Source organism: Sciurus carolinensis, chromosome 3 (assembly GCF_902686445.1).
Source record: "Sciurus carolinensis chromosome 3, mSciCar1.2, whole genome shotgun sequence".
NCBI lineage: Eukaryota > Metazoa > Chordata > Mammalia > Rodentia > Sciuridae > Sciurus > Sciurus carolinensis.
The window spans coordinates 154,931,917-155,076,095 of record NC_062215.1 but is presented as its reverse complement, the minus strand read 5'-3'; the positions used below and the strand labels follow the sequence as shown (position 1 = coordinate 155,076,095).

Below are 144,179 nucleotides of genomic sequence, written 5' to 3'. Positions count from 1 at the left end.
CTACAATTAAGTTAAAGGACACCGTTTCTTGGAACAGATTGTTTCCCAGTATATTTTAAAGAAGCAAGATGGTACACAAGGTATTAACACTATCAGGTGGTGAATGCTTGGAAATAACAAGTACAAATAAAATTCCTCCACTTTTAAAAAAGCACGAACAAGGCTTTCATTTTGTTTCTAAGAAAGGAGTGGTGGAAGGAAGATAAGTGATTTTGAAATGTTTGTGCTACAATAACCTTAAAAAGAAAATACTTGGGAATCAATCTAATAAAAGAGGTGAAAGACCTCTACAATGAAAACTATAGTACACTAAAGAAGAAGTTGAAGAAGACCTGAGAAGATGGAAAGATCTCCCATGTTCCTGGATAGGCAGAATTAATATTGTTAAAATGGTCATACTACCAAAACTGTTAACAGATACAATGCAATTCCTATTAAAATCCCAATGACATTCTTCATAGAATTAGAAAAAGCAATCATGAAATTCATTTGGAAGAATAAGAGACCCAGAATAGTCAAGGCAATCCTTAGTAAGAAGAGTGAAGCAGGAAGCATCACACTCTAGACCTTGAACTACACTACAAAGCTATAGTAACAAAAGTGGTATGGCATTGGCACCAAAACAGACAGGCAGACCAATGGTACAAGATAGAAGACACAGAGACAAACCCACATAAATACGGTTATCTCATACTGGACAAAGGTGCCAAAAATATACAGTGGAGAAAAGATAGTTCATTCAACCAATAGTGCTGGGAAAACTGGAAATCTATGTGTAACAAAATGAAATTAAACCTCCCTCACCCTGCACAAAACTCAACACAAAATGGATCAAGGACTTAGGAACTAGATCAGAGACCCTACACCAAATAAAAGACAAAGTAGACCCAAATCTTTATCATGTCTGCTTAGGCCCTGACTTCCTTAACAAAACTCCCAAAGCACAAGAAGTAAAATTAAGAATCAATAAATGTGATGGATTTAAACTAAAAAGCTTATTTTCAGCAAAGGAAACAATCAATAACACGAAGAGAGAGCCTACAGAAATTTTTTACCACATACACCTCAGATAGAGCACTAATCTCCAGAATTTATGAAGAACTCAAAAAACTTAACACCAAAAATACAAATAACCCAATTAATAAATGGGCTAAGGAACTTAACAGAAACTTCAATGAAGAAATACTACTGGGCAATGAATACATGAAAAAATGTTCAACATCTCCAGCAATTAGAGAAATGCAAATTAAAATTACACTGAAATTCCATCTCACTCCAGTCAGAATGGCAATTGTCAAGAATACAAGCAACAATAAATGTTGGCGAGGATGGTGGGGGGAAGTGCACTTACACATTACTGGTGGAACTGCAGATTGGTGCAAGCGCTTTGGAAAGCAGTATGGAGAGTCCCAAGAAAACTTGGAATGGAACCACCATTTGAATCAGCTATCCCATTCCTTGGCCTATAGCCAAAGAACTTAAAATCAGCCTATTACAGTGACACAGCCACATCATGTTTATAGCAACTCAATTCACAATAGCCAAGCTATGGAACTAACCTAGATACCCTTCAACAGATGAATGGATAAAGAAAAGGTGGTAGATATACGCAATGGAATATTACTCAGTCTTAAAGAAAAACAAAATTATGGCATCTGCAGGTAAATGGATGAAATTAGAGAATATCCTGCTAAGTGAAATAAGCCCAACCCAAAAAATCAAAGGCCAAATGATTTCTCTGATAAGTGGTTGCTGATAAATATCAGGGGGTAGGTAAGGAAGAATGAAGGAACTTTGGATTATGTGGAGAGGAATGAGGGGAGTGGTGGAACTGTGGGGATGGGAAGGATAGTAGAATAAGACAGACATTATCACCCTACATACATGTATGAAAAAAATTTTTTAAAAAGAAATGCTTGTGTTATTTTTGTCTATGCTTTTTCAAATTCCAATTCTAAGCATTAAAACAGCATTGGTTAGTTTTACATGCATAAACAACCATTTCTCCTTTTGGAGTTATCACCTAAATGTTTGTTTTATGGGATCATGTCATTTTTCATCACTTCATCTAATAGAAAAATTCTCATCAGAAAAATGTGTGCACGCATATTTGTGTCTAAAGACACTAGCAGTTAGCCATAGCACTAAAGTGACAATGTTTTTTCACACCTAGTTGTTACCCAGGGCATCATTCCTGTGGGAGAGGGCACAGAGTGGTGAGTGTCTGGGGTTGACACAGCCTGCATACCAACACCAGACTAAGAAAAGCTCTCATTATGTTTCTCCCAAATTTCCAGAACCACTAGGTCACACTCCTCCAACTGGATCATCATCTTCTGAAAACTCCCTCATTTCCCGATATGATCATACCCCACTCCCATTGGTCCTGCTGACACAAATGCTCACATCTCCTCAAATCCACTGGCACAGCCTCTTTTTGACATGAAATGTCTGTCCATTCTCTCTCCAGTCAATCCAAATTCTTAAGGTCCTGGTCAATCCCCACTGTCACCAAGAAACCTGTCCTTACCAATTCAGCCTCCCCTGAGCTCCCATTTGACTAAATGCCATTACAATGGACACGTGCTCTCTCGGTTGAGTGTTGAGCTGTTTTGCAAGTGAATATCCTCTCTTCCAAATTATATTTGAGGTGGAAGCACTGGCCCCTTACCCCTGCTTCTACATGGAAGGTTGTATCCAGAGGAAAAAGTCTGACCTCCCGCACCTTCCGGTCCCTCACCTGCTCCTCCCCTGTGGTCTTCATCATGTCAAGCAGACACTTAGCAGAGAGATCTGTCTCAACCTGAGCATGTAGAGTCCCACTGACACTTGCTGTGTATGAGGATTATACTCTGAGTCTCGACAGAGAAGTGATGTGAAATTGTGCTCTTTGTGGATTACCAATGCCAGGCCCCCTCAATGTCGGACATTAAGTTCAACTATCAGCAATTGGTGCATATCTTACACATTGCTTCACTGAAATGTTGTTTCTTGGCTATTTCCAGGAGTCATTTACAGGCCCAAAAATTTTTAGATAAAGAGGCTAAAAGTAGCCAAGTTTTTCTTTGTTACACTATACAACTAGAAAAGATTTTTTTTTGGAGTTGTAAATGAACATTACATGAGTTTTATGAGCAACTTAAACATTTATGCATTTCTATCTTTTGCAACAATTCTTCCAGAAAATTTAAGGAATTCCTTACGTCTGCTCATGTGACTCCAGATCCGTGACAATATTTGTTCTGCTTGGCTAGGTACACCACTTCCCTAAACTTATGCCTGTGTCTTCACATGAGCCACTGAGAAGAGATGTCAGAAACACTTATTTACATCCATGTCTTTTTTTTTTATTGTACACAATGGTATACATGTTGTTTCTCTATTTGTACATGGCGTAAAGGCATACCATTTGTGTAATCATAAATTTACATAGGGTAATGTTTGATTCATTCTGTTATTTTTTCCCTTCCCCCCACCCCTCCCACCCCTCTTTTCTCTCAATACAGTCCTTCCTTCCTCCATTCTTGCCCCCCTCCCTAAACCTAACTCTAAACCTAACACTAACTCTTCCCACCCCACATTATGTGTCCTCATCCACTTATTAGCGATATCATTCTTCCTTTGGTTTTTTGAGATTGGCTTATCTCACTTAGCATGATATTCTCCAGTTTCATCCATTTGCCTGCAAATGCCATAATTTTATCATTCTTTGTGGCAGAGTAATATTCCATTGTATATATATATACCACATTTTCTTTATCCATTCATCAAACCAACCAACATCTAGGTTGGTTCCACAATCTGGCTATTGTGAACTGAGCAGCTATGAACATTGATGCTGATTTTAAATCCTTTGGGTATAGGCCAAGGAGTGGGATAGCTGGCTCAAATGGTGGTTCCATTCCAAGTTTCTAAGGAGTCTCCATACTGCTTTCCAAAGTGGCTGCACTAATTTGCAGCCCCACCAGCAATGTATGAGTGTACCTTTCTCCCCACATCCTCGCCAACACCTGTTGTTGCTTGTATTCTTGATAATCGCCATTCTAATTGGGGTGAGATGGAATCTTAGGGTGGTTTTGATTTGCATTTCTCTTATTACTAGAGATGTTGAACATTTTTCCATATGTTTGTTGATTGCTTGTAGATCTTCTTCTGTGAAGTATCTATTCATTTCCTTAGCCCATTTGTCAATTGGATTACTTGCATTCTTGGTGTAGAGTTTTTTGAGTTCTTTATAGATTCTGGAGATTAGCGCTCTATCTGAAGTATGATTGGCAAAGATTTTCTCCCACTCTGTAGGCTCTTTCTTCACATTGCTGATAGTTTCCTTTGCTGAGAGAAAGCTTTTTAGTTTGAATCTATCCCAGTTAGTAATTCTTGCTTTTATTTCTTGTGCTATGGGAGTCCTGTTGAGGAAGTCAAGTCCTAAGCCGACATGTTGAAGCTCTGGACCTACTTTTTCTTCTATAAGATGCAAGGTCTCTGGTCTGATTCCGAGATCCTTAATCCATTTTGAGTTTAGTTTCGTGCATGGTGAGAGATATGGGTTTAGTTTCATTCTGTTGCATATGGATTTCTATCGCGTCCCCTCTGGCCGCAGAGAGAGACACGACAAATGTCTGAAGCTTTGGAAGTTTATTGTGCACAGTTCCTCTCCTACGCTTCTCTTACCCCTAGCTTCTGCGCACTCCCAGCTTCCCTTCTCCCAGCTTCTTCCAGCTTCCGTGCGCTCCCAGCTTCCAGCTTGGCTTCAACCTCCGCCTCCGCCTTCGCCGCTTCTTCCGCTTCTTCCGTCCTCCTCCCTTCTGCCTCTTCCTCAGCTTCTCCCTCTACTCTCCCACCCACCAGGCTTATATACACTTCAACCAATCAGGGGAGAGTACACGAGATAAAAGCGGACAGCTGCAAGCATAGGATGGGTACACGAGGGGGGCATGCTCTAGTCACATCGTTAACTAGCCAATCATTGGAATTCGCTGGTTGTTTACTGTATAGCTGGCCGCTTTTGGCTCAGCGTCAGGCGCCATCTTGACCATGCCTAAGGCTGGGGGTCCCGGAAACCCCCACAGATCCCCCTTCTTTACTATTAAACTAAGGCTCGGGACCGTGTCTGTCTTAGGCTGAGTGGTCAGCATATGTCCTTACCTGTCATCAGAGCCTGCAGAGCATGCTGCAGCTCCTGTCTTAGGTTGGTACACAGCCACCTCCTTCATTACCCGTCCTTGACTACCGGTCCAGCATCAAGAGCCATACTAATGGGGGCTGTCGGCCTTTAGGGCGGTCATGGCCTGATGAAAGATAATTTGATCTCTCTATTGGCTAGCATGTAGATGCATGCCAAAACGAATGAAGAGAAGGAGGCCAAGGCAGAGGAGTACCACCATAGCTCCTAAGCTTGCCCGCTGTTTGACAAATCTATAGACAGAAGAAAAACCATATAGCCATATTAAATACAGAAACAATATACATCCCAATGGAGTTACAATATGGGCAACACAAAACAGCTCTCAAGGAATAAACGCATCCCAGTCCCAAAAGTTCCTGCAAGGCATCCACTTGTTCTTATAGTGAGTCCATTCTCTGATAGAGTCTCTATGGTCTGTAAGGCTGCAGCTGTATCTTCGACCAAGTGATCGTTGTTATGGTTGTATCAATGCTGCTACTGCAAGGACTGTGGTGGCAATGATCACGGCTGTTGCATTGTTAAAACCTCTTCTGTTTCTTGATAATAGCACTGGCAATTCTATATCTGCAACAGAAACTAGGACTGGTAGGAAGATAGAAATGTGCAAATTGCACAGGTGGCAAAAGAACCATTCCAGTATTGTGAGAGATAGCACACAGTTAGTGAACAGTTAAGAGGTGTTATTAGAAATGTTAGTTGGTAGAAACATAAAAAAGAGGAAATACACAAGCTGACGTGGGAGGAAAAGCAACATCATAGCTAGGGTCAGCAAAACGAGTTGCTCTACTCTGGGTCTGATTTGTAGTATGATTCCAACGGCAAAGTGCAGAAATTCCTCCTGTTAAAGCAAAGAAAGGCTAGAAATATCCTTATCTCCAAAAGCAGCACGACCTGAAAAATCATCAGTAGAATCGACAGGCTTGTAGAGGAATTGGTGAAAAGCAAGAAAAGGAAGGATAAAAAATGTGTTAGTTGGAAGTGAAAAATATGGCCAGGCTAACAATGGCCCATAGGTTCCGGGTTTGCCTTTCCGTCTGAGTTTTTGTTATTGGAGGAAGGCTCAGGCTCGCCATTGCGAGGAGGAGCAGCATCACTTGCATGCTGTAAAACTCTGATTAGCCTTTCTGGAATCCAGACTGGAGTCTGTTGATCCTGTGGGAAAATACAAACAGACCCTCGGACCCAACGAAGGACTGGATCCGGTCCTTTCCAACAACCTGTCAGGATATCTTTCCATTTTGCCCATACTTGAGGAGTATTATGGGGATTATAATGTCGATCAGCTGCAGAATGGCCGTCCTTATCCAGAGTTAAGAAATTTTGAATGAAAAGAACCAAATTAAGTTTATCTTTAGGAGACTTGTAGGAGGCTCCTATTCCCCCTTTTTGTTTATTTAGACAATTTTTTAAAGTAAGATGTGCTCTTTCCACAATGCCCTGTCCCTGAGGATTATAGGGGATGCCAGTGACTGATTGGATGTTAAATGTTTGTAAAAACAACCGGAAGCTTTTGGAAGTATAAGCAGGACCATTATCTGTTTTAATAACTTTAGGTATGCCCCAGCCAGCAAATGCTTGTAGGCAGTGTTGAATGACATCTTTTACCTTTTCTCCAGAATGAGTGGAAGCCATAATGACCCCTGAAGCAGTGTCTACTGACACATGTACATACTTAACAGTACCAAATTCAGAAATATGGGTTACATCCATCTGCCAAATATGACCAGGCAGCAGTCCCCTGGGGTTAACTCCAAAGGATTGTACTGGGATTAAAGGAGCACAATGTTGACAATTTTTTACTATTTGTCGAGCCATACATTTAGATATAGGAAATTTTCTGCTCAAAGTAGTGGAATTTACATGAAATTTTTCATGAAAGAGTTTTGCCTGTTCCTCCATGGAAAAAACAAAAATTGATTTGGTGGCCATATCTACCAAGTCATTAGCATTGGCCAAAGGTCCTGGTAAATTAGAATGAGCTCTAATATGTCCTACATAGAATAGATGTTTACGCTGTAGGATAAGGTTTTGTAGCGTAGTAAAGTAAGAAGCTACCGTGGACATGGAAAAAATATGGGGTACCGTTTCAAGAACCTGTAAAGCGTTAACGATATATAAGCTATCAGATAGAAGATTGAATGGCTGATTATCTGCTAATTTAAAAGCTAATATTACAGCTGCAAGTTCAGTAACCTGTGCGGAGTTGGGTGGAACTATTATGGTGTGAAGTTGTTTACCGATAAGTACTGCACCTACTCCATTTTTGGAGCCATCAGTAAAAATGGTTACACAGTCTTTAAGAGGCTGGACACTAGTCACTTTTGGAAAAACTATGGGAGTATTTTTACAGAATTGAATCCAGGGATGTTGGGGATAATGGTTATCGAACTGAGCTGAAGTGGAACAATATAATACTGACCAATCATCATCATTATTAATTAGCCATTTAATTTGCTGAGTGGAATAAGGAGTTATAATAATAGACGGATGGATTCCAAAAACAGTAATGCAAGATTCTATTCCCTTGAATATTACCTGAGCAATAGCTTGGGGATATGATTGCAATGTTTTAGCCGGAGAGCTAGGGAGATTTATACTTTGCAGAGGTCCTCCTTGCCAAACTATGCCAAAAGGGGTATGCTTCTCTGAGATTATGATTAAACTTAATGGTTGAGTAGGATCACAACGATCAATGTAACACTGCTGAAGTCTATTCTCTACTAGCTGCAAGGATATCCGTGCTTCGGGAGTAAGTTTCCTAGGGGAATTCAAGTCAGGATTACCTTTTAATATATCGAATAAAGGTTTTAATTCCCCTGTGGATAATTTTAAATAGGATCTGATCCAGTTAATGTCACCTAAGTGTTTCTGAAAATCGTTCAAGGTATTCAATTGATCTGTCCTGATGGTCAACCTTGTTGGTCTGACTGTAGTAGCAGTGAGCCTTGTACCCAGATATTCTTGGATCTCCTCTAATTGTAATTTTTCAGGGGCTATCGTTAGTCCTCTCTTTTCTAATGCTTGAGTTATAAATTGTAATGCTTCTAACAAAACTTCTTTTTCTGGATGGCAAATAAGTATGTCATCCATATAATGATAAATCAACAATCTCTTAAACTTTTGTCTAGTAGTTGTTAACGCTTTATCTACATATATTTGACATATAGTAGGACTGTTAGCCATACCTTGAGGCAACACAGTCCATTCGAATCTCTGGTCAGGCTGAGTGTGATTAAGAGAGGGCAAAGTAAAAGCAAATCTCCAACAATCATTTTTGTGTAAGGGTATAGAGAAAAAGCAAACTTTTAAATCCAGAATAATAGTAGGCCAATTTTTTGGTAGTGCAGTAACAAAGGGAGTCCACATTGGATGGGTCCCATAGGGTACATTTGTTCGTTTATGGCTCTTAAATCATGTAATAACCTCCATTTTCCTGATTTTTTCTTTGTTAAGAATATTGGAGTATTCCAAGGAGAGGTAGAATGTTGTAAATGACCTGCTTGTACCTGCTCTTGTACTAACTTATGAGCTGCCTCTAGCTTCTCTTTTGTTAGGGGCCACTGTGGAATCCAGCGAGGCTTATCATCTTTCCATATTATAGGGATTGATGGTTTATCAGTGGCCCCTAGGAAAAACCCAATCCATGAGAATCATTTTTTGGTGGAAGTAAAGGCAGTGGTTGGGTAGATCCTTGACTATGTCTTCCTAATCCTTTTTTATCATCATAGTTCATATTTTGTAACATATTTCTTACAGGAGTCCCTTGGTAAATCTGATCAGTGGTGAGTTTCATATCCATTTGCTGCAGGACGTCTCGTCCCCATAGGCTAATAGAAACATTACAGACATATGGCTGAAATATCCCTGTGTGTCCCTCTGTATCTTTCCACGATAATGAGGAAGCACTTTGATTGGGGCTCTCTGCTACTCCTAAGCCTCTCAAGCTCTGAGCTGCTGTGATCAATGGCCAGTGCTTTGGCCAGACCATTGAGCTAATAATACTTTTGTCTGCTCCCGTATCTAATAAACCTGTAAATTCCATATTTCCCACTTTTAATTTTAGGAGGGGCCTCTGTTCCATATCCATAGTAAGGTTTATTAAAGTGGTTCCTGTTGATCCAAAACCTCCTTGTCTTTTATTTGTATTTTCACTGGGCCACAAAGAATGTCGACTGGGCAATATAAGCATTTGTGCAATGCGATCCCCTGGAGAGATGACTGTAATTCCTTTTGGTGAAGAGACCAAGGCTTTTATTTGTCCAGTGAAATCAGGATCAATAACCCCTGGGTGTACTATAAGTCCTTTTAGTGTTGAGGAACCTCTACCTAGTAATAGTCCTACACTGTTCTGTGGGATTTTTTCATGCCAATCAGTATCAATCATCTGCACCCCCATATCTGGGGTTAGTATGAGTCTGGAGGTGGCACAGATGTCCAATCCGGCACTTCCTGAGGTGGCTCTGCACTCCCCTTCTCTGTGGGAGGATACCACCGTCGGGGAACTTGTTGAATTACCCCGTATATTTGTTGGGGGCCCCAGGGAGGGCCCTGTCTCCCGTTTTTTTGAAGTTTAGGATTCAACCCTAGGAAATTATCCTCCCTATCTCTAATAGGCTGACAGGCACTATTCCAATGACTTCCTCTTCTGCATCTTGGACATAGCCCTGGGGCATAAGGTGTAACAGATTTTACTATAGTTATCTCTTATCTTTTGTTAGGGCATTATCTCCTTGCTGCTGATTTTGTGCATCTATTGAAGCGTATTGGCCTTCTCCTATTAACATTTCTATCGGGAAACCTTGCCACTATGTTTCTGCAAGCAGTTTCAACAGCTATTTCTTGCCACTGAGCTTCCCCAATTAGCCATTGTTCTCCAGATAACACTGCTCTGCATACCTGTCTCCAATAGTCTTAACTGCCTCTTTAAAGTTTTCCAATGGTTGATGGTATCTCCATTTGCTCCTCAAATACGGGCAGGTTCTACAAATTTTGAAGCTCTTTTTATTAGGCTTAGGTTTCTCCTACCTTTTCCCCTTGTTCTTAAGTTTTCACTACCACTTGGTTATTTATTTTTTGGGGGTTCTTTATGTTAGACTTAGTGCCCTTTTTTCCCTTGTTCTTAGATTTTTTGAGCAATTATTTTCTAGGTCACCACCACTCAATCTTTCCTCACTTTATTCTCTTTAAGCGTTCTTTTCTGTTACTATTAAATCCTGTTCATGAAGATCCCCCTTGTGGCACACTAAGCAGCTTTTCTTACTTAGCTGTTTTTTTTGTTGTTGTTGTTGTTTGTTTTTTTTTTTCCTTTTAATGGCATCCCATTGTTTTTTAATAGTTCCCTGAGGGGTAGCTGCATTCAGACCCTATTGTTACTAATTTGAATAGCTTTAGTTATGGTAGTTACAATAACAAACAGTGGCCTAGCCGCCAGGAGCAACAAAATTACTGAAGGGAAAACTATCAAGTGCTCATTAGAATTTTTATAGCGGCTTTTCACGTACTAACTAATTGGACCGCTCCAAACGTGTTTCTACTTTCACTTTAATTAGACCGCGTTCCACGCGTCAGGACCGCTAATGGCGTGTCCCGATACCCCCCAACCTGCGTTCTACGCGTCAGGATCCCGATACCTTTCAACCGGACCGCACTCCGCGTGTCCCCAGGACCGCCGATGGCGCATCCTGACACCCTTTTTTTATAACCGGTTTAACTTGTATACAAAAAAAAATTTTTTCAAATATCTTACCTTGTTTTCTTTTATAAGGCCTTCATCTTCCCGGGTTTCGGCACCAGTTATCGCGTCCCCTCTGGCCGCAGAGAGAGACACGACAAATGTCTGAAGCTTTGGAAGTTTATTGTGCACAGTTCCTCTCCTACGCTTCTCTTACCCCTAGCTTCCGCGCACTCCCAGCTTCCCTTCTCCCAGCTTCTTCCAGCTTCCGCACGCTCCCAGCTTCCAGCTTGGCTTCAACCTCCGCCTCCGCCTTCGCCGCTTCTTCCGCTTCTTCCGTCCTCCTCCCTTCTGCCTCTTCCTCAGCTTCTCCCTCTACTCTCCCACCCACCAGGCTTATATACACTTCAACCAATCAGGGGAGAGTACAGGAGATAAAAGCGGACAGCTGCAAGCATAGGATGGGTACACGAGGGGGGCATGCTCTAGTCACATCGTTAACTAGCCAATCATTGGAATTCGCTGGTTGTTTACTGTATAGCTGGCCGCTTTTGGCTCAGCGTCAGGCGCCATCTTGACCATGCCTAAGGCTGGGGGTCCCGGAAACCCCCACAGATTTCCAATTCTCCCAGCACCATTTGTTGAAGAGGCTTTTTCTCCATTGCATATTTTTGGCCCCTTTGTCTAGTATGAGAAAATTGTATTTATTTGGGTTTGTGTCCATGTCCTCTATTCTGTACCATTGATCCCCCTTTCTATTTTGGTACCAATACCATGCCATTTTTGTTACTATTGCTTTGTAGTAGAGTTGAAGATCTGGTATTGTGATACCCCCTGCTTCGCTCTTTCTGCCAAGGATTGCTTTAGCTATTCTGGGTTTTTTACTCTTCCAGATGAATTTCATAATTGCTTGCTCTATTTCTGTAAGGTACATCATTGGGATTTTAATTGGAATTGCATTGAATCTGTATAGCACTTTTGGTAGTATGGCCATTTTGACAATATTAATTCTTCCTATCCAAGAACATGGGAGATCTTTCCATCTTCTAAGGTTTTCTTTAATTTCTTTCTTTAGTGTTCTGTAGTTCTCATTGTAGAGGTCTTTCACCTCTTTTGTGAGATTGATTCCCAAATACTTTATTTTTTTCGAAGCTATTGTGAATGGGGTAGTTTTCCTAATTTCTCTTTCTGAAGATTCATTGCTTATGTATAAAAATGCCTTAGATTTATGTGCATTGATCTTATATCCTGCTACTTTACTGAATTCACTTATGAGATCTAACAGTTTTCTGGTGGAATTTCCTGGTTCCTCTAAGTATACAATCATATCATCAGCAAAAAGGGATAGTTTGAGTTCTTCTTTTCCTATTCGTATCCCTTTAATTTCTTTGGTCTGTCTAATTGCTCTGGCTAGAGTTTCAAGGACGATATTGAATAGAAGTGGTGAAAGAGGGCATCCCTGCCTTGTTCCAGTTTTTAGAGGGAATGCTTTCAGTTTTTCACCATTTAGAATAATATTAGCCATGGGTTTAGCGTAGATGGCCTTTACAATGTTAAGGAATGTTCCCACTATCCCTATTTTTTCTAGTGTTTTGAGCATGAAGGGATGCTTTTTTATCAAATGCTTTTTCTGCATCTATCGAAATAATCATGTGATTCTTGACTTTAAGTCTATTGATATGGTGAATTACATTTATTGATTTCCTGATGTTGAACCAACCTTGCATCCCTGGGATGAAACCCACTTGATCATGGTGCACTATCTTTTTAATATGTTTTTGTATGCGATTTGCTAAAATTTTGTTGAGAATTTTTGCGTCGATGTTCATTAAGGATATTGGTCTGAAATTTTCTTTCCTTGATGTGTCTCTGTCTGGTTTAGGTATCAGAGTAATATTGGCTTCATAGAATGAGTTTGGGAGGGTTCCCTCCTCTTCTATTTTACGGAATACTTTGAGAAGTATTGGAATGAGCTCTTCTTTAAAAGTTTTGTAGAACTCGACTGAGAACCCATCTGGTCCTGGACTTTTCTTTGTTGGTAGACTTTTAATGACTTCTTCTATTTCATTACTTGAAATTGGTCTATTTAAATTGTGTATGTCCTCCTCGTTCAGTTTAGGCAATTCATATGTCTCTAGAAACCTGTTGATGTCTTCAAAATTTTCTATTTTGTTGGAGTATAGATTTTCAAAATAGCTTCTAATTATGTTTTGTATTTCAGTTGTGTCTGTTGTGATATTTCCTTGTTCATTCCAAATTTTAGTGATTTGGGTTTTCTCTCGTCTTCTCTTTGTTAGTGTGGCTAAAGGTTTATCAATTTTGTTTATTTTTTCGAGGAACCAACTATTTATTTTGTCAATTTTTTGTATTGTTTCTTTTGTTTCAATTTCGTTGATTTCAGCTCTGAGTTTGACTATTTCCTGTCTTCTACTACTTTTGGTGTTGGTCTGTTCTTCTTTTTCTAGGGCTTTGAGCTGTAGTGTTAGGTCGTTTATTTTTTGAGTTTTACTTCTTTTATTAAATGCGCTCCATGAAATAAATCTTCCTCTAAGTACTGCTTTCATAGTGTCCCAGAGATTTTGATATGATGTTTCTTTGTTCTCATTTACCTCTAAGAATTTTTTAATTTCCTTCCTAATATCTTCTGTTATCCATTCATCATATAATAGCATATTGTTTAATCTCCAGGTGTTGGAGTAGTTTCTGTTTTTTACTCTTTCATTTATTTCTAACTTCAATCCATTATGATCTGATAGAATACAAGGTAGTGTCTCTATCTTCTTGTATTTGCTGACATTAGCTTTGTGGCATAATATATGGTCTATTTTAGAGAAGGATCCATGTGCTGCTGAGAAGAAAGTGTATTCGCTCTTGGTTGGATGGTATATTCTATAAATGTCTGTTAAGTCTAAATTATTGATTGTGTTATTGAAATCTATGGTTTCTTTGTTCAATTTTTGTTTGGAAGATCTGTCCAGTGGTGAGAGAGGCGTGTTAAAATCACCTAGTATTATTGTGTTATGGTCTATTTGGTTTCTAAAATTGAGAAGGATTTGTTTAACATATATGGGTGAGCCACTGTTTGGGGCATAGATGTTTATGATTGTTATATCTTGCTGATTTATGCTTCCCTTAAGCAGTATGAAATGTCCTTCCTTATCCCTTCTGACTGACATTGGCTTGAAGTCCACATTATTTGAAATGAGGATGGATACTCCAGCTTTTTTGCTGAGTCCATGTGCATGGTATGTTTTTCCCCATCCTTTCACCTTTAGTCTATGGGTATCTCTTTCTATGAGGTGAGTGTCTTGCAGGCAACATATTGTTGGATCTTTCTTTTTAATCCAATCTGCCAGTCTATGTCTTTTGATTGATGAATTCAGGCCATTAACATTCAGGGTTATTATTGAGATATGATTTGTATTCCCAGTCATTTGGTTCATATTTAAAATTTTATTTATTTATTTATTTATTTTTTGACACATCTTGGTTCCTCCTTTATTTGACAGTTCCTTTAGGATAATTCCTCCCTTTGCTGATTTGCTTCTTTGTTTTTTATTTCTTCCTCATGAAATATTTTGCTGAGAATGTTCTGTAATGCTGGCTTTCTTTTTGTAAATTCTTTTAGCTTTTGTTTATCATGGAAAGATTTTATTTCATCGTCAAATTTGAAGAAAAGCTTTGCTGGGTATAAGATTCTTGGTTGGCATCCAACGCAGTCACTAGGAGTCCAAGCAACTCACTTCGCGTCTCCTCCTCCCGCCAACTGCCCGTAGCCCTAGGGAGTCACTCCAAGCCCAACTGACCCGCCCTGTTCCTCCTCCTCCTCCTCGGGGTAGCCCCCCGGGTGTTCAGGAGTGGTGGCTCCGAGACCACGTGACCCACCGCACTCCACCTCCAGGCAGGCCACCGGTGTTCAGGAGCGGTCGTTCTGAGTTCAAACAGCTCACCACGCAGCTCCTCCTCTGGCAACCACCTGTGGCTCTGATGCAGTCACTCCTAGACCAAGCGACCCGCCGCACTTCTCCTCTTCCTCCGGGCAACCCCCCGGTGTTCAGAAGTGATTACTCTGAGTCTAAACAGCTCACCATGCAGCTCCTCCTCAGGCAGCCACCCGGAGCCCCAGTGGTTACTCCGAGTCCAAGCACTGTGCTAAGTCACCTCCTCTATGATGATCCCAGTTGTCCGTGTTTACCGCTCCAGTGGGGGGAGGGGCGTCTCGCCGAGCAACTCCACTTCACAAATTCCCTGCGTTCCGGGGCTACCGCCCCATCCGGGACGCCTCCCCAATGGGAGAGACTCACCCAGCAACTTTGAGTTGGTCCCAAGTCTCTCACTATCTCCTCTTTTGAATCCTGCATCCTGGAGCAACGTGAAATGCAGCCGCCCTCTAGGCTGCCATCTTGAAACTCCCCTACATCCATGTCTTTTAACAAATTTCTGCCCAAGATCTGAGAATCAGTTGTTATATGCTGTATGAATAATAAAAGGGAAATCACCTTCAGATCCAAATTAGACTTTAAAAACATTGAATACTTTACAACCTCTGACTAATTACCTTAAAGTCATAATTCACTGATGAATTTCTCAATGACATAATGGTTTTACTATCAAAAGAACTTATATTAAGGGGTTGGGTCAGGCCTATATCCCCCTTGGGGTAAGACAGACTGAACTGATTAGTGCACAGGTACAGTTCTTAGAACAGATGAATAATAATGAAAATGCTAAGCCAGATCCCCAACGGAGCAGCAATAGGAAGGCAGAGCTCAGAACTAAAAGGTGGATCAATGCTGCAGGTCTAGCTTTATGAACCAGGGCACACTAGCAGCATGAAGTGAACCTTGGAGAATAATGCAGTGTGCTGGTCAAAGTGGGGCTAAGAAACCCCAAATTGAGTTGGCAACTGGGGTGACAGGTATTGCCATCCGGGGATCCCTAAGGACAGAGGGACAGCAGAACTTCCCTGGAATAGCTCCTTCACCATAACAGAAAAGGGCCCAGCAGAACAATCTACAATCTACTTTCAAGGGGTAGGAGAGCTGAGAATCTGGAATGAGGTGGGATGGGGAAGTTGAAGCAAAACTTTCCAAGCCAAGTCACTGTGTGCCTGGCTCCATCCATGCCTTTCACATATTATGCAGGCCATTCCTACATTGACAGGCTGGAAAGTTATTATTAGATTCTCTTAGTTTGTAGCTATATACTATTATAGTATTTTTAAAGACAGAGTATGATAGAACCATTTTGGAAAACAATATGACAGTGTTTTTTATCATTTTAAACATATATACTTCTCATATGTCATAGCAATTCCACTCCTGTATATTTACCCAAGAGAAAGGAAAATCTACTTCCATGCAGGGATGTTAAGTAAATGTTTTATAAAAATTTCATCCAGAACAGCTAAAAACTGGGAATGCCTAAATGTCCATAACTATATGGATAAACACATGAATATCTATACAGTAATATAAGAATGTTCCTTCAATGTAATACTACTCAGCAATAAAAAGAAAAACAAGCTATTGCCATGTGCAACAATGTGGATGAACCTCAAAAGCACTATGAACATCGGGCACATGCACGCCTGTAATCCCAGCAACTTGGGAGGCTGGGGCAGAAGGATCACAAGTTCAAAGCCAGTCTCAGCAACTTAGGCCAGGCCCTAAGCAACTTAGCAAGGCCTCATCTCAAAATTAAAAACACAAAAAGGACTGGGGATGTGGCTCAGTGGATAAGCACCCTGGGTTCAATCCTTGTACCCCCAGCCCTACACACACAAAAAAAGGCTACATATTATTTCTCCTTGCTGTGTGCCACTCCTGTAAGTCTCCGCCTTGCTATGCAATAGCAGTTGAACAGATGCTGGGTTCACCCTCATGCCACATCCACTCACACCCAAGCTCTTCAGCACGCTTCTGCCCTAGGTCTAAGAATCAACTGACACACCCTATGCAGGGAAGATTCCCTTCACCTGACAGTCTGGTTGTAGGACTGAAGTCCATTTTCTTGATGGAATTCAGTTAGTTCCACCCAGGATAACCTCCCTTCTTAGTACCTCAAAGTCAACTGATTAGGGCAAGTGACTCAATGGGAAGCCATTGGGATGTACAAGGGTTTAGGCCACTGGATGTCAACTGCAGAATTCTACCTCCACAAATGATGAGCCCTCCATTCCCACACTGCTCTTTCACATGTTAATTCATAAGTGTGATTTATTCAAAATTTAAGTGTAGAATATTTATTTTGCATTGTAAAAATTCTAAAAGTTAATAAAAGAAATTGTGTATTTTATTAATATCGATTATGCCAAATTCAAGTAAGTGTTAAAAATAGGAAATAAAAAATGCTGTGAAGTTACTGGATTTAATATATTTGGGGGATAAAGGGAAATAATTCAGACATTGAAATAGGTACTTTATATATATATTTTATTAATTCTCATAAAAACCCAGCAAGATGAATATTATTAGCAGGTTAGGCTAGGGCTTCGAGGGGCTAAACAACTTTCCCCATATCACAGAGTTGTTAAGTGGTGGCCCAACATATAACAGTTTTAAAATAAACACATGCAAAAGGGAAATGAGATAAATAGATCATGTGCTACATTGCAAAGAGTACAGGACTGTGTGTCCAAAGATTCTGGTTTACTAAATGAACCTGGTCATAGTCTCAATTTTTTTTTTACCTTGGTTTTCTTGAGATGTGCTGGGGTTCAAAGAAAAGAAGCATCGTTCTTTTTCTCCCAATCAAGACATATACACATGGATTTAGTAGATGGGAGATCAGTATTACCTTTACTACTGATAAAGTGTTGCTAGGTGACTTCAGATCACCAGACAACAACCCCTGTCTGATGAAGAAGGTTTGGGTCATTCTATACCAGGACAAGAGGATTCTCTAGAACAGGCGCACTTCACATGCCCTGGGTGAAGAGAGCAGAGACACCTAACTGTATGTGTGAGTTTTTATTAGACCAGTTCCACACTTGTGAAATTTGACCAGTGGCTGTACCTACCAACCCAGTAACTCACTTTTATCTCCAAGGACATCAAGAAGATCAGGGCAAAAGGCCAGGGGTATTTAGGAAAAGTCTTTGAGTTGGAAGGGCAGTCACAATGCAGTAGCAACACATAACACTGACTTACAGACAGGATTTTTACAAAGCTCAAGACAAGAGAAGAAAAAGGAATGACTAAATTGTATTTATCATTATTTATATCAGGCATTATCATAATTCACATACAAGCATCTTGTGAATTTAAAGTTTATGTCCTACCTGGGCACAGTGGTGCACGTCTTGTAATCCCAGCAGCTTGGGAGGGTAAGACAGGAGGAACACAAGTTCAGTCAGTCTCAGCAAAAGCAAGGCACTAAGCAACTCAGCAAGACCCTGTTTCTAAATAAAATACAAAATAGGGCTGGGGATGTGCCTCAGTGGCCAGGTGCCCCTGAGTTCAATCCCCAGTAAAGCCCCCCCAAAGTTTATGTCCTATCATCTCTTTTTTTAAATATTTTTTTAGTTGTCAATGGACCTTTATTTAATTAACTAATTTATATGTGGTGCTAAGGATCAAACCCAGTGCCTCACACAATCTAGGCGAGTGCTCTACCACTGAGTCACAACCCCAGCCCAAGTCCTATCTTCTTGAGCTGCTTCCTTTGCTATGTGTCTCCCTGAGGCATCTTCATAAATATTAACATAAATTAACATAAATTCTCATAATGAATGGGAACATGCTAAGGAAAATAACATTGACTGGGAAGTTATTCTGTCTGGGAAACTGACACACGCTGTTCATTGAACCCTCACAAACTGTCCTATAAGTAAAGCATTACAGAATTCTGTGGTCATATAACTTGCACATGTTCACACAGATCACATAGATGGTATCAGGAAATGCCAATGGGAAATTGGTTTGGGATGAATTTTTCCAATGCTGTAAACTGGGTCTAGAATGTTTTGTGGAGAATAATCCTTACCAAGGGTCTCTTTATGTACAATTTAAAGTCCATTTTTTCATTATTAAACTCCTAATGCGTTAAACTTCATTGCTTTGCTGCTTTGACAACTTTCAGCATAGCAAATATCTTTTTAATGAGCAGAAGGTAACTTACTGAAGTTAACCTATGAAGAACAAAGGCTGAACTAGTTACTAAATAGTTCACTTACTTCAGAAATCTTCCTTCATGAATTATTAGCTAAATAACTCTAAGACTCTGGCCCCCAATTGTGTACATGTACATTTAACCCAACTTTTCCTTTTTGCTCCACAATACACACACTTCAACAAAGAATATTACCTCTGTACTTCATTAATATATATTTTTCTTGCTGTATGAATAAGAAGCTTAGTACCCAGACTGGGATCAAACATGGTCAAGTGTTAGAGACTTGGTGATAGGGGTGGTAGAACTGTAGAGTGGAAATTTGGAAGCTGCCCAAGAAACCACATGATGTGCCTGGAGAGTGTTTCCTGGTTGTCTTTGGCCTCCAACTACCTCCCCAAACACACCACGTATTGACACCAGTTGCTGGTCAGTGCATGTGCACTTTCTCTAATCCTCTCAACCACCTGGAAAGGCAACTATTGTTAGCTCCAAGCCCCAAGAAAACTGAGGCTCCTCAGAAGCATGTCTCCCTTCCCTCTATTGTCTTAGTCCATTCAGGCAGCTATGAGGAAAAAAAACAAACAAACCATTATGGACAGAATGACTTAACAAAAATGTTATTCCCCATAGTTCTGGAGGCTGGGAAGGCCAAGATCCAGTTGCTAGCACATTTGGTATCTTTTGAGGGCCTGCTTCCTATTTTACAGATACTGTCTTCTCTTAGTATCCTCACATGGCCAAAGAGGACAAGAGAGCTCTCTGGGGTTCCTTTTATAAGGGCATTAATCTCATTTGTGAGAGCTTGACCTTCATGACCTAATTACCTTCCAAACAGCCTACTTCCCAACACCATCACATTTGGGGTTAAGATTTCAACATATGGCCTGGGTGGGGTGGGTACTACTGAAGGCAAACACCTATCAATCCTACCTGAGCTATTTGAAAGAGGTCTTTCCACTAAAGAGGGTACAAGTGGGAGCACATATATAAGGACAGGGGCTGACTGCAGAGAACAGAGGCCATATGTAGGAATAAGACCAAGGCTCATTATTATGAGAACAAGAAATAAAATGACATTACTATTGAGTGAAAGTTAGATTTTAATAGATGATTTGGAGCAGGACTTTCTTTTTTTCATACTCTTACTACTTAATTGCCTGTGTAGGCTGAAGAGCAAATTAAAAAATAATAATAAGTTATGTTAGTACTCTTAAAAATTTACATATTATAAATGAACCATTGATCAAAATTTTAACCTCAAAAAAGGTTTCACAAAAATAATCTTCAGACAAAGCCTATTGATAAAAATCACATATTTGCTGGCCCAGATTTTATTTATATGTGTAAAACACATTAAAATATAACAGCAGGCACTTTAATTTAAATTAGAACTATTCTAAATGAATGTGGATAATAAAATTCCTTCTCAAGCTTACCTGGTTGATTTTCTTTGTAATATTTTTTAAAGTACCGGTTTATATTTTTAAAAAGCCTAAGATTTCAGTCAATACTGTTTAACACTATATTATCTTGGCAAACTCAGCCATTAGCAACAACGTAAGGCTGATCATTGATGGCCTGTAAGATGGCCTGCTGCTTCAGTGTGTGAAATGACAGGGAAGCAGTCATTCACTCCTTTTAGAGTTAATAGCACCTAAAAGCAACGGAGACTCTTACTGGGCTGTAAGAAGCAGCCATGCCTCAGTTACCTGACAGGCATTTATTGTTTGTATGTGGGGAGACAGGAAACCCTGGACCTATCTGGGCTGTGTCAAGAGCTAGAAAGCTCAGTGCCATTCATGAGAGAAGGGTATCTGGGCAACCCACAGAAGTGCTGGGACCAGGTCATCCCTCAAGAGCTGGCTCTGTCCTACTCTCTACTGAGCCCACTGTACTTTGGACTCTCTCAGCTTCTGTCGCTACCATCTCAGCTTATACACACTGCTTCCATCACGTTCTCTGGAAATCAAAATATCCAAGAAAGTGAATTTGACTGAATTCACAGGCATCATCCAATATTTTTATTGGACAGTGTCCTCAAACTGGATGACCTCACAGGCTGCTGGTCTCCAGCACATCTAGCCTGTGCAGAGTTGATTTGGGCTTAGGGAAGGGTTGGATCCATCAGTAATGGTCATGATAATCAGGAAACATGATAAAAAACAGCATAAGTTATTCAAAGAAATTGCTTATGGTCACTTTATTCTAAAAGGAAAACGGCCATGGAAAGTCCTAAAGGTCAGTGGCCTAGTCAACTGGCATGCAGTTCAACTGTAGGAAGAAAGAAATGGAAGATAAAAAAATGAGTAAAGAAAGATCCCTGCCTTCATAGAACAGTTCTGAGCTGCTTTCAGCAAGATTACAGGTAGGTGTCTTCACAAGGGTTTTGCATTATCATTCTATAGAAACTCCCTGAGCCAAACAGCAGGTTCCATGAGAGATGCTTGAAATTAGGTGTTCAAGTTAAATAAATTTTCTTCTTCTCCTTGAAGTTCCTGGGGGGATAAGGGTGGGGGGTGGGGGTTCCATCACTTTAAAAAGTAGCTGTGTAAAGTTTACATCTGTTAAAAAAATCAGATTTGAATAACATAATTCTCTGAAATTAAAAAAGTGAAAACAAACTCTAAATTCATTTACAGATAACTTCCTTTTTTAAGTTCATAATTTTTTTTAGTTGTCAATGGACCTTTATTTGATTGATTGATTGATTGATTGATTGATATGTGGTGCTAAGAATCGAACCCAGTGCCTCACACATGTCAGGCAAGTGTTCTACCACTGAGTTATAACCCCAGTCCCAGAGAACTTAAAGTCAACAAATTTGTCATGTTGAAAACTGAACTAACATCCTCTGAGAATGTTTACTGCCATCAACAAAACAGACTTTTATCAGTCTTTATCTCATTCATATGATTATTTCATAGTTATTGCCACCACCATTCTGTAAGTGCCTTGAGACAAGGAGTAGCATCTTTCATTTCTGCAACCCTAGTACCGAGCCAAGAGTTTATAGCCTATTTGTTGATTGAATAGTGAAAGCATTGCCTGGATTTGGTTGCTTTTTAAAAAATGTCTTTTCAATTACATTTCACAAGTGTGTTAAATAAAAAATAACCTTCAAAGGAGCAATCGGTAGTGGGTAGAAGGCAATGAGTTGAGGGGTTGGTATGAGGTAGCAGTGCATATGGCATGTGCTTTCTCAAAGTTCTATAATGGACAGTGACATAGAAATAAAAGGCATGGGAAGAATAAGGGCCACTTTTTGGGAAGAGTCAATAAGACAGAAGAGTAAGGGATCAAAAGCAGAAGAGGAGAGTTGTTAACCCTCCACAAAAGGAACTCTTCCTCCTTCAAGATGGAATTGAAGCCAGAATGAAAGACAGGCAGTTAGTGTAGATATATGATCAGTTGAATAGAGAAAATGAAGGCCATTTTGGATCTAGGAAGTTGAAGACTGCCCATGGGGAGATTGGAATATTAATGTCTCCGAGCACTTTGATTATCAAGATTATCTGCCTCTACTACCCCTCCCCAAAAGTTGCAGACAGGGAGTTGTTAATTAATGTCCCTGTGCTGCTACCTGCCTGCATCACTCCATTTGGCCCTGCCCCCTGCCCATCTTCTTCCTACCTTTTGGCCACCCCACCAGCATCTGCTGGGCCTAGTCACTTAGGCAGGAAGGAGAAAGACAGAGGGGCGTGGAGAGCAGGAGAACAAAGGAAACTTTAGTCTATAAAAGGGGCAGGGCGCTCTCACTTCTGGGGCTACCAGGATACCAGCTAATGGATATGGAGAATAAGAAATCCCAAAAATAAATAGGCCTGAAAAAAAGAATAGGGAGTAAAAATGAAGGCCATGCAGAGACAGCTTTCACCTCCCAAGACAAATATTTTCAGATCCTGGCTGCAGGCAAAGAGGGTGTTTTATCATCCTCAGAAGAAAACAGTCTCTAGGAGGCGTTATCTCCTCCAAAGCCAAATCCTTTTTAGGCACTGTCCACAGACCTTGACCAAAAGGCTCACATTCTTGACTAAGCAAAACTGACATATGTCCACTAGACCACCTTGAAAGAACCTTTATAAACCCAATCCCTTTCTTTGTTCAGTAGCTCTTTTCCACCAGGAGAGTGGGTCCACGGGCACCATTTCATCCCCCTGAATAAAGGGCTGAGATGATGCATGAGGTATGCATCCTACCTGGTCTTTTTGTGTTAACACTAGCCATGGCCCCCTTCTCCCTCTTGGAAGAAGTCTGTGTTACTACCTTTAAATAAAGCCTGCTTTCTATGCTTGCCTGGCCTGTGCTTCTCTAATGTTCAAACTTCTACATTTGAGGAAGCAGAACTTGTCACCCATAATTGGCAATATATTTACCAGGAATACAAATGAAGTGAAAATAAATCCATCCAGTTCACATAGTAGATTCAAAATATTACACAAATATGAATAAACTACTTCTATTACTCACTATTATGAGTAATCTGAGGAGACATTAAAAATTTCACCTAAAAACATTTTATTGCTGCCCTGAAAACAAGAACATTCTTCACACACACACACACACACACACACACACACACATATATAATATATATACTAATATATCTACATATATATTATATATAATATAATATATGTATATATATAATATATGTATATATATTTCTGGAACAATGGTAGGAACTGTCAATTCTTACTCTATAATATTTAAAATCAGTGAATGCTTTAGCAAATATAATTACCAAAATTAAAGCTTGTAAATTTCATCTATAAAATAATTTCAGCATGAATCATCAACTTATTTATATTGCTACATGAATTAACACATTCTTGATCAAAAATAGCTTCCATTATACACAACGCAGGTTTTCTCAGTTAAGTAAACTTGGTTAGAAGCAAAATGAAGATAAAAGAAGTATTTTAGAATTATCCTGCTATGTTGATAATTTTTTCAGTGAATCACATATCCCCGTACACACACACACACACACACACACACAGCAATTAGAAAAGAGAGAGAGAGAGAACTTTGTACTAATATGACATGAAGCAAAATAGCTATGGGTGGATCTATTCTAAGGGAGTTTCTATCCACTAAGGGGTCTTCACTGACAGTACAGGACAAACGTATTGCTGAAATAGCATTATGAAGAGCACACACCACATATGACAAGTAGACAATAAAGTTCCTACTCCTATGGCAGACAGAGTGTGTCAAAGCAGCTCCCATGCCTGGATTAACCATTAAGACAATGAGTGTTCACTCCCATCATCGCCAAAGAGTTTGGATTTCTCAGAGATGTCTCATCCAGTTTGTTCAGTGCCACCTACAAGTGCACTCACTTCCAATGAACAGAAGAAAAGAGCAATCCTCTGAAATCAGGCTAATATATGAAACTTCCATCTATGGGCACTTAGAAATGACTTCAGTAAAGATAAACCAGGTCCCTAAACAGCAGTGGTGTGGCCAGGCAAACAAATGTTGCTTAGAAGAATCACCCAGAACACCAGGCAGACTGTGCCCACCTTCTCAGGAGTGCCATGTGTAAGTGATGTTCGGGAAGGCATGATGACACACAGATCCTGTGTGGCTGGAACTGCCAAGAAGTTTCACCCAGATGATGCAGCATGTTTGCAGCAGAAATGTCCATCAAATTCTATGTGAAAAAATCTAGATGTATGGACCAAGCCCTGCTACCAATAAGCCAAAGGCCAACTAATTATACGTGGATATTCTTGAAAACTTAAGTTCAGCAGCACTTCCCAGACAAGAAGCTGAAATGCAAGGCTGGCAGCAACTCCAGGGTCTCCATACCCAGGAGCATGCTCTGTTGAGTGTATGACATGCATCCGTGTTCACAGTGCTGACTATCTGACTGCACCTCAGGCATATTTTTGTATATTGACTAAATTTTCTCTCTCTTGTTACTGTCTGTTCTGATTTGTTGCATGAAATAGGACTTCAGTTAGAAGAGAATAAATTTTTTAAATGATTTTTTAAATAGTTATGAATTATCTTTATCCAACAGAGAAAATGTATCAAATATATCAAATATTCATTACAACATTTAGACCCAATCTTTCTAAAATTCTTTTACCAAGCAGGTTTCTGCTTCTGAGCAAGTCAGGGTAACAGAAGATTTTACCTCCCTCCTCCTGAAACAACCAAGAAAACCAGGCAATATAAATAAAAGCAGTTATATATCATCCCAGGAAGGACAGTAATCCTTGAGAGATAGGAAACAATGTTGTTAGCACAAAAAGGTCAGGCAGGATGCAAACCTCAGGAGCCATCTCAGCTGTTTATTCAGAAACTGGGATGCAGGGATGAAATGGTTTCAGTGAACCCACTTTCCTGGTAGAAAATGAGCCACTGAACAAAGAAAGGGACTGGGTTTATACAGGTTATTTTTGAGGGGTGGTCTAGTGAGCATATCAGTTTGGGCACTCAGGAAACAGGTTTCTGAGTATTTGGGAGGTCTGAGCAGCTGGGTGGGTGCGGGGCATCAGGGAGCCCGCACACACCAAACAACAACTCAGATACCAGCAGATAAACCCTAGTGGCCTCTTGTAACCACCCGTCAATCAACGGAGTCCCCAGCCAACTCCAGGGGGACACTAATCCCTCAAGCCTTCCCCCACCTATCCTGGACCATCGGGGTCGCGGTGCAGATTCCCCAGCCCTCTATCCTGGCCTTTACCCCGGAGGACTGGTGAATCTTGCTCAATAAAGCTTTGTTCTGCTGCTTTTGGTCTGACACTTTTGGCCACCGGCATCTGACCTTACATTTGGTGCCAAAACCTGGGAGGGTCTTCGGACCTCCCCCATTGGGGCTGAGGTCCACCCTCTCTCTCAAAAAAAATCAGGAAACTCCTTGCACCATCCTTTTCTCTTCACCTGGCCGACAAAAGTGGGGTAAGTTCCATCCCTTACGTTGCCCTTGGCCTTTGCCCCCTCCGCTATGGGTCTCTGTCTGACCGGAAGTCGCGCTCGCGCCACAGAACCCTGCCCGATCTGTTTTGGCACCAGCAGATTGTGAAGATGTTCCAGGCTCTGGCTAGCCCCACATTCCATTCTGGGCCCCCGAAGTCTGCAGAGATGGATGTCTCGGCCTCCGATGTCCCCACTTCCCCTTCCTCGGTGAACATGATCAGAATTTGGGACGCCTGTTTCTGCTCCTGTTCACCCCCGCGTAATGCTGAAAGGCCATGGGGAACACTGGGTCCTCCCTAGACCCCAAGACTCCTTTGGGCTGTCTGTACCTTAATTTCACTAAATTAGGACTCACCCAAGACTTATGCTGCAAGCTGCTGGTCTTTTACACGATTAAGGCCTGGCCCCGGTACATTTTTAAAAGGGCCACTAGAGGGACCCTTCGATTTTCAAATCCTCACTGATTTGGGCAATTACTATCACCAGAAAGAGATATAGTCAGAATCACCTTTTATTCAGGTTTTTTTGGGGGGACTGGCTTTCGTCCCCTCCTTTTGTTCTACCTGCTCTACTGCCCAAGTTTTCCTCACTAGAGAGGGTCCCTCCCCGCCACTGTTCTCCCACTTCTTCATCCACGTTTTCAGCTCCACCCTCCCGCTCCTCACTCAGGCCAGACTTTCTCCTCCTCCTCCTCTTCTTCCTCCTTCCTCAGAAGGCCCTTCCTCCTCCCCACCTCTTTCCTCTCCTGTTAGCGCTCACACCTGATCTCATCGGCCCGCCCCCACTCAACTCAGAACTCCTTGGTCCTCTGTGGGAGGTGCTGCTGCAGAGGGCATTGTGCAAGTTCACGTCCTGTTCTCACTTCAGGATCTTTCCCAGATCGAAAAGTGGCTAGGATCTGTCTCTGCTGACTCCTCTACTTGTATTAAGGAATTTAGAGTATAAGTCTGGGAAAGACACATACTCTCACATGGCATGACATTTATGTCTGTCTTTCTTCAACTCTCACCCCAGATGAACAACCCCGCATCCAGTAGGTAGCACAAAATCATGCTGACCAGGTCTGCCTAACAGACGTAACTCTCCCCACAGGTGCAACAAGAGTCTTTTACCTGAATTCCAGCAAAAGTAATAATTAATGGCCATGTCATTTTTCCAGGAATTTTTTTCCCTTAAATTCTATAATTTTTGAACTGATAACATTAATTTTTTTGATCAGTCCTATTTTTATTCAACTGGAGTTTTTTTTAACACCTGTTACATAGCAATAGAGATTCACCTATAAACAGGTACAAGGCCTTTGCTTTTGTGTTATGTTTATATAGTGTTGTCTATCTATTGTGTGTCCGGAAATCATGTACATGACATCATGACTTACCTCACAAGTCTCCAGATGGTCAAATTAATAAAATGTTAATTCACATTAATTGTTTCTAGGACTTTTCTTCAATAGGAAAGAGACAGCAAATACTCTTCAATACCTTGGTTTTTTACAGTAAAATAAGTAAATTGGATTTGACATGTGTGGGATTACTCGTGTGTTTCTTGGAGACATCTGATTAATTTACAGTGTTATATTACATATGTTTATATCTTCCAGGTACACAAGTCTTTAAAGCAGAAAATGTGTCAGACTGCTGTTCTCCAAGCTAAGCTTATCTGTGATGGTGATTTTAAACTTATATGAATAGCAAATTTTATTGGAAACTTATCTGTATCATTTAATGTTCTATGACAGGACCTGTTATCATTAAGGCATATGGTGTCTTTTTACACTGAGATAAAAATTTAAAGTGTATTTTTAAAGAAATATGAGAACCTCGGGCTGGGGGGATAGCTCAGTCAGTAGAGTGCTTGCCTTGCAAGCCCAAGGCCCTGGGTTCATCCCCAGCACCGGAAAAAAAAAAAAAGAAGAAAGAAATAAGAGAACCTGATTTATTTAAAGGTTAATGTTGTGAAACATGGAAACATTTTGCCATTTTTCCACACAAAAGGTAAGTTAAAAGTTCTCTCAGCCTTTCTTTAATTTATATTTTAGACCTAATGTTATGTTAACTAATGTTTATATAGACTCTGAAAGCAAAATATGCACTTTGTAAAATGACATTTAAGAAAGAATGTGAAGGGTGATAGCAGAGGATGGGACAGTGGTGATTGAGATTGGGGGGGTCTCTGATGACCTCATAGCTGTGACATGCCCAATGCCTGGGAGTGTTCCTGTGCAGGGGCACAAGATGCCTGGCTGCTGTGGCAGTGCCCTGCTTGGGGAGGCTCAGGCACACAGCTCCTGGGCAGGGAAGGAATTATTTTGCTAGACAACCACAATGTTTCACCAGCTCCCTTCTCTGGTTCCTGCCCACCTTACAGTAACTTTGGACAGTGGACTTTCTTGAGAGCTACACAGAACTCCCAACATTGTACTTTGCAGCTGTGAAAAAGTTACACAGATGTCCTAGTCTCTAAACTTTCCTGAATACAAAGAATAATGCTTACATAATCTTTAACCTAATAAGACATACATAAATAAAGATTGCTGGCATAACTCTTTAGATCTGCATCTCCAGCAAAGAACAGCGTTCCATCTGATCCCAGCTTAATCTTCAAAATCTGTGTTTATAAATCTTTATTTTCTAATCCTCCTTTGCTCCTCACTGGACCTGAGAGTTTGGTCATGCTAGTCGTGGCAAAAGAGGCAAAAATCAGCTTCAGAATTAGAACAATTTACCTAAGATTTGTGAGGAGCCCCGCCTTACCTGAGATAAGGCTCTGTCTCCCATCCTGCCACATGCTAGAATGGCTCTAAAATAAGCCAGACTTTAACTCTGTGTTCAAAAGTTTGATGTTTGTTGTAAAGATTACTGTGATCTCAAACAGGGGATATAATATATAGCTCAACCAAAATTCAAGATAGCTAATACACAAACTAAATGTTTCATCGTAGTTGATTCCATTTTGTACTTTCCTCGTAAACTCTATAACTGTTGTCTGATTAATATTTTGCAGAGGTACTACTTCAAAAACAAACAACCTTGGGCTGGGGGTGTGGCTCAGTGGCAGAGCGCTTACCTACTATGTATGAGGCACTGGGTTCAATTCTCAGCATCACATATAAATAAACAATAAGGTCTATCAACATCTAGAAAAATTTTTAAAAACCTAAATTATAATTTGAAATAATAAGCCATCACCTATAGGACAGATAATATAGAACCCAATTAAATAAAAGGGGGTAAATAACTGTAAAGTCATAAACATTAAAGTTAAAACCCAGTACTCTTACTTTATGACTGGTGAGACTGGCTTGCTGGATGTTTAAGATCAAACTTAGAAATTGAGGTTAAAGCAAAGGGGCCAAGAAAAACCAATATTGGCCTCTTGCCCTCAGAGTCAGCCTGAATGCAGGGAATAAGAGAGTTTCTCTAAGAAGCTTTGCAACTCTGGGCTACATGACCTCCCGATCAGGGAGATTAATGAGACCACTAGAGGATGAAAAGCCAATCAGTACACCTGCTACAGAGGAGGGGCATTGAAAGAGGGAGACATCCCTGACGTTTCCAAGGGAAGCCACCTACCTCATCAAGGAGACCCTACCTAGTCAGCTGATTCTTAACAGACAGAAACAGGTCAATTTGACCAGCTTGGTCTTAAACACCTAGCAAAATAATTAAAACCAAAATACAGCCATTCTTGGTCGTTTAAAAGAAACAATAGTTAAATGTAACAAGATGTACACTTGTATTAACCTCCTAGTATCACATATAAAGACCGGAAGCTACAAAAGAGATTCTTTGGCAGATATGCCTGATAACTATCCAGAGAAACTTCCAGAGTCAGAAATTTTTAGTCAGTTTAAGGCCTACAGACCTTCCTAAGCTACACAGTTAGGCTTAATCTATGTTTGCTAGTATAATTATCTAGCCCTAAGTAACAGAAATATAGAGATCTCTACTAAACACAGGTTATACCAATAAAAGGGCATTTTATAGAACTCAGATGACATTAAGTGACTTAACTATATTTTCTGGGGACACCAATGACATTAAGAATTAAATGTTGTTTTTACATTCCTGATAACTCTGACAATGTTAAAGTTCCCAAATAAAGGCCTTGTCCTCTTCAACCTTTGTTAGGCCTTATTATGTGAACAGCTCAATTCTACCTCCTGGTGAGAGACTGACTTCTGTCATCTTCATGATATTCACTGACATGTTCCAGATGCTGCAACATTTATTCTGTATTAATCTCATTTCAGTATTCATGTCTTTGTTTCTCTCTCACAGAAGCACCCAACCCAGATGACTTTACAAGGGGCTACTTTCCTACTAGTGGTGGTTGGACTCTCCCTAGCCTCCTCACTTGTGGCCTCCAGGTTGGGGGCAGAAGGACTTGGTTATGAAGTCACTGCCACCCAAAAGCTAGAACAGCAACTCCAGAAGACAGTAGAGGCATCTGCTACCTCCCTGGCATCCCTACGAAGACAAATAACATCTATTGCCCAAGTTTCCTTGCAGAACTGTCAAGTACTAGATCTCCTGATAGTAGACAAAGGAGGAACATGCCTCTTCCTAAGAGAAGAATGTTTACATCAATGAAACCAGCCTGTTGGAAAAAATGTTGAAACTCTCAGATGTCTGAGTGAAAGGCTGAAGCAACAACAATCAAATGATCCTTGGCCAGGATGGCTAAGCTCCACTCTTGTCACCTGGCTGACCCCTATCCTTACTCCCATATTAGTGGTAGAATTTCTACTAATGATTGCTCCCTGTCTTCTCAGGTGCATCCAGAAACACATGAGCGAGGTCACCAGTATAATATAATATAAAGCTGCTCCTCTGCCCTTTATGCTGCAGTCGTTTCCCCCGCCTCCCAACTTACAACCTAGCTTGTCAGTCTGTGAACATCCTAGCTAGCTATTGGTTCATCAGTCAGCTTGCAAGTATCCTTCTCCGTTATTGTTCCCCTGTTAGCCCTGCAGAATTCAACTGCTTAAGAATATTTTTCTCTCTCTCTCCTCACTTTCATATTCTCTCCTCCATTTCATTCTCTCTCTCTCTTTCTTTTCCTCTCATTTTCTCTCTTACCCTGCAGGGAGACACTCTGCCTGTTTGCTTAATAAACTCTCTTATGTGAGTTCCGGGTCTGGAGTGGTTTCTGGGTTCTTACAGCCAGAGTAACATACAACCAAATGCTCTTGCACCTCTACCGAAGTTGCCTCTCTACCGAAGCCACATCAGAGCCTTCTCCCCACAATGCCCCCTAATAAGCAGGAAGTAGCCAGATGGACTCTGGCGCCCTATATCATCAAAAAGGCCAAAATGTTAGGGAGGTCTGAGCAGCTGTATGGGGGCGGGGCATCAGGCAGCCTGTGCGCACCAAAGAACAACCAATCAGATAAACCCTAGTGGCCTCTTGCAATTGTCCGTCAATCAACAGAGTCCCCAGCCAACCCCAGGAGGACACTAATCCCTCAAGCCTTCCCCCACCTATCCCAGACTACAAAACACTGCCTCATGGGGCCATGGTGTGGATTCCCCAGCCCTCTATCCTGGCCTTCACCCTGGAGGACTAGTGGATCTTGCCCAATAGTCAACCTCAATAAAACTTTGTTCGGCTATTTGATCTGACTCTTTTGGCCACCTGCATCCAACCTTACAGTGAGAATTTAAAAATTTGTTCTTCCTGGGCAATATTTTTACTTGGACAAGAATGGAAGGTCTTGGGTCAGCATTCAGTGTTTATCGCTTTCTCTGCAGGCCCTCTTATACTGTCACTGGGAAATGATTTATTTGGGGAAGAATCAATACTTTGGCTTCCTTTCTAGGGATTGTTCTGTCATGGGGAAGGAATGCTCTGAGAAAGTTATCAATGTATGGCTTTCTTTTCCATTCCCGTTTCTCAGGCCTCGCTGATTTCCCCCCACCCCACACATCTGATAAGACTGAGCCCTGTTTGTTCCTGGGAAGGTTCTGTGTGAGGCATAGAGGGGAGCAGTTGAGAAAAGCTTATTCTACTCCCTAGGTTGAGACAGGACTGAGATTTGGGAGGTCAAGGCAGCTCAAATTCATAGGAGAGAGTACCAGCCAGGTAAGAGTTGCACAGAGAGAGAACTCCAGAGATCTTCCAAGGACCCAACTCAGAAGTGACCACAAAAATGAGAAAACTACCCCAAACCAGGGAAAGAACCACCAGAAACAGCAGTGAAGCAAGAATTAAAGACAGGCAGTCAGTGTAGATGGAAGTTGGTTTGGGTCTGGGAAGTTGAAGGCAGCCTCTGGGAGATTGAAATGTTAATGCCTCCAGAGTCCTCCTCTACCCTTACCCATCAGCCCCTGCTCCAACATGTTGCTAAGGTAACCTGTCCCAGGAATTGTCCCTTCTTCAGGGAGTTGTAAAGGTTGTTAGGGCTGGGGAGATAGCTCAGTTGGTAGAGTGTTTGCCTTGCAAGCACAAGGCCCTGGGTTCCAGCACCGCAAAAAAAAAAAAAAAAGAAGTTGTTAATTAATGCCTCCTGGGCTGTTACCTGCCTGGATCACTCCATTTTGCCCTTGCCCCTGGCCACCTGCTTCTCACCTTTTGGCCATTCCACGGGCATCTCCTGGGTGCAAGAAGGAGAGAGGTAAGCGGGAAGTGGGAAGGAGAACAAAGGAAGTCTAAAATGTATAAAAGGGGCAGGGCGCTTTCACTTCTTGGAATATCAGGACACCAGTAATAGCCTACCAGGAGAAGTCTGTTTTACTACTTTTTAAATAAAACCTGCTTTATATACTTCTCTAATGTTCAAACTTCAACACTGGAGGAAGCTGAACTCATTACTGATAACCGTTGGTACTACCAGTATATAAACCATGTGGTACTTACAAATAAAAAGCTTTTAGTGTTTTCATTTGAAAAAAATTTTTTTTTTCTGAAGAGAATATAAACTAGTATTTCTTAAAGTATCTACCTGAAAACTAAAATTTCTCAGATGTAATAAAACATAGTTAAAGAATTATCTGGAAGATTTTTAGGGCTGGGAGTGGGTTTCCCAGTAGTCCCTACCCTAGGGCTTTGTTCGCTCTAAGGATCAAAATCAGCAAATCACAGAATCAAGTACTTTATGGCCCCCTAGTGGCCAGTGTTCACCACTGCAGTCTCGTTTGAGTCTACCTTAATCCCAGCCATCTCCCTGATAAACTGTGGAAAAAACAGTATGAATTAGCTGAAACGAAACCCTGTGACATCATCACAGAGGCCCTGGGTTCCAGCACCGCAAAAAAAAAAAAAAAAAAAAAAAGAAGTTGTTAATTAATGCCTCCTGGGCTGTTACCTGCCTGGATCACTCCATTTTGCCCTTGCCCCTGGTCACCTGCTTCTCACCTTTTGGATGATGTCTCTCTGTGACATCATCACACAGAGAGGAGAATAAACCAGATTAAGAGAGAGAATAAAATAGGCTAAGACAAGCAATCTACAGCCAGTCTTCCTATAAATGAAAAGGAATGAGTTTTGTTTAAAATGGTAGAAAAAAAATCAAAAAATTTTCAATTTTTGAGAAATGATAGATGGAGACAAAGTTCTACATCTGAGACCTTGAGTCAAGCTGTCTACTTCATGGTGTTATTGTAACAGTGGTCCACTTCACCTTCTGAATATGGCTTTGAGGCTTATTTTTAAAGGGGACAAATTTTCCTCTTTTCCCTCTCCCCCTCCCTAACTGGGGGCAGGGAACAAGATTACCCTGAGCTCTCTGTGCCCCAGAGGAAGGAGTTATCTGCCAGAGGATCTAGGACGTGAATATCTCCCCAATTAACAAGTGAATGTTAACACACCATCAGGGTGCGCTGGAACACCCTTTCAGTGCACACCTGGAATGTAGCCTTTGAAGTGCTCCTTTAAAATCCATCCCCCTTCCACCTCAACCACAGAATCACAGAATCACAGAATCACAGAATCACAGAATCACAGAATCACAGAATCACGGTCTCTGGGACAGGAGTCACCTCTGTTTCTCCTTTGCTTGCAAAGCAATAAACTTTCTTTTTCCTTTTCTCAAACCTGTGTCCTCGTTATTGAATTGGCATCGGGGGAAAAGGACAGAGCTTTCAGTTACATTATCTATTTCTGGACCTTCTAATTGTCATGGTAGTTATGATCAGGGTCCAGACAATGTGGGTTTTCAGGTGGCTTTTAATATGATGACTGGTGTAGGTGGTTAGAAGTATTAGAAGTACTTTTGTAGGACCTCTTTCAGTAAGTTGACAGTATGTGTTTTCTTCTAATCTTTTTGCGGTGCTAGGGATCGAACCCAGGGCCTTGTGCTTGCAAGGCAAGCACTCTACCGATTGAGCTATTTCCCCAGCCCTGTGTTTTCTTCTAAAAGCATTGATGCATGCTCACTGTAAGGGTACTGACCATGTCAATTAGGATGGCAGCTGAGGCTACTGTGCATAGGCATTTGTCATGCTTGGTGATACAGAGCCCAACTGATATGGAAAATATGCTGTGAGATCTATCTGGATTGACATGAGAAATATGCTATGGGACAAAGACTCCTAAAATATGTACAGCGATCCTATTGTTTTTATAGCAATATAAATGAAAATGGTTGTCAAAACTGGTTAGATCAAAGGTTGGGGATGAGGACAATACTTCCAAGGAAGTCAGTGCTTCAAAGAGCAAAGTGTTCTGTGGTTGTGTCTGAGAGGTCATATAAAGTTAGGTAAGGGCAGCAAAACTCGGAGGAAATAGTCAGCTGCCCCTAAAAACTCACATCATGTGTTTTTGTCTTTGGGAAAACAATGGATAAAATTGATTCAAGGCTTTTTATTGTGTCTTTTTTTTTTAATGCACTGAGGTATTTTATGGCCTAAATAGGGGAAATAATTATTTGTACCCATTGGAGTTTGGAACCGGAGGTTTTATAACCTTAGTCAACCAGTGCCTTCAGGAGTCTAGAGAATCCAGAAGGGCACTCTGCTAGTTTACAAAGTAGAAGGTCATCAACACACTGGACAGGAGTGGAATCTTGATAAAAATACATTATACAATTTATGTTATACAACATAAGTTGGCTTTGAGAACCTGGAAAAATATAGAGGGGACTCACAATATCTTTGATATAGTCAAGTCTGTGTCAGTTGTCTCTCCTTAAATTTAAATGTGAAGAGTACTTGTGGGTCAATTGTAATGGTTTCAAGAAGAGTTGAGCAGAGATCAACTATTATAAACCAGCCTGTGCCAGCAGGGATTAAGGTAAGGATGGCCACTAGGTGAAGAAATACAGGCTGCTGAGAAGTCACAAAGGAGTTCATGGAAACTCAGTCTTGCATAAATCAAACAGAACTGATTTCCTCCTGAATCAAATGTTCCTCTTTCTTTACCAACGAGATAGGGGTGCTACAAGGTGAAGAGGTGAAGATAAGGACACTCTGTTGCAAAAGCGAACCTGTTGCAGGTTCAATTCTGCCTTCTGCATGAGGAAGTACTAGGCTACAAATGGGAAAGGATTGTAAGAAAATACTATGAACAGTTGTATGCCAACACACTGAACAGACCAGAAGAAATGGGTAAATTCCAAGAAACACATAACCTGCCAAGACTGAATCATGAAAAAAGAAAAACCATCTCAACAAAGAAAAGCCTAGGACCAGAGAACACTACAGCATTCCGCTAAACACTTGAAGAATTAATAACAATTCTCAAAACACCCTTCCAAGAAATTGAAAAGGAAGGGAATGCTTCCAAATTCATTCTCTCATGGTATTATTATCCTTATACCAAAGCTAGACAGACACTATAAGAAAACTACAGACCAATATTCTTTGATGAATACTGATGAAAATCACTGACAAAATACTAGCTACAAAATTAAACAGCATATTAAAAGAACACTATATTAAAGGGCAGTATATTAAAAAGATGCCACAATCAAGTGGGATTTATTCCTGGAGTGTAAGGATGATTTAAGATAGAAAAATCAAGTAACAGAATGAAGGACAAAACTCACTTAATCATCTCCATTGATGCAGAAAATAGCATTTGGTGATATCCAATACTTGTTCATAATTAAAAAAGAAAAGGAATAAAAGAAAATTATCTCAACATACCACAGCTAAAATCATACTCAATGATAAAAGACTGAATTTTTCCCCTGATATTAGGAAGAAGGCAAGAATATCTTTTCTGGTCACTTCAACTTAGTATCAGAAGTACCACCCAGATCAATTAGGCAAGAAAAGAAAATAAGAAGCATCCAAATTGAAAAGAAAAAAATAAAATTATCTCTGTTTGCAGATGCTCTGATCTTATCTGCAGAAAACTCTAAAGACTCTACACACATAAAAGTTTTAAAAAAACTATAACTAATAAATGAAGTCTATAAATTATCAGATATAAGATCAATATAACTATCAGTTGTATTTACATGAACTAATAAACAATTTAAAAAGTAAGAAATCAATTCTATTTATAGTAGCATTAAAAATAATAATTAACTAAGGAGATAAAAACTACATAAAACTGCTGAAAGAAATTAAAGAATACACAAATAAGTAGAAACATATCCCATATTCATAGTGTGGAAGACTGGATATTGTTAAGATAACAATACTACTCAAAGTGATCTACAGATTTCATATAATCCCCATCAAAATTCTAAGGGCATTTAATGTATAAACAGAAAACTTCATCCTATAATCCAAAGGGAATTTCAAAAGACCCTGAAGAATCAAAAAATTTCAAAAAAGAATAAAATTAGAGGACTCACATTTCCTGATTTCAAAAACATTACAAAGCTATAAAAATCAAAATAGACATATAAACCAATAGAACTGAGATTTCAGAAATAAACCCATGCACATATGATCAACTGATCTCCAAAAAGAAAACAGAAAAAAAGCTGTAAAGCATTGGAATTGGTAATAATTTATTGGGTATGGCACCAAAATCACAGGCAAAAATAACAAAAATAGACAAAAAGAACTATATCAAAAACTTCTGTGCATCAAAGAACAGAAGAACACAAGAACACAGTGATGCATGCTTATAATCTCAGCAACTCAGGAGGCTGAAGCAGGAGGATCCCAAGTTCAAGGCCAGTCTCAGCAACTTTGTGAGGCCCTAAGCAACTTAGTGAGGCACTATCTAAATGCAAAATAAAAAGGGTTGGGGACTTAGCTCAGTGGTAAAGTGCCCCTGAGTTCAATCCCCAGTACTAAAAAAAAAAAAAAAAAAAAAAGGCAAAGAATATTTTCAAATCATATACTTGCTAAGGAGTTAATATCTGCAATATATAAGGAACTTCCATAATTCAACAATAAAAAAATCAAATAACCTGGTTTAAAAATGGACAAAGGTCTTGAACAGACATTTCCTCAAATGATGATCAAACATGAGATGCTCAACATCACCAAAAATTAAAAGCACACAAGAGGGGGCTGGGGAGATAGCTCAGTCGGTAGAGTGCTTGCCTTGTAAGCACAAGGCCCTGGGTTCGATCCCCAGCACCCAAAAAAAAAAAAAAAAATAAGAAAGAAAGAAAGAAAAAGCACACAAGTGAAAACCACACTGAGATGTTACCTCACATCCATTAGAAAGGTTGTTATCAAAAACAAATAAAATAATAAGTTTTAATTCTCAGGCACTGTTGTAGGACTATAAAATGGTATAACCACTATGGAAAACAGTATGGAGGCTCCTCAAAAAAACTAAAACTAGAACTACCATATGACCCAGCAATCCAATTTATGGATATTTATCCAAAAGAATTGAAGATGAAGTGTTGAATAGGTATTGCCTACTCATATTCACAGCAATATTATTCACAATAACCAAGTAATGGAAGCAATCCTGATCAGTCAGGGTTCTCCAAAGAAAGATAAGAGATGATGTATCATGAGAACTGACTCATATGCTTACACAGGTCAAGAAGTCCCACGGTATGCCCTCTCCAAGTGGAGAACCAGGAAAGCTGTTGCTTAATTCGGTTCAAATCTGAAGGTCTGAGAACTACCCCTATGTGTAACTCCCAGTCTGAATCTGAAGGCCTGAGGACCATGGAGGCCACTGGTGCAACTCCTAGAACCCAAGGGCCCAAGATCTCAGGGCTGTGCTGTTCAAGGGCAGAAGACATGTTCCAGCTCAAGGACAGAGAGAATATTTGTCCTTCCACTACCTTTTTGTTCTGTTCTAGTTCATCCACACTGGTGAGGGAAGGTCTTACTACTCAGACTACCAATTCAAATGCTAATTCCTAATCAAGAATGTGAAGAGCTAAGGCTCAGGAGGCTGAGGCAGGAGGATCATGAGCTCAAAGCCAGCCTCAGCAAAAGCAAGGCACTAGTTAAGCAACTCAGTGAGACCCTGTCTCTAAATAAAATACAAAATAGGGCTGGGGACATGGCTCAGTGGTTGAGTGCCCCTGAGTTCAATCCCGGGTAACCACCCAGCCCCAAAAAAACAAAACAACAAGAAGAGAGAGCCTACAGAATGGGAGAAAATCTTTGCCACCTGTATCTCACAGCATTAATCTCCAGGATATATAAAAAACTCAAAAAACTGAGCACCAAAAAAACAACCCAATCAATAAATGGTCAAAGGAACTTAACAGACACTTTACAGAACAAGAAATATTACTGGGCAACAAATACATGAAAAAATGTTCAACATCTCCAGCAATTAGAGAAATGCAAATTAAAATTACACTGAGATTCCATCTCACTCCAGTCAGAATGGCAATTATCAAGAATGTAAGCAACAATAAATGTTGGTGAGGATGTGGGGGAAAATGTTACGCTCATACATTACTGGTGAGACTGCAGATTGGTGCAATCACTTTGGAAAGCAGTGTGGAGATTCTTGAGAAAACTTAGAATGGAACCACCATTTGACCCAACTATCCTACTCCTTGGCCCATACCCAAAGAACTTAAAATCAGCATATTACAGTGATGCAACCACATCAATGTTTACAGCAGCGCAATTCATAATAGCCAAACTATAAAACCAATCTAGGTGCCCTTCAACAGATATGGTACATATACACAATGGAACATTATTCAGTGATAAGAAATAAGTCAATCCCAAAACACCAAAGGCCAAATGTTTTCTCTGATATGTGGATGCTAACACACAATAAGGAAGGGGGAGGGAAGACTTGAAGTTCAGTGGATTAGACAAAGGAGGATGATGGGAAGGGAACAGGAAAGACAGTAGAATGATTCAGACATAACTTTCCTATGTTCATGTATGTGAATACACAACCAGTGTAACACTACATTGTATACAATGGCAAAATTGGGATCCTAATTAAAATAAGTTATACTCCATCTATGTATGTCAAAATATGCTCTACTGTCATATATACTGAAAAAAAATAAAAATTTTTAAATATTTAAAAAAGAAAATCTGAAATTGAAAAAAAAAAAAACGCTAATCTCTTCTGGAAACACCCTGATATACCCAGAAATAACGTCTGACCAGGTAGCAGGTATCTGGCCATCCCTTAGTTCAGTTAAGTTGACACATAAAATTAAGTATCATACAACCTAAGTATCTGTGGAAGGATTAATAGATACACAAAATATGGTACATACAGTGGAATGCCATTCAGTCTTTAAAAGGAAATCCTGTCATATGCTACAACACAGATGAACTTCAAAGAGTTATGCTAAATGAAGAAGAAAGTCACAAAAATACATCCCCTGCTCCCACAGATCCAGCTGGGCTGCCTGCTGCATGCCAGCTCAGCATTTTGTTGAGGCTCCCCTTCTACCAACGCATAGCAGCCTCCATCTTGGGACACCTCCACCACTATCTTGGGTTACCTCTGCTGCGCCATCTTTAGTTGGGGCAGCTTCTATCTTGGGACACCTGCTGGAGACTAGAAGCAAAATATCAAGGTACCTATAGGTTAGCACCAACTAGGGACATGGCCATTTCCATCTAGGGATAACAGCCAGGACCTGAAAGAACATCACCAAGGTCCCTGCAGGCTTGGTTACATCTGAGGTATCCCTGCTAGGTGTGTGAATAGCCACCATCTTCCTACAGAGGCAGGAGAGAGACTTGCAAGGGGTCACTAGGTGGGAAAAGGGTGTGAGGGCATCTTGATCCCGGCTCGTCCAGCCAACCAGCCCAGCACCCACCATGATCCCAGAGACAACTTGGGCAGCATATACTGATACCCAACATCAACCTGGTCCACAAGTCCCTCCCCAGTGTAGCATCCACCCATTACCTAGTCCTGCCAATTTGGCAATCAATAGGGCCCTCTGGCTCCTCAATCCCCGGTCTCCCAACCACCCCCTAGCTACCAACATGGCCCAGGACTTGCAGCTACATGGCTGGCTCACAGCTCTCAACAACTGGTCCTGATCTGCCCAGTACAGAACAGTTTTCTCACAACAGGCACACAGATCCCTGAGCTCAGCCCTCTGGACCTCCGGGGAGGGAGGTTCCTGATTGGGAAGTCGAAGGGTGGAGGCAGGAGAGAGACAATTTAGAGACTAAATTAGAGACCAGGAACTGTGGAGTCCACAAGAGAGGTAAGGGGCTAAGACCAGACTCCTGTGTCACATGAGTGGACCCCAAGGAAGAGTTCCAGGGTATAGTCTTCCAGTGGGACTGGCAATTGGCGTACCCTGCTCCAGGAGTCCAGCCTCCAAGTGTAATCCTCCCACGGTAGAAAATTTCACCATCCTGAGGGTGGAGTTACCAGCAAACTCCGGACAACCCCACCTATCATAAGAGAAGGGAAGTAGAGAAGATATTTAATTCCAACAGAAACAATTGTTCAATTTACCTTCAAGACTCTTTTCTTTCCCTGCTCTCATACTCCCAACATTTTTTAAATCAAGTACTTTTCATGTATCAGTCTACCGAGGACTGGGAAGTTTGAAGAGTATATTACAATTTGTTGTAGATTCCTTATTTATTTTACATCTTTTTTTCTTTTTTTTTTTATTACTCATTCTTTTTTCCTCTTATTTATCTGTTTTCTCAGAGTCTTTTTCTCTCTTTTCTCCTGCTAACAACCAAATTCTTCGGATTCCTTTCACTCTTCCTATGATCTAGTACCTCTCTATTCTCACCTCTTACCTCATTAACATCATATCCTCTACACCTCCCCCATTCGTAATTGTAGACCTTATTGCAAACCTATAGTTTATATTGTAGATAATAACCTAACACATCATCTCTGTTATTGCAACAAAACTGCTAATGTCTTCATAGGGTCTATTTGGTTTAAGGCTGCATATTGTTTGCATTGGGTGCTGTTAATATTGATCTCCCCCTTAAAGATGAGGTATTGGAAACCTGCAGGGACACTACGAAGCTATAGGATGGAAATTGTAATATCTCAGATCCACACTGCTAGAGGGGAAGACATACGAACAACATGAAAAAACAAGGGAAGAAATGCGCCAAACAAACCAAGATTCTACATTAATAGAATCCATTGATAGCAAGGTAGAAGAAATGTCAGAAAAGGAGTTCAGAATGTACATAAAATGATCTGCAACGTAAAGGATGAACTAGAAAAAGTAAGAATATTAGGAACGTATCTCAACATTCCCTCTTAAAACTGGAGTAAGACGAGGATGCCCTCTGACCATTTTTATTCAACACTGTCCTTGGAACTCTAGCCAGAGCAATTAGACAGAAAAAAGAAATTAAAGGTATACAAATAGGTAAAGGAAAACTCAAACTATCACTATTTGTTGATGACATGATTCTATATTTAGAAGATCCAAAAATTCCACCAGACAACTTCTAGAACTAATAAATGAATTCACCAAAGTAGTAGGATAAAAAAACAATACCCATAGATAAAATGCATTTCTATATGTAAGTGATTAATCCACGGCAAAAGAAATTAGGAAAATTTCCCCATTTACAAGAGCCTCAAAATAAATAAATAAATAAAATAAAATTCCTGGGAATTGATCTAACAAAAGATGTGAAAGACCTCCACAGTCAAAACTATAGAACACTAAAGAAAGAAACTGAAGAAGACCTTAGAAGATGGAAAGACCTCCAGTGCTCCTGGATAGGCAGAATTAATATACCGTTAAAATGGCCATACTATCAAAAGCATTATATACATTTAATGCAATTCCTATTAAAATCCCAATTACTTTCTTCATAGAACTAGAAAAAGCAATCATGAAATTCATTTGGAAAAATAAGAGACTCAGAATAGCCAAAGCAATCCTTAGCAAGAAAAGTGAAGCAGGAGGCATCACAATACCAGACCTCAAACTATATACTACAGAGCTACTATAATAAAAACAGCAGGGTATTGGCACCAAAACAGACACACAGACCAATGTCACAGAATAGAAAACATGGAGACAAACCCACATAAATAATTATCTCATACTAGACAAAGGTGCCAAAAACATGCAATGGAGAAAAGATAGCCTATTCAACAAATGGTGCTGGGAAAAATGGAAATCCATATGCAGCAAAATGAAATCAAATCCCTATCTCTCACCCTGTACAAAACTCAACTCTAAATGGATCAAGGACTTAGGAATTAGACCAGGGACCCAATACCAAATAGAAGAAAAGGTAGGCCCAAATCATCATGTTGGCTTAGGACCAGACTTCCTTAACCAGACTCCCAAAGTGCAAGAAATAAAAACAAGAATCAATAAGTGGGATAGATTCAAACTCTTTTTCTCAGCAAAGGAAATAATAACGTGAAGAGAGAGCCTACAAAATGGGAGAAAATCTTTACCACATGCACGTCAGATAGAGCACTAATCTTCAGAATTTATAAAGAACTCAAAACACTTAACACCAAAAAACCCCAAATAATACAATCGAAATAGGCCAAGGAACCAAGCAGACACTTTATAGAAGATACACAATCAATCAACAAACATATGAAAAAATGTTCGTCACCTCCTGTAATAAGAGATATGCAAATCAAAACTACTCTAAGATTTCATCTCACTCCAATTAGAATGGGTATTATCAAGAACACAAGCAACAATAAATGTTGGTGAGGATATGGGGAAAAAGGTACACTTATACATTACTGGTGGGATTGCAAATTGGTGCAACCACTCTGGAAAGCAGTATGGTGATTGCTTAGAAAACTTGGAATGGAACCACCATTTGACCCAGCTATCCCACTCCTTGGCCTATAGCCAAAGGACTTAAGATAAGCATACTACAGTGACACAGCCACATCAATGTTTATAGCAGCTCAATTTACAACAGCTAAATTGTGGAACCAACCTAGATGCCCTTCAATAAGATGAATGGATAAAGAGAATGGATATATATACACAATGGAATATTTCTCAGCCTTAAAGAATAAAATTATGGTATATGTAAGTAAATAGATGGAGTTGGAGAATATCGTGGTAAGGGAGATAAACCAATCCCCAAAAACCAAGGCCAAATGTTTTATCTGATAAGTGGATACTGATACATAACGGGGGGTTGGGGGGGCAGTGGTGGTGAGAGAAGAATGGAGGAACTTTGGATTGTGCAGAGGGTAATAAGGGGAGGGGAGAGGGTGGGGTGGGAAAGATGGTGGAATGAGACAGACATCATTACCCTATGTACATGTATGACTGCCTGAATGATATGACTCTTCATTGTATACAACCAGAAAAATGAAAAGTTGTACTCCATTTGTGTACAATGAATCGAAAAGTATTCTGCTGTCATGTATAACTAGACAGAACAAATTTTTTAAAATGCAAAAAAAAAAGGGCTGGGGATATAGCTCAGTCGGTAAAGTGCTCGCCTTGCAAGCACAAGGCCCTGGGTTCGACCCCCAGCACCGCAAAAAAAACACAACACCTTATGATATGATGAACTATCTTAAGTAGTCAAATTAATTAAGATAAACAGAACTGTGGTTACCTGGGACTTGAAGGGATGGCAGGTGTTCTGTGAAATGAAAATGTTCTGAAGATCTTATTTAAGACAATGTGAATATTATTAACACAACTGAATTATACACTTGAAAATGGTTAATGTGATTAATCTTGTTATACATTTTTTTAACTACAGTAAAATCTCATTTAAAAAAAAAACTCTTAGTTTTATTAATTCAGGAATTTTATAAGATGATTAATTTCCAACACAAGAGATTTATAGGTTAACAGGCACTAGAGAACTCACTGTGCCTCTTCCCTACCATCCACTTCTTCCACCCTGCAAGAGAAAAGAAAAGAGGTAAGTGAGCCAGAGGCAAGACCCTTGACAATCTGTGCCAGCTACCCATTTTCCTACATAGCCCAGCAACTTCTGGGCACATTCAGAGGCAGCCTCTGTCTAGCCACTCTCACCTTTGCCCTCATGAATCCAGGTAAAAGATGGGCCTTATGGTTTTTATGCTCACAAGATGGATGCAATTCAGATAGCATGGGATTTGACTCCACGTCATGCAAGAAATTTATAGTTGAGAAATCCCCACCCACTTGAAAATTCAGTCAATTCCACACAGTAAAGAGCTTGACTTCTTTGAGTGCCCTATCAAGAAAGCTAAAATATAAGAATGGGAAAGTGGAGTGACTGCATCAGAACCACAGGTGGTTGCCAGAGGAGGAGCTGCGTGGTGAACTGTTTGAACTCAGAGCGAGCGCTCCTGAGTGCCGGGAGGTTGCCCGGAGGAGGAGGAGGAGCGCGGCATGTTGCTTGACCTGGGAGTGACTGCATCAGAGCCTCGGGCGGTTGCCGGAAGAGGAGCTGCGTGACGAGCTGTTTGAACTCGGAGCAGCTGCTCCAGAACACTGGCGGCCTGCCTGGAGGAGGAGAGCGGTGGGACGCTTAGTCTGGGAGTGACTGCATCAGAGCCACAGGCGGTTGCCAGAGGAGGAGGCGAGTGGTGAGTTGACTGGACTAAAAGCGACCGCTCCTGAACACCGGTGGCCTGCCTGGAGGAGGAGCGTGGTGAGTCACCTGGTCTCGGAGCCACCGCTCCTGAACACCCGGGGGGCTACCCCAAGGAGGAGGAGGAGGAACAGGGCGGGTCACTTGGACTTGGAGTGACTGCCTAGGGCTACAGGTGGTTGGCGGGAGGAGGAGACCCGAAGTGAGTTGCTTGGACTCCTAGTGACTGCGTCGGAAACCGGGTGGCTGTCCGGAGGAGGAGGTGTGTGGCGGGTCTCTGGGTCTCGGAGCTATTGTACGGGGCTCCAGGTGGTGACTCAGGGGAGGGGCTGCATAGCCAGGCAATTGGTGCAGAGCAGGGTCCCAGGAGCTAGGTGGCTTCTTGCTGGAAGAGCCGCACAGAGACACACCTAGGAGCGGAGCGAAGTTTCCAGGGCGGCGGGCAGATTCTCTGGGAGAGGCAGCCTAAGGAGACTCGCCTGCGAAGGGTGAGGCTCCCAGGCCCAGGACGTAGGTCCGGGCCCCTGGGATCATTGCAGAGGAAGACAGCCCAGCCCAGGTGGTAGTTGTAGATTGAGGGGAACCTCTAGGAGGGCAACTGACCAGCGAGACGTCCCCACCGTGTGACTCTTCCCGGCCGGGGGAGGTTTTCCCACAGGGACGGTAAAGCCAGAGACACAGGCACAAACAGGCCTTGCCTCAGCCCCCAGTCTAGTTCCCCATTGGATGACCATTGGTCAACAAGTGGAGGCACCTCTGCCCACTAGCAGGGAATATACGCCACCTGAGGGTCACCACACCTAGAGAGGCAGCTTCTTCGTGGAGCTCTGCATTATCAACCTCCTCCAAGACTTCAGGCTACTGAAGGATAAGAGGGGATATACTAGCAATCTTCAGGGACATTATAAGTTGATAGAGGAAATCTGCAATATCTTACTGACCCACTGATTCCTGAACAATATGAGAAAACAAGGGAAGAAGATGCCCCAAACAAATCTAGATGTTACATCAATAAAATCCAATGACAGCATGGCAGAAGAAATGACAGAAAGGGAGTTCAGAATGTACATAATTAAAATGATTAGGGAAGCAAACGATGAGATGAAAGAGCAAATGCAGGCACTGAATGATCGCACCAATCGACAGTTAACAGAGCAAATTCAGGAAGCAAAAGATCATTTCAATAAAGAGTTAGAGATATTGAAAAAAAACCAAACAGAAATCCTTGAAATGAAGGAAACAATAAACCAAATTAAGAACTCCATAGAAAGCATAACCAATAGGATAGAACACCTGGAAGACAGAACTTCAGATATTGAAGACAAAATATTTAACCTCGAAAACAAAGTTGAACAAACAGAGAAGATGGTGAGAAATCATGAACAGAATCTGCAAGAACTATGGGATATCATGAAAAGGCCAAATTTGAGAATTATTGGGATTGAGGAAGGCTTAGAGAAACAAACCAAAGGAATGAACAATCTATTCAATGAAATAATATCAGAAAATTTCCCAAATCTGAAGAATGAAATGGAAAATCAAGTCCAAGAGGCTTATAGGACTCCAAATACACAAAATTACAACAGACCCACACCAAGGCACATTATAATGAAAATACCTAACATACAAAATAAAGACAGAATTTTAAAGGCTGTGAGAGAAAAGAACCAAATTACATTCAGGGGGAAGCCAATACGGATATCAGCAGATTTTTCAATCCAGACCCTAAAAGCTAGAAGGGCCTGGAACAACATTTTTCAAGCTCTGAAAGAAAATGGATGCCAACCAAGAATCTTATACCCAGCAAAACTTACCTTCAAATTTGACGATGAAATAAGATCATTCCATGATAAACAAAAGCTAAAAGAATTTACAAAAAGAAAGCCAGCATTACAGAACATTCTCAGCAAAATATTTCATGAGGAAGAGATAAAAAACAAAGAAGCAAATCAGCAAAGGGAGGAATTATCATAAAGGAACTGTCAAATAAGGAGGAACCAAGATGTGTCAAAAATTTTAAATATGAACCAAATGACTGGAAATACAAATCATATCTCAATAATAACCCTGAATGTTAATGGCCTGAATTCATCAATCAAAAGACATAGACTGGCAGATTGGATTAAAAAGAAAGATCCAACAATATGTTGCCTGCAAGAGACTCACCTCATAGAGAGAGATACCCATAGACTAAAGGTGAAAGGATGGGGAAAAACATACCATGCACATGGGCTCAACAAAAAAGCTGGAGTATCCATCCTCATTTCAGATAATGTGGACTTCAAGCCAATGTTAGTCAGAAGGGATAAAGAAGGACATTTCATACTGCTTAAGGGAAGCATAAATCAGCAAGATATAACAATCATAAACATCTATGCCCCAAACAGTGGCTCATCCATGTATGTTAAACAAATACTTCTCAATTTTAGAAACCAAATAGACCATAACACAATAATACTAGGTGATTTTAACACGCCTCTTTCACCACTAGACAGATCTTCCAAACAAAAATTGAACAAAGAAACCATAGATCTCAATAACACAATCAATAATTTAGACTTAACAGACATTTATAGAATATACCATCCAACCAAGAGCAAATACACTTTCTTCTCAGCAGCACATGGATCCTTCTCTAAAATAGACCATATATTATGCCACAAAGCTAATGTCAGCAAATACAAGAAGATAGAGATACTACCTTGTATTCTATCAGATCATAATGGATTGAAGTTACAAATTAATGAAAGAGTAAAAAACAGAAACTACTCCAACACCTGGAGATTAAACAATATGCTACTATATGATGAATGGATAACAGAAGATACTAGGAAGGAAATTTAAAAATTCTTAGAGGTAAACGAGAACAAAGAAACATCATATCAAAATCTCTGGGACACTATGAAAGCGGTACTTAGAGGAAGATTTATTTCATGGAGCGCATTTAATAAAAGAAGTAAAACTCAAAAAATAAACGACCTAACACTACAGCTCAAAGCCCTAGAAAAAGAAGAACAGACCAACACCAAAAGTAGTAGAAGACAGGAAATAGTTAAACTGAGAGCTGAAATCAACGAAATTGAAACGAAAGAAACAATACAAAAAATTGACAAAATAAATAGTTGGTTCCTCAAAAAAATAAACAAAATTGATAAACCTTTAGCCACACTAACAAAGGGAAGACGAGAGAAAACCCAAATCACTAAAATTCGGAATGAACAAGGAAATATCACAACAGACACGACTGAAATACAAAACATAATTAGAAGCTATTTTGAAAATCTATACTCCAACAAAATAGAAAATTTCGAAGACATCAACAGGTTTCTAGAGACATATGAATTGCCTAAACTGAACGAGGAGGACATACACAATTTAAATAGACCAATTTCAAGTAATGAAATAGAAGAAGTCATCAAAAACCTTCCAACAAAGAAAAGTCCAGGACCAGATGGGTTCTCAGCCGAGTTCTACAAAACTTTTAAAGAAGAGCTCATTCCAATACTTCTCAAAGTATTCAAGAAAATAGAAGAGGAGGGAACTCTCCCAAACTCATTCTATGAAGCCAATATTACCCTGATTCCTAAACCAGACAGAGACACATCGAGGAAAGAAAATTTCAGACCAATATCCTTAATGAACATCGACGCAAAAATTCTCAACAAAATTTTAGCAAATCGCATACAAAAACATTAAAAAGATAGTGCACCATGATCAAGTGGGTTTCATCCCAGGGATGCAAGGTTGGTTCAACATCAGGAAATCAATAAATGTCATTCACCATATCAATAGACTTAAAGTCAAGAATCACATGATTATTTTGATAGATGCAGAAAAAGCATTTGATAAAATACAGCACCCCTTCATGCTCAAAACACTAGAAAAAATAGGGATAGTGGGAACATTCCTTAACATTGTAAAGGCCATCTACGCTAAACCCATGGCTAATATCATTCTAAATGGTGAAAAACTGAAAGCATTCCCTCTAAAAACTGGAACAAGGCAGGGATGCCCTCTTTCACCACTTCTATTCAATATCGTCCTTGAAACTCTAGCCAGAGCAATTAGACAGACCAAAGAAATTAAAGGGATACAAATAGGAAAAGAAGAACTCAAACTATCCCTATTTGCTGATGATATGATTGTATACTTAGAGGAACCAGGAAATTCCACCAGAAAACTTTTAGATCTCATAAGTGAATTCAGTAAAGTAGCGGGATATAAGATCAATGCACATAAATCTAAGGCATTTTTATACATAAGCGATGAATCTTCAGAAAGAGAAATTAGGAAAACTACCCCATTCACAATAGCTTCGAAAAAAATAAAGTATTTGGGAATCAATCTCACAAAAGAGGTGAAAGACCTCTACAATGAGAACTACAGAACACTAAAGAAAGAAATTAAAGAAAACCTTAGAAGATGGAAAGATCTCCCATGTTCTTGGATAGGAAGAATTAATATTGTCAAAATGCCCATACTACCAAAAGTGCTAGACAGATTCAATGCAATCCCAATTAAAATCCCAATGATGTACCTTACAGAAATAGAGCAAGCAATTATGAAATTCATCTGGAAGAATAAAAAACCCAGAATAGCTAAAGCAATCCTTGGCAGAAAGAGTGAAGCAGGGGGTATCGCAATACCAGATCTTCAACTCTACTACAAAGCAATAGTAACAAAAACGGCATGGTATTGGTACCAAAATAGAAAGGTGGATCAATGGTACAGAATAGAGGACACGGACACAAACCCAAATAAATACAATTTTCTCATACTAGACAAAGGTGCCAAAAATATGCAATGGAGAAAAGTTAGCCTCTTCAACAAATGGTGCTGGGAGAATTGGAAATCCATATGCAACAGAATGAAACTAAACCCATATCTCTCACCATGCACGAAACTAAACTCAAAATGGATTAAGGATCTCGGAATCAGACCAGAGACCTTGCATCTTATAGAAGAAAAAGTAGGTCCAGAGCTTCAACATGTCGGCTTAGGACCAGACTTCCTCAACAGGACTCCCATAGCACAAGAAATAAAAGCAAGAATTAATAACTGGGATAGATTCAAACTAAAAAGCTTTCTCTCAGCAAAGGAAACTATCAGCAATGCAAAGAAAGAGCCTACAGAGTGGGAGAAAATCTTTGCCAATCATACTTCAGATAGAGCGCTAATCTCCAGAATCTATAAAGAACTCAAAAACCTCTACACCAAGAATGCAAGTAATCCAATCAACAAATGGGCTAAGGAAATGAATAGACACTTCACAGAAGAAGATGTACAAGCAATCAACAAACATATGGAAAAATGTTCAACATCTCTAGTAATAAGAGAAATGCAAATCAAAACCACCCTAAGATTCCATCTCACCCCAATTAGAATGGCAATTATCAAGAATACAAGCAACAACAGGTGTTGGCGAGGATGTGGGGAGAAAGGTACACTCTTACATTGCTGGTGGCGCTGCAAATTAGTGCAGCCACTCTGGAAAGCAGTGTGGAGATTCCTTAGAAAACTTGGAATGGAAACACCATTTGACCCAGCTATCCCACTCCTTGGCCTATACCCAAAGGACTTAAAATCAGCATATTACAGAGATACAGCCACATCAATGTTCATAGCTGCTCAGTTCACAATAGCCAGATTGTGGAACCAACCTAGATGTCCTTCAATTGATGAATGGATAAAGAAAATGTGGTATATATATACAATGGAATATTACTCAGTCATAAAGAATGATAAAATTATGGCATTTGCAGGCAAATGGATGAAACTGGAGAATATCATGCTAAGTGAGATAAGCCAATCTCAAAAAAACCAAAGGATGAATGATACCGCTAATAAGTGGATGATGACACATAATGGGGGGTGGGAGGGGTTAGTGTTGGGGTTGGAGTTGGATTTAGGGAGGGGGGCAGGAATGGAGGAAGGAAGGACTGTATAGATGGAGAGGAAGGGTGGCAGGGGAGGGGGGAAGGGAAAAAATGGCAGAATGAATCAAACAACATTACCCTATGTAAATTTATGATTGCACAAATGGTATGCCTTTACGCCATGTACAGACAGAGAAACAACATGTATCCCATTTGTTTACAATAAAAAAAAAAAAAAAAAAAGAATGGGAAAGTGAATATAGCCATGCCCCTTACTGGTCAGAATCAACTGCAGATTTCAGCAAAAGAATTTAATTCTTCCACTGAAAACGTAAAAGACAAAGAGTGAACAGAAGACAACACCAGCAGGCCAGCAAACAAGGCCTGAACATCAAACACCCTTTACTTTTGTAATTTCCTCAAGGGGATTCAAGAGTGAGTAAGCAGATTGAAAACTGAGTAAGTAGATTCCAGTTTATTGTAAGTCTTCTTTATTTACAGTACAAGTCTCTAAAAGGACAAGGCAGTTATCTTTTAAATAACATGTCAATCATATAAAACAACTGGAACCAAAGTAGAGAAATAAATACATTATAATACATTAAGTACTTTCAATATTGTTAAATGAGTTTTTCATATTAAATTAAAAGAGGCTATTATTATTTACATTATTTCTCTAGTTTAAAATTCAACCTGTCAAAAGACTTAATGTACATTTTTTTACAAAACTGACACAGCAGTATTAATAAAACTGTTCATGATTGTAATTTTATTTTTTCTATAATACACTGCACCTGTGTTACCAAAGAAAAGAAAGGCATTGCACTAGATGGTAAGAATACTGCAAAGTCAATGTGTTAACACTTGAGGGATAATGCACGGCCTGATCCGATTCTCCACCAGGCTCATTCACACTGGTTTTCACTCTCCAAACTGAGCCAGTTTTCTACAGGTAGATTTATTCTCCTTGGAAGTTTCATTCAAGTCCACTGCTAATGGGCAAAATGCCAAAATTTGATGGCCACAAAACCATCACAAAAGCTGATGCCCTACTATTTACAATACCCAATAAAAGCCAAAGCTAGAAACCCACCCACTGCTGAATCAAGGAAAAAATCGTAAGACATTCTGTAGGAAATTTTGAATATCTAAAAATTTAAGGTACTCAACAGACTACAAAAGGACTTGTAATAGCTATTCCACTTATTTTTCTTAGGCTGAGATAAGAAATAAAGTAAATCCTTTCTATTTTTCAATTATGTTTTGATGGAATCAAAAAGTTTCACATTTATAAATAAGATTTTTATACAGAGCAACATGTTGACATAGTTTTCTCATGTTACTATCAATTATTTTCAGGATTCATATTGCATTCTCAGGAAGGAAATACTAAGATTTCTTCCTAATTTCTAACTTTTCAGAATTAGTATACTCTAGGTTTTGAAAGGAAATTCAAGAAAGGAAAAGAGTCATTCAATGCTTAAACTGAGCAGCACAGTATTCTGAAGCAACTTATATCTCTGGTAGTGGCCTAAATAGGAGCAGTGTAAGGGACTAGGCATATATCTGTACCACTCAAACCAAACAGTTAAATTGTGTACTTTCCCTTCATTAACAGAGCCCAGACATTAATTTTATAAGGACGAAGTGTCCTTACAAAGCAGCAACTCCTGCTTCAGAATGTTTAACCACCAAATTACCCAAAAGGCAGGAGTACTTTAAAAAATATTTTTTTAAAAAATGCTTTTTAAAAAGTGCTTTTAAAAAAATAATTTTTAAAGTCATGGGCAAGGGTAAAGAAAAATCAATATGCCACATTATTGTCAGGAGTTATTCCCATGGAGTATTCCAGTTGTGTACATGGTATTGAAACTAAAAAGAAACAACCTGATTATAGCTACTGGGGGACATCTTCTATTTCTATAGGAAATTGGCAGGATAAATAACACTGTGTATCCTGACAGAAAAAATGAACAGAGACAAAACAGTACTGGTATTTCAAATCAGACACAAAATCCCTTTTCCCTGGACACATAAAAATTTAATGATGTTCCACACATCTTCCTCCTCTGCACATCTCCTTTACTAGTCGTCTATATCAAAACTAAAATCATCAATATTTTCTGTATCTTCAAAAGGCACATATACATACATAAGTAGGGGAGGAAGCTTAACATCAGTTAAGTCTCAAGTCCCTGGTCAACTTGCTTCCAGTTCAAAATTAACTGTATTTTTAATAAGCACCAAATACAAACCAATGCTTTCATTCTTTAAAGCAAGCTTTCCAAAATGTTCCTATTTGTGTACTTACTGTACAGTCTGTAACTGAATGCATCTTCCTTTCTTTTTTTTTAATGTGAAAATTAATGTGCTTTTTTTTTTATAGAGGTCTGCAAAAGAATGAAATTCTAAAAATTTTACAAATCCCCAAATTATCCCCTGATGGAGGACAATAGAAAGAAGCTAACAAGAAACATTCTGGGATCAGAATTTCTTCAAAGTTGAATACTCTTAATCACCTTTTAAAACACCTTTTAAAATTGCTGCTCATTAAAAAAGAAGCTCCTTGGTAAGATTACTTTATCTCTTAGTATGTCTCAGGAGCAGAACTGGTCAGAATGTAGCAAAGTGGAAAATGGGAATGAATGTCCACACTGGAAATATATGCCGCCTAACTTGCTGGTTATATTGAAACACTTCACCCCTATAAAAAACAACCAAGTGTTTCCTCCTCACCCAATTTCTTGGATTGGATCTAATTTATTTTTTACACTTAAAAATTCTTTGTTAATAATTCTTCCTTTAGTTAATTCCGTGACTGTAGACTAATTTACTAATAATGAAAATGGAGTACCTAAAACCTAAACATAAACAGATGAGTGTAGTTTAACATAATGATTACAAAAGTTTTAAACAAGTTTAAGAAGTATTCTAAAAAATGCTTAAAGTTAATGGTTGCATCCTCTTGTCACCAACAGAGAAGGCAGAATTATAAAACTGAACACCTGAAAACAAGGTAAATTAGGAAGATACAGAATATGGCAGGATTCCCGATTTAAATTAAAATAAATGCAATTAAAATAAATGCAAACCTGCTTGCCTGGCCACTAGTGAAATAAATTAGAATTTTTCTCATGGTTTCAGAAATCCTGACTATAGGTAACATTAAATTATTATATAGGAGACACAAATAAATTCAACAGCACTAAAAATGCTTTTTAAGTAAACAATGTGCAACTCTAAGGCCAAGATAACTCACAATCTATAAGACATGGTTTTTTCTTCTCCAATTAAGTTAACAAATACAATAACTCAGTTTCTCATACCTCATCTATCTGTATTTTAGCTTAAAGAAAGAAATGTTCATGCAACTTCCCAATCCCCAGACTTCTAATTCACAGGTATCAAAACCCGAAGTGCAAAAGTTTTTATCCTTCAGACATGGATGATCTAAAGAACCAAGGAACCGAAAGGCCTTCTGCACACAGGTGAATGTGATGAAGAAATAAAACATGTCACTTATTTTTGGTCTCTTGTTCCTGCCTGTTTCCTTCACAGTCCATTTCAAAAAAATGTGCTTGATTTCAACAATTCAGGTCCAATCCTGTCCAGTGGTCTGGTACCATTAGGAAATATTTGTCCATTGCTTCACAAAATCTAGTCCTATACAACTCTGGAGAGACCACAGTTGGCATTTTACCTAAAATTATGAAAGAGAAAAGGGAAAAAAAGTCATTTTATACATATAATTGATTATCAGTTTTCAACCAAATATGTTTTTTCATATAAACTTCCATAAAGACACATATACCAGAGCAGTCTAAGTGAGGAGGTAGGGTTACCAATTGTGCCACCTGCCATGCAACAGAATTCCTTCCTAGTAGAAGCTTTTATTCTAAAGACAATTTCTTTCCAAGAGATGAGAGATGGCTAGAGGGACAAATGAGACTGGGGTGCCCAAAGTAGAAAATATCAAGTGTTTATTTAGAGAAAACCTCTTATTCAGAACCACTAGCTTTTTCTTCCTTTTGAACTCTTATTTTGAGAATTTTTGGCATTTTAACATAAATTTAAACCCAGCATTTCCTACCTACACAATTCCCCTTAATATCTGGCCACTCTGAAAATGAAGTCAGAGATAACCCCACTTTTTTTTTTTTTTAAACAATTTTAATAGCTCTTAAATTTTTTAATAGTTCTTAAATTTTAAATGATTAGGAATATATGAGAACAACTTAAAGAATAAACAGAACAAAAATTCTGCTCACCTTGTCCTCCTAAAATTCCTGTTGACTTCACAACCATTTCAAGCTTTTTGTCCCATGTAAATGTTCGAATATAATCTGGTGGTTGAAAGAGGTAGGTGAAATTAGCTATCAAGGTATGTTAATAAATATAAGCAAATGACAATAGTAAATAACTATTACTACTATTTCTATAATACTTAACATTTATTGAATGCTTCAATATGCCATGTGCTTTCTAAAGGTTTTCTCCAAATTAATTTGCTTAATCCTTAAAACAATGATACGGGGCCTAATTTGCAAATGACTTGAATATACAGTTTTGTGTGTATATGAATGTATATGTGTATATGTGTGTGTGTGTATGTGTATATGTGTATATACACATCTATCTCCAGAAGCACTCTACCATTAGGCTACATTCCCAGCCCTTTTTATTTTTTATCTTGAGACAAGATCTTGCTAAGTTGCTGAGGCTAGCCTTGAACTTGTGACCTTCCTGTCTCAACCACTAAAAGTCACTGTAATTACAGGGAGGCACCACCAAACTCAGCCTGAAATTATGTATTTTTGATAAAAATAATGAAAAAGGAGATGAGGAAACTGGACAGAAGGAACTAGAATGAAAAAACTATTATTTTTAAAATTTCAAATGAAAGTTTGTTAAAATATTCAACAAACCTGATGAGGTTCAAAAGAATTTTATAATTTTTTTCTCTTTCAATCATGAACTATAAGTAGGATATATTTATTAACTTACCTATAATTCCAACTACCAACTCATTGTTAGTATCATCTCGCCCAACCAGCAAAGAATAATCTATAATGAGGTGGCTAGAAAGGAAGTGGGAGTCGCTATGGATGGAGGTTCTCAGCACAGCTTTGGAATGAGAACGAATATACAGAGGGTTGTCTCGAACCATCTTCAAGAGGTTTTCATCCAGCAGGACCACATCACAACTCTCTTTCCCAGTGTCAGTTTTTACATTTCGATTCCTAAGTGAACCCTTCAAATCAAATACCTGGTAGAAAGAAAAATTATTTGTCATTTATGTAAGAGTTGCTACAATGGTTAATTAATGAAATTAAATTAAAAGGGCAGACAAATAGACTCTTTGTAGTGGCTACAATTACATACTTTGAAGTTTAATTTTAAAATTCAATCGTAACATTTATAACAGTCATTCATAGTGAAGTAAGTGTACAATACTAACCCTGGTGATATAAATATATCATATGAAACTAATATCTAGGTACTCAAATTACTAAAACATTTCAGAAATACTCAGATCAGTTTAACCAACTTTATGGTACATGAACAGATAACTCCAAAAATATATTACTGGATCATAAAGCAGTATAAAAGAGATGCAAATCATCTTTCTTAGGAAACTTAGTCTTGATATTGAAACCAAACAATTACTTATGGCAATGGAGAAGAACAGCATAATTTTAGGAATAACTGGGTGGTAGGGAAAGCAGTGCACTCAAAGGTCAGAGAACCTGAATGCTAGAACCAGTATGACCTGGAGTGTAGTTTATACACCAGTGCTGGTCAGTTGTTCCTGGCTCATGATGATGCTAAGGAGCCGGTGACAGAACGTAAATCATTAGATCATTAAGCACACAGTTTAGTTCAGCTAACATATTTCTCAGATGAAGATTTTTCTCCATGAAGAAAGCAGTACACTGAATCACAGTTTGGCACAAGCTCCTTAACTCTTTGAAGACTGGAAATAATTTAAGAACCAGAACTTTGAAGAGCACTTTTCTAGAATTTAGACCAACCTAAGATCTCAAAATAACTAAGTTACTCAATTTCTATGGGCCTCAACAAATTTATTTTTAAAAATTGAGATGGTGGAAAAAGTTCAATTTCAGGCTGGGGCTATAGCTCAGTTGGTAGAGTGCTTGCATTGTAAGCACAAAGCCCTGGGTTCAAACCCCAGCACCGCAAAAAAAAAAAAAAAAAGTCCCAATTTTATCTAGTAACCAAAGTTAAATATTTACTACAAAATAAGATGTTATTTGGATTCATGATATTCAAGAACTAAAAGTACAAAGAGTTCCAATAGCTAAATGCTTCACATAGTTCAATGCCTTACCTGTGCCATCTTTCTCCCATAGAAAAGATTTTCCATGACAAGGAGATCTAACTTCTTCTCAGTGTTGTTCTGAGAGTTCTTATAACCAATTCTATAAACTCCAAGAATTTTGGCTAAGGCAGTGGGCCTCTAATCAAGAAAGGATAAAAGCAAACTATTATTAAGGGGATTATTTGTGATTTTATTACCAATTTTTATATTCTGTGGTTATCCACATGTTGTAAAAACATGATTTACTGCTGATATACCCAGCCAAAGGTCCCTGAAAAGAAACCCAAATCCTTGAATTTTCAGAAGTAAGTGTGGTAATGAAGCCAATGAATATATTAGACACTTAGCATTCTCCAAAGGGAAATCCTTCACAGTTGTTCAAATTCAAGCACTTTATTATGACATCTAGTTTCCTCTAAAAACACACAATAAACTATAACTTTAAAAAAGCATCTAAAACTCTATTCATAATTTTATGGAGGTGGGGGGAAGGAGTGTAGGCATTGCTCATGATAAGTATGCAAACTTGGGCCAATGGCTTCCTGCTTTTCTAGCTAAAGGAGACATCACCTGATTTCTCAACATGTTTCAAATTTCTGTCTCAATAAAATTACAAATTACTTGATGTGAAGCTAATTTTATCAGTCTTAAATTTAAGTTGACTTTCATACACATACTAATTAAAAACACCCTACTCAAGATCACTTGATTCCTCACAGGCAGAGATAAGAAAACTACAGTGTTCTGCATTCCACCAGACCTCAAAAGCATCCAGTCAAGTCCTGTTCAGATCTTGCCACAGGGAGAACTATCATTAGTACTAACCCTCAGGATAGGAGAAAGCCCAGTAAACTGAATGTTGACCAAGACTGAAGATTTGGAATTTCTACCTTTTGTTGAACAGCATTTGTAATATAATTGAAGTAGTGTGGTGCAAAATCAAGGAAAGACTGAACTTCCAGGCGAGGCATCTGCTTCAAAATGAATCTATCATCTAAAAAGAAGAAATTTCAAGTATTTACTCAATCACAATATCTACTGTCTTCTATAGTAAATCATTCCAGAGATCCCAAATCATCCTTATTTTATGCTTTCAAGAGATATTTTCTAATGTTACCATGAAAATTTTGATCAGAACACAATTTCCAAGTAATTGAAGGGCTGGAAGAGATCCTGAGGATTTATGTAGTCACTAGTTCTCTACTCTGATAGTACCACAACTAAATTCATTGCTAGGTGATCTAATTTTTAGAACTATCAAATAAAGTTATAAAAACTCCATTGTTCATGATGCATTGTCACAGTTATGAAAGTTCTTATCAAACAGCAGCTGTATTCTCTTAAATAATTTTGCTTTCAGTAAAACAAATAGAATCTAAAACACAAGGTCACATATTCTGCAAGCTTTTTAGGTTAAGAACTTGGTCTTTCTACTTTCAGGTTAAATATTTCTATTTTCATTTTTCATCAGTTCTGAGACACCCTTTTGAGCTTTCTAGAAGTGTTCTTTCTGTTACCTTTGGAGAGCTCAGAACTATAGAGTTTACTAAGGTAAGGACTTAATCAATGCCTGAGTCTCATTACAAACACATAGAGGTATATTCTTTTAAATTATTTTATTAAATCCTCTTAAGATAAAATGAAAGAAAACATCATTTGCCAACAGCCAATATTGTACTACCTCAGTTCAAGTATTATAAATCATTTTAGAGGAAAAGATGAAGACTACTCAACCAGTAAATGATTAAAAAGTCTTGCCTTCGGTTGCATAGAAGGCAGCTCCTGATTTGCCTCCTCGGGCCTGCCAGGGCGATGAGTGGGAAAGGGAACGAATGAAATCTTCCTCACTGCTGCCCAGAATCACTTCGCGCATCTTATGAAACTCCCCCGCGTAGTACAGTCGACAGTAAAATTTGGCATTAGCATCAGAAAATTCTACAAAAAAGTTTTTAAAAAAAGCGTTTATGAATCAAGAAATATCTTTTCCTTCCCTTCCCCACCATTAAATGCAACCATGTAGGTTCCTCCACAAAAGCATCTCTCATGTTAAATTGAAATGCCTGTTTATCAGAATGCTGTCAACATTATCTTCAGGGGAGATAAGAAAATATTCATATGGTCACTATTACATATTTAAAACAAAATAAAAATAAATAGAACCAGTTCTACCTTTACACTGGTTATTGTATTTTAATCATTGTACTTTTACAGAATTTCTTTATAAACATCACAAAATTTATTGTATATGATACTGTTCCGAACAGTAAGTTTCTAGTACCCAAATACACAATTCTAAATGCTTGTCAAGCTCCATTATATAGTAGGAAAATATTTAAATATTAGAAACTAAAGTATAATTTATAAATTTATGAAATTTTAGAATTAAATTTATAAATTATAAATTGAACAATATATATTTTAGAAACTAAATTACACATAAATAAACCTCATGTCAGCAGACTTAATATTCATCTCAAGAAACAGAATATTTAACTAGTATAAAGCTAGAATTCCCAAGTAACAGAGTTTGCTTAATTATGGTCTCTGTCCCTAGGCAGACAACATATTATTTTATACTTACGAAGTTCAACATGAGGATTTGTGAATTGTTTCTTCTGTGAATCTCCTCCATCTGCCTCATCTAAAAGGTTTAATATCATTAGTAAAGGCAAAGTTTTTAAATAGTTATCCATTCATTTTATCTTTTTTCCTGATATAACAACAAAAATTAGTACATCAACAAGAAAAATAACCTAGTAAAATCACTACAAAGCAAGCGTTAGATTGATGAATAAACTCTGTAAACAATTACAATAAAGTGTTATTCTGAAATTTCAATATTTAAAAAAATACAGAATTCAGTTGGAATAATTTTTCTTACTTGTCTCTCCTATTACAACAAACTCAGCTCTTACACTAAGAACTTCCATGGCTTCTTTATCAGTTAATGACCAGTTTTCCACGTGTGTAAAATAATACTTCCTCATATATTAGAATCTAATTCAGAGTTTTTTTTAATTTGACTGATGTTTCTGGTAAACCTACTACAAGATCCACTGTTTACTGTATACGTGAAATACATATTAGTATCAAGAAGAACAAATTATCCCCTAAGTTTTCACATTTCAAAATCATTTTCCAAAGCATTAAGACTCTCCAAGGAACACATTATAAACATCTGCAGCCCAACTGCAGCCTACAGAGTACTAAACAGATCTCTTAATTGCTAACCAAAATTTGTTACAGTGATTGTTATATTTTAACTACTAACTCATGATCTAACCTAGGGGTCACCCAACAATTTCTCTAAAGGGACAGATAGTAAAAAGTTTACTCAGTTGCAACTATTCAACTTGTTAATGTAATGTGCAAGCAAGCAGACAAGAGTAAACTAATGGATTTGACTATGTTCCAGAAAAACCTTATAAAAAACAGATGAACATATCTGTCAAATACTGTTATAAACCCATATACAAACAATCAGATAGACATGGTTTTAAAATACCAAAATATAGATGGACAAAAATAGCCACAATTTTACTGTAATTAGAAAAGAAAGAAAACATCTGGGTGATAGGGGCAGTGGAATGAAAACATGAGTATTTGAATTAACACAGTGGGATAGATGCTTTACATGTGTAATAACACTAAGTCCTCAGTAAACTACTTCATGGGTATGGCAACTAAAGATTTCTGATTGTATCACACAATAAATGATAACAACAAAATCTGAAACCAGCTGGACTCCTCAAATGCCATTTTTTTTCTACTACCATGCTGAGGAGTGAGAATAGAGGATATGCCTTGGTTTCAGTAACAAGAACTACCTATGTAACACCATAAGAAACGTAAAAAAACAAAATAAATAAATAAAAGCCTGGAACAAGCACATTTGGTCTACTTAACACACCTTGAGGCTCACTGCCTTGATTCTCCGTCCCCTCCTTGCCCGTCTGCCCAACCTGGTAGTAAGCACTATCTGCTCCACGTAAGGTCTCTCTCTTCTGGGAAGAGAGATCAGGGCTTTTGCCTGCTGTCCCTCTGAAGAAGGACAACATTCCAGAAGCCTTTTTAGCTAAAAATAAGAGGTAACATATTAATTTTAATTACAGGTCACTGCAAGTGGAAAATAAAAATTTTCAACTTATTCCTTTGTTAGCAGTAACCATTTTTAAGGCTAATCTGAGTAACAGATACTTCCATTTGCACAGATTATTATTCTATAAGATATTGTCATTGTTTTTGAGTAGTCAAACATCCTTGCTATCAGAAACACAGAAGGAAAGCAATGGTCAGCTAGCTGACTGTCAAAATGTGAGACATTCTCTGGATGGTCTTTCAAAACTGACTTTCAAAAGCAGTTATATTGTCATATCTTAAGCTAAAAGATTAAATTATAGCTAAGTTCTTATAATATAGTCAATTAAACTAAAACAATAACTCCACAAGCTAAAAGAATTCAGAGTTAAAGGTAACATCTTTTCATCTTTTGTGTTGCAAAATTTAAAAATGGGAAAATAGACAAGTTGTTTTTCAGCATCTTGCAAAAAATAAATACCATAGGATAGCCAAGAATTTACTAAAGCTTGTTCTTTTATTCTGGTTTGAGCTTCATTCATTATATCATGAATATGTGTGATTCTAATACTGTAAATTTATTATTTACCAAAAAAAAATTACCATTTACAAAATCAACAAAAAATGTCAATCATGAAAGTGCTCACTTAAAGTGGAAGACACTATTATTGCTTCCTTAATAACCACTACTACCCAATTCCTTGCTAACAGAACTTAAAATTGGAGGGGGAGGCAGTCATGTATGCAGTCCCAGTACAATGCTCCCCCTACTTTTTCAGCAGTTAGAGGTGGCCCTAAACTCAGTTCTAACCAATGAGACCAAAGGGGGTGCCTCTGCTTCCTGAATAAAAGAATAACTGCAGCTTCCACCACCCTTCTTTCTGTCTCAAAGACAAACAAAATGGAATATTCTTGAACATGAAGAAAACTTAAGAGTATCCAAGACAAACTATCCCTCAATTATCGTAACAATGCTGAGCAGCTCAACCAATGCCAGCAACTGCCCACCTCTAGGCTGAGCTATTTTAGAAAAGTAGGTATGTTTAAGCCCTTAGAGAACTGAATTTTCTGTTATTTGTAGCTGAATGCATTCCTAATTGATAAAGTCAATGAAACCCAAGTTCAAATCTCATCTCCACCACTGTCTGAACAACTTACTTAATCTAAACCATAACTTCCTTTCTGAAAATAGGGATATCAAATAACTTTATAAGCTTATTGTGAAGATTAAAGGAAACAACATAAAATTTTCATAGTGCCAATTAATACAGTAAACTCAAAAAAATTTTAAGTTCACATTTTATTGTAGATTGTACATTTTAAATTAAAAGCTCCAGGAAAGCAGATCCTCCTTCTTTTTGCATAGACAAGAGTTTCCAAGAATTTAAAATTCAATAACTTGAACTTACATTTAAGAATCACATCTATAAAAGAGGATATTAAAAAATGTTAAATCCATTATTATATTTCAAAGACTAGAAGTAGTAAATCCTTGGCCAAATGGCATTTTTGTGTTTTCTTCTTCAAATCATAATCACAAATAAAACAAATAAAAATACTTCTCCATTTGTGATCATACTTGGTTGTGGTTCTGCTTCTGCTGTGCGGTTGGTCTGTCCTCCACTAATTTCAGGTAATCTAATAGGACTGCTACTCTTCGGCCTGTTGTCAAAAATACTAAAAAGAAAGACAAAGGAAAAATTAATTTAAACTATTCAGAACACAGAGAGTATTCTGATTCCTACACTAAACTACTGCACACTTAAGCCCACCCACAAAATCAGAAATCTGATCAATAATTTTTATAAACACAGGTTAGAACATTGAACAAAAAGTCTTGAAATATCTACTAAAGAAAGTAAAATGCTTTAACTATAAAAATGGATGGAAAATGTACAAAAGTCACAGGCTTTTATAAAATTTTTCCTTAGGTTCATTAGAGCAAGATTTGCATCTATCACCAATTACAGAAAATAACAATTTCATTTGTCTCATTCTACTCACAAAAGTGATGATAATTCAAGCAAATTTTACCAGATTAGTAAAGTTGGAAAACCTATTTCAGTAATAATGAGCCTATGACAATTTCTATTTAAATGTATAAAATAAGGAACATGTGAAAAGAACTGGTTTGGGGTTTTTGTTGGTTTTTTGTTTTGTTTTGTTTTTAACTGTTAGGTACATAAAATTCACAAACACTTAAAATTACAAAGTCAAGCAGTGGTATATTTTTTACAAGTTACCATTTTTAAGAAAAAACAGTAGCTTCTTTTTTCATTTTTTTTAAAAAAAGGTTGGGAAGTGTTTATCTGTAACATACACTGAATATTGTGGCAACTGATAGAAAACTATATTCTAAGGGACTGTTTAATAAGGCCTTTTGTTGTACTTGAATTTTGTTGCCTCAATTACTGGCTGAAATGAATGCCATTATCTGGATCCTAAAAGTTTTTATACTGACAATATGCTATAATAGAACTGCAGAACAAGGATACAGAAGTGACAACATAACTAAATTAAAATACAGTTTACTCAATCATGAATCACCTATTTGTTGGAAGCCCTTCTTCAGCACTGTTCCACAGAGTTGCTTTAGACAATTCCTCTAAGGCATTTCGGTATTCTTTACAACTTAGGGTAGAAATAGGTTAAAAAAATGTTAAACGTTAAGCTCTTCTTTAAAAATAAATCATAAGCTTAGAATAAGTTTTGCATTATAGAAACACAACCATTATTAAGTATCCATGATTAAACAAATGCACTTAAGTTAATTAATAAAAGTGATCAAAGTAGAAGTTTCATGAGGAAGGTCGATGGTCTTTATAAAGAACAATATAAATAAGGACCCACTGACCCCTAACTAGTACCAATAACCTTAGCAATGATCAAAAGAACCTAGTTACCAAAATTTAAATCAAATTAATTCAGGTGCTAACCAGGTAATTTAAAAGAATAAATCCTCAGGATTTCATTAATAGAAAATAAAGGGACTTAAGAGTATTTTTCTATTTAAAGGTACTAAATTTGAAGAAAAAAAACCCCAACTTTCTAAATGTTCCATTAGCTCAAAAAAATCTGACTCTTGGACTAGGAGTCTGGGAGTCATGCTTTAGACTAATCAAATGTCATAGAATAAGAAAGGCATGTTAGGGTATATTATTCTTTTAAGATATTGAAAGAAAATGTCTTTAACTAGAATATGTTCTTCCTAATAGTACAAAATATATTTTCATTTTGGCACCTTTCTTATCTACTGATGTATTATGATTAATCAATAAATTGAGAATAAAATACTGTCTTCACAAAGGCTAAAAGGCAGATTTTTAAAATTATCATATAAAATCTTTTTTTAAAATCTTATTATCCTAACAGTAAATGCTAAATACCACAAAGGCAGAAACATGTTAATCTTGCCAGGCGTTGTGATGCATGCCTGTTATCCCAGTGGCTCGGGAGGGTGAGGCAGGAGGATCGCAAGTTCAAAGCCAGCATTAGCAATGTAGCAAAGCCCTAAGCAACTTAGCAAGACCCTGTCTCTAAATAAAAATAAAAAGGGCTGGGCATGTGACCCAGTGGTTAAGTGCCTCTGGTTTCAATCCCTGGTACCAAAAAAAAAAAAAAAGCTTGTTTGCCCCTGTATATACAATGCCAAATATTTGTTGAATAAATGGACAACTTTTAACAAATATCCAAAAGGAAAAGTTTAAAGCCTTACAATAGAAAAAAAAAAAAAAGTAATTCAACACCTTAGATTCTATTTAAACTAAGTTGAACCACTACCAAGATACTTTTATGATTAAAAAGATGAGGTTTTTAGACTTATTGATATTTTTAAAGTGGGTTGCCTCTTTAAGACACATGATAACTGCATCAGAAAGTCAAACGTATCTATGAGGTAAGGCATGGGAATAGCATTCTCAAGGTAGGAAAATTTACTTAGTGTGTATAGGAAGCAGGAAAGAAATGAGTGCAGAATACAAAAAAAAAAAGATATTCACCTATTATTAGGAAAATATGTTCCATGTATTATGTTTTAATAAGTAAAACAAAGTAAAGGATATGGGGTACTACAAATTAAAACAGAACAGTAGGAGCAGTAGATAAACTGTCTAGTCAGGTCAGTTATTAGGAACTTACTTAAGAGATATGCTACATTCCATTATTTGGACAAAAAGAAGGTTTTCAGGTACAAAGAGAACAAACTACCATGCTGAAACAAAATATTTTTTAATCATTTTGTTTTGCTTTATATGAACAATCCCACAAATAGGATTAATAGACATATATAAAATACATAGATTTCAACCATAGGGGGAAAAGTTCCATGAACAGTACCTGAGAGCAAAAGCAATGATGGAGCTGGGTTCCTTCTCACAGACTGCAATGGGCACTCGTTCATGTTCATACATTAAGTAGTGCTTATCTGGATCACTGTTTAAGTTTTTTAGATGCATTAAATAAATGAGAATAAAATTAGCAGAAAATCAAATAAAAAATCTATTAACACACTCCAAGTAAATCTCAGGACAATTTTAATTAAATACTGCACAATCAGATATAATTAATTAAGCCACAATGTATGCAGATAATGCAAACTCAAGTCAAAAAGGAAACAAAAAATCAAGAAAAAATTTTTAAAGGCAATTGGAAAATTATCAGAATTAGGTTTCAAATCACAGGATTACAAAATAGTCACTACAATACTACTAGTCCAATAAAAAATAACCCAGCCACTCTACTGTTATCACATGGAAACTCACTGTTGATTCCCTCTCAACCTAATTTTGCTCCCCTCACTTATACTCTAACTCCTCTAGGCACTGTTAAGGCACATTCATTCATTTTATTTAGGTACTATTTACTGAGCCCCTAATGTGCAAGGGTACGATATTAAGGAAAAGAATTATTAAGCATTTTATATAAGTGAGAAATTAACAATGGTGAAAAAAACAGACATGGTAGAGTTTAGAGTGGAGTAAAGATACAAGCTTGTATAATACTTACAAAGGAAATGGAATAGGATTATAGCTATTTCCTGGAAGCAAATTTGCAAAGATGGCTTTCATGGTTGACTTCTCCTTCACCTGGCTGTCTGTGGATCCCAGCAAATGTCCATCAAACACATCTAGGATGAAGAATATTCTACTTACATACTAACATTCAGGAAGAATATAAAATTAAAGTGTCAACTTTATTTCTTTTCCCTTGGGGAATACAACATCATAATTAACAGAAGTGGTTTAAAATTCTGATCTAGAAAAAAATTACTCTTACGGAATGAAAGAGAAAGCACAGCGAAACATACAGATTATTGACTCTAGGGACCGGTTTTCTTCTTTACATTTTAGTACCTCTGAAATTGAGATTATTCTAACACCAATGGTTTCCACTGCAGGAGCCAGGGAGCAGCCATAAGGGTATTACTGCCTGAGTGTGCACAAACTTCATTATAGTTATTCATGTGATAAAGTTCAGATTCAACTCAGTTATGGGCACTGTGGCTATTACACCTGACATTAGTAGCAATTGTAAAGTAATTCCAAAGTTTATATTGAGCAGTTTACTACTTAAACAGAAAGCAAGGAAAGAAAGGAGCCAGGCATTAATTTATTATTGGGAAGCAAATATTTTTGTTGGGAGAAATGGCAGCAATTTTCTTATTTTTTAACAAAGCAGCAACCCTGTACTTTATGGAACGAACTTGAGAAAGTAAGAGCCCCACAAGGTACTTACATGTCAAGTAGTGAAACTAAACAAAGAAGTGATATAATGAAAAGCTCTATTTTAAAAAGCACTTTAAGTATAAACTAAATATTCGAAGGGATAAAATAGCATTATGTCAAAGAATTAGCAATGTTTTCTTTTTTATTCTCAGAAACCCATATAAGCCAAAGAGACAACTATTAGCCTTAGAGTCAATGAAATACAACAAAAGTAACTTAAACTATACCTTCAGAACCACTGGCTGTATCTAGTTCAGGCCCTCCCACTGACTGCTCAGTCATGACTTCAGGTGAAGTAGGTAACTGGAGATGGGTAGAATTGGTAGAACTCTGGCTGGACAGTGTTGTCAAGAAGCGATCCTCTAAAGAAAAATATAGTTCCAAGAGTCATTTAAAAAATATTAAGTATATTTCTATCTAATATTAATGTCTTTAAATGCCAATTCATATTTTTAATTACTAAAACACAGAATTTTAGCTTTTTAAAAATTATCAAGGTCATGTAGCTCATGTCATAGAAGTGGACACAAAATTCCATATATGACTTGACCACAATTAAATCTCAAGGACCAATAATCATCAACCAAATCTGACTCCTATCTAACACAATACTCCTTCCACTATAACACAATGTCTACCTAAACAATTCAGCTTAATAAAGAATGAAATTAGGACACTATGGGAAAAATCAGATGCTCATTTTGGGGGAGAAAAGGTATTAGATCATAATTATTATAGAAAAATACCAAGAACAATGAGTTAAGTTCTTGCCCATCAAAAATAGTCTATGTAAATTTTCCCACAAAGTTTCTACAATGACACTAAGTTATCCAATAATATACTGGGAAAGATACCATAAGTCTAGAAAATATTTTAGTGACATTAAAAATTTAAATTAAATGTTACAAGATTTTTGTAGTGAAACCTGGGGATTCAGAAAGAAGCAAAACAGAAATTCAATTTCCTGTTCTCTGTTACTTCTTTCTCCAACAGCAGTGCTCTCTATATTTCATGTATCTCTGTATCCAAACTTGTCTACTTACAGTGTACTATATGACAAGCTTAAGATGATTTACAAATGACCTATAATTAGGTGGTTAAAGTCTCTGAACAATTGTATTAGGAAAAAAATGCTAAAATTAGCAGTTAAAATCAATTTATACAGTTATAAAACAACAACTTATGCCAACTTTCCACTGGCAAGTGGTCACTAGACTCAAGGACCAACCTTTTTCCCCATTTTGAAGTCCTGGAGAAATATTCCGTGGAGAGGCATCCATTGCACTTATCTGTAAAGAAATAAATACTTTATTCTTAAAAAAATATTAACAACACACTTTTAAAACTGTCTAACCAAATGAATCTTGAACTTTTTCGTGTCAGGACCTATTTATACTAAAAATAACTAAGAACCACCTTAATAATTTAAAATAGCTTTTCCCTTATTAGAAATTAAACCTGAGAACATTTTACAATACTCATTTATTAATTCATTTAAAAATAATAAGCCCAAGTTGGGCTTGGTGGCACATGCCTGTAACCCCAGTGACTTGGAAGGCTGAGGCAGGAGGATCGCAAATTCAAGGACAGCTTCAGCAACTTAGAGAGGCCCTAAGCAACTTAGCAAGACCTTGTCTCAAAATAAAAAATTAAAAGGACTTGTTGGTTTAGTGGTTAAGCACTCCTGGGTTCAATCTCTACCACCCCAAAATAATAATATGATAATAAGCCCATTACAATATTAGCATGAGTACAATAACATTGATTAAATCAAAAATACCTATTTTCCAAAATTAAAAAGCAATTGGTAAAAGAGTGACACTGTTTTACATTTTTACAAATATCTTTAGTATCTAGCTAGCTAGATTCCTATTTGGCTTCTGCATTTAATCTACTGAATACACTGTTATGATTAAAGTTCTGGCTTCACACAGACATGTGGTTAATAAAGAGAAAGTTACAGAAGCCTTGAAAAGGTCTTGGACCCTCAGTAGTTCTTGAACCACACTTTGAGAATATTGTGCTAAACAGGAACTTACACTTCTTGGCATTAAGAAATCTAGGAATACTTAAAATTATCATTAAGCCAGTAAACTTTTATTATTCACTGAACCTTCTCAAGTCCTAATTATCTGTGGATAATATATATTTAGAATGACTATCAGCCACACATATGATTTCCATAAAGTCATTTATAAGGTCACTGATTAAAGATCACCATATCAGAGAGACCTCCTTGGGTACCCTACATAAAATAACCTACTATCTCAGCAAAACTATCTCCCATCTTTCTTCCTTCAGAGCCATTGTATATTTGTTAAAATATTTATGGGTTCACATGTGTACTATCAGTCTCTTCCTCAATAGAAAAATGTTTCATGAGGACAGTAACTACGGACTTTGTTCACAATTGCATACACTATAACCTAGAAAAGTTCCCAGCACATCATGAGCACTTGAGAACTATTTATCAAATAATTAAATATAAAGGCAGTGCAACAGAATTTCAAATCAATTTTTAATCTTTCAAAATGATGACCTTCTGTTGAACAATGTTATATTTTCAACTCTGTATCAACATGCTATAATCTCAAGGTTTTACACCATTACCTCTGCAATGTGTTCAGTGGGCAAATGGAAAGATCACCAGGGGTCTGTGCTTATTAATAGCCCTGAACTAGCTGGCAAATACTAACATTTAAATCATCTTTAGTTACTTTTTTCTTACTCTCACCTAAACTTTAGGGAACAGGATTCCTACATGATTTTTTAAGAAACAAAAGGGAAAAATCATTATATATTACTAAACAGCAAAATGATTTCAAGTACTTGAATCCATCACTGCATGAAAGTATTCCTCTACAAATATTAAACACTATATAAAAAGAAAACATAGTCTCAAAAGCTGTTGTGATATCAAAGCATGAGGCCCTTACAATATACTGACACAAATTCATGTGAAATTTGGGTAGCATGATAGGAGAATTCTAAAATGGTCCCCAGTCCCTGGTGTATACTTTAATTACACAAACACTGACTTAGGTACTGCTGTGAAGAAATTTTGCAGATGTAATTAAAATCCCAAGTCAGTTGACCTCAAAACCTCAAATTCCAGGTAGGCCTGATGTAATCACATGAGTCACTAAAACTTACAGAGGAAGTAAGTGATCTGAAACACAAGAGGGATTTAACTATTGTTGCAGGGTTTGAACATGGATGAGACTGCATTGTCAAGGAATGCAGGCAGTCTCTAGGAGTTAGGAATGGCCTCTAGTTAACAGCCACCAACAGAAAGGAAGCTCAGTCTTATTACCACTAGGAAATGAATTCTTCCAGTAACCTGAATGAGCTTGAAAGAAGATCCTGAGCATCAAGTAAGATAAAGCACCGGCCAGTCTTCATTTCAGCTATGTGAGATTCTGTGCAGAGAACCAAGACATGCATTCCAGATCTCTGGCTCACAGAAACTGTGAAATAATACATTTGTATTTTTGGACACTAAATCTACAATTTGTTCCCCAGCAAAAAAAAACTAAATCAGTTAGAAAAAGTCAATTAAATTAAGGTGTAGAACTTACCCAGTTCAGACACCTTAAGAAGACCTTCTCATTTTAAGCACAGATAAAATACTCAAAACTGCACAGTAAAACAAACAAGGACTTTATTATACACTCTGAGCACCCACATCTTTTCTTTTGTAGTACTTGCTGTCACCATGATAGTATCTCATTGACTCCAGTGTAGAATAGATTTATGATAAATATTTCCAATAAATGAATCAGAACAGATCATTTATTTCAGGCTAGGGCTTAAAAGTACTCCAGGTCCTATATCTCCTTGAAACCTCACAACTTCAAGATGGAAAATCTATTCAATATTAATCAATTATGTATTTAACTACCACTTCTAAGTGTCATAAATGGAATCAATTACATCTCTATCAGTGAAGGACCAAAGACAAGACTTTATTTTTCTACCTTGCTTTCTTCCCCTTGTCTCAGTCTTCCAGGACTTGGAGGAACTGAAGGTCGCTTTCTACCTTTTTCCTGCTGGAAAAGGTCCTGCAACCTACAGTCAAAGAATATGGTTTGTTTTTTAGAACCTTGAATACTTACAAATTTTCTCTTTATAACTCTGAAATCACAAAAATTAAAGTTTCTGGTTTGGATTGTAATAGACTTTAAAGGTGTACATATTTAGGGCTAAATTTTTGTCATATCTAATGAACTAACCAAGAGCTCTTCATGATATAAATGTATATAAATATAAAAGAATAGCAAATTAGTACAAAGAAAAATATTTCTAAAAATAAATACTTAAATAATGATATAAGATAAATACAATAATATTTTTGAATTTCTTGCCCCCTGTTACAGTTTATGTATGAGGTATCTCCCAAAAACTTACATGTGAGACAATGCAAGAAAGTTCAGTAAAATGATTGGATTATGAGAGCCTTAACCTAATTCAGCATTAATCCCCTGATAGGAATTAACTTGGTGGTAACTGTAGGCAAGTACAGTGTGGCTAGAGGAGGTGGGTTACTTGAGGGTATGCCTTTGGGGGTATATATTTTGTCCTTGGTTAGAGAAGTATCGCTCTCTGCTTCCTGGATATATGTGCTAAGGTGTTTTGCTCTGCCATATTGCTGTGACATTCTACCTCATGTCTGGTCCACAGCAATAGAGTCAGCCATCCATGGCTAAGACCTCTGAAACCATGAGCAACAAATAAACTTTTCCTTCTCTAATTGTTCTTGTCAGTCTTTTGATCACAGCAGCAAAAAAAGCTGACTAAAACACCCCTAAGTCAATTATTACTCATGGCACACTAATCCTGTCCAATTCCATTCAGGAGTATACATATTTGAAACAACACTGAAGGTTGTTCCCTTCTTTGGTTTTTATATTCTCACAAGCAATCTAAAGGTTAGACCATATATTTTAAAGGCTAAAAACAGGGAAAGGAGAGAAAGAAAAAAAAGCTTCTTTATAACTTAAGAACAAAATAAAATGTCTATAATTAATGAGGTATTTACATTTTTCAAATGTCACAGGCAAAGTCAATTTGGCAGTAATATTAACCAAACTGCAAAATCATACCTGTTATTCCAAGCTTGCAGAACTTCACAGAGACTTTGTTTCTTGGCAATGAGTGACTCAAAGACTGACTGCAGTTGCTGAGGAGTGTCTACAGAGGAAGACATGAGCCTTGCTTGCATCTTCTCAATCCAGTTCTTGAACTCGCCTTCTTCCATCTAGCAAATAACAGATAAGATTTCAGTAAACAGGCACTATACAGATAACCTTTCCCCCCAAAAAAATTTCTAGCAAGTTAACAATTGACTTTTTGATTTTCTATTAAAGAAATGAACTACCTCTTTTTGTGCAAAGATATCTTCCATTTTTTCCTCTCTTGTTTTGCTAAATGTATCCGTTTTCAGAGATGCAAGTCTTTCATCAACAGCTAGATATACCTGTGAAACTCTAAAAACAGACAACAGTGCACACTTTAGAGAAGGTGGAATCAAATTTTCCACTTCACATAAATAGGAAAAAAGAAGATACTAGACACAAAACCATAAATGAAAAAAGTATTATCTAATTAAAAATCTTATAATTTGGCAAAGCAAAAAGGGCCTGAAAGGATATACTTCAAAATTTTTACAGTTGTTTGCTTTGTCTTTTTGTTGTTTGCTTTTGTTTGACATTTTTAAAAATGCTTTCCCATATTATCTACATTTTTTTCCACAGAGCATCTGTAACATATAATTCAAAAAACTTATCTACATTTTCAAAGAAAGTTAAATGAACAAATCTTGATATTTCAGAACACCTATACACCACAGACATTAAAAAAAAAAAAAGGATGATCATCGAAACTGAAACTTACTTCTGAAAGAAGTCCTTAAGGTCCTGAAGAAGGGACACTTTTAATGGGGCCTGGCGCTTAATGAATATTTTGGGAAGTGGAACACATACTTCAAGAAGCCGAATGGGAGAATAACTGAGAAGAAAATACAAGTAAATATTTTAGTAACTTGAGCAGAGAGATTATATAATATCCAGATGGTCAATTAAATCCTAATAAGGCATAAAAGAAAATAAAGTTTCTATAAAATAGTATTTTTAAAAAATCATAAGGTTAATAAAGATAATATCAATCATAAATCTTTCCCAATTTTAGATTTTAATTTGTTTCATCACTGCACTGTGATGCCATCATGTAGCCTTTTGAAGTTATCCTCATTTGTTTTAAAAAAAATTATTTTGATATAAACCTTATCTGTGAGTGATGAAAGAGACTCCTTCCTATAATTAGTGTAGATATAGATATACTTTACCTTTTCACTCCTGAGGAGTCTTCATAAGTCTTTATTTCCTTTCCACCTGAGGTATTGCCTAGTCAATGCTATGCCCCACTTACACAGTATATTCATGGTTAAAGCTCTTGCTTAAGAAAAGAAATAAGTTCCAATTAAAAATGTTCCCTGAGAGTCTAAAATGTCCCAGATGCCATTTTAGGTACTGAAGATACTTCCTCATGATTCAGGAAAAACAAGATTCAGGAAATAAACAAAACAAATAAATATTTAAAACACATATATCAAGTGCTAAGTGTTATAGAGAAATACAAAGCAAGAAAGAGAAGCAGGGGAATACCAGGCATGAGAGGGGATAAGAGCAGGGAAAACTGGAACAGAGACTCATGCAAATTAAGTAAACAGCAGGCAGATATCTGTGGAATGAGTAGCTCAGAGAAAGAAGAACCAGCACAAGGCTCCCAGGCAGGAATCTACCTGACACAGGTGAGACCCAGACAAGGAGCTAGCAAGGCTATAGCAGGTGTGTGAGGGGACAGTGGTAGACCTCAGGCAGATAGAGCTTGAGGGGTTTTAGACCAGTAAATGAACTCTGACCTTCACTCGGGGTGAAACAGGAACCCTTTGTAGCATCTAGAGTAGAGAATGACCTGAGCTGATTTTTCCTTTAACAGGATCACACTGAGCATAGGCTGTGGGAAAAGGTCCACAAGGAAATTGTCTGAGGCTACTGAGGTACTGAGGGTAATGAACAGTGTTCAGATCCTGGATACATTCTGAAGCCAGAGCCTGAAGCCTTCTTCAAATCATTTAATATCACAGTGGTGACTATTTACTCTTTGAATTTGGAATTTTAGTTTTATCACAAGCATTCAATTATCTTTATGGTAGTTAATATCTTAGCAAAAATTCTGACAGACTTTCTCAGATGCCAAAAGAATGATGTAAGAGTAAAATTGAGGGGCTGGGGCCTGTAGCTCAGTAGCAGAGTGCTTGCCTAGCACTGGTGAGTCACTGGGTTCAATCCTTAGCACTGCATAAAAATAAACAAAGGCATTCTGTCCATCTATAACTACAAAAAACTTTTTTACAAAACAGAGTGAAACCCACAGTAGAAGGTCAACCAGGGTTCAAATCACAACCAAGGACTTTGTTAGTTCTATAAATGAACACACAATTATTATTCTCACTTATAAGGTCTATGAACTCTGTGAGTAAGGATATTAATACCTAGTTCTTCGGCAGATTAAGTTAAACTAATAGCTCTTAGCAGTGTGTGGTTCTGTGCATTTGCAAGGGTGGAGGTGGGGAATGACACATACAATTTAATTAAATGTAGTAAAGGTAGAAATGTTACAAAACCTTCAGGGAATGTGATAATGCACAAGATACCTTTGACTCCTTACCTGAAAGATGCCACCATCTGGTTATAGGAAAAATACTGGTGATAATCATGATGGATAGAGTGACCACATGGCTCAGCATTGGCTCTACGTGTGTATTGGTGCCCATAAAACCTAAGTTCAAGGTACTTTGCAAATGACATAGACCAGGATTCATTGGAAAGAGCAACAACTGGTGTTACCTAGAATTCAACAAAAATAATTTATCTAATCATACAATGAGAATCTCGTTTTTTAAATGTATTTCCTAATATATTCTGAATGCAGAAAACTGGGAGAAGAACAAAAAGTTTATAGGTGGGTGGAGCTGGGGTTGTGAGGGAGAGCAACATCACTGATAATCACATCACCAACAGCAATACACCTGCATGTTTATACTTTCTATATATGAATACATATTTACATAGCCAGTGTTACTTGTAAAAATTTTCCTATAATTTTTATAACATTTTATTCTCTACTGAACAATAAATCATGAATATTTTCATAAGATAATCTTTACAACTGTTTAAATGGGTGCAGAGTATCCTATTACATAGCATATTAAACCCAATTCCTACTTATGTGCATTAAAACATTTTTATTTTCACCTTATTTGAATGATGCTGTGTTGAACATCCTTGTACATACATAGAAATATCCATAGTTATATCCTTGGAATAAACTAATAAAATATCAAAGGGCATGAATATTTATATGATCTTTGATATTTTTTGCCACACTGTCTTACAAAACAGGTGTACTAGTTGACAAAAACTCTACAGGAGTTTCAACAGTATTTAAGAATGCCAATCTCTACTTTCTTACCAATGCTAGAAATTATAAACCTTTGAAATGCCATTTCTTTTTTAAAACAAGTCATTTTATTTAATTTCTAACTGGTTTCACTGCTACTTTGAAATTTTACTAATGAGTAAAATTTATATGCACATTTACTGCCCATTTGTATTGAATTGCTATGTCATGTCCTTTGCCTGTTTTTTCTAATGCCATGGTTTATACAAATTTAATATTAAATATATTTGTTCAAGTTGTAACTTATCTTACACTAGAAGTTTTTCATTTTTGTGTAACAAAACTATCTTTTAATCAGAATTCCCAAAGCAGAAAGTTTTGTCTTTTAAATAAAGTACATATATCCAAGCATGAAAAATATAAAGTTTAAATTCAAGTTATTCATTTAAGGCAATGATCAATCTACAGAGTTCATAAAAATATTACCAGTTATCGGAACTAAATAATAATGGGAACTAAAGAACAAGTATGAAAGTAAGACTGATAATTGGATTTCAGGCTGGTATATTTGCTGCTGCAGAAGGAACTAGCTTTTGATAGCAGATATTAACATAGTTCATACTATTATTTTCTCTGTAATTCTCATATATTCCTTCCAAAAAATAAACTCCAAAATAAGCCAAGGTAACAATGAAGTTAAACTGGATACACAGTCACTGCAATTTGGAAAAAAACTATGTATTAAAAACATGATAATGCTGCCAAATATTTGTCCCAGAGTTAGAAAAGTAAAGAAAGGCACATAAAAGAAATAAAACTCATGTCTTTCTCAAGAATGTATGTGAAAAGTAGTAGGGATCACTTTCAACTCAGTGTCACTTATACCTCCTCAGACAGAAATATTCATACAGGCTCAAATTTATTGTGCAAACATCCTGATATACTGCAAAAATTACTTTGTAAATCTGCCTCATCCCCTAGATGAAAGGTCTCTGTATTCTTTGTTCATTCCTAGGACCTAGTATAGTACTCCTGACACATAGATGGTACTAGATAAATGTTTGCTGAATGAATAAACAAAATAATTGATAATTGTCAAGATATGGTCTCAATATATTTCCTGAACAAAGTCCTTGAATTTTACTTAATGACTAATATATTCCTGAAGTGAAGTCTTCAAAAAATAAACAATATATTGAACATACAGCAAAGGAGGGTAAAATAAGAGCCCAATTATGACCAGTTTCAAAATAATAATATTACCCACCTCCCAAAAGCACTATACAAATAAACACATAAATGTCATATGATATATTATAGTACCAAGGTATATTTACCTGTTTGCAGATTCTGCACCAGGAATATGTGAGAATTGTATGTTGATATCCAGGTACTGGAGAATCCAACTCTTTAAGGATTATCTGCACACAGCCTTGCCCATGGACAAAACGCCGAATGTGATGCACCATGGGGGTATCGCAGAACATGCTAGGACACTGATAAGAAGGCCTTTGACAAACAAAAGAGCCCTTCTCATATTAAGCATGAAACATAGAAGCCCAGAATAATGAATACTGGTTACTCAGAACCACTGTCAAGGAAGAGCAGCATTCTTGCTCAAGGAATGATGACCAGAGAACAATATGTACAGGCACTCTTGCTGCTCTGAGCTGTAACTGAACCCCTGTCTTCAACTACTATGTGGTAACAGGTTCCATTTAAGTTGCTTCTACTTGCCAAACAATTTTAAGATTATTCATTTTATCCATTAAAACCTAGACATTTTGGGGGACTGGTATTCCCTTTAAAGGGGGATGGTAGAAATTAAATTACTTGCCCTGTGTCATGTAAGTAGGAATGATAGCACTAAGGTTTAGTGCTGTCTAGCTGACTCTAAAACTTCCCTTGCCTCTCATTTGAAGCACAGTGTAGACAAGACATCTGAAAAAGTCCTAGGGACGGCAGGGTTATTAGATGGGCAAATATATGAGGAACATGCTATATAAGAGATCCCAATTTGAATATGAAGATTACTCCTTTGCATGGCATAGTTCATATGGTATTAAAGGAACACATAACACCTGACACCTAACTCAAGTTTGTTTTAGGTTGAAATTCTAGTCTTCATAAAGGCACAATGGAACACAAGGAAATTAGCTCTTACCTGAAACAGTATCTCTCTAAAAATATTCCTAATGTAAGATCATTCTTTCCATAAAATTCCATTGTTACAATCCTAAAAGAAGAGATTACTTCTTAAAAACATAACTACCACAAAGCAAATACACTTCATGAGACCACACATTCCGATTATTAAATGTGCTTATAATGAAGTATTAAAGGTGGTAACATTTGACATTGTCATAGAACAGGTTTTACATCATCTTGTAAAACAAGTTTGGAATAACCACACTATACCAATTTCCCACTCCCAGTCCACAGTATCATAGTATCTTATGAAATTATTTAATGAGGATACATAAACTGTAATATTAATTGAGTGAAACTGACTTGAGTTAAGAAGAGGTAAAAGTTTCCTTTACAAAACCTTAAGCCATAAAAAGGGACTTCTGCTCTCTATTCCATACCTTTCCTAACAGCAGCTCTTCTTGTTAAGGAGTCAACTGCTAACTTTTATCTTATTCACAAATGCCCACAAACAAGAGAGTTTGGTTATATGCCAGTAAAAACCCATGTCTTATTCAAGTTTTGACCTAAGGAGTTCCTTTTCTCCCAGAGAAAATTTCTGTGGGCTTTCCTAGCCCCAAACCGCCTGCTGGAGATATACCGCTTTCAGAATATCACTTCTGGAAATGAGTGTTCTGTCATGGAAATAATACTGTAGGAAGTGTAATTATATTCTTATAGTACTTTGTTTTGTGTGTGTGTGGCGCTGGGGATGGAACCCAGGGACTCATACGTGATAAACACACACTCTACCACTGAGCTACAAGGTACATGTTAAACTGAAGGTAAATTATGTCATGTAAAACTATGTAGTCTATGTGAGGTTCATGTGACTATGATTTGAAATGATAATTTACACATTAAAAAATATTTGTCAATCTACATGGAATTAAGTTTCAGAATAAAAGCCACTAATAAGGCAAAAGGATGGGCTGTGGGTATAGCTCAATGATAGAGCACATGTTTAGTATGTTCAAAGCCCTTAGGTTCAATCCCCAGCACCAAAAATAAAAACAATAAGGCAAAAGGCTGACTGCTTTTATAAAAATGATACCTGAAGGAAAACCTGCCTAACTTGGACATGTTATCATCAAAATTTTTATATTTGAGCTTTTGTGTGTCAACTTTCTCTCTTCTCTAAGTTCAAATTTCTCTTCTATCCCCCACATATTTTTTTTCACTCTCAGCTCAGGTACTCTCGTTTATTTCTACCCATTAACAAATTACATATTTACAAGTTCCAAAGTTCTATCAATTCAGATATGACCAGCAATGTGCCATATACATAAAAACGGGTCCTAATGGCAATATTATTTTTTTTCTAGTTGCTAGAATTTGTTCTTAAGAGCAATAGTATACAGGGAGAAGAATCCTACCAAGGACTGACACAGGCGCTGGGAGCATTGCTGGACTGGGCAGACGAGCTGCTAAAGAGCACGCACAGTCTTTGATGGTTAGCAGGATTCAGACAGTCCACCTGAAGGAGAAGGAACACATGAGCCACTAGAAGTCAGAATACTCTAACTCCAACACCTGCTTCTAACACTCAATACATTCCCCTCTATTGGTAAAATCTCCTATCATCACTGTAGGGATTTTTCTGAGTATTTAAAACTACAAGAAACTACATTGAAGGAAAGAGAGCAGTTGATTTTTGAGGAAGACAACCTAAAAAAGTCTAAATTAAACTTAAAATACAAAAAAGTATCTAAATAGTTTGTTTTCTTAAATACTCTTTCAGAACTACATTATTTTGGGAAAAAATAAAACTAAAATGTCCATATGAAAGTCTGATTTGATGATTGATTATAACATTAATCAGAGATACCCAGAATTCTAAGGTTATTCCTCACCTGTACTTTATGCCTGTTTTTGATCTCTACCAAGGTAGCACCTGCTACCTATTAAAATTCAAACACTATAGAGGCCAAAAAGAAGTTCATGAAATACATGAAGCCACTGCTTCTCTGAGAAGTAGTATGCCAACCCACCCCTCGAGCTGAGTAGCTTGTAGTTTAAAAACGTGTCCATTCTTTTTTGCAAGCTCTCTCAAACACACACACACACAAATACCCACATAGGTATGTACACACAGGTGATTTTGTTTTATAAAAATGGAATGAGACTACATATGTTAAAACACAACTTTCTTGTTAACACATAACAATATATCATGAAGCTAGATGTGGTAATGCATGCCTAGTCTCAGCGACTCAAGAAGTTGAGTCAGGAAGATTGTTAAGTTCAAAGTTAGTCTCAACAATTTAGCTAGACCATGTCTCAAAAAATTTTTTTAAAAAGGTGGGGGCTGAGGATTAGCTTGGTAATAGAGAATCCCTGGGTTCAATCACCATTACCACCACCCCACTACATACACACACACACACACACACACACACACACACACACACACACAAAAGTGTATCACAGATTCTATCCAGGTTATTAAATGAGATCCAAATCATTGTTTTCACTACAAACAACTGAACACATTGCTTTAATAAATATCCTAGTACATATATTCTTACCAAAAGCAAGCATCCTTACACAAACATTTAATTGGTTCTTCAGCAATAGATTATAAAGAGAAGGAGGGTTGGGTCAAAGGCATATAAATGTACCCATACTTTAATATACCTCCCTATCACTTTCTATAAATTTATAGAAGTATATATAAACTTATACAAGTTTTTTCACACCCTCATTAATCATGGATCTTTTGCCACAAATAAAAAATTATTTGATTTGCATTTCCCTTATTACTAGGGATGTTGAACATTTTTTCATATATCTGGTGATTACTTGTACATCTTCTTCTGTGAAGTGTCTGTTCATTTCCTTAGCCCATTTGTTGATTGGATTATTTGTATTCTTCGTGTAGAGTTTTTTGAGTTCTTTATAGATTCTGGAAATTAGCGCTCTATCTGAGGTATGGTTGGCAAAGATATTCTCCCACTCTGTAGGCTCTCTCTTCACATTTCTGATAGTTTCCTTTGCTGAGAGAAAGCTTTTTAGTTTGAATCTATCCCAGTTGTTTATTCTTGCTTTTATTTCTTGTGCTATGGGAGTCCTGTTAAGGAAATCTGATCCTGAGCCAACAAGTTGAAGATTTGGACCTACTTTTTCTTCTATAAGATGCAGGGTCTCTGGTCTGATTCCGAGGTCCTTGATCCATTTTGAGTTGAGTTTTGTGTAGGGTGAGAGATAGGGGTTTAGTTTCATTCTATTGCATATAGTTTTCCAGTTTTCCCAGCACCATTTGTTGAAGAGAAGATGTACAAGTAATCACCAGATATATGAAAAAATGTTCAACATCCCTAGTAATAAGGGAAATGCAAATCAAAACTACCCTAAGATTTCATCTCACCCCAATTAGAATGGCGATTATCAAGAATACAAGCAACAATAGGTGTTGGCGAGGATGTGGTGAAAAAGGAACACTCATACATTGCTGGTGGGGTTGCAAATTAGTGCAACCACTCTGCAAAGCAGTGTGGAGATTCCTCCGAAAGCTTGGAATGGAAACACCATTTGACCCAGCTATCCCACTCCTTGGCCTATACCCAAAGGACTTAAAATCAGCATACTACAGAGATACAGCCACATCAATGTTCATTGCTGCTCAATTCACCATAGCCAGATTGTGGAACCAACCTAGATGCCCTTCAGTTGATGAATGGATAAAGAAACTGTGGCATATTTATACAATGGAATATTACTCCGCAATGAAGAATGATAAAATTATGGCATTTGTAGGCAAATGGTCGAAATTGGAGAATATCATGCTAAGTGAGATAAGCCAATCTCAAAAAACTAAAGGACGAATGATCTCGCTGATAAGCGGATGAGGACATATAATGGGGGGTGGGACGGGCTAGCATTAGGTTTAGGGTTAGGTTTAGAGTTAGGCTATGGAGAGCAGTAAGAATGAAGGAAAGAAGGACTGTGTAGAGGGAAAAGAGGGGTGGGAGGGGTGGGAGGGGTGGGGGGAGGGGAAAAAATATAATAAACATCATTACCCTATGTAAACGTAAAAAAAAAAAAATAAATAAATAAATAAATAAATAAAAAAAATTATTTAACACCATTATTATTTAGCATTGCCTTGATAATGAATGAAGCTGAATGTCTTTTTGTTTTATTAAGCAACTGCATTTTCTCATCTAAAAGTGTATTTCTTCATTAATTGCTACCATTATTAGTCATATGCCCATAAACAAATCTTCTTTAATTTCTATCCAGAGGACAAAAGGAAAAGGTCACTTTCATATCTAAATAACAATGCAAAGTTTAAAGCTAGTGCCCTGGCTTACCTTTGTTGACCACACTGCATCACCTGGAATCAGCCCTCTCTCTTCATCACCCTCAGTTTTGCTTCCTGGTTTGCCACTTGCAGTACCTGATGCATCCTTTGAGTGAGCAAAAGGGTCTGAATGTTTTGACTGAATTCTTCCTCCTCTGGCTCGATAATCAGCTAGCATTCTACCCAAGCTCTGGCTATCACCCAGATGCTCAGCAATCCTAGTGCTCACTAACTCATGCGAGGGCAAGACTTGAATTGACTTGGCCTGAATACTTCCATTTATGCCCTGAAGCCCAGACAGATCCCTGAGCAGCTGTTTCTTCCTCCTGCTCTCCATTTCTTTGAACTCTTTATTGAGAAGAGGAGACCAGTAAATCTGTTCTGGAAAATAATCTCGAGTAGAGCACCTCATCCCCTTTTCAGTTAAAAGGAAAGGTTCCCGGAATGTGATTACTGGGGAGATACAGAGGATCACATCTTTTAACTCCTGTTTAAAGGCCAAAGAATATGTCTTTCGTTTATCTTCAGAGGGGGTGACTTCCTCAGTAACATACAATCCAGTGTCATCCTGTAGAGGGTCTCTAAAGGTTCTCATCTGGCTTTTGGGATCCTGTTGCTCATCTATTTGCTGCAAAATCTCTGTCTGTTCAGTGCTGACAGCATCCTGTTGATCCACGTGAATTGGCAACAATGATTCTGGTACCAAATGGAAAAGAGCACAGGGGACACCAGCTGGGCAAGCAGAGGTGGCATACTCTTGATGCTTCAAAGAGGCAACAGTCTGTGGAACACTTTTATTTTCCTGCTCACCCTTCTCAAACACAATCCTGGATTCCAGCAAAGTACTATCATCAGAGGGCAGAAACTCAGGAGGGCAGTCAGGATCCCGGGGGAGGGAGCTTCTGCTGTACTGAGGCTGCACAGCCCCCTCTTCCCCCTGTCCCTCAATCAAAGAATGGAATGAAGGACTTTGCATTAATGTGGGAGGCATAGCAAATTCATCCATGAGGAAGGAGATTTCTAGTTGAGAATGATAGGCTACACAGATCATAAATATTAGGATCTCCTTAACTCGAGCCAGCTCATAATCAGAGCCTCCTCTGAGCTTGATTGTACAGCCTAGGTGCTGCGGACAGCCTTCAAAAAACATCAGTGTTTTGGTTTGTTCTACAAATAAACAAAAAAAAAATTAAGAAGGTTTAGGCAATAATCCATAAGTCCTGACAGAATTAATTCACTGCCTTAATATCTACAAAAGAAAAACCCTTCCAGGAATAAGACTATAGTTACCTACATTCACTTAACCACTAATTGATATTTCCTACTAAGTAAATATTGCAGTACTGAGGAGTTCATTCAATTTCTGAAAACCCCAATCTCAAGTGAACTATGCCAAAGATCACTCACCATTAGGCAACTGAAATATCTGCATATAAAATTTGTGACAAGTGCCCAGGTGTGGTTTTGTAAGCAGCTGATCCATTGACATCACCAAATCACCTTGGGTCATCCGACTGATTCTTTCTAAAACTTGCTACGACAGAAAAACACTGTATTACAAAATTAGAAGAAAATAAAAATCTTAGTAAATTTAACCTGGAAAAGTAATGGGGATATAACCCTCATAGCAAAGTTTCTTAATTTTAATGTCAATTTTTTATTCTATATTTCAAAGCAAATGAATATTACAAGCAATAATCAGAGTTAGGTCTACAATTGGTTGCTAAGTAATTAGAATATGCCCACTAAAATACCACACCTGTACTAATAATATTATCAAAATGTATTTGAGCAACATGCATTATCACAAGCTACTGTGGAGGAAAAGAAAAAAAGAAAAATTTCTTAGAATTGGCCTCTATTCTGCAGAGGGTAATCTTTTCAAGGGAGAGAACATTTACTGCTTGTAAAATTCCCCACCCAAAATGAAGGACCAACCAATACTTACTAATTACCTAATGTGCATTCTACCTTTGGTCTTATAGACACATTTAGTAAGTGTTATATATAATTAATCACATTTTCTTCCAATCTGAGATTCTACAGTTTTAATAATGAAATAGTAACCAGTCTTCTTGTTCCACTTTCAATATATATGGTGCAGGAGAGAAATAAAGATAACCATACACCTACCATGCACACATATAAAGCAAAAAGCTGTGGACTTAAAGGACATAAAAATAAAAAAATAAGAACTCACTGACTTTACATTAATGACCAAAGTAATGCCATGTTCCAGTAACATGTCCTGGGCAATCCGAGACACTGTTTTCTCAACCAGAACCAACGTAGGTCGAACATCAACTATTCGCTGAACATAATTCTTCAAGAATTCCCTTTCCTAAGTAAAATAAATCAGAAATATTACACCTGTTAAAATTCAAGACCTGAACATATTAAAATATCAGGATAATTTGACAATATTGATTTCAGCCTAAATATTTTTCTTCCACAAATAAATCTATCACCAAATTGATTCAAACACAACCAAGAATTTCATTAATCATTCTGAACTATTACTTGTACTGAAAAAAATTTTAGGAGAAATGGCATTCTCCAACTAATTTTACTTTGAAAGATTTTCAATCTTTCATAACCCTCAAATACAAATACTAAGAATACAATTAATTAGCTATCAGAGGTTAAAAAACTACAAGAACAAAAGTCTAACCTTAGAGCTCCCACAAGAAAAGCAATTAGTCATTTTAATATGGTTACAATTCTCTTTTCTATTCTGACACCAACAAAAGTTGCTCTTCTTGTAGATATCAGAATACATGACTTTCAAACAGATGCTATTTCAGCTACTTTCCTAATTCCAATCTCCCACCTGATCTTACTCCACCTAGTACAGCTATTAAGACATCTAAAACTAATGCTTAATATGATTTAATAACAGACATTTGACTCCAAAGCAAATTAATATTATAAGCAACAACCAGAGTTAAAACAAGACAATTCATTAACTATTTCATAAAACTTCTGGGCTCCAGGTGGCAGACAATTGAAAGTGAATAAGCTTGTCACTCCTATTCCATATGCCCAAAGCATTTTCTGAGCAAGACTATAATAATGTTCACAGCACCAACGATGCATGAGCATATTGTTTATTCCCTTCAATGAACCTGCCCTGTTAAGAGGTATGTTTCTTTTAGTCTTTCTTTTAGCTTTATACCTCACACAAGTCAAGATCAGGATATATTAAAATATCAGGATAGCTTAACTATTGAAATCAATCTCAGTCTAAATATTTTTTAATCACAATAAATCTGTAACCAAATTAATTCAAATGCAACCAAGAATTTCATTCATCATTCTGAACCATCAATTATGCTGAAAAGAATTCAGGAGAAAGTCCATTGTCTTATAGATTTTCAAATTCTCCCATTATTAACAAAATTAAATATTTTTTCATGAAATGTGCTAATTTTCTACTCTGATTACTAAATTATAATTTAATAGCATTTAAACTTATTTTATTCATAAAGCTAGAATAAAGCATAATTAAAATAAATTGATCTTTTAAGTTTTTGCCTCTCTACAGGAATGGCAAATAAATTTCCTATTCATCCAAGTTCAAACTACTATAAATGTACATGAAGCACCATTTAAAAAGGGGGTCTGCCCCAAGTTCAGCCAGAAAGGAGTAAGAAGAGGTAAACACAGAATGGAGTGTGGCAAACCATCAGATCTGGTGGGTTTGGCCTTGTAAAGATAGTATAAAATCACAGCCTAATTATCTTCTCACCTTTGTATGTTCCTTTTTCTGACTATCTACCTTTCAGCTTCTCTGATTAGCAATTCCATTATTGAATTGGGAGGGAAGAAAGAAGGGGAAAAAAATTGTATCAACTAATACTTTCTTTCCATCAATTCAAAACTAAAATGTTAGCAGTATCACAAACTATGATTGAAAGCACTGATGAGCAAGATAAGATACTTTCTAGAGTTATCTGAATTAACCCATGTTTCTTAACTACATTATCTGCCCAGAGCATACCTCTCTAACATGATGACTTTAGTTAATGTGAAAGAATGAAATACTAACAAAAATTAGTATAATTTTTGTAATTATAAAAATTAGATAAATTAAAATATAAAATTCTTATAAACAATATCTGTAGATTTCAATTACACTAGTTCATCAATCCAAGTCATACAATTCCACACATCTAAACACCTCCACAAACAGGATACATCTTATAATCAATGCAGCTGTGATCGTATCCTGTGAAAGTCAGCTGACATCTTCTGTGACACCAACATAGCCCCCAGGGCAGTAGCTGGGGGTACAGGTTGGTGGTAGAGGATGTGATGAGCAAATGTGAGGCCTGGAGTTTAATCCTCTGCACACTCCACAATCCTCCACCCACCACCAAAAAAAAAAAAAAAAAAAAACACCCAAAACCCAACATCAAAGCGTCTTGGATTACACAAACAATAATAATTGTGTTTTTCCTTTAAGTTCTCAAAAGTCACAGTAAATCAGAGCTAGAAAGACTGGTATAAATGTAGTCAAAATCCCTCATTTTTACTGAAAACAAAGCTAAATTCCAATGTTGACAGAGTTCCAGATAACAAACTTCATTAAGCAAAAGAGTAAAGTTCCAAAAGCACTATGTGCTCGGTGTGGCAGCACACACCTGTAATCCCAGCAGCTTGGGAGGCTGAGGTAGGAGGGTTGTAAGTTCAAAGTCAGCCTTAGCAACTTAGTGAGGCCCTGTCTCTAAATAAATAAAATATTAAAAAGGGCTGGGGATGTGGCTCAGTGGTTGAGAGTCCCTGGGTTCAATCTCCAATACCAAATAAAATAAAATAAAATAAAATAAAAGCTCTGTGCCTTTGACCACAACTCACTTTCTCACTTTTGCTGTGATACCTATGAATTCAGTATAAAAATGATTGTTCCTATCGCTCTTGGAAAAAAATGCGATTATCTACGAATTTTTAAGAAATGCTTTTCCAAAGTGTTTCTTGAACTGGGTATAAGTGTTTCCCCTGTAATACTGTATTTACATTGGCAAAAACTTTCCATTTTGAATGACCACCAACTAAATTTACAGCATTCATGGGAGAAAAGAGTTGGGGCAGAAAACTTAAAACCCATGCAACTTCATATCCACAGCAATACAAAATTACTAATTGAACAGCCAGGCGCATAGTTCAGCATGGTTAAAGGCTGCCTCAAGGGAAATTTTAAATGCACAAAAACTGTAGCAGTACAAACAGAAATGGAGCTCTGAGCAGCAGAGCTACCAACAGCCATCCAGGGCTAGGGGATGCACCTCTCTACAGTCTTGCCAGCAGATGCTCACTTTTAATTTCTTAAAATAGAGCTGAGAGGCTCTTGCTTGTGTGGCAGCCAAGATGAGAGTTATAATCTTACTCAGCTATTCTGGGGCCCCATACTTAGGAACAGCCACAGAACCAGCACAGCTTCCATCTGACACTATTCCCCAGATTTCTAACTACATACAAGCTAACATGTTTAGTAAAAGTGACTATATTAGAAATCTGAAAAGTCAGTGCGACTCTCCCAAAGGTCCAAGTGGAAAAGCTATACTTAGATTTTCACTTTTTCTTCCAGATATTCCCAGTCATGTGTTCCCTTTAACACTTTGAAACTAAAAATAATGAGTGACAGATTGGTAAGCTAGTTGTGAAGTTTAATACATAAAAGTATCTTCTATAAATAAATTTTAAATATATCAAGAGCAACAAGTTTCCTTTCAAAATACTGAAAATTACCACTTTCAGTAATAAGTGCTTACCTGAAGCACAATAGGATCAATGCAGGTAAACTTAGTTTCTTCTCTGTAGAGATACTCGATGGAACACTTTAAGAGAAGAATCTTGGGGTTTTTAATACAAGAATTCATCTAGAAAAAGTGAATAGACTGTTAAAGATGTTAAAGGTTTGTACTCTATAGACCTTCTTTAATCACAACTTCACAAGTTCACATGGTTCCTAATTCCTACTAATTTAAAATATCTCATTATATCAGTATTAATTTAATTCTTCTGTGTTATTCTTTTGTATTTTTTTCAAAACAAGTAATCTGTTCTGATCAATGCAAATTCTTTTGTAATACTAATTGAATCCATTTCTCTATACTCTTAACTTTTTTTCCCCTAATATTCTAAGAAGAGATATCTTGCACTGGGCGGGAATGGGTCTTACAGACAGGCTATCTGACAAACTCAAAGAGATCAGCAAATTTGAAAGCATATTTCAGTCTTTATAAAATTCTAGAGAGGTCGAAAAGGAAGAAAAGAATTAAAATGCCTCCTGAAAATACGTATAATGGAATAAATATCTAAATAATCATAAGTTGGCAAACTGAACTGGGAAACATGAAATAAACAGAAAAAGTCTTCAAGCATGTCCTAAAAGCACAGTCTGGCTAACCATGCAACTAAAGTTACAGGCAAAAGGGACTGAGTCTTCTAATCAAGGTTTCAGACTGACCAACCTTACACACCCCAAACTAGCAAACACTTCTGAGAACAGTGACTCACTAGCTGGGGAACTATATTCAAGGCTCTTTTAGCAACAGCAAATTAAAGATTCTCTAAATATGGTCAGTTGGACAAGTTGGTCACTCGCTCACATGTTTCTATCACACCTACACATGGTTTTTTTCAGTTCCTGAAAACAGCATGACATACTGACCTCTTAATTCAATAACAACCAAAAACCCCCCGCTTAATTTTAATTTGGTTTAAAACACTACTTTAAAAGGTAAGTTTTAGTAAGAAATATTAACTTTGGATCATTGTTATGAAATAATACTGAATTCAAGCAACTTTTACTTATCTTTGATCAGTAACAATTTTCTGTACGTGAAATGCCTTATGGTTGGTTGGCCCTCTTTATGAGTTCCCCATCCATGGATTCAACCAGTCACAGACAGAAAATATTCATGGGTAGGAGGACTGTGCCTATACTAAACATGCACAGATTTTTTTTCTTGTCATTATTCCCTAAAATATATAGTACAGCAACTATTAACCTAGTGTTTACATTGTACTGGTTATTATAAGTGATCTAGAGATAAGTCAAAGAATGCAAATACTACGCCATTTTAAATAAGGGGTTTGAATATCCTCAGATTTTAGTATCCCTGGGGGAACCGGACATGTGGCAGGGCCTGGGAAGAAATGATACCAGTATCTTATCATTCTGCTGGTATGGAAGGCCTGAGTGAGCCTCCTTCCAACTGGTAAATCCCATTATCCAAATTCCAATTCATTCATCATCAGCTCTGGGGACCTTCCAAGAAACCTCTGAACTTTCACCCCTACGGCAAACACTACTAGTTGCCCCTCAATGTCTATTCGTTCTCCTTTTCTTCTATGCTTCAGAAAGACTTGTTAGCTGAGCACAGAGCCATAGTTTGCTGAACTTCACTGGTGAACTATGTCACATTACCTTTTTGTGTGCAATGTTCTTGGTACAAACAAAGCCATTGACAACCACAGAATCAAATTTCTTTCCACCTGGGATCTAATGGAATAATTTAAAAACATAAAATAAAATTCAGTGATAAATTGTTAGTATCCAGCCAGATGGATGCTAATATTTCTGTACATTTTTTACTTTAACTACATATATACCCAAATAATATGGAGGACAAGAAGTTCCAGGATATAAATCTTCCTTTCAGCTAATGATGAATGGCATCTCAGCATGATTATCTATTATCCTATTCCCTACTTTCTAATATAGTGTTGGTACTCTAGCATTCTCACTGAATAAATTGGTTACTTTGACAATTAAAACTCTTATTTTAAATAGCATAGTGAAAAGTGCACAGTTTTCCATTACTACCTAATTAAACTAATTACCCACTGCTTTTCCTCACAACAGTGACAATAATCTGAGACAAGGCTTTCTCATAACTGATTCCTTTCTTAAGAAGAGGAAGCAAGAAAGAAAGAAACTATTTTGGGGGTTATTCACCAAACTCACACCTTCTGTCCACCTCTCACTTCCTCTGAGTGGCTTTCATGACCCCTAAGTACACTGCTAACAGAGTAGACACCAAACCTCCCACTAAATCACCCAGCAACCCTCAGGGTAATGACTTTTTACATTAAGACACAAACGCTACCAGACCTGCCTCACTACTAGGATTGGCAGAGTATTAGCAGAGCTCACCTTTTTAATGTGTACAAACTGACGAATATCCATGTCATCATCCTGGTTTTTGACATCAGGTCGGACTGTCTGAACGACCTGGCAGACCAATGACACAATGATGTCCCTCCAAGATGGTGACAATGAGTCACTATGGAGTAACTGCTGGAGTAGTGCCATCATGTGGTTATGATTAGCTGAACTATAAAAATGTCAGACACATTTTTATAGTTAATACTACCAGACACATAATTCTGAAAACACAAAAGCAGTCTACAAAGAAAGCATTTTAATTACAGCTCACAAATAGACCTACATCAATTTTATTTTCTCAATGTAGCTGTACCTTAATGATTTTGTACATATATAAAACCTGTGAATATGCCCAACTAACATATCCCCATTAATTTGCTGAAATGAAATTTTAATAAATTAAAATGCAAACTGATAAGCTCCTTTTAATAAGATGTTTCATTAGAAATCAGAATAGGCTTTATCTTCTCAGTAATCTTTGTATTTTTTGCTTTATAAGGAAGAGGAACTATACATATGCCTAAGTTACTGAATGTAAAAACAGACATTTAAAATTTAAAAGCTCTCTGTCTTACAGTAATCTCTCCATGGCTTGTTTTTCCCCATTCTCCTCCCTCAGAAGCTCCAGGTTGTTATGATGCCAGCCCAAAGGTGTGAAAGGTAGCTCTTTGGATTTTTCCTCTACCCGACGATTAAATAAAGATTCTAAGTAAAGTATAAAATATGAAATTATTATTTCATTGACATGTTTTATACCATCTACTCCCATATATAGAAATTACCAACTCTTTTTTGGAAATTTTTTAAATTGGCCAATATAAAATAAAGGTATAAAGGGCAAAGATGTATAATAAATACAAAAATTACATAAAATATGTAATAATAAATATTTATGTACATATATAAATACATTAAAAATATAGAAGCAGGAATTTAAGAGCATAGCTTGTGGTAGAGCACTTGTCTAGCATGCGTAAGACCCTGGGTTTGATTCCTAGCACCACAAAAGAAAGAGAGAAAGAGAGAGAGAGAAAGAGAGAGAGAGAGAGAGTGTGTGTGTGTGTGTATGTGTTAGTTGTGTATATTAATTTCCCCTACAGAATTACAAACTGACTACATTCAACTGAAATCTGAATGCTGGCAGAGCAATATATAATAGTGTGGGCACTGAACTTTCAGGAAAGAAGCTCAACTCAGATATCCCAAAACAGCAGGTGACAATGTAGAAATCTAAACAGACAATCCTTCAGGGTGTTTCTTTTTCAATACTGACAGAGACTTTTTAACAAACTTTTTAACAAGAGAGACCTGAAAATAAACTACAAAGAAATATTAAAACATGATATATAACAATTTACACGAAATTTATAAAATCACTAAAATTTTTAAAGAGTGAAAATGAATTGAGAGAAATTCAACAGATAATAAATGCTTTACAGAAAAGATGCTCACTCTAAATAATTGAAGTGACTAAATAAATGGAAAGCAAGGAGACAGGTAATGCTTACAAAAATCCTCTAATCCTTTCCCTTTTAAAGCATACCAATCTAACAAAAAACTTCCACGGAGCAGTTCAGCAGTCAACACATAAAAGCATCTGTTCATGATGTGGGAGGTACAGGACCTGCACATTTCAATTATGTAAACAGCCAGTCTATGAACTTCCAGTTGAACCAGATGCTTGGAAGTGAATTTAGAAGGACTGCCAAGTGATGAGATCAGTTCCCTAGTACTATCTTGCCCTACCAGAATTCTCTTTTATCCAGAACTCTGGAAAGGGAACTTCTCCCATCAACCAAGATCTAAATCACAGATTGTTGTGGGCTAACTGGGTATGTTCTTACTCTACAGTAAGCTAAATAAGGAAGGGGCAAGAAAAGGCTTATATTCTATATTCTTTTTCTCCCCAAGAAATTGATCAGCAAAGTTAGTTCTTTAGCCTCTTTTGCCTATTTCTTCTCCCAACTCTACATGCAAAAGCAGCATCCTCAAGTGGATGAGATCTGCCAATGGGCTTTTTGATAAAGTTGACAATTACTGATGATATGTGTATCAATATTTAATACTGCATTCATGAGGTAGGAAAGTATAAACTACCAATGCCTTTAAAAGAATAAAATTCAAAAATATTTAAAGTTTTTAAACAATTATTTTTCAGATCCTTCTCTCAAACCAAATTTAAGTTTACATTTTTGTCTTTCAACATTCTCAAAGTCATTGTACACATTAAAAACCGTGTTCATGATACTAAACTGATCAAACATATTTTCAGCACTTCTGTCAGTCAATGTGCTAAACCCCAAGGATTCCTTCCTGAGCAAAGGAAACACCATCCCATAGATAGCGATTGATAAAATTACCTTTGATGAAGGCGTCACTTATTGAGAGCTGTTGTCCTCCAGGGTCAGAAATCAAATACTCTGCATACCAGGGAGAGAACAGAGAGGAGGAAGGAAAAGAGAGACATATGACTATTATGGGCCAGTATAATTATACAGAGAACACACCCACACGCAACAATGTATTACTCATACTAAACTCATCACTGCCCTGCAAATTCAAGAAAGCTTCAGGCTAAAATGCTTTTCTATACTTATCTATGCACTTTGTACTAAACTTAATAAACTTCATAACTCAATAGAACCATGAAACAGTTCACCTCCATTCAAATATAAAATCATCTTTAACATCATTTTTCCAATGGTAAATATTCAGATACCAAAACTGAAACAGTTTATGAAAACTGGAATCTTTAGTAATTTGCATAATAAACCTAAAATATTACACTAATTTCTCATATATAACTGTATTTTAATACATTATAATAATGACTGTACACAAGGTAGTTCCCAGAGAAGCCATGTTAGAAAACAATGTAAGATTTTTTTAAATTGCAGAAATATAAGCTATAAAACAAATTAACATGAAAGTGACACTGGCAAAGAATAAAGATATAACTCATTAGGTTTTTAATTATTCTTGAATTAGATTTTGTTTTTCAAAAATTCTAACCCAACACTGCCATTTGCCAGAAGGTAACTCCTGAACAGGCTCTGAGTGCTTTTAAAAATATTAAACTTTTTATTGAAACCATTTATAAGTGAAACTTATTTCTCTTTACTTCCCTTTGAACTTTCCTCTAAGGTAGGTGACCAAGCATAGCTCAAGTGGGGTTCCTTCTACTATGCAAAGTAAGTCACAACACAGTTTAACGCCTTTAAGGTGAAAGTTTACCACAAAATTATTTCCAAGTTCATTTATACACAAATGGGCTTTAAAAGGAACTGTTTATAAGCCAATATGACTGCCTTCCCAACCAGTAAGCAGAGAAAGCATTTTATTTAGAAAATTCAAGTGCACCATGCCAAATGCAATAAATAAGACAATGCTATGCTTTATTTCTCTACTTTCCTTGCAGAAATGAATAATACTAAATCCTGTTAGTTCAACTAATGTATTGTTCTTTACAGGTCTTACTTTCACTCTAAAGTTTAAATACATAGGAGATTCCAGAAATGATGTATTTTCCCCAACAATTTATTATGAAACAATTTAAGCATACAGAAAATATTGCATACCACCCACCTACATTCAACAATTGCTAAGGACCTGCCATATCTGCTTTCTCTTTACATATACATATGCTTTTTTCCTTGAGCATTTAAAATTACACATATCAGATTTTACCAATACTTCAACATGCACCTTTTAGAAATAAGGGCATTCTTCTTTGCAGCCACACCACCATTTACAGACTTAAGAAAACTGGTAATATCTTGTTTTTATGGCACAGAGGATCAAACCCAGGGCCTCATGCATGTTAGGCTCTGCCACTGAGCTATATGCCCACTCCCTGACAATACTTCAATATCAAAGAGCTGTTCTATACTGAAATTTACCCAACTGTCCCCCCAAATGTCCTCAAACATGGAACCAAAAAAGTTCATGCACAGCATTTGGCTGCTAAGCTTATTCATTCTCTTTTAATCTAGAACATATCTCCTACTTTTATTCCTTTCCATGATAAAGAATTTTTAAGCAACCCAGGCCAACTGTCTCTGTGCAATATTCCACAAGTGAATCTGAGCAACTGTTCCTCATGTTTAACCTGCTTCTCTGTTCCATGTTTTGCTACACATGGGAAATTATATCTGGAGGCTCAAGGGAGCCATCATTTTCACTTTTCTCTCTAGGTCGTACTTATGATAACTTTCCGAGCTTGGTTCAGAATTCTGCTTGCAACACATAATAAAACACATTTCAAATGTACAACTCTCTAAAACCAAGAGTGAAAAATTAACCAAATCAAAGATCATAGTTTAACTGTAGCTATTTCAACATATTTTATAAATCCAATTTCTTCAGTCATAAAAGATAGAGGATAATTGATAAAGATTTAATAAGCACTGCCTTTAATTCCTATGAAAAAGATAAAAAGTAGTCAATCCCATTTGTATTTATTTAAAGGGAATGAAAACAGGCAGAAGAATTCTAATCTTTCACACCCTTTTATTTTCCCCCCCACACTGGGTATTGAACCCAGGGCCTTACACATGCTAGGTAAGGCCTCTACCACTGAGTTATATCTCTATCTCTTTTTATTTTATTTTTATATAAGGTCTCACTAAGTTGCCCAGGCTGGCCCTAAACTTGAGATTTTCCTGCCTCAGCCTTCCCAGTGCCTTGAACTTCAGATTCTCCTACCTCAGTCTTCTCAGTACCTGGGATTACAAGTGCACTATCATGACCAGCTCATTTTAGAAATCTTTACTTTCTGATAGGTTCATTTTAACAACAAAGAGCAAAATATTTTGTAACATTTCAACTTCATAAAGCAAATGGAAAAAGAATAATTCTTGTTAGTATGCTAAAAACTAGTTAAGAAAAGCAGGGCACAGGGGCACATATCTGCAATCCCAGCAGAGTGTAAACTTAAAAAAGTGTTGAACATAAGTAACTACAAATAGACAAAGCCCTACAGTATAACTTAGGAGCATCCTCTTCCTTCTGCTATCTAGTTATTAATTATCCTTTTAACATTTGCACACCATTAAAATAAGCTATAAATTAATGTGCTAATATTAATAATGGCCTTGCTGAGCTCCTACATTCCCCAAACATACTATGCTTTTTGTGTGTTTCTCATACAAAAAGTCCATTGTCCAATGGTGAATGTGAGGTGCTAGGGGGTGAAGGAGATGGTGGTCAAAGAATATAAAGTTTCAGTTAAACAGCGGAATAAGTTTTTTGAGATCTATTACACAGGATGATGACTACAGTCAATAATGGTGCATTGTGTATTTCAAAATTGATAAGATAGTAAATTTTAAAGGTTCACACCACAAAAAATGATAAGGAAATGAGTTGATGGATATGTTAATTAATTTGATTTAATCATTGCACTGTGTACATGTTATAAATCTCTCTGTACCCCATAAACACATACAATTATAATTTGGCAATTCACAAGTTTGAAAAGTTCCAAAACCAGTACTTTAAATGAGTAAATATGATCACTGCCTTCAACTACTTCTTTAATACATTTCAAGTGCAAAATTGTCATTGTTGTCTATGAAGCTATTGAGAACCATCAAATGCCTAACATCATATAAAACAGTATCTATGATATTCTCCTCATCTACTGACCTCATATTAACATAAGATGAAAATGGGATTGTTTTCAAAATGATTTATTTTAGTGAACCAATGCAGCTACCCTTTACCACCAATCCTTTTCAAAACACCACAGTACATACAATTCACTAAACTGTCCTATAATTTTTCCAACTTCCAATACCACATCAAGAAACTACCTTTTTAAAAAATGTAACTCATCTATCAATGGAGTCATCTAGACTCTTTCTTACCTTACAAAATAATAATCTCTGGCACCATGATCACAGACCCAAATTCTTTCAATAATCTGACATGCAGTCTGCCTACACCTGGCAATGGACTCAACTGAAAATAGTAGGACATTCTCTATCTCTTTTCTCTCTTGGGCTTTACTTTCCCCTTAACCATGTATTCTTTCCTACCATGACAAATCTTGACAGAAAAAGAAAAGCTTCTTTCAGTCATCAATATTATGTTGATTTCCCTAAATAATTTGCTTAATTTTTCTTCCTTGCTACGGCAGTACATATTTTCTCAGATATCCCAGGCATTTTCTCCAGCTGTTAGTGCCATCTGGACTGCTATCCTGTCATTTTTCTTAAGAGTGCTTGGTCCCTCTTTCAGATTCATCATCATATTAATGTTGCCACTTACAACTTTTGCAGACAATCTTTTTAAAGGTTTGAGATCAAAGAAGTTTCATTGGAGTATAATGGGTTTCTCAACTGCAGGTGCATCTTTTTATTTTCCCTGGAAAATGTGAGGTTGTACTATTAAAAAGTCATTACTGGAACCTCCTGTTCCATTCCCCGCTCACCACTCTGAAGTTAGGTTTCCTAAAGTACATGTGTGACTGTGCTCAGCAGTATGTCCTTTGCCATTATGAATTCTATGATGATAGATCACTTTCTTCAAGATTTTCAAAACTTCTTTAACTTTCCAAGAGGTGAAAGCATCAGCAAATCTCAAATATATTTTATATTCTGCTTTTAGTGTAATGAAACTGGTATATTCTGCCTCTAACCCACATCTGTAAATTGATATTCAAAAGCATCATAATATCCTCCAAGTGACAGTTAATTCTCACACAAGTGTCATGTCTGCTTTGCTGTTCTTTCATACTCACCCAAATTTTCTCCATCTTTTCTCCAATTTCTGTTTTGAGGATTTCCATAAAGATGTATCCTCTACTTATGCTCATTGCTAGGCAAAACTTTCCCACTGCCTAAATTTCTTATTTTTAAATAAGATACATCTTATTATTGTAATTCTTAAAGACAATCTACCACATCTTGACAATAACTTATCTTGACAAGAGAAAAGTATTTTAGAAATGTAATTTGCTTCAAATTATTTTAATATAGGTGGTTTAAGTTCAGAAATTCCCATTTCTGGTATTTGAGTTCAAAACAGAGAGGAACAAAGAATTAAGCAAGCAGTTCAGAGACAATTCAACCTTAGAGAACTAAATGTTTAAAATTCAAATTCAGGTAAAATCATGGAATAACGTATTTTATTTTTATAATAATGACTTTTCAGTTATTATGACATGATAAACTCCCATAATTACTTTTTTTCATTTATTTACTTTTACATAATGCCATGTTAGAGCTATAATTTAGATTGCTTTAAATTATATCCAATAATGTAAACCTATTTTTTAAAAGGCATTTTTAAAAAGGCATTTTATTTCTTATGTGCTGCTATCTTAGATTTTAGAAATAGTTTATCTTATTTTTCCTTTTATATCAAATGTCTTTAGAATATGGCCATTATTGTTTTTAAATCAACAGACTAAAACATCAAATAAGATAGCTAAAAATAACAAATGAATTCATTTTTTATTAGATTTTTCAAATAAATATACCATATGTATAATAGGCCTTTTAAACTGTAGTAGAAAGATGTTTTAAATGTGTGAATAATTTCCCCCAATCTAGTGCAATCATCTAAACGGGTTTAGAGAAATACTATGTTATTACAAAATAGCATAGGCAAATAGGCTTTAAAATGTTAAATGAAGAAAGAAAAAAGAATAGAGCAGAACATCCATGTTATAAATGCAAAGAAATGCCACCTTGGAAGTTGCACATTATGGGAAGAGCAGTCAGATGTAGGTCCTTTTAAAGATTACAAGCTTTAAACTGGGCATGGTGGTACTGAGGGAGAAAACAAGAAACAAAAAGAACCAAAAAGGTGTAGGGAGGAGGTGTGGGGAAAATGAGAAAGGGTGAAACAAAACCCACATCAAATCCCCTCAGCCATACTGGGACAGAGGAAGCCAGAGGACAAGCTGGCATGAGATCCTATGGCCCAGCTCTCCAGCCTGTTTGGATTCCAGATGGTGACTACCTCCTACCTTTTTGGTCAGCAGGGTGAGGGGGCACATGTGGGTACTTGGAGGGCTTCTTGATATGGAAGTTCACGTTGTCCAGCTCCACGTTCAGGCTGATAGACGCAGCTGAGTCACTGTCCACTGTGGACTGGAAACTGCTGACTGAGGTGCGCTTGCTAGGACTGGCAGAATCTTTTAGTGTTGGGGAGGGGAAAGAAATATAGGGAGAGGAGGGGAGTAAAAATGGGTTTTATCAGGGTATTGGAGGAAAGGAGAAAAATGTTTTTTTAATATACAAGCCCAATGTGCAATACCAAAATGGATACAGTATTTTCATGTACTTCTGTGTAGACTTATAAAATTTGAACAAATTAAATATAAAATCAATTTTTAAAATGAATAAGTTTTGGAGGTTCTGCAGAAAAAAGTCTGATATCATAGGGAAGAGGTGAGAAAGTTGTCTGCTGCGATATTATTTGCTCAGAGTTATTTTTAAGCTGCTGCAAACTAAAGACTACAGTAAAATCTGAAAACATCAGTTGCCTAACAAGTTAGTATCTCAAGAAAATACTGTATCTAAGACAAGGATTGCTACTAGATGCTTACATCTGGTTGAAGCCATAAATTTTTAAAGTAGAATTTTTTTAACAGAATAAACAAGACACACATTCTATCATACACACATAATGATCCATAAAAACTAAAATGTTAGAAAGTCAAACTCACTAGCCAAATTATCGTCACCTTCTTCAGCTATCTGTTCTGTGTCGCTGTCATCAAACTTTATGTCTTTAAACCAGGATGGCTCAGAGTGTCCCTCCACAGAGTTCACCGAGTCACTGTCTGGAGAAGGCGTCTCAGAAAATTCTGTACTCTGAAAACATCAAGACAGGATCCAAGCAACTGATCCTCAATGGTAATGATGTTGGGGGTATCACATAACAGATAATTTGTACCCAATACTTTTATAAACCTAACAACTGAGTAAATTCATCTTAAAAAATAAAAACTAAGCTATGAAAAATTATACTGGTAATTCCACTGTTAAAATTGTAATTTTCATTAATTAGAAGTCTTAGGTAGCATGTCATAAACAAAATATTACTTTGATATAGATTTTACAGGGTTTTATATCATCCTTTAGTTCTCGGAGTGAAGACTGCCTAGCATCTAGTCTAACACTGGGCAAGCTCTGGGACAGATCCTGAAAAATAACTGTCACACTTTAACAAACTACACAACAGTCTTAAGGGTCATTTCTAACTACTGAGTTGCCGATTTTAAGTGCCAGTAGTGTGCCTCAGTGGTAGACCACTTGCCTGGCAGGGATGAGGACATGGGTTTAATCCCTAACACCTCAAAAAAAAAATTAAAAGAAAAGAAAGAAAAAGAGTTATTTATTTCATATACACACACACAACAAATATATTTAGTGTATGTGTATGTACTTTATATATGTAAATACACATATATAGCTATATAAATAAAGAATAAAGTATTTTTTAAAATTTCTATTTTGAAGTAATTTTCATTTCCCTTGAATTACAAAAATATATTATTTTACCATCAGCACACAATTTAATAGTGCTAACAGTCAAAATCTATTTCTACTAACTTTCAATTTTTCAATCATTTTGTTACATACATGTCACTCCCTCTTAGTTCTAAAAACACAAACAGTAAAGTTGAAAGCCATTAAATGACAAGTTAACTATAATACTACAAAGCCAAGTTAAGCAAAGCCACACCAAATAAAGTGTTCAATCCTGATAGTGGGTTTTCATCACTATTACCCACTTAAAAAAAAGGATGTATAAAAAGGAAAAAATAGCTACTCGTATAGCTCAGTACAAAAAAAGTTGTAACTTTCCTTAAACAGCAGGGAAAATCTATTAGGAAAAAAAGTTTCTTTGGTTAATTCAACTACTTTTTATTCTCACTGATGAAGAAAGACTTCAAAACAAGCTTGTTACATTCTCATTAGCAGTAAACAATGAAAGTTACCTGCAGTGGTCTGTAGAGTGCATACTCATCCCTGAAAAGCTGGTCATGATGACTAACACAATCTAGCCAACGTCCATCAACCATTGCTTGTCCAATTGCTATAGCTTGTGCCCTGAATCAACAGCAACAAAAATGAAATATTTTAAAAGTCAGTCAGAATAATTTTACAGAATAAGACACAATTTTTTTTTTTTCAGTTCAATCAGAGTTGGAATTTCAAATTGTCCTTGGATAGGTAAAGGATAAAACAAGAGACTGTAGGCAAATTAAAAAATTCCTCTAGATACCATAGTAAAGGGTAAGAACCTATGGTAACGCAGTCCTAGAAAAGCCTAATTTTAATTACCGCCAAGTAATTAAATGCATACACACCTCTCTCATTAATGGAAGAGTAATAACATGCTGAAAACAGCATGACTCCTGTAAAGAACTTACAGTCTTGATGAGAAAACACTAAATATTACAAATATAGATAAAAAATATGTGTGTGTACATGAAAGAAACACAATCAACACATTTTATTATGTGGCATTTCAGTTTACAAAGCACTTAGTCAACATTATTTTATTTCTCCCCCAGTTTATTCACAGGACCAAAATATTTTTCCCATGTTGGAACTAAAGGGTCAAAGTCACAAAAAGATTGAATAATTTGATTAAAGGCACAAAGCTACAGAGATACACCAAGAATTAGAATCCAATGCTTCACTGTTTAAAGCTATTTCTCTCTTTACTAATTTAGACATTTGTTTCTTAAAAGAGGAGAAGCAGCTAATCTGAGCAAGTTGTAAAACCTAGGGGAATATGTTAATCTGAAAGGCTATATGCCCTTTCTGTTTGATATTCCAGGCTTGGCTTATAAATCCAATTCTCAATACAGGTTGTAATGTCTAGATTACAGAACAGTAACAGAAAATTTTTGACCTTAGAATCTAGCTACATTCTCCAATCTTGCTTTACTATCTTGCTGATCTATGTTTGGGGAATTACTGCATGCTCCTACTTTTAATAAGATAAACTGACACCCCCCCCACCCCCTGCAACTGTTTTCTACTGGAAGGAAAGTTAATACATTAAAAAAAAGTCAAAAGTCAAATATATTAAAAAAAAAAAAAAGGAAATCTTATTCACAAAGAAATGTGCTATCTCTGTATCTTCAAACATGTGTGCTCATTCAAAATAAATTAACAAATAATATCAAAACCTCTTTCTTAAGAGCACAATACCTGGTAGCAATGTGTCCATTTCGGATTAGCCAGTTAACCAATTCCTTTCCTACAATGCAATTGGGATGGGTTCTCAGCCAGTACCGGTGATCCTGAAACTCCATTCCACTACTATGATGACAGATTTTTTTCCACAGGTCCTTTAACTGAACACTGTCCTGCAATTCATTAAGAGCAAGTGTTACTCCTGAGAAAGATACTATCTACCTTTTCAGATGCTTTCCTGTGATTTTCATATTTATAAAAGGAACTTTGATTTGGATTTCTTTAAAGCAGCTAACTGGTATGATTTAATATAAATGATGCATACATGGGGAACAGCTTGAGCTCAGTTCATCTAATTCCAAGCATAACTTTTTCTCTTAAAAACCAAGTACCACTTTTTTGGATCAATGGCACACATTATCCATCTCTTAGTTAAGTACAAAATATACTCTTCTTTTTTGGAAATGGGATAAGGGTAGATGATGGCAACAGGCAAATCACAATAATCTAAGATAACCATTCCCAGTAGCCTTCCTTCCACCAGATTCATTCCATACTTCTCTGTTCTATCCAACTGCTAGGTAAATTTTCCTAAAGAAAGGACTTAAGTGAATTACTTCCTACTCAATAAAAACTTTATCAACATTTCTCAGCAACTATAGGTTCAAATCTAAACCTAAGTGATGGAATTCATTGCCTTTCACTGGGTAGTCCCAAACAACTCCATTCTCACTATCCACAGCCTCCAACTTAAACTCTTTCCCAGTTAATAAATCCTACATTATTTAGTCCACAGAAAATGCCATGCTTATTCTTACTTCTATACCTTTCCTTATACCTTTAAAATAAGATTCCCTTTCTTTTTTTCCAAACCCATTCCATCCTTCAAATCATCCAGCTCAATACCTTTCTTACACCCTCACTAATTAATGACCAATTTTTAAAATTTTATAAAATACATAGCTGTATCATTCATGACACTCTTTTTTTAGTATTAAGATACACATCTATTTATTTTACCATTAAAACCTTCCCATTGATCTGATTTCTACCTCCTCAATTAAAAGTTGAGGACAGAAACCATATTTTCTATTTCTTTGAATCACTCTGAGAATTGAACACAGGATTTTATAGATAAGCAAATGGAAGAAACTAATTATTATCCTACATAAACATAGAATTAAATGTCTGAAGGGCTTCCCATGTGTATAAGAAACATGTTTCAAAGTTTAAATAGCAAGCTGGAATCTAAGAGCTATGCTCTCTTATTATATAGGAAACTGAATTCTGATCTTGCCAGAAGAAAGGCATAAAGAAAATATTAATGCAGTAAGTGAGAAAGAATCCTTGGACCAGTTTCTCAGGTGATTTGAGTAAAAATTTAAACTAATTATTTCTGTCTAATTGATATTCCATTTCATTTATATGTTTCTTAAAAATTTCAGAGAGATAAACATCCTTTATGATGAAAACTAGCAATGGGTCAAAGACAGTGTACTGGTACCAGAAGAATTTTTCGTTCATCCTCAGTGGTCTCTGTCCTCACATACGTTCGGTTAGCCTGGGGACTGACAGAAGTCTCAAATGAAGGTACCATAGGAGAACCAGATCGATCCAATGACAGGTTAGTAATGCTGGCTGATCTGGAAACAAAAATAAAAAGTAAAATAACAGTTGTAAATTCTTCATCTATAAATAGGATTGCAGTGAATATTCATACTTAAATGCTTACCTGCCAATGTTAAGTGCAATCTTATTTTTTTATTGATTCTATTTAGTTATACATGCAGCAGAATCCATTTTGATATAATTATACAAGCATGGAATGTAGTTTATTCAAATTAGGACCCCAGTCTTAAGGATGCACATGATGGTGAGATTCACTAAGATGTATTCATGTATGTGTATAAGAAATTTATGTCAGATTCATTCCACTGTCTGTCTTTTTCTTATCCTTCTTCCCTTCCTATCATTCCCCTTTGTCTAATCCAATGAACTTCTATTCCTCCCCTTCTACCCTCTTATTGTGGGTTAGTTTCCACATATCAAAGACCTTTGGTTTTGGGAAATTGGCCTATTTCATTTAGCATGATAATCTCCAGATGAACCCATTTATCGGCAAATGTCATAAAGTTATTCTTCTTTATAGCTCAGTAATATTCCATTGTGTATATATACCATATTTTCTTTATCCATTCATCTGTTGTAGGGCATACAGATTGACTATACAGCTTAGCTATTGTGAATTGTGCTGCTATAAACATTAATGTAGCTGCATCACTGTAATATGCTGATTTTAAGTCCTCTGGGCATAAACCAAGGAATAGCATAATGGGGTCAAATAGTGGATTCATTCCAAGTTTTCTGAAGGAATCTCCATACTGCTTTCCAGAGTGGTTGCACCAATTTTTAGTCCCACCAGCAATGTATGAGTGTACCTTTCCTCCCACATCCTTGCCAGCATTTATTGTTATTTGTATTCTTGATAACGGCCTGGAGTGAGATGAAATCTCAGTGTAGTTTTAATTTCCATTTCTCTAACTGCTAGATATGAACACTTTTTTTTTGGGGGGGGGGGGGGTGCTGAGGATCGAACCCAGGGCCTTATGCTTACAAAGCAAGCACTCTACCAACTGAGCTATCTCCCCAGCCCCATGAACACTTTTTAATAAATTGTTGACCATATTTCTTCTTTTGTGAAATGTCTGTTCATTCCTTTGCCCGTTTATTGATTGGGTTATTTGGTTTTTTTGCTGTTAAGTTCTTGTATATCTTGGAAATTAACACCCTATATGAGGTGCAGATGGCAAAGATTTTCTCCCATTCTATAGACTCTCTCTTCACACTCTTGATTGTTTCCTTTGCTATGAAGAAGCTTTTTAGTTCGATGCCATCCCATTTATGGATTTAAGGGCAATCTAAATGCAACATCTGTCTCCCCACTGATCACCAGGGTTAATTCAGCTGATCTGGCTGTCTAGGTGGGTGCCCCCTTACCCCCTCACCACTCTTGGTGTGTCCTTCCCACTGTGTCATCAATCAAAGAAGATGTCCTTCCCCAACAGAGGAGGGAAATTCTTCAGTAAAGGGTATACTAGTAGCTGCATTGCCCTCCTAGAACCTCCAAATAAGTTTTCAAAGGCACTTTTAAAAGTAGTTATGATGATTACATACAATATCATCACTGGGAAAAATAGGAAAAGGAAACTCAAACTGTACTATCTGTGCAACTTCTATGTGAATCTAAAATCACTTGAAAGTAAAAGAGTAGAAAGTAATTATGAAAGATTACAGGAAAATAATTATATAGTTCACATATCAGTAATATTTCAAAGGAAGTGGATGTAAGTGCTTCTTGTTAAAAATGTCAGAATTTGGGGGGGTTATAGAGAAACATAAAGAATGAGAACTAAATGTAGAAATAATATTACAAATCATGGTCAAAAAACTAGAGTTCAGAGATCAAATTCACCCTGCCTCCTGTTTTTGTACAGCATAGAGAACAACAATTCTGAACCCCAACTAGGTGATATGTTCAAAAACAGAATTCCTCTTTTCTCACTAGCAGACCTATATTTAAAATAGTGCCCCAGTTATTATTATATTTTCATTTCATCAGTTAAAAAAAAAAAAAAACTAGTGAATATTTGTTTCCGCTCATGACTTTTACCCTTAATTTTGCCTCTGGGCAGTTACCAGACAAATGACTTATAAGTGGATTATCAACAGAATCAAGCAAGTTTTTTATTTAAAAAAATTATGTAGCTAAAATTTACTTAGCTTCTACCTAGAAAAATTTTTTAAAAATTTAGCTTACAAATAAAGGATAAAAGGCAGAAGCATCTGTGTGTTAGATACTATGTAACCCATTTGTTAAGGCAATGAATAGGTTTATTTAATCCTCACGATATTGTATAGAGTAGATATTTATAGTTCCATATTATAGATAATGAAATCCAGATTCAGACCTTTAGTCAATTTTAGGGTAACTCAGCTAATAAGCATAAGAGCTGCCATTCAAAACTAGGTCTCAAAAGACAAACCATCTTCTTTTCAGTATAAAGATAAAAATATTTTTTAATAACTTAAGAAATTATTCAGAGATTTAGCAGAAAGTCATTAATTGTCAATGGGAAACAACTATATCAAATAACCTTTAAGCAATATTTTTTTAAATAATCAGGTATTCACTTATTAGTATATTCTTTTAGGTCAAAGATTATCATTATGTCTTATTCAATTTAAATCTCTTTTCCAATGGTGGCATTGGTTCATGCATTCTGCCTTTGTCTAACATTCTAAACACATAATCTATTACAGTGGCAGTAAGAATAAAAGCAAATTGGTTAATTTTGCTGTCAAAAGCTCTAATTAATATGCTAGTGGAAAGAACACTGATGAAAATTATAAGCATAAGGGCTGCCATTCATTGAATAAATTACATCTCTCCTAAAGACCTTCATTAATCTTAGTACTACTTCAAAACACATGAAGATATACTGTAAACTACACAACTATCTCTTTGATTGTGTACATGCCCAAAGGAATATTGTAATTTATATTATCTTTTTAAAACTCACCACATCCCTCTGCTGTATTTCCTTCCTTCTCTTTATAGCAAAACTCCCAATTCCAATTATTTTTCCATCCTATTTTAAACACCAACCAACCCACTGAAATTAACTATTATGCTTTAACTCATCGTACTTAACATTTCAGCAATTGAACTCTTCCCTCCTTGAAAACTTTTCTTCACTTGTCTACTAGGACAAACACCACTCACAGACCTAGTTTTCCTCTCACCTCAATGGCCTCACCATCTCCTTCTCCTTTTCTTGGTCTTCTTCACTTCCCAATTCTTAGTCCCTGGTCCTATTTCCTCTCTTTTCACACTCACTCTACTGATGATCCCCATCCAGGTTCACAATCTTAAATACCATTCACATAATGATGACACCTAGATTTATATCTCCAGCCTGTATCTCTTCCCTAAATTTTGGACTCATATATCCAACTGTCTATTTGACATCTCTCTTGGATCTCTAGAAGGTCTGCCAAATTCAGTATGTCTAAAACCAAACTGTTTGGTATTGGGCCACACGCCTATAATGCCAGCAACTCCAGAGTCTAAGGCAAAAGGATCACAAGTCTGAGGTCAGCCTCAGCAACTTAGTGAGACCATTTCTCAAAATAAAAAATAAAAAGGGCCAGGAATGTAGCTCAGTGGTAAAGCACCCCTGAGTTCAATTCCCAGTACCAAAATAAATAAAATCAAACTGTTACTCCCAGTCTTCCTCTATCTCAATAGATAGCAATTCCAACTGCTCAAGTAAAAAATCTGAGTCATCTTTGAATTCTCTTTCTGTTGTAGTCTACATTCAACTGAACAGCAAATGTAGTTATGTCTACAATCAAAATGTATCTAGAATCAATTTTCTTTCTACAAGCTTTCCAAGTGGTCTACCTGCTTCTACTCTTATGTCCTACAACCTACTCAACAGAGCAGCCAGAATGCTCCTTGCAAAATAGTTAAAATCGTGTCATCCTCCCATCTTCCCATTCAAAAAACTCTCCACTCATTTTACTCTTATAGAGTAGATGGTCAACTAATAAATGTAGAAGAAATGATGGAACTAGAAAGTCATCATTTTGTAACGATCAGAGTAACATGTAATTTGAGCAAGAACCATAAATGGATGCTGAAAATAATGAATGAAGGACGTGTAAAAAGCAGACTACTTATACAGTCTCAAAGTGGCTCCCCACATATCACCTATTAATTACAAATGGAAAGATGGTAACTACTTTATAGTGAAAAAACTTAGGACATAACCTTAGCCAGGAAATCAAGTCAACATCACCAGTGACATTATCCTTTCTAACATGCAAGACTGAGAAGGACACATCACTTATACAGTATTCCTGTGCTTTCCCAAAAATGCATAGCCTAGCCAGGTGGTGTGGCACATGCCTGTAAGCACAGTGGCCTGGGAAGCTAAGGCAGGAACAAGTTTGAAGCTAGCTTCAGTAACTTAGAGAGGCTGTAAGCAAACTGGCAAGATCCTGTCACTAATAAAAATGCAAAAATGAATGGAGATGTGTCTTAGTGGCCAATAGCTCCTGGGTTCAATTGCCAAACACACACACACACCTATTATCTTATCATGAGGAAACATGTGACAAATCCAAACAGATGGGCCTTTTATTTTTTGACACTATGAAAAATAAAGAAAACAAACTGTTATAGTAAAGAAGATCAAGACATGACAATTAAATGCAATGCATGATCCTGGACTATATCACGGACTGAGGGAAATTAGTACAAAGGTCATTACTAGGACTACTGGCAAAAACACAGAATACATACAAGATATTAGATGACAGAAATTTCTTACCATTACAATGTCCTGAAGTTATACATGATTATGTAAGGGACCTTAATTGTTCTAAGGAAACACACTTAAATATTAATAAAGAATGAGACTTCCTCTTTCTTGTCTGACATGTAAGAATCTTAGAAATCTTTACTCTGTCCTAATAACCAATAAGCTAAACAAACTGAGAAGTCAGCAACTCTTCATAGATCTGTCAGACAAATGAGATCACATGACAAACTGCCGCTCCAATCATGAGACAGACAGGTACATACACAGAATCACAATTTACTGGAGCAGAAACTCACAAGTAGAAACTTTCCTGAAAAAGAACACTGTTTAGGTAGAAAAACCTGAACTATAATTGACAAATTCCAGGCAGCTCAGTGTGAACAAGCCTGAAAACTTAAAAACTCTAGGCGAGCCAAGTATTAGGGAATGGGGCATGCATTTGTGAGTTTCACTTTCAGGAGCTCTACCAGGTCCTCATGGTGAATGTCAAAGAAAAAGTCCCTCCAGTTTCCCCCAAGCAGGGAAAAAATAACAATTTTGACATGTGCCAGATCTTTTTAATAATGCCTGCCCTGAGGAGAAACTATTTTATTAGAGCCTAACCTAGTAAAATTTCAGAGCTTAACCCCCACCCCAGGAGAAGAGAAATACCCAAGTCCAGTCCCCTCTAAATCTTCCATGTAGACGAAGAGAAATACACAACTCTAGACTCCTCCAACCACCCTTTTCCACCTAAGGAGGGCAAAGGAGGGGATACAAGGATGGAGGGACAGGGATGGAGAAGTGCTTACAAAGTTTACAGTCCCAGGGCACAAGCTCACCGAAAGACTGAGACAATCAAGTAAGTATAAAGTATAAAGATACTTCCCTTTACCTCACGCCTTATTATTACATGACTAAAGAAAGGTCTACTTACTACAGTGTCTTTTATCTAATACATCATGTTTAGCTATCAACCCACAAGGCATACTAAAAGGCAAGAAACTAGTTTGGAGATATGGAACAAATATGAGAAAAAAATCAGATATGGCACAAGTGTTGGAATTATCAGTGCAAGAATGTTTAACAAAACTTGCATGAGATCTAAATGAGGAAAACTATAAAACATGAATAAAAGAAATTAATGAATAGATGGAAAGATATTTCATGAATAGGAAAACTCAATATTGTCAACATGTCAGTTTCTCCAAACTTGGCTCTATAGATTCAGTGCAATACCAATCAAAATCCCAGCAAGTGACTTTGCAGACACTAAAAAAGTAATTCTAAAGATTATAAGGAAGAGGCAAAACATCCAAAATAGTCAACACAATATAAAAAGAGAAAGTTGGGAACGTGATGTCTTTAGGACTTACTATATAAAGTCACGATAATCAAGACAATAGTATTGGTAAAAGAATAGCCAAATAGATCAACAAAACATAAAAGAGCCCAGGAATAGACTCACATAAATAGTCAACTGATCTTTGACAAAGGAACGAAAGTAATACAAAGGAGCAAAATTAATCTTTTCAACAAGTTTTGAATCTGAAAACTCAACTATCCTCCCATATATAAAAAAATAAATCTAGAAAAGGACCTGAAACCCTTCACAAATTAACTTAAAATGGATCATAGACCTAAATGTAAAATGCAAAACTCCTGGAAAATAACACAAGAGAAAACCTAGATGATCCTGGATATGGTAATGAGTTTAAAAATATGACAACCAAGTCACAGTGCATGAAAGAAATAATTGATAATCTAGACTTCATTAAATTCTGCTCTGCAAAAGACAATGTCAAGAAAATGAAAAGACAAGCTGTACAATGGGAGAGAATATTTGCCAAAGACACATCTGGATAAAGGACTATTATCCAAAACACAAAGAACTTTGAAAATGCAACAATATGCTAGGTATGGTAGTACATGCCTCTAATTCCACCAACTCAGGAGGCTGAGGAAGGAGGATCACAAGTAGAGGCCAGCTTCAGCATGTTGATTACCTCAAAATAAAAAATAAAAAGAAGTGGGCAGTAGGGCTGATGATGTAGCTCAACAGTAAAGCACCCTGGGTTTGATGTTCAATTCCCAGTAATGCAAAAAAATGTTTTTTTTAATTAATAATTAAGAATTAAAAAACAAAATGTTTTTGCTGTATTCTAAAATAAAACAAATTGCTTTCAATTTTTTAAAAGTGAACAATAAGAAAATAAACAAACTAATTACAAAATGGGCAAAAGATTTTGACACCTCACCAAAGAAGATATACAAACAGCAAGAAGGCATATAAAAAGATATTCAACATTATATGTCATTAAAAATGGCAAATTAAAACAATAATGAGATACCACCACACACCTATAACATTGGCCCAAACCTAAAACACTGGCAACACCAATACTGGTATCACATGGAGCAAGAGAAACTCTCATTCATTCCTGGCAGGAATGCAAAATGATAAAGACACTTTGGGAAACAGTTTGAAAATGTCTTACAAAAATTAATTATGTCTTACCATATGATCCAGCAATCATGCTTCTTGGTATTTACCCAAATGAACTGAAAATTACTTGTACATAGATATTTATAGCAATCTTACTCTTTTAATTGCTAAAATTTGGAAGCAATCAAAATGCCCTTCAGAAGGTAAATAGATAAATTATGGTACAACTGAACAATGGAACCTTATTCTACTCTAAAAATAAATAAGCCATCACATAATAAAAGACTTAGTGAAAACTTTAATGCACATTACCAAGTGAAAGAAGTCAATCTTAAAAATCTACATACATTCTGTATACGTGATTCTGGAAAAAAGGAAAACTATGAAGACAATAAAAAAAAAAATCAATGATTACCATGGGTTAAGGGGAGGGGGGGATGAACAGAAAAAACACAGATTTTTAAGGCAGTAAAACTATTCTTTATGATACTACAATGGTAGATCCATTATCATTTTGCATTTGTCCAAATCCATACAATGTACAATATCAAGAGTAGACCCTAATGTAAACTACAGACTTTGGATGATTGTGTGTCAATGTAGGTTCATTGACTATGGTCTCAGATATTCATAGTACTGAAGGGTTGAGCATATGCACAACAAAGAAAAAAGGCCTCTCTACTTTCTCCTCAATTTTGTTGTCAGCCTAAAACTTCTGTGAAAAGTAAATTCAATGAACTAAAAAAAAAAAGATAACAATGTCTGAAACACACTCTCAAATGGTTCAGAGAAAATGTATGTGTGTGTATATATAAATATATATATATAAAGACAAAAGAAATAGGCAAAAACATAAATAAATCTTAAGAATATATGAACACTTATTTTCCTATTCTTGCAGATCTTCTGCATGTTTGGAAGTTTTTTCAAAAGAATTAAAAATTCAAGAAAAAACACTCTTCCCATCTCACTCAGAGTAAATGACAATTAATGTAAATGACCTGACAATTAACTATAAAACTGATCTCCTTCAGGCTCACAGGACTGTTATTCTTTGCTGGGAACTTGCCATCCTTGTTTTCTTGGTATATGCTCATACAAAATGTCCACCTGATTCATTCTCTTACATCCTTCAGGTCTTTTTACTAAACTGGAAGACACAGGATGGTGTAGGTCCCAATATCTAAAGCCACTGGAGAATACTAGAAAGAGTCACTCGAAGAATGAAAGTAAGAGCTGACCAGCAAAAAGGAAATCATAGTTTAATTCAGCTTTAGAGGTAAGAAATTGTAACAAGTAATCACCTTTTTAAATCTTTGTTGTTATTACTATGACAAGAAATAAAAAGCAGACACAGAATACAATGTTTTCATATAGCAGTTTACCTATTTCGAGCAGGGGATTTCCCAGCATCCTCCTGAACAGATACAAGTCTTGTTGAAAGAGCAGTATTTGAGGAATCTGGATGAATCAAACTATAAAGAAAACAGGAAAATACTAAGATCACTTGGAAGAGTAAAAGGCAAATCCAATTTCATTGAGGTGCTTTAACATTTAAAAGCAAATTAAATCTTTTCCCCTGCAATAATGAAATTATGGGCCACTTTTGCTCTTCCTTTAGTGAAGGTGAAAACTGTGTGTGGTTACCATATCAAATATCAAAAGAATGATAAATTTTTTAAGTATACTGAACATTAAAGATACCAATAAAATAATAAAATTGGTTGGATTGGTGACTTACAGAATAACTTTCCATATCACATATATAAGATGGAAGTGATTTGGGAAATATGAGTTCTAAAACTTTATTTTCTGTCCCCAGAGCCCACTGGAATAGCAAAATAAGAGGCAAACCTAGGTGTAAGAGCAGGCTCTACCTCCTACTAGCTATGTGACCCTGAGCTTATTATTTAATCTTTTTGAACCTCAGCTTTTACAACTGTCAGAAGAAGAAAATAGGGCCTACCAATGAGGTATAATGACTAAAAGAGAATGAATATTAAATAATTAGCACAAAGCCTAAAACTTTTATCGTACCTTTGACATCTATCAAATATCTCTCAGAAAGCTGTCATACCTGGTTTGTTTTATTAAATCACACCTGCCAATTTTAGGCTTATATAGTCAGACTGTACATAATTAAAAGGTATTACTAATTAAAGTAAGCAAGAATTGAAGAATCTCTACACTGTGTATTGTATTATTAAATATAGAATCAATTTTTTAGATTTATAAAAGGTATGTAAGATATAATCAAGATACTATAAACATCAAAGGACTCATCAAGTAATTTAAGAAAAAAGAACACTACCACTAATTTTGAAGTATGTGAGTTCCCAACCTGATTCCATTCTTTTCCCCTCCTTCAATGACATCATTGTCACAAATTTTATGTTTATCGTTGTCTTCCTTTAAGTTTTACCACATTTGTATCCCCAGGTATCTGTATTTATTTCATGTATTCCTGAAGTTTATATAAATGAAAGGTTAGTGGATGTATGATTATGTGACAATTCTTTCTATTTCATATATGTCCCTGAGATTCATACATGTTGAACTGTAGTTGTAATTAGTTTATTTTTATTTGTTTAAATACAATGTATTGTAATTCCTCACTTCCTTAAGATGTAACTGAGAAAATACCTCCTTCAGAAAAATGTTGGTTAAAACTCTAAGCTTGCTGACATGGCCAGATTTGGTACTGTGCTTAAGAAAATTATGTTGCTAAAGAAAGCAATCAGAAACTGATGAACCTAAGACACTAATTCAAACAATTCTAAGTAACTTCCAAGAAAGAGTTAGGAACATTCTCCACTACCAGCATATTTAGTCCTGCAAAAAGATGAAATGTATCTTTGGAAGGGAAAAAAATCTAATTTCATTTGGAAATATTAATACAAATCACATGAGTATTCTCCTTAAAAAAGACTACATTAGGAATTATTAATCTCAATGACTTCTGTTGCCTATTTAGCAAATATCATGAAGACCATATGCATGCCATGTGCTATTCTTAGTGCCAACAGTAAAACAGTGAATGAACAAAAAAGTATAAAGTCTCTCATCTTACGGAGATTATACTCAATTATCATGTACCCATTAACATCTGTAATTCTTCTGGAGGTAAGCCAAGGAGAAAGAGAAAACAGTAAATTTGAAGGAAACAAGTCAAAGAATAAATGTCAACCAAAAGCACTTACAAGTCAGGAAACTTAGTACTTCTCAAGTTTAAATAAAATTATATTCAAGTGATAGTACCTTTGCCAGGCCAAATCATCCTCTAAGAAAATGTTACGGCTGGCTTTTCTACTTCCAACAGGTGTTCGGGGTTCACTGGGATCAAGCACAGACACAGAGCAAGCAGAATCTGAAAGAGCATTCAAGTCTTCCCCAATGGAATTACTGTCTGTGGAATGAGCATAACTTAAGGCTATTTTTCTACAATAGGTGCAAGCTCGGAGGTCCCCTAGGAGAAAAAAGAAAAAAGAAGAAAAAAAAGTCAAAAGTAGCAATAATACATTACTTAAAATATTCTAAATCCTTGGGTTAATATATAATCTAATAATAGGGAAATTTCTTCAAGTCTTAAAGGCTACCCCCCAAAAAAAAATTTTTTTAAAGAAGTGAAATACTTTAGCTGGCTCTGTTAAATATTTTAAGATCATCACTATAATAAATTCATCCAGGTGTCCATATTACTTCAAATACTTGTAACAAGGTAAGAAAATCTGACCCAATAATACTAGAAAACTCTGCTTAAAAGACCATCTTTTCAAAGTTGTAAAAATGAAGTAAGTGATGTATCAGAGATAGGAATTTCAAAGAGAAAAATTTTGAATACCAATGCAGATGTAAACAACACATTTTCCCTATGCATCAAGTGAGGAAATTAGTTTCTATTATGAAGCCCTGAAGAGTGGCCTACAGAAGGAGCAATTTTGAAACAAACTAAGAAAGTGGCCTTAAATACAATATGAGATTTTGAGATAAACTTTGCTGAAATTCTAATAGCGAAAGTTAATATAGAAATGTTCTTGGGAGAAGAAACAAGGTTACTTACTACTACTAACTGTTATTTTTTTTTTTTTTAGGATGTAGTCCTGCCCAAAAATAAGTTTTAATTTCTACGCTGCTTTTCTAGAACATTGTTTTATGTGATTCCATAACAATTTAATGTATTAAAAATGGAGGTATGGTTCTCTGTATTCCTGTCTTAGCTGGATCAGGAGATTACAAATAAAAATTGGCCTGGGGTTGGGGCGGAATAAAGGTAAAACACAGTCAAGTGTCACATAATGTTTTGGTTAACAATAGACCACATAATATAATAATAGTCACATAAGAGTATAATGGGGCCAAAACACACCATTTTGTTCCCCCCACCTGCAGTGCTGTGGATCAAACCCAAGGCCTCACACTTCTAAGGCGAGAACTCTACCACTGATCTGTGACTCCAGCCCTTGAAAAATTCTTAACACCTGCTGATGTTGTAGTCATCATAATGTTGTCGGGCAACACATTTCTCATGTTTGTGGTGATGCTGATATAAATAAACCTACTACTTTGCAGGTCTTATAAAAGCATAGCACATACAATTATGTATAGTACATAATACTTGATAATGATGACAAATGACTATCACTGACTTATGTCTTTATGATTCTACACTTTATCATTATTTTAGAATGAACTACTTTCTACTTATTAAAAAAATTACTATAAAACACTATATCATGTTATATAAGTAGTAGCCTCACGGATCTCCTGTTTAGTCTCTCAATTGCTCAAAAGGCCATGTTGACACTCAGAAGGCTCAGGCAGGTGGAACACCTGAGGCCACAAGTTCAAAACCAGCCTGAGCAACTAGAAGACCCCAAGAGCCCAATCCACCCCACCAAAAAAGGGCCATGCTAGGTGATTAACCAGTATCATCCAGGTTTGTGTAAGTATATTCCATGATGTTCACACAAGGACAAAATCACCTAAGTAATGCATACCTCACAACTTACCCATCAGTAAGCAACACAAGACTGTATTTAACTTTACATGTAATTTAACAATTCTCCCTTACTATTTTTTACCATTCCTACTAAAAATCTGAAGTGACAGAAGAGTTCTAAAAGTTCACTGTATTGCTTTTGCCATAATTTCTACTAAGTATAATTGCCTATTTTAAGACTACTATTATAAAATAGTTTTATTAAACTATACATTTTCTTAATCAAAACATCACAAATAAAACGTCGCTTGTTGTCTTACTAATTTCTGTCACCACAATTTAAAAGATAAAGTCTATTAAAACTATGAAGAAAAATATATCTATATTCACTTCAATGAGGACCCAGAAAACAGTAACAACAAAGTGAACTCCAGTCTAGGATAAATCAAAGCACTAGGATAACTACCATCAACTGACCAGGGCAGAATTACAGTGAGGAAGTAAAATTACTTCCTTTACTTCCTTCCTGAAAGACTTACAGTTACCATAACAAAGGCTTGGTTTGTTTCTTACACTAGAAAAGGAAATCTCCCTGAACCAGTCAACTCTCAGAACTAAAACTGTTGAATCAAAAAAAGATAGCCAAGCCTGATCAGAAAACTTTCATTTCATGAAGAGCATTCATCAGCAAAGGCCCACTAAGCATATGACTGTATTATATGATGGGAAAATAAAGGCCGATGAGCACAGCCCTGTCATCAGAGAACTCATAGTTCACTGGAGGTGACAGACGTATATAATTTAAAATGCACATGATGAATGATATTACTTCTACTGCCACCACAATAACTGCTTAATAATCATTGATCCTTTAATATGTATCAGACATTGTTCCATGTATTTTACATTTATTCAGGGTCTTGATGTATAATAGTGCACTAAACATATTATCCCATTTGTGATAGTCAATTTTAGGTCAATGTGGCTAGGCAGCAGTTTGGTCATATAATCTAAACAGAGTTATCTGGGTTTGGCGGAGGGGCAGGGAGTAGATTAACATTTACAAACACTGATGTAAAGCAAATTACCCTCCATAATGCATGTGAGTCTCATCCAATCAGATAAAGGTCTGAAAAGGTAAGACTAAAGTTTTCAGAAGAAAAAAGGAGTACTGTCTCAATACTGCAAAGCAAAATTTATGTAGGCATTTTCAGACTGCCAGCCCACACAATCATTAAATTACTTATGCCAATTCCTTAAAATACAGGTAAACTTCTCTAACTCGTTTTCTCAGTGTGTGTCTGTACTCCATTCATTCTGTTTCTCTGGAGAATCCTCACTAATATAGATTTTGGTACTGTTATGCTTGAATGTAAGCTGTCCCTCAAAAGTTCCTGTGTTAATGCAGTAATGAGGTTAAATGATTGGACTGTGAGAGCTGTAACCTAACCAGTCCACCGTAGTTTAAATGGACTGGTGGTAACTGTAAGTAAGTTGTATGTGGCTGAAGGAGGTAGGTCTCAAGGGGCATGTCCCTCCTTTCTCTGCTTCCTGACCCACCATGAGCTGAGCAGCTTTCACTCTACCATTCCCTTATGCCATGATGCTCTATCTCATCTTGGGCCCAGAGCAGTGAACTCAATTGACCATGGATTAAACCTCTGGAACCAAGAGTGAAAATAAACTTTCCCTCTTCCATGTTGTTTTTGTCAGGTATTTTGGTCAGTCACACAAAAATGACTAAAAGTGGTATAAAGAACAGTTCTAGACGAAAAGAATTTTAAGGACAACTTTTCCAAATTGGCTTTCATATTTCTGGGATTGGTTCTCTAACTGATTAGATTGAAAGGTACCAATGATTTTATTTCTAACAGCAAGAGAGAATAATGATAGTCTATGGTATGCTTGGCAATACATACATGCAAAATATCACCTATGAATACTCCTAATCAAATACTTTAAGAAGCAAGATTGTCCATCACTGTGTATTTAATATCTTAGAACATTTTTGTCAAACTAATAAATATTTTAAGATAAACTTACTGTTCCTAATTGTACTACGGGAGGTGGAGAAAGAAAAGGATGACCTTAGGATTCAAATTCCCAGGTCAAAACTGTACTAATTACTTCAAAGTTTCTGTCTTTCCTAAAAGAATCCCTTAGCTCCTATGGCCTCAGTGATAGATTGCTGAAAATCTAACCAATACACAAAATACAAGGGGCCGAATTAAAACACAAACTGGGAGAAGAAAACACCACATGACAACAAAGACAGAAACAGGAGTGATGGATCTGTTCACAAGTCAAAGAACATGAAGGATTGCCAGCAACCACCAGAAACTAGGAGAGAAGCCTGGGGTAAATTCTTTCTTAGAACTTCCAGAAGGAAGTAACCCTGTTCACACTTAGATTCCAAGCTTTAAAAAAAATAAAATAACTTTAATTGCCAACCTTGCAGTGTGTCTGCTATTAAAGTGAGGGCGCTGATTGCAAAGAAATGGGATCCTGAAAATTAGAATGAAGATATATGGAAACAGCCAAATGAAGCTACAGATATAGAACCCCCAGAACCTGAGCCTCTTGTCAGAAGTAGCCTTTCTATGTCATCTGAGATTAACTCAGGAATCTTAAGGATTCTTAAGGAATCTGTAATGACCTCCCCTTAGTTAGCCGCCTTGCAAGACACTTCTAATTCCCCTCATGATCTGTTCCTAGTACCTCCATCCCATGGCAAGGTCCACCAGGTCTTGAAGGTAAGGTACAAAGTATGACCAATAAGGATGTACACTACATTACAGAAGAACCACATGACTTTTCCAATTAATACAGACGAACACCCAGGGAATAATTGGAATGGATACTGAGGATAGTGGAAAGAAAATTGTCTCAAGTTGAATTTACCTTACCGATATGGGTCTGCTAAGCAGAGATTCCAGATTTAATCTTGCATCTCAAGAGATTAAAAGGAGCTCCAAGTCTATTTAGTCGACTGGTTGAAATATGAACCTTTAAAAGGCAGCTTATGTTAAATGAAGCTAAAATGCCTGAACTGCCCTGATATACTACAGAGCAAAGAATACAAAAGCTCAAGGAGGTAGGAATGGTCAGAGTTGATTTTGCACATACAATACCCACACTCCCTATTCTCTTGTTATGTGATGCTCTGCATGACCTTTGGGCTCTGCTAGCAAGAAAGACATCACCAGAATAGGACCCTAGTCCTTGTACCTCCATAATCAACCAAAACAGTTTTTTATCTGGATGCCAATTATGAAATGGGAATTGGTGTGTACTGGATTGGCTAAGAGCCAGACCTGGGGAGGAACTCAGTACAGCTTAATCCACTGTTTAATAGCTACAGGGTTTACTTGGTCAAGATACTCATTTATATTTATGGCAGCAGAAGCCTCTCATATCTGTTGTATTTGGAGCTATCACCAGGAACTAAAAGCTAAAGCAAACAAATAGAAGACTTTCTTCCTGATCACCTGAATAATCTGGATAGGGACACAACCACTGGGACACTGTTTATGATTTGATTATTGATAAGGCAATGCTAGCTGTGCTAACATTTGTAAAGAATAAAAAAAATCTAGTTATAAGTGATAGTAGTATTTGATTCAACAGAAAACTAAAGTAAACTTTTAAAAATGATCCCTATAAATGACTTAAGGAATTTATCTATGGATATTAGTAACCTTTTTCTATAATTTGTCCATAATAAATCATACTTGGTCATACACACAAAATAAAGAGAATGGATTTGCCATGTTAAGACCTGCTTGCCTACCCCAGAAGGATGTACCATTCAGCACAACCATGAAAAATAAACTTGTGAGCTGAGCCCCAGAATCGCTGAAGAGTTCTGACTACTACTGTGGTTGCTATTCTTTGCAGGTCAGAAATTACAGCAGGGACTGCTGCCACTAAATCAGGAAAATCAAATGCAATTGGGAAAACTGGAACCAGAGGTGTCAGGGACCAAAGGGATTTACGGCCTTTTACTAAGGTGACTACACAATGAAAACAAGGGAACAGTCAACTTTTTCATGGATTACTTGCACTAACTCTATAAACTAACAGTAATTCCAGGGACTCAAACATCACTGTGGTTCACCAGTCACAGGAGAGGCTTAGGGAGGTGTGGTAATTGATGGAACTTTAGCTCAGGTACATCTGACAGTGAGGTTAGTGGGTCCCCAAAGCCCATGCTGTGGTTATTTCCTCAGTTCTGGAATATATAATTGATTTAGACATATTCAGCAACTGGCAAAATCCATACATTGGTTCCCTAACCTCTATTATAGTACTTCTGCCTTCCAGAACTGTAAGACAATAAATTTCTATTGTTCTAAGCCACTCACCCTATGGTACTTTGTTATAGTGGCCCTAAGAGAATAACATGCCAGCCAGGCATGGTACCACATATCTCAAATCCTAGCAACTCAGGAGGCTGAGGCAGGAGGATCAAGGTTAGCCTAGCCTCAGCAACTTTGCAAGGCCCTATTTCAAAATGAAAAAAAAAGGGGGGGGGGGGGACTAGGGATACAGCTCAGTGGTAAAGTACCCCAGTAAAAAAGAAAGAAATCAATACACCAATGTTTTGAGAGAGATTTTATCCTAAGGGTAATGGTAGCTCTGAAAAGGTATTTATCCTAAGAGTACTAAGCAGGGAAATAACCTGACATGATCAATTAGCATTCTACAAAGAAAACTGACTTGAATATGAAAAATGAATTCAAGATAGGGAAAAACTAGGGGTAAGAAAGTCTTTTAAAAGCTGTAGTCATAATCTGGGTGAAAGATAATGGGACCCTGACTCTGTCGCAGTTTACGTTCTTTTTCTTCAAGTGAATGAAAGCAAAGGGAAAATCTGTACAATAACAAAAATAACATGAGAGATGTCAAGAGCATTTTCTTGAGTAATTTCAATTCACCTTTCTCTCCCTAATCATTGTGTAAATCCACAAACCATTGTCAGCTTTTTCTCTTTCAACAAATAATTTGAATTTTCAGTATTCCTAAAATTTGACTATGTTTCTTAAGGAAGAATAAGAGTAGGATACAATTTGCAAAAACACGATATCATTTAAGAAAAATCTTTTCTTTAGAAATGAAAACTCTCATAATAATATAAAGTAGAAATCTACTTTAACCATCGTTTGATAACTTTTAATGTCCCTAGAGTTTTTGCTAGTATCTTTGATACACTGTCTTTTATTCTAGTTATTTTTTGACTTTTCCATCTACTTTATCATTTGACTGTGATGAGCTGTCACCCTCACTGTTGCGTCCCCATGCCTTACACCTAATGCCCAAACTAAAAATTGTCTTAATGTTGGTCCTGTATTATAACTATTTTATACTTATGACCTTTAAAATTGTAATACTGTCAATAAAATGCATTTACCTGTATAGCCCATAAATTTTCCAGGGATTTCTTGATTACAGCAACGACTGCAGAAAATCTGCCCACACAGTCGACAATGGTGTCTGCGCCTAAAGGTTGTGAATTTTTCACTACAGTCATAGCATTCTTTACACTGGCTATCTGGCATCCAGTATTGCTTCAGGTCACTATCCTATAACAATAAAAATGTATGAAGGCTTCGTGAAAAATACCAATTTTTACATTGTAATGGCAAATGAAATCCTAGGAGGTTTTTCCTGCAGAAATCAGAATTTTAAAATTCATATGAAATGCAAAAGATCAAGATGACCAAGAATAATCCTGAAAAATAAAATAGGACTTGTATTACCATCCATCAAGGTTTGTTCTAAAGCTACATAATTTTAGACAGTATTGGTGCAAGGATAAAAAAATGGAGATACGGAACAGCAAAGAGTAACTTATCATACAATGATATTTACATGAACTTTTATAATGAGATTTACAGTACAACAGATGGTCTTTTCAAAAACTAAGGTGCTATTCTCATGTCCATTATATCTGAATATACATGAAGATAAAAGGAAGTTTGACCATATTTATTCATACAAATAATAAAGCTTCTTAAAAAGAATCATGGGGTATATCTACAGACTCTGGTCTTACACTTAAACAAAACTATTTTAAAAATACCAGATATAAAAGGAGAAAAAAAACCTAATAACCACATTAAAGTTATGAACTTACGTACAAAAGAAATGTGGCTTTCACAGTTGGAAAAATTAATAAATAAACTTTCTTTTTTTTTTGCTACCGGGGATTGAACCCACGGGCATTTAACCACTGAGCTACATCTGCAGCTCTTTCTTATATTTTTTTTAAGACAGGGTATCACTAAGTTGCTGAGGCTGGTTTAAACTTAGGATCCTCCTGCCTCAGCCTCCTGGGTCCCTGGTATTACAGGCATGCACCACCACACCCAGCTTAATAAATAAATTTTCTTTCAAGTCACATTATGTCATTGATCATAAAATAGTATGATCCCCAAAAGTGTGTAATAAGAAATCTCCCAAAGCCTCTAAATATTACCTGGCTTTTCCCCTCCATGATTTCTTTGAGACGTTTTAATACTGTGCTGAGGCTTCGAAGTTGAACAGCTGTACGAGGATCATGACCTCCAAAGGCAGGTTCTGCTTTCCTTCTTGTATCTGAGTCATAATGGGAAAAAAAAAAAAAAAGGCAATCTTGTTAATGGGTTTCATGTCTATATAAAACACTGCATCTATGTGATGTGAAGTGCTTTTATTACTTTTGTTCTCCCAGCCAGTGATATGGATTGAGAGTTAAGGGTAGTCTTTATATGGGTAAGAAACTGTTGAAAGTATTTCTTATTGCCATGTAGAACACTGTTTTGCAAGCAAGTAAAAGCTAAGACAAGAACTATTTGAGATGATTGATGGTTTTATGGCCTAGAACAGCAGCATCATTTACATGGCCTAAATTAAAAAATGGTTTCTTTTGCCCTTTGTTCCCAACCTATAATAAATACATGCTATTTATTTAACAGAAGAAAAAGCAACTCCAGAAGGTTAACCTAGCTTAGTCTCTAAAGTCAAACTGGTAAGTACTAGGATGAAATGGTTCAGTTCTGGAGTCATCATCAGAAAGAAATAACTCAACCCTGAAGATTCTGACAGATTTCAAAACATCCAGGATGGTAGATTTGGCTATGGTAAAATCTGACCAATGTCCAAGAATATTATAACTGCCAAAAAATACTAAAACTTCAGTCCTATCCTTCCCTATTACCCCTACCCCAACCCTGCAGCTCCAAACTGAAAGGGTCACTGGAACTGACAGCAAAACTGAACACAAATCTATCTACAATAAAATAAGCCAGATTCCAGTTTTGTAGCCAGAATGGCAGATACCCACCAAAAGTACCACCTACTAACTGTACCTTTTAAACCAAAACAACAACTGAAGTTTCTATTCCTGGCTCAGTGTTATGGTTTTGATATGAGGTGTCCCTGAAAAGGTCATGTGTTAGTTGATGCAGGAATGTTCAGAGGTAAAATGTTTAAACTATGAGAGCTATAATCTTATCAAGGAATTAATCCACTTATTGGATTAATAGTCTGAATGGATTATTGGTTGGTCACTATAGGCAGCTGTGGCATGGTTGGAAGAGTAGGTCACTAGGGGTGTACCCTAAGGGTTTATATTTTGTCCCTGGCTACTTGTTCCCTCTGTTTCCTAACTGTCAAAAGCTGAGCAGCTTTCCTCTACTGTTTCCTTATATCATGACATTCTGCCTTGCCTCAGGCCCATAGCAATGGAGTTGGCTGACCATGGACTGAAACCTCTGAAACTGTGAACCCAAAATAAACTTTTCTTACAAGTTGTTCCTATCAGGTATTTTGGTCACAGTGATAAAAAGTTAAGACACTCCAGCTGTTTCAAAACCTAAGGGTGAAAAGAAGGTAGTTTGACAAAAAAGATGAATACCCAATTAGCTTAAACACATCAGTCTAATAACCCACAGAGCCCCCACTAACCTAAATAGTCTGCAGTTTACTTTCCAAAGTTTCAGGTACCCACAGTAAACTGCAGTCTAAAAATATTAACATTTGTCTTGATTCTTTCAAGAGAAAGAGACCACATTCATACAACTTTTTTTTTTTTTTAATGCCTTTATTTTATTTTTCTGTGGTGCTGAGGATCAATCCCAGGACCTCACACACCCTAGGTGAGTGATTTTCCACTGAGCCACAACCCCAGCCCCTCACATAACTTTTAACATATTTTTATAGTTATTCTGTTAATCTCTTTCTATGCCTAATTTACAAGTTAAACTTTATTATAGGTGTGTGTATGTATATATAGGGAAAAAACACAGGGTCTGGTGGTTTCAAGCCTCTACTGGGGCAGGGAAGAGGGGAGGTTTAAAGGATATCTCTGCAGATAAGGGAAACTACTATAAAATGGAAAATATCCCACCCCGAATCTGCCTCAAAGTATTTGCCAGATTTGCATCAGGTATTCTTTATTTTAATTGGGTGGGAAAGAAAAGATTACAAAGAATTGAGAGGTTGATAACTAAATCCAAATTTATGAAGAATCCCCTAAGACAATTTAATTAATGAAATAATCACTATATCTAAACTGTACTTTATTTTTAAAAACTTTGAAAACTTTAATCTTTCTGTAAATAGTTAGATCTTAACTTTAGCATTAGTAATACCTTAGAGGTGGTATTACCAATATGTAAATATTAGAATGACCAAATGGTTCTTGAGTCTCAAAAAATAAAGCAACTATCCATGATTTATAAGTTGAAAAAGGAGACAAAGTTGTGAGAATTATAGTGGCAACGCTCCATGTATAGGCAGTAACAAACTGTGAAGCCCCTTGCATTAAGTACTTAGGAATACAAGAGAGTATTAATAGCATCATCCACTGGAAAAGGATGAGTGAGGCCTTCCTGGAACCATGAGCACTAGTGCCCTTGAATAACAATGAAAGACACTGAGAAAAATCTGGTCTAGCTCTTTTCCCTTAGGCAAATAATCTTAGCTGCTTCTCTCACAAAACAGATGCTAGAAAATTAAATTACTTTCCTAAGGTCAGGAAGTCAGTAAATAATTACAATCCTTTAGTGGAGAAAGAAACTTATTTGGTCAAAGAGTCCCAGGCTTCTGAAGTTCAAACACATACAAGGTAGAATCCAAGAATAAAGACAATAAGAAAAGGTGGAAACTGTAACAAATGAGACATAAGAAACTCCACCTAGAAATATTTAAATTCAGTTCTATCATAACACCAAAGGCAAAGTTATGGAGCCTACCAATCTGTCACCACTAAAAGATGAGCTTCTATTCCTCCTCAGTTGAACAAGTGAAGAAATCCTATGCCGCTCTCCTTTGTCTCCTTTTCTTCTTTCTGTAGCTAAGCAAAGTTTGGTATTTTTGAAAAACTAAGACTCAAAAATTCAGCAAAGGGGCTGGAGTTATACCTCAGTGGTAGAGTGCTTGCCTCGGACATGTGAGGCAGGCCTCAGCACCACATAAAAATAAATAAATAAGGATATGGTGTCCATCTACTACTCAAAAATATCAGAAAAAGAACAAGAATTCAGCCAAAAGAAGGCAGTAGTTGAAATTTTCAGACGACAGTGTCTTAATTCAATATAGGATTTAATAAGAGCTCCCTCAACAAAAACAGACTATAAGCCATGGGTCAGGCATAAGACCTAAGGAGAGCTTATTGATGTTAAAGGTTAAAGTGGAGATGATTTAGAATAAAAGGAGAGCTCCTTTCTTCTCTCCCTCTGCCCATCTTCCAGTTCTTCTTAACCTGGGCTAAAGCTCACTGCCCAAGAAGACCTGTAGAGTGACATAGCCAGCTCTGGCCCAGTTCTTCAGTAGTAGTTCCTCTGGCTTAGTTTCTCTCGTCTCTTTCTATAGACCAAATCTAAACTAGCAAGAAAATATCCTTCTGCTAAACACCATTACTTACACCTATTTTTCACTCTAGGGCCTCATGGGGAAGACTGGCCAGACCAGACAGGATCTGGTGTTCAAGGACATTTGATTCTCACTGATGAATCTTTGTCTCTACTACACCACTTCCCACTGCCCTTTTTCTATCACCTTGAGTTGAGCAAACCATTCCACTAATTTACCAATTTAACAGATATAAAACATAAAATATCTACTCTCTCTACTTTATTCACTTCAGACACTGATCTCTAGCACGCACTCATCAGAAGAGCATGAAAATGAAGGAGATGACTGTGTAGTAGACCAGGATGGAGAATAAACAGGCAAGAAGAGCTTAGCTTATCCAGTCACATTGACAGTTTGCACTCCACAAAGGACACAGGCCAAGAGCAAGTGGCAGCCCAGCAATGGAGTTGAAGTATTTTGCAGCCGCAGGCATGCACATCACATTTCACTAGCACCCAGATACAGATGCAGAATTCATTCACAAGGCTAAAACTAACCTGTGTTCTCCTGGGGATGCTGCAAACTGTTCTCTGCTGAAACTCAAGCAAGTAAATTAATCAAAAAGCAGCCAAGAGGTCTGTTGCTTGCCTAAATCAAAGTTTAGTAACATGTTTAAGAACATTTTTTTCAGGTATCAACAAATTCTTTCACTACCCAGGTTAACAGTTTTACTTATTCTGGAGAGTACCTGACTATTTCAAACAACAAGAAACTTAAGTCAATAAACAACCTGGGGAACACAATGACTGGAAAAATCTTAGAAGAATGAAATAAGAACAGTTTTACCTAAGACGGAAGAGCGTCGCTGAAGTTCCTCGTTAAGCTGTTTTTTGTAAGGAATAGGTGACCTCACAGATTGTGCCCTTGAAGGGAGCTGAGGGCTGGACCAACTTCCACTCGGAGACTGCTGCTCTCCTTGGCCCCCTTCTCCTCTCTCTGTAGGAAAGGAAAGGTTGGCATTATTTGAAAAACTGAAACTCCAGATTTCAGCAAAGAGAAGGCAGTATACGAAATTTTTCAGACATAAATGTGTTTGTGTGTATGTGTGTGTATATTTATGTATGTATACGTAAAAGTATTATATGCATAATTTAAAATTAGGCTTCTGGTTTTCTTTAAAGAAAGAAATTCAAAGAATAGAGCAAATTACAGGCCAATAATCATACCATTGGTATATCTGATTTTCTGTTTTACTTTTCATTTTAAATTTGAGAAAGCAGAATGCAAGCTTTACACAAAGGCCCAGAATTTTTGGTCTTTTCATGAGAAAGATCCCTTACACTATTGAAACAGTGTCCAGCATAACAGATGCTCTATAAACATTTGCTGTACAAATAAAAAGAGCACTATCTTATGGTGAGTATATGCAGTGTAATATCTTAGATGGGATCCTACAACAGGAAAAGAATATTAGTTTAAATTTTAAAAACTCTGAATAAGATACATACAGTAGTAAATGAAAATATATCAATAATTCATCAATTATAAAATCTTACATTAGTACAGTAATACTAATACCATAGTAATACTAATGTAAGATGTTAATACTAGCAGAAACTGAATGCAGGGGTACATGGGAATATTCTGTACTATTTTCCCAATTTTTCTATAAATCTAAACTGTTAAAAAAAAAATGGAAGTTTATTTTTTTTTAATTATTATCTTAAAAATGTACAAAGTTTTTATAGCACTTTAAAGTCAACCATTAATAAAATTTAATTAGTACTATCAAAATTTCTACTGAGGCCGGGTGTGGGGGCACACATCTTTAATCCCAGCAGCTCAAGGAGGTTGAGGTGGGAGGATCACAAGTTCAAAGCCAGTCTCAGCAACTTGATGAGGCACTTAGCAACTCAGGGAGACCCTGTCTCTGAATAAAATATAAAAAGGGCTGGGGATGTAGCTCAGGGGTTAAGCACCACTGGGTTCAATCCCCAGTACAAAAAAAAAAAAATTCTAGCTTTTTCTTTCTTTTTTTTTTTTTCGGAGGAGGGTACTGAGGATTGAACCCAGGGGGTACTGAACCCCTGAGCCATATCCCCAACCCTATTTTGTATTTTATTTAGAGACAGGGTCTCACTAAGTTGCTTAGCACCTCACTTTTGCTGAGGCTGGCTTTGAACTCGATATCCTCCTGCCCCAGTCTCCTGAGCGGCTGGGAATTATAGGCATGCATCACTGTATCAGACTTAGCTTTTTCTTCTTAGGCAGAAAACTCTGGTGACCTATGAATAAAGCTATTACCTTGTTACTATTTCACTCTCTCTCAAAGACACAGCATGAAAGCTGAATAAGGAATTGCAAAGAATCAAAACTGTAGTTTTCTGATGCTTAAGTCTTACCTTTATTAAATCGAAAAAGATTTACAAAAGAACTATATGCTGATTTAAAAGGAGGTTCATCCTGATCAGGAGTCAAAGGTTTAAAGTGTGTAAGATGAGAAGGACTGGTAGGAGGTCGAGGCAAATCATTAGCAGAGTCCAGTGTTGGGGAAGTCTTATCATCTGTGGCCATTTCATGAGTCTGCAAAAAAAACAAGTGTTTCAGAAGTCAAAAGTTAATTCCAAATAACATGCATACATCTGGAAGATCCTATTCTGTGAGAGTTAGCTATGAAAACCAGAGTAAGTAAATTTAGTTTAGCATACTCAAATTAAGGCTTAAAAACACTGCTATCTAGATCAAGAGGAAGTCTCAATTCCTAAAACTGAGTCAATCTAATTTCAAATTACTATTAAAATCATTTTAAAAATTAAAAATTAAAAATCTGCAGGTAAGGCATAAATGTGAGTAGGCAAAGAGGAAAAATATTTTCATATCTGTAAGAGTTTTTTGGAAAAAAGGGTACTTAATAACTTTTCAAAATTATAGGGGGAAACTGATTTTACACCAACACATAAATTCCTTCATCTTATTTAGTTCAACTTTTCCCTTTAAAAAAATATTATACATATCCAAAGAAAAAAATGTCATCCTCTAATGACATTTCTATATAACTTCAACAATTAGCTCAAGTTACACCTTATTGCCTGTGACAATTATTCAAATCAACAAGTTGCTCTCCATCATGTTTCCTCCCAGACACGTGAATCTGGTTTTTTTCCCCCCCCTTAAAGCCTAAATTCTATATAAATACTAAGATAAAGATATTCCTAAAGGGTTTTTTTCCCTAAATTACCAAAAATCATAATTCAGCCAAAGCAGTAAATCTAACCGTGTCACAAGACAGAGGTCACAAAAAAGCACTAAGATTTATTTTTTGCCATTTAGACTTATTATTTCAACCAGAATAATCGAGATCTAGTCATTCTAGTTATTAAAATGCTATAGTTTCTAATATCATCTACACTTTTAAAAAGAGGACATTACACTCTTGTAAAACACTTTTCTGAAATCATATGCACCATCTCATTTTATTTTTACAACAATCCTGGAAGGTATGTAAAGCAGTCCTCATTACATTTTTACCTTCAAGGCAACCAAGGTACTCTGAACCTAAAATCACTTTCTTGAGGGTTCAGAGAGATAATTAGGGAACCTGTATCTAATCTCACCACAAAATTCTTTAGATTGAAATTATTTTTGTAGCTCTTCCCAGATCTCCAAGTCTAGCCTATAAGCATTCTCTAGCTACTCAAGACTTTGCTTGATTAATAATTTAATTGACTTATAAATTACAGCAGAAATGAAACCACTAACTTAAACAGAATTTTGACAATAAATATTTATTAGAAGTGGGGGGAGTAAAATAAGAAGGGGGAAAAGTGAGGGAAGAAGAGGAGGAAGGAAAAAGGAAGAGGTCTCTAATATCATCTTCTATTGGGGAAAGTAGTCAATAAACCTTCCAAAGTATCATGGCAATCCACATTTCAGCATCAAGGCTTGGAAAATAAGATGGTGACTGATCAAGTACAAACTCAAGCTTTTGTTTTTTGGGTTTTTGTTTGTTTGTTTAAGAGCACTGGAGAGGATGTGATGATAACAGCAACCTCAGGCCTCAGAAAACAGCCTATATTCTACTTCCACAAAATATCAGAAGCAGAGTTAAAAATGTGCTTAGAGTCTTAGAATTACTTAGTCTTAGAATTACTTTGAATTACTTGTAAAGGTCATCTAAACACAAATCTTTTATTAGGTTTTGGAAACATGAAGATAAAAATTACAGTGCTAATATATAGCAAGTGTAGTCTCTACAACATAAATACAATCATAGGGAATTATCAGTAATAATTACATGACACCAGGATCCTGAAAAAACTGCACTACAACTCTTATTTTTTAGCAACTTAATAACTGCTTATTATATAAACTAGGACTCTTTCCTGACAGGTAATTAGAAGTATTTATCAACTTATTCAAAGACCTCTCATGTATCACCAACACTCTACCTCTTTCCTTTCAAGGCTAGTGCAGCATATGAAGACCTACTACACACAATCTTGTTAGGGAAGCCATTCATTAGGCTAATGTGGTATTAAAATGTAGACAATATCAATATCAAATGTAGACAAGATCTACCAGCCAATATCAAAATTTTAGGAAGAGCATTCAAGTATCAGCCTAGTCATCTCTAAGTAGATTTTTAAAAATACTCAAATTCTATCTAATATCAAATTTTATCTACTAATGCAGGACAGTTGACTACTAGTAGTGTTGGCTTCCATCAGAAAGGGTTTTTTGTTGTTGTTCAATTTTTGACAAATCCATCAACAGAAATACTAAAAGAATACCAAACATGATCCATATTACTCTTCCCAGAAAGAAAGAGGCAGGAAATTTGTCCTACCTCAGAGGTCAACCTGCCCAATCTTGTCACAAGCCCAAGCTCAAGAAACAGAATATTTTTTGTAAGAATAATGAAGAGTAGAAGTTTAGAGAGGCAGAAAACGAGATTCAAAAGTATCAGAAATAAAACAGGGCAAATATGCCGAGAAACTACCTCTTGTCATTGTACTAATTTTACAAGCAGAATGTACTGAATCAACACCTTGATAATTTAACGTATTACACACATTAGGTACACAGAAATAACCTGCTTTATACAGAATTCTAACGTTTCTCTTAATTCTTGAATGCCTTAAGAATAACAAACTCTAAATTCGGCAGAAGACCCCGTATTCCTAAAAGTATTCACCCATTTCATTCTCACCCTTTTGTTGAGAAAACATTAAGAAGGAAAATACTAATTAGGAAATCAAGTGTCCCCAAAACACTCTGAAAGGAGTTGAAATGAAATCGCCTCCAATGGCAGAAACAAGCTTTTAAGGAGCTACGTGTGTATTTGAAGCCCAAGGTCTGTAGCTCATGAACTTTCTTTTCCAGCCTAAGGATACACCTCTGACACACGGACTCAGAACTCGTCCACCAAAGAGAAGAGGTGATGGAGTTCGGGCATGAAGGGGAAAAGAGGGGCAAGGGAACTTCAAATGTTTCAAGGAACCCTCTTCAAGGAGTGCCCTACGCGGCTCCCGTTCGCCAGACATGAGGCAGCCTGGAATCAGAAGACCCGCTAATGCTTGGGGCAGTTTCTCTGCCCTTCTTGCCCAGCCTCTGCCGCAGCCCGGTGAAGGAGCCCCATCCATCTCTCGCCCTCACCTCAGCTTTCCCCCACCACTCTGGCCCGCAGTTCCCCAAGTCGGCCTTCTTCCCACTCTCAGCCCCAGCTGGCCACACCCTAGGCCTCTCCTTTACCTGCGCCTCCCGCCCTGGCCCCGGCCCCGCCGGCCCCGCTCCTCCCCAGCCCCAGCTTCACCCCGCTCAGGTGCAGGGAGCCCGCCCCGGAGCGCAGCGAAGGGGTACTCGAGCCGCCGGCTGTTGCGGCAGGAAGCGAAGCTGCTTACACGATTGATGCGGCGTCTCGCTTCCCCCCAAGTCTCCGCCCTCCGTTCCTCCTTCCACCAATCCGCAATCGTGCCCGGGGGCCGACCCCGCCCCCTCCTCCCAGCCCGCACGACGTTCGGATCGGACGCTCAGGCAGAAAGAGTCCAGCCCAGAGAGCGTCGTTTTCCCACAACTTGGCCTGGGCTATGCCGCCTCAGCCTTTCTTGAGGAAGCCAGGACCACAGCGCGCGTGAGCGTCACGCGTGCGGGTCACCGGATGCGTGCTTGGTGCCCCGGGCACCGGACGGGTGCTGGCTAGGCCGCTGTTACCGTATGTGTTCGACACCGTGAGCACTCTTACTGTTTACCGCGCTCGGCGTTCTTGTGACCGGGCATTCACTTGTGTAGCGCGGATCCGGGGGTAAGAGCGGAGACGCGGGGATCAGACTTGCAGGACTCCGACAAAAACTGGCGAATTCCCTTGGACAGATGACTGACTTCTGTAGGCGTCAGACCTCTGGTGTGTAAAATGGAGTTAATAGTACCCACTTCACATACTTTTTTTTTTTAAGGTTACGTAAAACAGTTCATGAAAAGCAATTGGCATAGTGCATGACCCACAGTTGGTGATGTTGGCTCTACAGTCTTTTCATTCGGGTTTCGAGTCGCAAATGCTAAGGTCAATAAAGTTACCACGCCCTAACTTTCTCAGCCTGGCCAGCTCCGTCGTCACTCCTGTTATCCTAAGAGTGCTGTGCACTTAATTGTAGAAAACATAGCAAAACCTGCTGACTGAAATTGTGGGGCAGAGGAGCACGGAAAGGAAAGTATAAATATAAAGGGAGGTTCTATTTCAATTCAATTCTGGGATTCTTTTCCGCAAGAGTTTTGGCAAATGCCCATTCAAGTTTTCTTTGAGTTGGTCTTTTCAGCTGTTAGAGAATAACACAGAAACCTGTACTAGAACAAATCCTGGTCACTACTCTCGACTGGGCAACTCAGCAGTCATTCTAGAGTCTGTTTTCAACTTTCCCTTCTCAGTCTTCATTACTGCTATGCCAAAACCTCCACACACACATTACCTTGACTAGTGTTCTCAACAGAGAATCTGATCTGCACAAGTGAAAAAGCCAGGGTTACTTTGGGTACAACCCTTAACAACCTAACCACCCCCATCACAAATTTTTCCTGCATCCACATACCCACATCTACCCTGGCCTGCCTGGATCCCTCTGCTCTTTCCCAGTTCAGTCCAGGTGGCACCCAATCTACTCGCCTGTTCCTGGTATTGTGCACTGTTATCTTCAACCAATCTTTTCCCAGTGACTTCCTCCTCAGCCTATGAGCATGTTCAAGTCTCTACCTTCTAGAAAAAAAGCCCTTTCTTAAATCAGTCCACCAGGTATTAATATTTCATAAACCTACAATAAAATACAAAACAAACCCAGAGATCATATGAACAGAATAGTCATTCCAGCCAAGAAGACCTTAATGTATGTAGAAATTCCTTGTATGGTAAAAGGAACACCTATTCAACAAAATATTTTTTCCCCAGTACTGGGGATTGAACCCAGGGGTGCTTTACCACTGAGCTACATTCCCAGACTTTTTAATTTTTTGTTTTGAGACAGGATTTCACTAAGTTACCCAGGCGGGACTCATTTTTCATCCTCCTGCCTCAGCCTTCCAAATACCTAAGGTTCCAGGCAAGTGCCACCAGGTCCTGTAACAAACATTTTTTGAGTCACCAGCAATGTGTGTGTTAGGTAGGCTCTATGATAGGGATAAAGCTATGAAATGACTTTAGTCCATGTCTTCAAGAAGTTTTGCAGTTTAAAATCTATATTCACTCACAGTTTAATTTCTGTGGGAAAAAAGTGAAAAACTGGCTACTATTTGGTGGTAGGTGGAGAAATCAGTTTAGATTCTTACCTCATACTGAACATCCAAAGTAATTCCAGATGAATTTTATACGTAGAGAGATGATTTGTGTAAATATCCTCCCAGAAAACTTTCATCTTAGCATCCATTTATGATTCTTGCTAAATTGGTTAGTGGTAGTACTATACTTATATTCCTCCCATGTATTAGTTGCACTTTGCTGAAAAGAGCTTTTCCTTCTTTCTTTATATTGATTAGTATCAATATGGATGCTGATCAATTTTCTGTGTCTGATTCATTCCACTTAATGTCCTCCAGGTTCATCTTTGTTGTCATAAAGATTTCTTTTTCTTATGGCTCTTTGGTATTCCATTGAGTATATATACCAGATTTTTTCTTTATCCATTCCTTCCTCAATGAACACTTGGGTAGATTTCAGTTTGGAATATTGTAAGTCACACTGCAGTGAACATAGGAGTGCAGATATCTCTTTGACATACTGATTTCATTTCTTTTGAATATATACCCTAAAGTGTAATTGCTGAATTGTATAGTAGTTATATGTTAAATTTTTTGAGGTGCTTTCCGTACTGTTTTCCATAATGCTTGTACCAATTTTCATTCACATTAATAATAAGCAAGTTTCCCTTTTCTACACATCTGTCCAATGCTTGTTATCTTTTGATAATAGTCATTCTAACAAGTGTGAGGTAGTATCTCTCACTGTGGTTATAATTTGTACTTTTTCTGATAGTGATACTGAGCATTTTTCATACCTATGGGTCATTTGTATGCTATCTTTTGACAACTCTATTCACATCCTTTCCCTATATTATAATTTCTTTTTCATTTTCTTATTATTGAATTGGTTAAGTTCCTTGTATATTTTTGGATAATAGCACCTTATCAGATGCAAGGTTGCAAATAGCCTCTTGTTCCATAGGTTGTTTTTTTGTTCTGTTGATTGTTTGCCCAGCTTTGCAGAAACATTTTGGTTTGATATAATCTCATTTGTCTATTTTGCTTTTGTTGCCTAAACTTTTGGTTCATAACCAAAAAAAATTATTGCCCAGATCAATGTCATGGACCTTTTCCCATACATTTACTTCTTGTAGTTTTACATTTTCAGATCTTATATTTGGAGATTTAATCCACTTGACCTAATTTCACTCTTATGCATGTGGACATCCAGTTTTCCCAATACCATTTATTGAAGACACTGTCCTTTCCCCATTGTGTGTTCTTGGCAACTTTATGAATAATCAATTTACCATAAATGAATGGATGTATTTCTGGTCTCTTTATTCTATTCCATTGGTCTAGACTTCATGCTGTTTTTATTACTATAACTTTGTAGTGTATTTTGACTTCATGATGTTTTTATTACTATAACTTTGTAGTGTATTTTGAAGTCAGGTTTGTCCTTTTTGCTCAAGATGACTTTGGCTATTCAGGGTCTTTTACAGTCCCATACAAATTTTAGGACTGCTTTTTTTTTTTTTTTTTCCTATTTTTGGTTTTTAAAAGTCATCAGAATTTTTATAGTGATTGCAGTAACTCTGTATATTGCTTTGAGTAATATGCACATTTTGACAATATTAAAATCTTCCAATCCACGAACACGGAATGTCTTTCCATTTATTTGTATCTTCTTTAATTACTTTCATTAGTGTTTTATAGTTTTCAGTGTGCAGGTCTTTCATCTTTTTAAGTAAATGTATTCCTAAGTATTTAATTTTTTGTAACTGTTATAAATGAGATTATTTAAATTTTCTTTTTAGGAGCATTTTTTATTAGAGTAGAAATGCTAATGATCATTACATGATGATGTAGTGTCCTACAATATTGTCAAATTTATTTATGATTTCTAACAGTTTTTTTGGTGGCATCTTTAAGGTTTTCTCTATGTAAGATCAAGTCATCTGCAAAGAAGATCAATTTAAGCCTTCCTTCCAATTTAGGTGCCTTTTTTCCTTTTTCTTTCCTAATTGCTCCATAGTTTGTTGAATAGAAGTGCCAAGAGTAAGCATCCTTGCCTGATCTTAGAGGAAAAGCTTTGAACTTTCCATTGTTGAGTATGATGGCAGCCAATACTTATTGTTGAAAGCACTTTCTTGTTTTCTGACCTAGCAGGCTCATCTTGAATTGCCCCTGTCCAATGACCTGAAGTCAATCAGTTCTCTAAGGAGCACTAGTTCACTTCAATATGTAATGCAAATATGTTTTTGTTTCTTTGCAGTACTGAGGGTTGAACCCTGACCCTTGTGCATACTAGGGAAGTGCTCTGTCACTACATCCCAGAGTTACCTCCCAGCTCTTTTTATTTTTTTAAATTTTGAGACAGCATCTCACTAAATTGCAGAGACTGATCTGCAACTTGGGATCCTCCTGCCTCAACCTCCCAAGTCATGGGATTATAGGCGTTCACTATAGCATGTGGCTGCAAAGATTTTTTTTTTAAATTATGAAATTCATTTCTGGCTAGGACACAATAAAATTAGCTCCCTTTTACCCTGCATGTAACTATATAAATTGTTATATCCCTTCTACAAAATGATGTGGTGGATCTAACAAGCCTTAAAAGTTCCTTGATTCAGTCATTCCAATTCTAGCCATGTAACCTAAAGAAATGATTCATCTGTTTTTAAAAAGGTAAGTTAAAGTTGTTTTTCATAGTTATTTAAACAATAAACTGAAGAAATAAAAGGAAACAACACAAATCAACATAAATAACATGAAATTAATGTAATCTCTTCTAAGATGAATGATATGTAAGTGATATGTGTAAAAGAAAATTATGTTTACTAAAGCTTTATAAAGCATTTTTCTTCACAGCTTCCTTGAAAATTTTTTATGTATCCATTTTTATACCTCCCATTCATATTTCAATCTCCTTTAATATGATTTCTATCAGAATCACTGTCCTAGAATCATTCTACTAAATGTTATGATTTCTAACAGTCTCACTTACCAAAATTATTCTCAGACTGTCTTTTCTTATCTGTTTATGGTACTTCCTGCTTTTTGAAAACTTTCCATGACATGGGACTTTGCTGATTCTCTTACTGCCCCCCCCCCCAATTTCCCTTCTCATTCTCTTTGGGAACCCCTTTTCTTCTGTCTGGCCCTTAAAGATATAAGTTTTCCTCTGAGTTCTCACCGAGACAGGTTTTCTACTGATTTTGTACTCCTGGATTATCTCATATACTGTCTTCAACTATTATCAGTACATGCTAAAGATTCCCAGGTTTCCTTCTCCAGCTCAGACATCCCTCCTGAACTTCAGATACAGCTGACTGCCTCCTAAACATCAACATCTTGCTGTCCCACAGGCATTTCAAATTCAACAAACTTTAAACTCATTATATTTGTTGTCAAATCTGTAACTCTGTCTTTATCTCTTCTTTGTTGAAAGGTATCCTATCACCCAAACTCTAAATCCAGAAAGTCACCTTCACTGTTGTCTCTCCCATAATCACAGATAAGCAGTGAGCAAGCCCCATTCATATTCAGATTCTCTATGATCAGTAAAATGAAAATATAACAGCCTTAGAATGTTTATGAGAGCTTTAGAATACCTATCTTGATGATTATATCATAACCATATGCTAACAGATTTCATGACCTAGATTTCCATTTGTGTTCATAACATTATTTGGGGTCAGATGTTATTAAAATATTAATTCTTTTATTGGCCAAATGAAGGGCAAATGATGCCAAGGTGTGCAGTATTAACCAACCTGGGAAAAGCAGTGGACTAAATTAATCACCATGTGGCATCCAGTAGAATAGGCCAGCTGAATTCAAAAGAGCCTTCATGTTAGCAGGGAACTTCGTATTCACATTTCAAGCAGCAATTTAATTTCGGTAAAATATCCATTGTTAAATTTAATTGATGGTATTAATGATAATTTATTATTTTGTAATTTTTTTGCTATCCACTTTGTCTATAAATTTATTATTTTAAAGTTGTGTAGGAACTATCGGCATAAGGTGCATTATACTTAGTTTTTTGCAATATATATTTAATAATATTTTAAAGTAATTCAATTCCTGAAATCTACAAGAAAAATTTTTTCAGTGAAAAAACAGTTCATATATTACTGGCTTAGGAAACACTGTTTTATGAGATTCCCATAAGTGTCATCTTTCCTATCACATTGATTTTGAGGCAAATTTGCAGCCCTTCTTTAGCAAATTTTTAGGATTTAATGGAATATTTTTATGATTAAACTCATCTTGGTTTTATATAATATACTATGTTTATTTTATTTTTACCTCATTTTCCTCATGTGTAATTAACAGTGTTTATGGAGCTATATTTTAGGTATCTTGAAGGCTGCCCTATAGCCTTTCTAGAACAAGAATGGGTATGAATACTTACTTTTAATAATCAGCAAGGGGTAATAGACAATGTGAACCCGATGTGATATGGAATAAGATTTACAGTCTAAGGTGACTAAGAACCTGAGATTTGAGATGCAAATGCACCCTCACACGCTTCTGTAATCATTTCTTCGGGAACAAGTGGATGCGGATGCTAATATCAATTAATCCGTATTAAAAACTAAAAAGTTGGCTTGGTTTCTGCTTTCTTCTCCCTTTTCTCGTGGGAAAAATGTCAGTGCCCTCTAGCGTCCAAAATGCACCTTGAGCATTTTGTTAATTCTTCAATTATAATCCAATGAGAGAGACTATTTTAAAAAATAAAATTTCGAACATTGAATCTTGATCATGCTACTATCCTACAAATAGCAACATAAAATACTCTTTTTTTCCCCCATGTGTTCGAGGCTAAGAAATACACACGCAAAATAAATATCTGGAGGAAATGGGATTTTTAAAAGTTCACTGTTTTCTAAGACTTCATATATTTAGTCCAGCTTCCTTGAAACCGGGATAATGATCTCTTTCATTATGTTTCAATGCAAATTGTAAGTGGAGTTTATTTATTAGTACGTGGTAGAAACTGGAATTATAGGTGCACAAACCCCGAAGACCTTATTGGTGGTGGTGGGAATTAATTTACTGTGGCAAGGCTGTTTGTGTATCTGTTGCATCCTTTGCATTCTGGCAGCGCCGAGAGTCCCCCAAAACAGCCCCCCACTTGGCTGGAACACTCTCCTTCCAAAGGCACATTCCAGTCTACAGAACATGCGGCAGCGGCGGGAAGGGGACCCGCCGGGGTGCCAGGCTGGGTGCTCGGCCCCCGTTTGCCTTTACTGCCGACCTGAAAACACGCTTCATAGTGCCCAAGATTGTTACTTGGCCCTGGGTGCCGCAGCCCCAGCTCGCGCAGCTCGCCGGCCTGCAGGTGGCATTCTGCGTGGAGCGGAATTCCAGCTGCACGAAAGCCCCTCCCCCCCACCTGGAACTCGCGGAGGTTGCTCTAAGGACTAAGCCCAACTCCTCTGGGCCCGCCCCTAGGCCCTGGCCCCGCCCAACCCGGGGAGTCGGCCGGCGGCCATTGGAGGCTGGGGCGGGGCTCCGGGAGGTGGGCTGAGGGGGTGGGGCTTGGGAGGGGACAAAAGCCGGGAAGAGGAAAAGCCCTGACCCGCCCACTGGTCCCTGCAGCTGTACGGAGGTGGTGTCAGAAGCTGAAACAGCCGGGGCCCAGTCAGGCTTGCCTGTGTGTGCGTGTGAGTTTGAGCGTGTGAATAGCTGTGGCGCCTCCGGCTGCTCGCCAACGTACCTTCCCCTGCAGGTAAACTCAGGCTTCGAGGGGCGGCCCAGGTCCCTGGCTGTTGTGGGAGGCTTCAATTCATGAAAGGCTGGAATGTGGAAAAGAAAGGAAGCTCAGATCTTGGGTATGGAGGAAGGAACTTAGCGGAAAGGCCTGAGTTCCAGGAGGGACAAATCCAGGTATTGGGCGTGGGAAAGGGAAAATAGGAGGAAGAGGGTGCACGTATGTATGGAAACCTGCTCTTGGCCATGGGAGGACAAAATTGGGCGCCGAGGAAGTTGGATGCAGTGACAGATGGAAGACCAGATCTGCACACGGAAAGGAAAATCTTGCTATAGGAGGTTTCAAGGATGCACAGAAGACCGTCTTTGATGTAGTATGAAGAAAACATGCGACAGTAGGGAACTGGGTGCAAAGAAGTGTAAGCTGAGGACTTGGGCGTGGACAGCGAACTCAGGCGGCGGGGACTGGCTGTGGCACACTAATGCGTCCGCTTGGGGGCATGAGGGGGCGGAGCTCTGGTTTGGGTGGGAGAACTGTTTCCTAAACCACCCCGGGGAGGCGGTGGGGGTTGGGAAAGCATCCCCCTTTGGCCTGGATTTCGAGTTCTAAGAGGGGCGTTACCCGGCCAGCACCGAGTGTCTGGGGATTAAAGGTCCCGGCACCAGATAGGGAACAGCAGGAGTGGAAATCTGGAAAGAGGAACGCGGCCAGCTTCCGTTGGAGCCTTCTTGCACAACGACCAAAGGGACATCTGCAAGCTCACAGCGTCACCCGAGGACGTACAAACCCCTAGACCCGCTAACAGACTGCAGACCGGGGACACTCCCTCGGACGCACCCTTGGATGTGTGCACGCAGAAATATTTGTACTCCCTTGACCTTTATTTGGAAGGTGCCTGTGGACCCAGAGCTGCCCTTTGCTCCTCTGGGTATTCAGCACTGTACTTTAAACCAGATAAACCGGGCTTTCTGACTGGTATTAAAAACAGCTAAATCCTCCTGACGGGTGTGTGTGTGTGTGTGTGTGTGTGTGTGTGTGTGCGTGTGTGTGCGTTAAGACTTTTCTATTCCCGGTTTTGTTTTGTTTTAGGAGATAAATTGCAATCGAATCTGCAAGATTGAGAGGAGTTGGGGTGATTAGAAGTTGATTCACTATAAAGGTGAGAATTCCTAATTCCTCCTCTTCTGTACTTTCGTTGATGTGGCCATACTGCCTTTAATTGGTCTTGGGGGTGAGCAATGGAGCAAGTCAAAAATATTTCCAGTGATAAACTGCAACCGCTTTGTTTCTTTTAGCCTAGTGTCTTCTCTGATCTGCAAGAGACTATTTTTGGCCAGCAATTATTGTAGTTCTTAAACACAACCTTTAAAAATTGGCTAAAAATTTGAGGTTAACAGAAATAAAATTAAATAAAAAGAGCAAGTGACTCTTTTTGTTTAAGCTACCCTGTGTTATTATTCCAAGTTTATTTTCTGGAATTGCACTACTATGTCAGGAGATTGGAGTTGAGCTACCTTCAGATTAAATAAATGAACTGGTTGCTATTCATTTATTGGGCTTGGAACAGCCCTTCTTTCAGAAGTTGGGGTTGGGTGGAGACAAAAGTAGAGGCACAAGAATGCAGTGAATCCAGTGAGACCTAAAGACTAAGATATTAAAATCAAATTCAGAAGAAACACACCAATGCCTTATAGTGCAGTAACAATAAAGCTTTTTTGTTGTTGTTATAAGGTGGTAAGAATTTAATACATAAAGAACATGGGGAAAACTTAAAATATTCAGTAATGCATTATAACATGTAGAAAAATTATTGCAGAGTATATTTACGTTCACTAAGAAGGAAATAATGAACTAAAAAAAAAAAAAAAAATGCTGTCCCTTAGTTTTGACATTTTAAGTACAGAGTCTGATCCATTAACTATTTACCATCAAGGAAAAATAGCCAAGTCATAACTGTTGCATAATACTATGTAAGAACATGGCTAAGAAAATGTAGTATCAAAACCAAGATAAGCTTGCTGCTTTTCTTTTTGTTTTGTTTTAAAGCAAAGACAAATATGAAAATAGGATTAAGCATGACTGTATTATACACTTTAAGCTATACTATAAAATGTTCTTGAAATTACTGATAAAAGTAATTAACCCATCCACAAGTTATTCTGGTTGAGTTCTGTGTTCCCCAGTTTGTTCTAGGGAGTCTCCTGAACACTAGTAAAGCAGGATTTTAAAATTGCAAATTTGGGAAATAAAAGTGGGCCTGAGGGTTGGGATTATATCCTCATTTATCACAAGAAACTGAAGTTTACACCCTACTCAATATTATGACTTTTTTTTTTTTTTTTTTTCTTTTGCGGTACTGGGGATCGAACTCAGGGCCTTGTGCTTGTAAGGCAAGCACCCTAAAAGTTGAGCTATCTCCCCAGCCCTTCAATATTATAATTTCGTATTTAAAGACCAGAATGCTTTAGCTCAACAGTTCATGAGAGACTGTTTTTCAGCTTCTTATCTAACCTTTTGTTGTTGTTTTTTCAATTCATTTCTCCTGACTTTTCCAGTCCTCAGCTCTAACTTAAGAGGTTAAAAGCAATTTGCAGTTGTGTTGCTGGGGGAAAAGTTTCTATTAAAGTGTCATGATAAGGAACAGATTCTTTTAGCAGGCTCAAGGCCTCTTTCTCTTGGGGAACAAGCAGAAACCATGGTCTTCTTTGAAGGCTCACAATTTCATTTCTTCCAAAGGATCCAACTTTGTCCTTTACGGGAGTCAGATTAATTGGTATTTTCTACCCCCACACTCCACTTTTTAAAGTGCCATATCTCTCTAAAATAATGCTGCTTCCCTATCCCACTCATTAGCAGCTTTCCCTTGCCTATGAACAGCCAGAGGAACCATATAGGATACTGAGGAACAAGACTGGGACATGCTTGGTTCCTGGGCAAGGGACTTTTCGTATTCAGATTTCTCTAATTGAGAAGTCATTTGTATTTAGCTGCACATCTCTGAAGCCTGTGTTGTCTCTAGGAAAGCAGAGGTCCACCAGGAATTCTTTGTCTTGTACTTTTAAAGTTAACCAGAATATGGGTCACAAGAACCTGTTGAATCTCCTCCATGGTAGTTATTTTAACCAAAACAGCCTCTTAGGAGAAATACTAGCACTTGCCATTCTGCTCATCTTGTGGGCCCAGTAAAATTTGGAATTGGACAGAAGTGTTCAAATAGCATGATATTGTGAAAATAATCTCATTTCATAAGACAAACCAATAGTTGAGAATAGTGATTACATTATTAAGGGCATGTACAAGGTCAGATACTCCTACCCTTTAGCAAGGTGGCCTTGGCAAAGCTAGTTTTCTCTGCAGGTAAAATGGTAAAACAATTTCCATCTTATAGGAATGTCTGATAGGACTGACTCAAACCACTTGTAAAGCATGCAACACAATGGTTTATACAGAGAATGTGCTCAATTCTGATGGTAAATATAATTGTTATTTGCTTTGCATTTAACTACTGTTATGAACTATTCTTTTAGTAGTCACCAGATTGCTTATATTTCTACTTTATAATGAAATAATAATGAGGCATATATCTGATCTGTTTTTCTTTTTAGATTTATTTAAGTAAAAATGTCCAAAAAAATCCATGGCGGGTCTGTGGTAGAGATGCAAGGAGATGAGATGACACGGATCATTTGGGAACTGATTAAAGAAAAACTCATTTTTCCCTATGTGGAATTGGATCTGCATAGGTAAATGAATTATTCCTCAATGAAACTAGCAGACTCAGAAAGCTTAATCTAAGTTATTTCAGGGTGCAGTTGGCTTTTAAAAATAAATATAGCCCTGTTTTGTGAACAAGATTTAAATATATTCAGATAAACCTTCTATTTTAATTTAATGTACTACTAAAAAACTGGATTCATCATTATCTAGAACTCAAGAATTATAAGGGGAACAAATTTTGAGGGCGTCCTAACCCTGTGTCCAGTGATAGTTTTATTTGTTAAAGAACTTAACAATAACCCACGACCTGCGGACCAACTCAGTGATAGTTTTATTTGTAATAAATCAGTGCCCCAGAGTAGTACAACGTATTATTTGTGGAAGTGAAAAAAATTAGAGGATGTAAAAAACAGAAGGCTAAAAGTATTGAACACAATTTTGTCCTTTCAAGCCCAATTTTCTGTCACTTTCCTTAATCGGTCAGTGGGTATTTTCCCTTTTCTTTCTTGGCCTTTTGCCTGTTCATACAGTTGCTGTACAGAAAGAACCCTTGTAGTTACTTACTGAGACCTACCTTCAGGTCCCAGTTCCCTTAGGTCATCTGAGTCCCTTTACCCTGACTTTGTAGTGTTTGGGGGGAGATGTGAAAGTATATTCATAATTCTCTCATTTGTTTTCCTATGTTTTTTATAAGTAACTCTTGCTTTTTATACATTCAAACTAGGGAGAGTCAGAATTTTTAAAAGGGTGAAATGACTGACGCCTGGCGTAGTATAATATTGAGCAACACATTCAGACAAATTGCTGGCAACAGTTAAGTGTTTGCCTCCATCCAGAATTATTCAGAACATGTCCTGAGGACCTGTTAACTTGCTTTGGTTTAGGCTTTCAGTTCTCATGGTGTCATTAGACACCCTTTTTAATTGTTCTAAAATTAAGCTGCCGATAATGTCTGTATTGCAACCACCATGTGGTGTAAAGACTGCTTGCAGAAGTCCACCAAACATACAGGGAACAAAGCATAAAAACAGCTTCTAAGTCAGTTGAAGCTTTTCACAAACTCTCTCCTGTTTCAGAACTTTGCAAGACAATATGTGAACTTGCAGGGTTTTACAGGGTCCAAAATAATAATGCTAGCCTCTTTAGTTGAGACTCATAAGTCCTTTTAAAGGGGTGTCTTTATGCCTAGACAGAAAAAGAGTCAGTGGCTATGGACTAAAAAATTCCTGGAAGTTCAAATAAGTTTTAAGTTGTTCCAAAATTGCTATTATTTCTGACTGCTTCTTTCTGAGAGGAGTGTAGCGATTAATTGGTTTTGTTTTGTGGAGGCTCAGTAATAGTCCTGGCTATTTATTTATTCTTTTCTCTTAGAAATGTTAAGGGAAGCAGAAAATCCACTAATTTTTGGTAGATTCTTCTGATGAGAATGGTTTCTAGGAACATGAAAACTTTTGGCCATCCCTGTGGAGCTGGGATTAGATATTTATCTATATTCAGCATTTCCTGGGCAGGAAGATAAGAAAGTTTATGGCTTTCTTAGGTTTATATGAATTATCTAAGGTTGAAGCGTTAGTAATTTTTTTATTTGCAAATCAATCAAGATTGCTATTTCTGTGTTTGCATTAGCAGTTGGGATATCTAAGGAAAGGAAGATCCAAAAACTAAGAACAGAAATCTAGAGATTTATTGGTTTAGCAATATTTGAGATCTGAAAAATTTTAAATTCTTAGAGAACAAAATAAATTATTCTATTATTTTGTTTTTACTACTTTCCACAAACTATTGCATACTTGAAATAAAGCTTTGCAATCTTGTTTTTATGTTCCATGAATAACCAACATTCATTCACCTCTGAATTACCTGCAGTCTGGGTGTTGGTGTACATTAAGCTAAAACTCTGTGGTATATACAAAACCGTTGATGGATTCCACTACTTATCCAATAAACTGCAGGCTTGTTTCCAGAACAAAGAGACTTGCCCAAGAATTAGGGGAAGGTTCACCTTATGACTAACTGGCATCAATGAAGAAGTCATTAGCATTTTTGGCATGACAGTCATATCTATCTTCTACCACTTTAATGTCAAAATACAAAACATCCGTTAAGCCTTCTACCCTTTTATGTTTCAGGCACAATATTTACTAAGGGAAAAATAAGGTGGTGGTTAGGTTTAACTTGTATGCTAATCATATGGAGGGAAACCAGGCCAAAGGGTTGCTCATATGTTGTTATTGCCTCTAGATGGTGAAAAACAGGAGGTAATTTGGCAGAGTTCGTTGGTTTCCATTCAGTTTCCTGATAGACAGCTGCCCACTAGCCTAGTCCTTTAAACACTCTTACTTCCTTCTTGACTTGTCAGCCCTCTTCTGTGTTTAGGGTACATCAAT

At 37.1% G+C, this 144,179-nt stretch overlaps 2 protein-coding genes across 7 annotated transcripts in view; one reads left to right on the top strand and one right to left on the bottom strand.

Annotated features, from left to right (window-relative positions):
- Positions 1 to 52,928: 52,928 nt before the first annotated feature.
- On the bottom strand, positions 52,929 to 130,888 carry Pikfyve (phosphoinositide kinase, FYVE-type zinc finger containing). Of its 4 annotated transcripts, none has more exons than XM_047544693.1 (43): positions 130,870 to 130,888; positions 127,031 to 127,211; positions 125,475 to 125,624; positions 125,186 to 125,221; positions 121,270 to 121,388; positions 120,202 to 120,373; positions 113,111 to 113,318; positions 111,238 to 111,327; positions 102,546 to 102,684; positions 101,057 to 101,214; positions 99,832 to 99,943; positions 98,554 to 98,701; positions 97,852 to 98,019; positions 92,237 to 92,296; positions 90,452 to 90,581; positions 89,865 to 90,045; positions 89,136 to 89,210; positions 87,475 to 87,582; positions 83,904 to 84,044; positions 83,111 to 83,237; positions 81,714 to 82,870; positions 78,777 to 78,877; positions 77,378 to 77,449; positions 76,551 to 76,722; positions 74,482 to 74,660; positions 72,646 to 72,759; positions 72,131 to 72,239; positions 71,856 to 72,010; positions 70,731 to 70,821; positions 67,982 to 68,042; positions 66,981 to 67,115; positions 66,035 to 66,155; positions 65,366 to 65,461; positions 63,578 to 63,661; positions 62,610 to 62,707; positions 60,864 to 61,028; positions 59,535 to 59,594; positions 58,712 to 58,888; positions 57,844 to 57,947; positions 56,963 to 57,091; positions 55,618 to 55,879; positions 54,882 to 54,956; positions 52,929 to 54,313 (listed from the first exon to the last, which is right to left on the bottom strand). In XM_047544693.1, exons 2-43 carry the CDS (start codon positions 127,200 to 127,202, stop codon positions 54,198 to 54,200), a joined length of 6,327 nt encoding a protein of 2,108 aa, XP_047400649.1. In that variant the 5' UTR covers positions 127,203 to 127,211; positions 130,870 to 130,888; the 3' UTR covers positions 52,929 to 54,197. The 4 variants fall into 4 exon arrangements, with proteins under 4 accessions (XP_047400649.1, XP_047400650.1, XP_047400648.1 ...); XM_047544694.1 differs by lacking the exon at positions 130,870 to 130,888 and adding an exon at positions 130,529 to 130,548; XM_047544692.1 differs by lacking the exon at positions 130,870 to 130,888 and adding an exon at positions 130,284 to 130,360.
- A 7,049-nt stretch (positions 130,889 to 137,937) lies between these two features.
- The window catches only part of Idh1 (isocitrate dehydrogenase (NADP(+)) 1), an 18,581-nt gene continuing 12,339 nt past the window's right edge, over positions 137,938 to 144,179 (top strand). The window contains exons 1-3 of one of the 3 annotated variants that reach the window (XM_047546238.1): positions 137,938 to 138,093; positions 139,165 to 139,234; positions 141,681 to 141,818. In XM_047546238.1, the coding sequence (XP_047402194.1) occupies positions 141,697 to 141,818 (122 nt within the window). In that variant the 5' untranslated portion in view covers positions 137,938 to 138,093; positions 139,165 to 139,234; positions 141,681 to 141,696. Of the gene's footprint in view, positions 138,094 to 138,203; positions 138,252 to 138,620; positions 138,921 to 139,164; positions 139,235 to 141,680; positions 141,819 to 144,179 lie in introns of those variants that run through there. The other 2 variants (XM_047546239.1, XM_047546240.1) reach the window with 2 other exon arrangements.

Bases quoted from the DNA above. Each gene is read 5' to 3' on its own strand.
- Pikfyve (XM_047544693.1), bottom strand. From the start codon at position 127,202: ATGGCCACAGATGATAAGACTTCCCCAACACTGGACTCTGCTAATGAT. The intron at 120,374-121,269 runs GTAATATTTAGA...TTATTGTTATAG, and splicing joins TCATGGAGGGGAAAAGCCAG to GATAGTGACCTGAAGCAATA. The intron at 90,046-90,451 runs GTAAGACAGAGA...ACATTTTTATAG, and splicing joins CAAGCCATGGAGAGATTACT to TTCAGCTAATCATAACCACA.